The 144,179-nt window shown below is 42.5% G+C and overlaps 1 protein-coding gene and 3 long non-coding RNA genes across 12 annotated transcripts in view; 2 read left to right on the top strand and 2 right to left on the bottom strand.

Moving 5' to 3' along the window:
* Window positions 1-15,307, bottom strand: part of SYNCRIP (synaptotagmin binding cytoplasmic RNA interacting protein) — a 20,147-nt gene extending 4,840 nt beyond the window's left edge. For 6 of the 7 annotated variants that reach the window (XM_079970463.1, XM_079970464.1, XM_079970465.1 and 3 more), the window contains exons 1-11: window positions 15,085-15,213; window positions 13,468-13,627; window positions 12,657-12,775; window positions 12,413-12,520; window positions 10,086-10,199; window positions 9,822-9,998; window positions 7,730-7,865; window positions 6,539-6,744; window positions 4,758-4,907; window positions 3,485-3,606; window positions 1-41 (exon numbers count right to left, since the gene is read on the bottom strand). The exon at window positions 1-41 is cut by the window's left edge. In XM_079970463.1, coding sequence (XP_079826589.1) covers window positions 1-41; window positions 3,485-3,606; window positions 4,758-4,907; window positions 6,539-6,744; window positions 7,730-7,865; window positions 9,822-9,998; window positions 10,086-10,199; window positions 12,413-12,520; window positions 12,657-12,775; window positions 13,468-13,615 — 1,321 coding nt within the window. In that variant the 5' untranslated portion in view covers window positions 13,616-13,627; window positions 15,085-15,213. Of the gene's footprint in view, window positions 42-3,484; window positions 3,607-4,757; window positions 4,908-6,538; window positions 6,745-7,729; window positions 7,866-9,821; window positions 9,999-10,085; window positions 10,200-12,412; window positions 12,521-12,656; window positions 12,776-13,467; window positions 13,628-15,084 lie in introns of all 7 variants that reach the window. The other variant, XM_079970468.1, reaches the window with a different exon arrangement.
* Window positions 15,308-19,436: 4,129 nt separating this feature from the next.
* LOC307212941 lies at window positions 19,437-23,559 on the bottom strand. The gene is made up of 6 exons (XR_013837265.1): window positions 23,496-23,559; window positions 22,517-22,576; window positions 21,389-21,412; window positions 21,105-21,178; window positions 20,016-20,086; window positions 19,437-19,713 (listed from the first exon to the last, which is right to left on the bottom strand). It is a non-coding gene; the product is annotated as an uncharacterized lncRNA (long non-coding RNA).
* Window positions 23,560-42,534: 18,975 nt separating this feature from the next.
* On the top strand, window positions 42,535-50,812 carry LOC307212995. The gene is made up of 3 exons (XR_013837336.1): window positions 42,535-42,898; window positions 43,789-43,837; window positions 50,708-50,812. It is a non-coding gene; the product is annotated as an uncharacterized lncRNA (long non-coding RNA).
* Window positions 50,813-56,447: 5,635 nt separating this feature from the next.
* Window positions 56,448-102,062, top strand: LOC307212968. 3 transcript variants are annotated; one of them, XR_013837305.1, is made up of 6 exons: window positions 56,448-56,545; window positions 56,879-56,966; window positions 68,611-68,696; window positions 71,950-72,055; window positions 81,985-82,049; window positions 83,509-83,687. It is a non-coding gene; the product is annotated as an uncharacterized lncRNA (long non-coding RNA). The 3 variants fall into 3 exon arrangements; XR_013837303.1 differs by lacking the exons at window positions 81,985-82,049; window positions 83,509-83,687 and adding an exon at window positions 101,961-102,062; XR_013837304.1 differs by lacking the exon at window positions 81,985-82,049.
* The last annotated feature ends 42,117 nt before the right edge of the window (window positions 102,063-144,179 follow it).

The following is a 144,179-nucleotide window of genomic DNA, read 5'->3' as shown; positions in this document are numbered from 1 at the left end:
GGGGCATATGAGGAGGGCCATAGTAGTAATAATCATCATACCTGGCAAGAGATAAAAGTTGAATTTTAATTTTCTCTCTCAAAGTTTAATATCTAAATACAAATATACACACCGAAATGATTAATTCAAGTATCAGAATAGTTTCCTCAAATGTTTACTACTGGGTTATATCATGCTGTTTTTACTGCATTCATTGAAATGGAATTTTTTCTTTGGCAAATGGGGCAATCTTCATTGGAAAATTGTTTGATGCCCTACACTGTTCTATCACAATTCTTTTACTTCTATTTAATATATAAAGCTGAAGATTTTCAAACTGACCCTTGCCTAATATACTGTGTTTGCAATTACAGTATATTCATTGTCACTAATGAACTTATGAAACAAAATTTCCAGCTTCATTTCACTGGTTGCAGTCCAACAACGTATGGATTCAGAAACTTTTCTATGCCACATGCTTTACACCTACTCTGTATAGGCCCTTTCATCTTCTTACAGCAGAATCCTCCAGCTGCTGAAAATTAACAGATTGAACCCAAATAACCCAGATTTTGGAGTGCTATCATCCAGAGAATAAGTTACACTAGACCAGTGTTTCCCAACCTTTGGTCTCTAGCTGTTTTTGGACTACACTTCCCATCATCCCTAACCACTGGTCTTGCTCGCTAAGTATGATGGGAGTTGTAGTCCAAAAACAGCTGGAGACCCAAGGTTGGGAAACACTGCACTAGACAACTAAAGCTTTCTTTAGAAATTTATCCATGAAACAGCTGTATGAACTGCTCCCACCCTCTCTACCCCAATCTTCCTGAGTGGGGAATATTTTTTAATGAAACATTTACAGTCCTCATTATCAGAAAGGGAACAGGGTCAGCACATACATCTCTACATCCCTTCCATGGACAGAGAATGCCTGAAATGGGCTAGTCACAGACTAACAGGGAATACAGAAAGACCCATGAACAAGAAGGAGGGGGCAGGGAAAGAGATGCAGGGCCCCTTCCTAATTTAAAAAACTACCACAGCGTAGACATGTTTCAAAATTGACTAAAGACACCATTTGCTGATGCTTTAGTGTGGAATAGGGAGCAAAGACAGAAGCACCTGCCCAAGAGACATTAACAGCATGAAAAGTAGGAGAGTCACTGTCCACCAAATAATAATTAAGGGATATGAACTGCATGAAGAGGGAGCAGGTTCAAGCCAAAGAGAATATACATGAGCACAAAGCAGAAAGAAAGAGGACACTTGGGGCTGGATAACTATTAGGGCTGTGCACATACACGCCAAATCCAGCACTTTGGATAGACACCAAATCAATTCAGGGGCCAGTCCAAATTCATAATCAGGGTTTAAATCCTTCACCCCCATCATTATTTAACCCTCTGTTCACCAGCTATTGAGCAGGGAATTCAACCTTGCTGGGTGTTGCTTCGCCACCACATTTCATGCAGGGAACATGCTAATGAAGCAGAACCTGCCTGCCTCCCCACCCAATTATGACAGTCTCAAATTGCTCCAAGTGAGTCAACTTGACCAGGGGTGTCTCAAACCAATCTGGCCAGAGCCTAGATCTGCCCAGATGTGTTCAGGATTTAGTCAAATGTAAGTGTAGCTTTACAAATGTGCTAGCAGTATTACTACTGCTGCACCACCAGGAGGGTACAACCCGCATGGAAACTCAGAATGCCTCTATCTCAATTAGATGTGATACAGTAAGTATAGGCAGTGACCATTTTGCATGGGAGTTCCATTCCTGGCCTCCACACACGTCAGTGGAGCACCTCTTGCCCTCTTCCAGGTCTAAAAGGACCCACGCACTTGCAGTTGCATGTTAACTGGCCAAGCGCAAAACTGGACTATCTCACTGTAGCAGTGCAGGGGACAGCATGTGCAAATCAAGCCTCACTGCCACTACTTTTCATAAATTAGCCATATGTGATGCAAAATGATAGCTCTGAGGACTACCTAGTGTAGAGATGAATGGTGCTATCGGAAAGCCTCTTTGAACATGCACTTTCATTGACAGAATACATTCAAAGGGTAGATATGCCAACTAAAATGAGATTACAAACTAGCAGTAAATAAGCCTTGGATGTAATCAGAGCATGCACCATTCATAATTGAAAACCAGCAATATAATCAAATTCAATCTGTTGTTCTATAAACAGCTAACATATATACATGCTCATGGTTGCCTAAGACCTGGAACCACCACCAGGAGTTGCATCATTTCCATTTTGAGTTGCATCCAACACTGTCTCTGCACCCACAGAATGGACTTCCACTCACATAAAGCAAGTTCAGTCCTCCCTGTACCAACAAAATCTGATTTGGATGTTCCAGAGAATGAGGAGACGGGGAGCAGCACTGCAGGGGAAAGGCCAAGTCCCAATGAGCAAACCCAAGTCTCCCATAAAGCTGCGTTTTGCCTTTTGTGATTAGCACATCTTTTACAGTTCTTGTAAAGCAATGCTTGAGACACATGAATATTTGTAACTCTTCCTTTTAATTTATTCCAGAAATGCAAATAAAAGGCTGACATTCAATGGTGTCCATCCACCAGCAGATTTCCCATCCCCACTGCAGCTCCCCATGCTCCCAAAATCTCCTTCGGTGTTGGGGACACTCCAGAACAGATTTGGAGGCGGTGAGGGCTGCAGTGGGAAGAGGAAATGCATGTCTTGCTGCACAAGTAGAAATGCACTTGTACAACATTGGATGTGGTGTAGAAACAGCTGAGATAGCTACTAGGATGACAAACAGTGGGGGGAAAGGAGTATATTATTTATGGTATACAGTTTGTCCCCCACAAGGAGTGTTACACATGTGTTCCTGTCATACCACAAAATGTGCACAGGATTTCAATCTAAATTTTCTAAAATTATTGGATAGAATATTGTCAGCAGTCAATTATTGTGTCATGAAAAACCACAGAGGATACACAAAATTGCAACACAAAGCTTAAGGTAAGGATTAGTAACAAAGAACTAAAGCTTCTAAATACTGAATGCAGTGAATGTAGGAGAATAAAATAAGCAGAAATTCATAGACCCAGAGACACTTTCTGATCAGCTACATGTCTCTATTGCTTTTTCCACTTTTTCTTATGGTATCTCGGGGGGGGGGGGGGAGAGAGAGCTGCACTTGCCTGACCACTTCTGAGGACATATTTTAAAAATGTACATACAGGCCTAAGTAACGAACAGAACACTACTTCTCACGTGGATATGTTATGTAGTTAACACAGTAATTCTCTCTCCACTTTTAAAAATAGACCAAAAGATGCAGGCTGCACTTTTATTTTTGGAAAAGCATGCATAAAGGGAAGTTGATATCTTGAGCAGTGAATGTCATCAAAGAACCCTACATTTTTTTACAAATGTTTCCATGGTATGTATGCTCAGCATACAGCAAGAACTGCAAACCCACAACACTTGTGTAAGTGTCATTTAGTGTCAAATGCACACACTTTAGCACTTACATTTGATTTTTAGCAGCTTGTCTCTGCGCTTTCCGCTCTTTCCTCTTTTGATCAGGTGGCTTTGCAAAAACTATTTCTATATTTTCTCCTTCTAAATCTTTTCCATTCATTCCTTCCATTGCCTGTAGAGAATAGTTTTGAAATGCATATTGGCAATAAATTCTTCCAAAAACGTATTTTTTTAATAATATGCAAAGAACGCAGACAATATGAATAGTAAGAGATGTTGAATAGTAGTAAGAGATCTACCGCTGGTAGATATGTAGGGCATATAAGCCCACCTCCTGTCCACTAGAGGCCCTGTCTGAGGTCCTTTGATTTTTCCAATGTGTAGGTTTTCAAAAATACTCCTTGCAACCCATAAGGGCTTGAAACCAGATCTGCAAAAAGATCTGTGCTGCAAAGCAAACACTTGAAATTAAAGCAGCTACACATTCCCATAAAATAGGTTGCAAGGTAAAGTTGTTCAAAGTAAAAACAAAGAGAATAGGGAATTGTATTAACAAAGAGAACAAAATGTAATTCTTCAGCTTTCAAATACTGAGATGACCAAAATTGGAAACTGCGTTTCCCCCTATGACAATTCTATTTTTATTTGGGGGGGGGGGAGGGTAGAAATGTAAATGATTGCATTTGGTGTCATGATTAAGTTTAGAAAACTTCAGGTATATTTAGCCACTCTAACTCCTACTTGGACATGCAACACTTCATTTGCAAATAGAAGGGTCTCATTCATGAAATAGACAAGAGATGCAGCAGGGAAGAAAGGCGATTTAACCAATTCCTCCTTCCTACTACAAGCCTCATGTCACTTCCTACACTGTTCAGGGGTCTCCTAGACCTCCAGAGTGGCTTTTCAGGGGAAAGGCATAAATGCCCACGTTGGAGGTTTCTGTAAATGGAATTCCACTCATGAAAACTCTGGACTCAGCTGTTTCTGCACTGTGCACAATGGTTTTAGAGTAGAGTCTGGTTTAAAAAAGAGCAGATCAGTGAACTGAACAGCCTGCATTCTATCCTTATTTTTAAAAGAGTATAGGGCAAGGTAAGCATAGGAGAAGCAATGATTTTTCTACTTGGAGAGACAGACAGCAAAAATGAGCACCAAACTTCTCAGAACATTAACAGCCAACTTCTGTATTCATATCACTTTAGAGCCCAAAACTACAGCACAAAGCTTTAAGCATTTTATAACACAAATGTTTTAGCTAAACATGTGACTTAAAAATAATTTGATCATGTAGCAGTAGCTGCACTGTTAATCAAAACCTACCTTTACAGCACCATCACGTTCATCAAAATGGATAAAAGCGTAATCTTTTAGCTTTTTCACTCGCTCCAGCTTTCCAAACTGACTAAAGGCCTTTTCTAGTATCTCCTCTGTGACTGAATTTGCAAGGTTCCGCACAAATAACACTTTCACCTAAAATAAAGCAACAAGGGTTAATTCAGACTACAATTTTGTTTCATTCTTTGAAATACCGGCATTTGCCAAGAACACTTGGGATGTGCCGTTGAGTTGTATCAAACACTGCAAAAGCAACTTCCAGTCACCCAACAGGACCTTCATCCTCTTCTCATGCACACCCAAAATCTAGTCCTGTGGGTTCCCCTTAACCCTCAGAAGGTTTTGAAAGGGTTCAAGGGGATGCAGACAAGGAAGATCAAAGTTCTGTTGTGCGCATTCTGGATCTCAACATTTACAAATTCCTATTATAAAGAATTCAGACAACATATTTCCCTAAAAGCTATTATTATTACTATTATTAACAACTCCATCCACAATTTTTTTCAAAGATGCTTATAGCTGGAGAAAAGCCTACTAGCTCCGAATGTATACTCATTCTTCCAATGTCACTTGGGATATGTAAGAGTGGTGGTATGTTGTTGCAAGTCCCAACACCCAAGTCCCTGGTTAGCTGCTGGAACATTAAAGGTACTGACATAGTTTCAGCATAGAAAGGCATCTGACTCCTGCCTAGAGCAGTCATCTGTCCCAGCAACGCACATTCACTATTCCCCCAGACTTTTACCTAATGTGGAAATGAAACCCAATTCCAGTAAATGATAATAAAGGATCCCAGTGATGAGACTTGGTGATTGCAGTGATGGGACTTGGTGATTTGAAGCCATCACCTACAACAATGGGGATACTAAGACTGGACAAAAAAGAAGGCAGGACTTGTATTGACAAAATGTGATGAGATAATGCAGTAAAGTTCTGTCCCTATCCTAACTGAAACTAGTTTTGTCATACTAGTCTGATAAATGCTGGTCATGCAAACACAAACAGGGCATCAGATTGAAATATGTCTCCTCCTCAGTTATGAGCCAAGGAAGCTTCAAGTTAACAATCCACAATTTGTAAAAAAAAGTATTAAAAGCAGTGAAAATTCATATTATGATCCTATTTGCAAATTTTGTGTCACATGTTCACCTGTTGAGTTATCAGCTTTATATAGTTTGGTTGAAGATTTAAGTAAACTTTTGATGCTTTCACAAATGTTCTTGCTCTGAGTGCAGAACAAGCCATTCAAGTTACTGTAAGAAAATCATTTCGCAAGCATTATTCCTTCTACAGCATTTGCAGTGTTTGAAACTCCCATTGTTGTTGGTGCATTTTGCAACAGGGAACTTCATTAGGGCAAGCAATTTCTGAGCTCTGAGCTCAGTACTGCGCCTAAGATTTCAGAGTAAAACTACAAAGTGGAAGGAGGACCTTTTTCTGCCTCCCCACTTCCAGCAACTGTTTGAAGACTGGAGAAGAGACCCTCTTAAGAATATTAGGGGGGTGGGCAGGGGAAAGACTAGACCATGTGAAAAATGAATATATTTTAGCTGCAGTTCATTCATTTTCAGCTTTGCATTCTTCTTATAAAAAAGTGCGCCTTCCGTTGTTGCACCCATAACCTAGGTTTAAGGTGTTTAGCTCTTAGCTTTCATATCTCAGTTTCTAACACTGAGCATTTGCCATATGACACAGATTTAACAAAATAATCATAACTTTCAGCTTGCTATAACTTTTTTTTAAAAAGTATCACTGTTATCTTTTACCTTTGCCATGACTTCAGGATCTGGATCTTCTATAGGATCAGCCCATTCAACTGTTACCACATTACCCCAGACTTTCACTTTTCCGCTCATTAGCCTACGCCTGGCTTGTGCTGCAGTTTTATGATCTTCATATTCAAGGAAACAAAAGCCTCTATTCTTTTTTTTGTCATCAGGTTGGTGATACAATATTACATCTGTGAGACCCTCTGAAATTGAAGCCAATCACATGAGTTTAGTTAAGCAGTCATACAAATTTATTAAAAAAAAGTAGTAAAACTGTGACAATTCGTCTTTTTACCCTAATATAATACAGTGGACTATTAGATTTGCTAAAATTCCCCAGTAAATTTCTTATATACCGTATTTTTCCGTGTATAACACGTCCCTGTGTAAAAGATGTGTATAATTTTTGGGGACTCCAAATTAAGAAAATGGGCGGAGCTTGCCCAGTGTATAAGACGAGCCCCAATTTTTAACCTAATTTTTAAATTAAAAAACCTAGTCTTATACACAGAAACATACGGTAGCTTATCTTCTGATGCTTTCCCCCACATATACCATGGCACTAACTGAAAACCAACAGAGAAAATTTAATTTACTCCCCATCAAAAGTACTTTTCTAGAAAGAAAGTCTGAACTGAACAAGAAAAGACTGCATATGTACAACACTTGCCTCTAATTTGGGGCTAGATATTTGACCAGTCAAATATTTTCAGCAACTGACCAGTATAGGATGTCTCTACTGAATGTCATGAATATTCCATGACATCATAACAGCTTGGCTTCGTTTGCCCTTTATTTTATCTTAACACAGTATAGTGTGTTAACATAAAATAAAGGGCAAACGAAGCCAAGCTGTTACGATGTCATGGAATGTTCATGAATATTCTAAATGATTGACAACGAGATCTAGCAGAACTGAGCAAAATTACTCCTTTAATAATTTCTTCCAAACAGTCAAACTTACTGAATAAGAGGCTTTGGGTAAAACCTCCCTCAAGCAATGTATGACACAAGGATAGGCCACAGTCCCAGCTCATCTCTTTCTTATTGTCAAGAATATTCCTTATGATCTCAGTTTACAATGTCATCATCATTCAACATCAGCCGAAAGATGGTGAAAAAATTCATCACTGATCACTTGAATTATTTCCTTTTAAATTCACACACCCAAGATACCAAGTAACTTACCTGTTACTTTGCTAAATTCTTCAACTATCTGCTCCTTTGTTTTACTCTTAGGGATAGAGCCAACAAAGAGCCTATTATTGGCAACGGAGATACATACACCAATATGTTTTCCAGAGCGGATTTCATGATTGTTATACTAGAAGAAAGAAAGTAATATAGGGTAGGTCATCCAAAAGTGCTTATGCTTTTCCTTGCTTGCAAACTTTGAACTTTTACTTCTTTGCAGAAATATCACTCAATACAGAGTAGTATTTTTTTCAAAAGAGGAGCAAGTGCTTCAAGTACAGTGGTACCTCGGGTTAAGAACCTAATTCATTCTGGAGGTCCGTTCTTAACATGAAACTGTTCTTAACATGAAGTACCACTTTAGCTAATGGGGCCTCCCACTGCCACCGTGCTGTCGGAACTCGATTTCTGTTCTCATCCTGAAGCAAAGTTCTTAACCCAAGCTACTATTTCTAGGTTAGCGGAGTCTGTAACCTGAAGTACCACTGTATTGGGAGTGCACCATTTTCAGCAGTGTGGCTTCTAACCATGTGATAATGCAGTTACGTGGGCCACTAAATAGATGGTTCTATATGGCCCTGGGTTGCCTACCTGATTAAAAGTAACTGGACACAGTATCAATGAACTGTATTGAGGCACTTTAAAGACTGACAATTTTATTATGGGATTTTATTATCATGGGCCTTGGTTCATAAAAGTTTACGCTATAATAATATTTTATTTTTTTAAAATTGCCACAATAATGGGGTTTTTCTTGCAGCAACAGAATAACCTAGCTACCCTGTAAATGAGTACACTATGCTTGTCAGCTGTGTGGACACCACACACACACACATACAAGAACCCTGGAAACTGTAGCTTACCCCTCACACAGCTACAATTCCTAGCACCCTTAAACTACAGCTCTTAAGATTATTTGGGGGAAATGATCTTCAAAGACACCTTGGGTTAAACCCTATGTGTTGCTCTAATCCTAGATCAGAGAAAAGCAGCAACAGTGGTACCTGAGCACAACTATTCTCTGCCTTTCATCTCCTAATACACAAAATGTTGCTTAGTTTCAAAGAAACCAACTACAGCCTGCATTGCAGCAGGATCCTCTCCCATTGGAAACACACATCAATATAAAGTGGAGTAGAAGGCATCCTTACCATACTTCAGTAATTGTACAAGCCATCTCACTCTGTGAGGAAAAGTTAAGCCTAAGACTACCTATGGAGCTACTTGGCTTTTGCTAAGTGTCCCACTGTTCTTGTTTTGACTATGAGCAAAGGATGACCTTGTCAATCTCTCTCCCCAGATACTGCTCCCCTTGACCCTTTATGGCAGTGCTCATTCCCTGAATTGCAAGTCAGAGACCAAGGATATGCTATAATCCTCAAGTAGAAAAGCAAAAGAGGGAACAGAGACCATGGAGAACGATCCCTCATTTTAAGTGGAGTGGGACAATTAGATTACTTTAATATCAAATTAAGCCACTTGAAGGCACTGCACACTATACCAATTTAGTGTACCATGTAACACTACAGTACATTCAACATTAGAGACCATAACCAAAATTTTAATTACGGGTGTGGAACTTTAAGCTAAAGAAATGGTACTTCATAAGCCCAGTCATTAGCCTGGATCTTTTTCAAGCAAGTAAGACAGAAATCTTTTGTAAAATGGTAGGCAGCTAGTTTTCTTTCAGGTCAAGGGTCATGTTTCTTAGCCTTTAAAAAATCCTGCTCTTCATGCAATAAGATATTGTACAGTATGAGCTCACTTAACCCAAGACATAATTCCATGTACACATGTGTAAGACTGCACTGTAAGCATTTCCATTTCTGCTATTCTTGACGCTCACAGGGATGGAAGAAAAAAAAGAACAAACAGCATATAACATAACAAACTGAATTAATAAGTTAAAGGAACTCTTAGAACTGCTTAACTAAAAGAGGTTCTGGAGGTCACGAGACCTAAACAATTCTAATCTATACATCATGATGTACACCATAGAGTATACTTCCAGCCACTGCCAGGGATTTTTGTACTTGCTTTTAGATAAAGGGGTGATCCTAAAAGAATGCAGTAAGAAAAATCTTACCAGTTTAACAGCTTCCTGAGCTGCCTCTTTGTTACAAAAAGTGACAAAAGCGTATCCTCTGTTTAAGCCTGTCAGAGGGTCCATCATTAAGCGAAGATCCCATATAGGCCCTGCTTTCTCAAATAATGGAACCAGTTCATCCTCAAATAAGTCCCTTGGAATCTTACCCACAAATATCTGTAACAAAAAAACATATTTTAAAAAGGATCACACATACGGGTAGCAAGGACACACCACCCCATCATAAAATGTGATGCTGCTTACCTCAGTGCCAACAGAAGGCTGTTGTCCTGAGTAGACACACTCTGGGGGAGGACCACCATATTTTCTTTGTCCAGTAGTCACATCAAGTGTGTAACCCGTTCTCTCCAAAAGTGCCTTCAAATTTAAGTTTAGAGTTTAAATAAAGTCTAACTGTTTACCAAGTAATTAAACGGTCTAATTAAAATAGGAAAAGGAGACAAATGCTTGCAATGAAATAATCTCTGACACTTATGTTTTAAGAGCGACTTGCATTCCCTCAGCTTTGAATATGTCTGAGTATATACTAATTTTGAGCAAATTTGATTTTTGATTTGATTTTTGCACATAAACACACCCTTCCGAAAAAACCTATTGTACATTTCAATCCTAAATCCTGTGTGCAAAGCTTCTCAAAGTCAGTTTTGCTTCCTTCGCCAGGTGCCTTCTGTTTGCATAGGCAGCTGTTATGCCAAGAATCCTACACTTATCCCACCAAATGAAGGCCTGTTTGTGCCTCACTGCAGGGCAATAGTTCTCAAACTTTTTTCTCTGGGCCACTTTCAGAATTAATATTTGCTTGCACCACCCTCAATTTTGTATTGATAAGAAATACATGGGGAAACTGAAATAAACAACTCCTAGCAGTGCTTGATTTATAAAACAGAACACAACTACTTTATAATGTGATCACTGGACATCCATAAAGTATAAAACAATGCAGCTGTATAAGAACATTAATCATTCCCAAATATAATACTGATTATCCTTGAATCTTCCCATCACACTTGCCACACCAGTGTGGCGCACCACACCCTGTGAGAACCACTACTGTAGGACATCAGCAGCCTTCTCTTGGCCATACACAGAGCCTGCTTCAATTGAGAATAGGTGTGCCCTCTGAATTTGGAGAGCATGCTAGACGTGAAGCATGGAGAGACCTCAAGTTTAAAAGAATACGCCTAATAAAACATAGCATGCCTAGTAGAGCAGCAGCACAAATAAGCTTGGAAGTGTCCAGGTCACTTTTTATGCAAGGCCACTCTTCCCCCTCCTCCAAATTGTATGATGAATTAGCATAAACATGCATGCTTCAATCAACACTAAGCCTGCCCTACAGTCCTGGGGACATGCATACTTCAGTTTGACTAAAGAGATTAAATACTGCTCAGTATTTCATTAGCTCTTTGTGAATGAAATAATGGATAAAATGTATTGGAATTCCAGTACTGAGTACTCAAAAAACAAAAGCAAGCAAGCCATGGAAAAATATATGTACTGTGTGCAAATGCTACATTCAATTGCTTTTCTACAATTTCTGTACTTGATTGTTGTGGGCTTTCACACAATAAAAAGTTACTCTATCAAAAGACATAATTTCTCATGGTAGAATAAGCCGAAGTATTTGCGGTATACTTCAATAGTCATGAAGCACTGAAGTCTTTCCAGTGTCAGGCTGTACTAAACTTCCAACTGCTGGCTGATACAATTTAATCTCAAATTACAGTGCCAATAGTGATGATTCATGACCCGTCTATATAAAAACAGATGTGAATGTATATCTATTAAAAGCAAGAAAGAGAAAGCCTACAAATCATGATGCCAATATTAAATGTATAGACTGGGTACAAAAACTGCCATTCTATAACAATTTGTGGCATAGTGCTAGTGGCATGAATCAGATGTCAGAGGTACTTTCACAATTGCACCCTGCTAACATCTCCCTCTAAGGGACGCAGGTGGCGCTGTGGGTTAAAGCCTCAGTGCCTAGGGCTTGCCGATCGAAAGGTCGGCGGTTCGAATCCCTGCGGCGGGGTGCGCTCCTGCTGCTCGGTCCCAGCGCCTGCCAACCTAGCAGTTCGAAAGCACCTCCGGGTGCAAGTAGATAAATAGGGACCGCTTACCAGCGGGAAGGTAAACGGCGTTTCCGTGTGCGGCTCTGGCTTGCCAGAGCAGCGATGTCACGCTGGCCACGTGACCCGGAAGTGTCTCCGGACAGCGCTGGCCCCTGGCCTCTTAAGTGACATGGGCGCACAACCCCAGAGTCTGTCAAGACTGGCCCGTACGGGCAGGGGTACCTTTACCTTTACCTTTTTAACATCTCCCTCTGCAGAATGCAGAACAGGACCTGTATCCAGAGACTTTTTCCAAAAGTAAAATATGGACAAATACTGTGCAGAGGAATCTAAATAAGGGTAAGCTGCTCTTATAGAAATGTCAACTGGCAAGCACCAATGAAGGCATGACCAAGAAAAATATTGTTAAAAAAATACTTCAACACAAATCATTCTTATACAACCACAGAAATTAGCACTAAAGACATAAGCATACCGGCCTATAATGAAACATACCTTGATTTTTGCCTCATCTGGTCCTTTGCTAGAATCTGCCACTTTGGTCCCTTGTTTTTCTCGCTGTCTATATGTCTTCATGACGCCACATAAAAAGGCACTTTTGTTCTAAAAAGATTACACAAATAATGTGTAAGGGCTGAATTTTAAATCAATCATCCTGACTTGTTCAAGTTTTTCACATGTGCTAGTACAAACTGTAGTACTATCAAGGAACAGAAATGCCACTATAGTAGTACATTACCTGAACATGTGAGAGATCACTGTCTTTAAACTGCTGAAGCACTGCCAATGCACCTTCTTCATTAAATTCCTTTAAAGCTTCAATAGCTCTTTCATCTAAATCACTGTGAGCAACTAGCCCTAGAAAAAGAAATATTATATTCTAGCATTTTTAGTTATTTCATTTCAGAAGCAGATCCACTGATCAGAGGCCCATTTCAGGATTTCCCCTTTACTTAAAAGGTTGCTTTAATCTACAAATGTACTGTAATACATATGCTGATATTTGTTAAGTTTTGACAAACTCTGAAAAGTCATAATTTTGCATAAACAGTTGACTCAACTTGAGCAGTGATTCTCAGTACTTTTCTGCCTCTTAAGGAAACTGTTTAAAAAGACTAAAGCACTCAAACAATTCTATTGGTCTCCAAAACTGAGCTTCAGAACATGACTGAAAACACAGTAGCCTTTGCACCCACAGGTTCAAACATTAAATCAGGTATCTTCCAGAAGAGATGCTTATGATTACTGCCTCACTTACTACACAGTGCTCCAAAGACAAATATAATCCACTATGAAGTCTTCCTACTGCCTGAAGTACAACTGCATTCCCCTACCACCACCCATTCACTCAGTACCACAGACTAACCTACAGCAGCATAAATGCCACATTATCGTTTATCATCCAAACACTTGCTAAGAAGACTGCAGTCCCCATCTTTGGGTTTTTGTTTTTTGTTTGGAAACCACAAAAAGTTGCTATTTTAGCCCAAAGCAAGGAAAAGTCCAATAGAAAATATTGAAAATGTGACTTTGCAAGTTTTACATCTTACCTGCAACGTAAATTTCATCTAGTTTTTCAGCAACTTTCTGTGGTAAACCAGCATCAAGCAATGTCTGGAAATGCTCAGAATGGGTAACTGCAGCAGAAGTATCCATCGGCTCTTCAGTACCATTCCCATTAACATGTTCAGAAGCCATGTTTCCAGATATCTGTTCAAACGCAATAAGCATCATAATTAAGCTATAAACCTTAAAGCCGAACTATTGGTGTATCAGTCAATACATGCAGCTACCTGCTAGGGACTCGCAGAGTGTAAGCCGTTTTCCCTACTACTTTTGCAATCAGAAAGCACGCAAGGCTTTTTCAAGAGAAAGACTAATAGTGCAAAGGCATACCCTATAACCAAAGCCTAGCGAGGATATTAAGATTTTATTGCAGCTTTTACACAATCCAGCCGAACTCTCTCGCTCACCTCCCTTCTCTATCTCTCTAAAACGCTCTAAGCAGCTCTTGGAGAAGTTAGAAATGGAACAAGAAGCAAAAGGCGCGGAAGAACGTGCAGCCACCAACGCGCGACACAGCCACTGCCATTCCCTGCTGCTTTTACCCGAATCGCTTCATTCAACCCTTCGCACCTCTCGCGAAATCCCGTTCCGCTGCCTACGCTACAGCTTCTTCCCGCCTCTTTGACAGGGCCTAAAAGCAACCAGGCGAAAGGAACAAAGCGCTTCCCAGTCCGCACCCAGCCCAAGCGGCGGCAGCCGCCATATGTCCGCTGGAAACACGTGCTCGGCGCGTTCAAATGTCTTACAACTTCCTCCAGCGACCAACTTCCCTCCACCCCACCCCACCCCCCCTCCCGGAAAAGCAGCCTGTCCCTCCTCCTCCTCCACTTTTCCCTCCGGGAGAAGAATTGCAACACCCTGGGCCCGATTTCGCCATGTGGAAAGAACGGGGGGGGGGGGCGGACAAAAATGACTGCTTTCCCATGGCTTTCCTCCTCCCGCCGGGTAAAAACAAGCACGCACAGAATCAAGACCCTCCCTCCCTTCTTCCCACCATGCTTCTTCCAACTCGAGCGTTGGAAAGACACGGATCCCAGGCTCCGGCCCGTTACGTGACACGAGGCACGCGGCAAAACCCCACCACCACCATTGAAAAAAGAAGTCGTCCCGCAGCCACATTGGCATCGGCTGCGGCTGCCTGCCTTGCTCCTTCCAGCCTTCCCACCATGTCCCACCCCACCCCGGAGGCGCCTCGTGGCCAATGAATGGCGCTGCCGCCTGGACAATGAGGCAGCTGGAGCCCCTCGCGGGAGGGAGAGGGGGGGCGAGCAGGGGGGGCTTCCCCTCGTTCCCCTCCACGTCGTGCGGCCTAGCGGCACCCGCCGTCCAGCGTGGCTAAGTGCCGGGAGAAGCTGCGCGGGACAGGGCCGCCGCCGGCCTCTTTTGTTTATCCAAGCTCCCACCCCGCCAGAACCGGCCGGGCGGCAGGCTGCCTCCCGCTCTCCCTCCGTTTTCCACGGGCTCCCGGCCCGCTCCTCCCGGGGAGAACCTTCTCTTCGGGCCCCTTCTTTCTCTCCACCCCCATAGCCATCCCCCCCCCGCCGACTCTCCCTCTCCCCTCCCCTCTCCACAGCGCCTGACGAGCCCCGGTGGCTGCTGACCTGTGTGGGGCGAGCGGCAGGCGCTGGCGGCGGCGGCGGGGGAGGGACGATGAGCGGCGCGCGAAAGGGCTCCGGAGAGGGAGGGGTGGCGCGGGCGGGGGGCGCGGTTGCGGAGCTGCCCCTTCTCCGCTCCCTCAGCGTGTCCTGAGAATGTGGCAGGAGCCTGCGTAAAATGGCGGCCGCTCGAGCGCTCACGCCGCTGCTGGCACCAACCAACCCCAGCCCCCTTCCACTCGGCTCAGGCAGGGCGGGGAGAAGCCAGGAGGAGGGAGGGAGGGAGGAGGAGGCGCCGCCGCCGCCGTGTGAGGGAGAGAGAGAACGCGCGCGCGCTGGCGCAGCCCCAACGCCGGGGTCTCCCGAGCAGATCCACAAGGGTTATCGCCCCGCCCGCTAACTTTGGCAAAGCTAGATTCTTAGGCAAGGCGGCGGACCAATGGGAGGCCGCGCATGCGCTTACGGCAGCCAGACGGTGGCTGGCGGTCCTCGGCACGCTGCAACGTTGCGGAAGGCGAGAGAAAAGAACGTTCCGTGCGCTGCTGCCCACCTTCGTTGCGCGCGCGCCCCCTGCCCTGCCGCCGCCGCCCGCTCTTTGGGCGACTCCTAATTAGCGCTACGGGAAACTCGCGCACGTTCAAGAACTGAGGGAACTTTCGCGTTCTGAACGTGCCGTAGTCATTTCGGATTGTCACGGCTATTGCAATAAACTTCTTGACGATTAGTGCAATGTTGCTTTTACGCTTCATTACGTTGTTTAATTTTTGCGTATACTGTGTATTAGATATATATTTAGTTTGTGGGGTTTTTTTAAAGTTCGGTGTAAAGTCGTTGGGGGAACCTGGATGTGTACCAGAAGTTGCTGTTGACATAACAGCGAAACTCGGCATTCCATTTAAAAAAATAATACTTGCACACACTATCATAGCCTAGCAAAGCTTGGTACTATTCAATTTAAAATTAGTAACAGTAGTAGCAGTAACTAATAATAATTATATTGTCAAGTAGATAAACAGCTTTAAACAGGAAGATGACAGTCACTGCTGCCAGTTAATGCTACTTTCCCTACACTCCTGAATTCCCAGGAAGGGCAGCTGAGGTAAAGTTGAGCTGAATCCTCAGTTTCCAGGAAGGCCGGCTGAGGGACAGCTGAATTGTGAAGACTATTTTTTCCCCATTATGGGAGGTGGTAGGGACAGGACACAGTTAAGCTAGTGTCTAAAGCAGAGGTGGGGTTGTTTCTGACCCTGTAGCCCAGGCATGTTTTAGGACTATGATTCCCATCATCCCCAACCACTGGTCCTGTTAGCTAGGGATGATGGGAGTTGTAGTCCGAAAACATCTGGAGGGTCAAGTTTGGCTATGCCTGTTCTAGCCAAATCTAGTGGGTTCATACTTGTCCTGTGAAGCCATTTGGTAACTTCTAGGGACGCAGGTGGCGCTGTGGGTTAAAGCCTCAGCGCCTAGGGCTTGCCGATCGAAAGGTTGGCGGTTCGAATCCCCGTGGCGGGGTGCGCTCCCGCTGCTCGGTCCCAGCGCCTGCCAACCTAGCAGTTCGAAAGCACCCCCGGGTGCAAGTAGATAAATAGGGACCACTTACTGGTGGGAAGGTAAACGGCGTTTCCGTGTGCTGCGCTGGCTCGCCAGATGCAGCTTTGTCACGCTGGCCATGTGACCTGGAAGTGTCTCCGGACAGCGCTGGCCCCCGGCCTCTTGAGTGAGATGGGCGCACAACCCTAGAGTCTGTCAAGACTGGCCCGTACGGGCAGGGGTGCCTTTACCTTTACCTTTAGGGACGCAGGTGGCGCTGTGGGTTAAATCACAGAGCCTAGGACTTGCCGATCAGAAGGTCGGCGGTTCGAATATCCGCGACGGGGTGAGCTCCCGTTGCCCCGTCCCAGCTCCTGCCAACCTAGCAGTTCGAAAGCACATCAAAGTGCAAGTAGATAAATAGGTACCACTCCGGCGGGAAGGTAAACAGCGTTTTTGTGGGCTGCTCTGGTTTGCCAGAAGCGGCTTAGTCAAGCTGTCTGCGGACAAACGCCAGCTTCCTCGGCCTATAGAGATGAGCGCCGTAACCTGAGTTGTCCACGACTGGACCTAACGGTCAGGGGTACCTTTACCTTTTAGGCTGGATTACTGTAGTGCAATGCTTCTTTTGCACTTGATCCAAAAGCTGCAGTTAGTGAAAAATGCTGCAGCAACGTTGCTGACTGGAGTGAGAACCTGTCTGCATAGAACAGCTATGCTCAGAGATCTGTGCTGGTTGCCCATTTCCTACCAGGCCAAGTTCAATGTGGTAATTATTACTATATAAAGTCATTAACAGCTTGGGACCAGTTTGTGAGATGGCATAACCCCAAATATGCCTACTCAAATGCTTCGATCTACAGAACTGGCATTGTTACAGGTGCCACATAATACTCATTCTTTAGTTGTAAGAAACTGATCTTTTATTGTGGCTACATTTACACTTTAGAAGTCATTGCCTATTGATATCAGGCAGGCTCCTTCACTATTTTTTATATCACCTGCTTAAAACATTTTAGTTTGGTAAGCCTATCTAGACATGTAGATGTCTACCAGCTCCACATGCTGCGCCAGCTGAGACCCTACCTGCCTGCGCACTGCCGTGCCAGAGGTACATGCCCCGGTTATTTCCCACTTGGACTGCTGCAATGGGCTCTGTGTGGGGCCACCTCTGAAGGTGACTTGGAAACTACAACTAATCCAGAATGCAGCAGCTAGAGTGGTGACTGGGAGTGGTCACCGGGACCATATAACACTGGCCAGAAGGATCTACATTGGCTCACAGTATGTTTCTGAGCACAATTCGGTGTTTAATACCCTAAATGGCTTTGTCCCTGTATACCCGAAGGAGCATCTCCACCACCATTGTTCATCCTGGACAGTGAGATCCAGCTCTAAGGGCCTTTTGGCGGTTTCCTCATTGTAAGAAATGAAGTTACACAGAACCAGTCTTCTCAATAGTGGCAGCGCCCACCCTGTGGAACGCCCTCCTGTCAGATGCCAGAGATAAACAATTATACAACCGTAGACATCTGAAGGCAGCCCTGTATCAAGACACTTAATGTGTAATGTTGTGTTGCGTTTCGGTTTTAAAATACCTGTAACTTTGTCAATAATTTTAGTATTTTATTTCACATTTACCTAGACTCCCCCCCCCATCAAATGGTATGTAAATTTTCATAAATATAATTTTCATGTAAACCACTCATCGGCCCCTTGCTAGTGCACCACTGGGGGCCTTAAAAATACAGCAGGCTTCAGTTCTAAAGTGATAGAGCTGATGCCTGCAGAAAGCGTACCTCTTGGTTTAAAAAGCACAGTAATGGTTAAAGAAATCCCAATAGATGGTTCCACAGAAAAGGCCCTCCAGTAGGCGAGTTTTTCCAGGCAACATCTATATAAAACCACTGAAGCCATCCAATTTCATGGTGGTATGCAAATGACAGCTCTACCACACATTTACTGTTGTCTCATGGAGGCAATGGAAGCTCCAAAATGCTGCTTGGGGAGTTTTGGATTATCTGAAGCTTAATCCAGGTAAAATGCAGCAGCAGTTACTTGTATCCGATGATCCTGCAGAAACTTTATGTGGAGATGGGCTAGGAAGGTTGAAGTGGGAAAATAGTTTATATGCTAATTAGGGAGAGTACTTGGTTTATTGGGGCGCAGGTGGCGCTGTGGGTTAAAGCCTCAGCGCCTAGGGCTTGCCGATCGAAAGGTCGGCGGTTCGAATCCCTGCGGCGGGGTGCGCTCCCGCTGCTCGGTCCCAGCGCCTGCCAACCTAGCAGTTCGAAAGCACCTCCGGGTGCAAGTAGATAAATAGGGACCGCTTACCAGCGGGAAGGTAAACGGCGTTTCCGTGTGTGGCTCTGGCTCGCCAGAGCAGCGATGTCACGCTGGCCACGTGACCCGGAAGTGTCTCCGGACAGCGCTGGCCCCTGGCCTCTTAAGTGAGATGGGCGCACAACCCCAGAGTCTGTCAAGACTGGCCCATACGGGCAGGGGTACCTTTACCTTTACTTGGTTTATTATTATTTTTTAGTTTTAATATAAATGTTACATGATACATTAAATCTATTGTATTATACCCTTTCCCCTCCCTTGTGGAGTTTTTTATATATGGATATTCAAGCGACCAATAAAGTAAATAAAATATGGTATTACTCCACTCACTTTAATGTATTTGCAGCAGCACAACTGAACACCTTAATCTTCAGATGCCAACTACACCTACACACCCCAAAACCATTTTAGTGCTGCAACTGCTTGAGTTCCACCAATTAAATTATTCAGGAAAGTTTCTTCAGTAATACATTAAATAACTAAAATACAGTGATTGTAAAGCTTTATTCTGAAACACGGCTTCAATCTTCATTCTCAAGAGCCACATAAGATCCCATGACATGAAAAAGAACCATTTGAGAATATCAAACTTTGCATATAGCAAAGCCACTGTACATATAATTGTTATAAACACATAACTGCAAGCAAGGTTTTCATTTATTATTATTAATCTGATATTCCTTAATGGAGACACACATGCACGCTGCAACTTCATTCAGGTAGATTCCAGATAACCTTGTCTGATGCATTTACTTCTTATCACTGAAAAATTAAACACAATTAAAAAAACGATTAATGCAGCTCATTACATCTATTGTACTCTAGGTCAATTTAAGACCAGTAGAAATACATTTAAGCAACATACTTATTCCCAGTCTTTACTATTTAATGTTTCAGGTCTTATTACTGTGAATCCTGGTGGCGCTCAACTGTTGTTTTCAATATAATTCAGTTGGAGCTTCATTCGTATCAGAATCCACTTCAAACATTTATATGGTTTTTATTGGTTGCTACTTTTGATTCTCAAGTGCTTTGCAAATCAACACGTGCAAATGTTTTCTTACCTGTTTTTGCAATAGGTACTGTAAAAAGGAATTGAGTCTTCCGCCTACAGGGTAGGCTCTCCGTCCCATCCCTATTCAGAAAGCAATGATGAAACTTTTAAATAACTTTTATAGTCAACAGAGAAATATTAATTATAAATCTGGAACATTTTTGTCTTAAGAGTCCTGTTTTATGACACATGTCTATACACTGAGCTCAGAGGTTAAATGGTAGTTACAAAGATAAAAGCTTGTTTGGCCTTAGCTAACAAACTGAAGCCCAACAAATCAGACTTCATCAACCTGGGGCCCTCTGGATGTTTTGGACCACAGGAAGCATGACGCTGCTAGCTGGGGCAGATGGGAATTCTAGTCCCAAACAGTTGGAAGGCACATTAGTGAAAGCTAACATTTGAAGGTAGCCCTGTATCAGAAGCTTTTAATGCGATGTTCGGTTGTGTTTTTGTTCAATCTGTTGCAAGCTGCCCAGTCGCTGGGGTAACACAGTCAGATGGGTGGGGTACAAAAAACTCCATCCATTATTGCTCTATATTATAGAGGCTTTCTAATAACATAAAACAAGCCAGCCCACTTCCAAGATTTTTACAGGCTCACATAATCCCTGTCTGCATCAAGTGTGACACCACAATCTGGCAAATGTGAAAAGAACCAAACCATCTCCTCCTACTTTGAAGCTGTAGGTTGTTAGAGACAAAGCCAGCATGTTATTTGGTGGTTTTCATGGAGATGTCTACAGAGCAGGCATACAGAACCTGTCATCGTCCAGATATTACTGGACTACAGTTCCCTTCATTCCTAACCACTCTGTTGGGACTGGGACTGGTTGAAGTCCAATATCTGGAGGCACCCAGTCCTGGCTGTAGAGTCTTAGGCACATCAGCAAAACAATTCTGCTGGACCTTCACCAAAAGCTGGTATGGTGCAGCTACTGCTTGGAAGATGCTCAGTCCAGTAACAGCAACCTACTGGCCACACAACACTTGCCTTGGAAAAGTCCATAAGGTTTTAGAGACTTAACTTTGCACCAAGGCACTTCAAGCAGTGGCAACAAACCAGCATGTCCCCCCTGCTCATTTGAATACAACTTACCAATTCAAAACATTCCACCTGCTTAATGTACGTTAGGAATGAGGTACTGCTGCCTGGATTTCATATGCTATAACCTTTAAGTGAAAGACAGAGAAAGTAGCATCAGCGTCAACAGAATTTGATTTATTATCTACATATCAAACACTGGTTTACTGGTGGTAGTCTCAGAAGCCGGATCCATATTGGCAGTTTTTCATCAAACTGTATCAGGTTCGGGATAGGCTCATCACTGGTTGAACCAATGCAAATACATTCTCAATATTCTCAAAATTTAACTCACATACCTTTAGGATAAAGTAGCTTCAAGCCTGAAAAGGAAAAAATACTGTATTAGGGAAATGTTTTTCCTTATATTTCTCCTTCTGTTAAGAAACCCAATTTTCTTTTTATTCTGCAGAACAGTAATAACTAGAGATTTCTTACACAACAATGCAAACCAATGTTTCCTTAGTTCAAACTGCATGCCATGGTTTAAAACAAGTTTACAAGCCATGAAAACAGCAGCACAAATGCAACAGAACCATAGTTAATGGCATCAAGGGAAAGTTGCATGAATCCAGTCTGCAAATCATGGCATGCAGGGAGACAATGTTACACCTGCACGTGCTGATTTAAAAAAATAAATTATCTTCCAAAGTGGAGTTTGACACAAGAGGAGCAACTCCCACATGAACTAAGGTTACAACATCTGGGGCTTTTTAGTTTTGACTCTTCATAAAATTAGAATCCAAGGTTACCCAACAAAGCTGAATGGTGGGAGATCTCAGGACAAATATGTATTTATTCAAATAATTAACATATGAAATTCACACCCAGTGGCGTAGCGTGGGTTGTCAGCACCCGGGGCAAGGCAAGTAATTTGCGCCCCCTTACCCGTGGATTTGCGCCCCCTAACCCTAACCCCCAGATGTTGCGCCCGGTGCAGACGGCCCCCCCTGCACCCCCCACGCTACGCCACTGTTCACACACAAAAAATGTAGTGATATCTGCCAACTTGTGATGGTTTTAAAATGGAACAAATTCATGGAGGATATCATGCAGGAGGCTGCTACTGCATCCACACCCTGCTTGTGGGATTTCCATGCATATCTGGTTGGGCAATGAGAAAAGAATGCTGGACTAGGGAGACCTTCGGTCTAATCCAGCAGAACTCTTATGTTGGTTACCAGTCAAGCAACACTACAGTAACTTAAGTTACAGCAACAGAATTCTCCCTCTCCCTAGTTTCTCAATCTCTCATCCTCTTACAAAAGCTGAGGAGAGAGCAGTTTTGAGTTCCCAAACAGTAACCTTTTTTAAAAAAAATTTTATTAAATTTTCCAACATACATTTATAGTATCCAATCTAAATTTATCTCCAAACAGTAACCTTACAGTTAATGACTTTAGTCTCCAAACAGCATTTTAACATACCTAAGAAAATCCACTATTCTCCATAGAATACTTTTCTACATATGTTGGTGTTTTCATAATCTGAAAATAAAATTTTATAAAGTTCAGAAGAAGGAAAAGTAGTAATACACATTAAAAGAATTAAGTCAGGGAATACCAAAACTGTGACTCATAATTGGCAAACAAGATTCATCACAAAACTTAATTCCTTCTGCCTGAATTCTGTATTTTAATGCATGAGTACAACTCTAACAGGGTTGTAGATTCAGGTAGGTAGCTGTGTTGATCTGACACAGGCGAAATATATATAAAAGAATGTCCAGTAGCTCCTTAGAGACCAACTAAGTTTCTTCTTGGTATAAGCTTTCGTGTGCATGCACACTTCTTCAGGTTGGTGTCTAAGGTGCTACTGAACTCTAACAGGGGTCCATGGTCACTTGGAGCCACTACCACATCCAAAGCCCTGCTGCCTTGTTAGGGCATTATTTTTGCAATACTTGTTGTAGCAGCTCCAGGCAGAAACAGCTATCCCACAGCAATTTGGGTCCCTTTCCAGTATATGGGCTGACCTGCATTGGCAGAGAAAGCCCAGCAGAGGGAAATCTCCACAAATTCCAAACTCTTTCCAGTAGCATGCCTCCAGGGTTAGGACTGCTCCCTTAGAAGGCACCCCTTTAAAACCATAATCATGCATGTTCAGAAAATGAACTATGCATCTAGGATACTATGACCTGAGCTATAGTGTTGTATGTAGTTAAGAACAAAGTACAAGTCAGAATCTTCCAGCTGAAGGTTTTCATTTGCAGGATAGTGACAAGCATACACAGAAATAGATGTGTTTTAATAAGGTAACGCCACTATTATCCAAAATAGGGATTCCAAGTACACAAATGTCTAACACCTAAAGTTGGCTGCAATGTAATTAATATCTGGAATATTTTCAAAATCTTAGCTAAAGTACAGTATGCAAGTATTTTGAAGCAGAGTACTGGATACATACCACAGAGCTCATTCTGTGTCTCCGCAATAGTAACACAAATCTTAGTTCCATAGCTCCTGGAACAGAGATAAAATAAGACAGGGTTAAAATCAGGTTACACAGCTATCCAGGTTTGCAGCATACAACAAAGAGCACCTCTTGTGACAACACAATGACTGTTATGGCACAAGCTTCCATGGACTAAAGTCCACTTCATCAGATGTAGCCAAGGGAGAGGCATTGCAGGGGGTCGAACTAGATAACCCTCGTGGTCCCTTCTGATTCTATGATTTACTGAAATCTTAATCAGCAGGTAAACCTAGTTATTAAGACAGTAGATTAGTAGGTCAAGATTTTATGAAATTAGTCTGATTATGTTAGAACTTTGGTGTATGTTAAAATAGGCACGCCTTTTACTTGGGGATCCAAGCAACCAAGGCAATTCCAGTCCTATTTCAGTCACGTTCATTTCATTTGGGAGAAATCCTAGCAAGTACTTAAGGCCGCTAAGAATTACAATCATATACTGCTCCTGAGAGCTGGATTTATTTACGATGGGCTCGTCCGGTCTCTTGACTTCCTCCCTCGTGCTTTTTTATGAAGTTATCAGCCGCGGGGTGGAGACGATATCCCCAGAGGGCGGCGGCGAGTACCTCTCTTCCTCCCTCGTGGTTTTCCTCCCTGTAGCTACGCGCTTCCCCACTTTAATTTGTTCCAAATTTGCAGGTGGGGGGGGGGGAGAGACACGTGGGAGAGCGATTTGGGGCGGGAAAAAACGTGGGATTAAAAAAAATATGCTCAATCCTTTTAGCCATGCAATAAGACAGGGGTCTCCCCCCCCCCACTTTACCACATCATTAAAAATATCCTCTTAATTCAAGCCTCCACGTGCTAGGGAGCCTGCCAATCCCAGCCTACAAAACCCCATTATGAAATTCCTGCACGCGCAGCGCCCCCACGTCGCCTTCATTCGTTGCACCCCAAAAGCTACCGAGGCAGGGGGTGCGCTAACGCCGAGGGAAAGCTCGCGAAAATAATTTTTTAAAGCGCCGTTTTTGCAGCGAGAGCGCGAGCGACGAAGCGCACCCTGCCCACAAAATGGCGGCCCTTTCCGTTTAACGGCTACTCTCGTAACCAACGCTCACCTGCTTCTTCGAGGTCCAGGCGAAAGAGCGAACGGGCGCCCTCCCGGTGCTTTATATAGGAATCCTCGGAGCAGAACGAGGCTAGCTACGCCCACCCGTCTCTCATTGGATGCAGGAGAGTGACGAGCGGGGAGAGCGCGCGGGAGTGGGGAGGTGAAAGGCAGGCCTTTCGAGTGGACTTTTTTCTTTTTTCATTCCTCTTGTGCAGAAGGAGAGAGGCGTGGCTTGTTTCAAGCCGAGGCTGTCAAGGGTCTCCCTCCATGGCGCTGTGAACGATTCTCTGTTTCTTTATGATCCGATCCCACTTCCCTTCGCCTTCATCCGTAGCCACCTCGTGGTGGAGGGGCCGTAGCACCAAATAAGACATTAAAAAAAAAAGGAGCCAGGCTTTTTCTAAACTGCCACCCCGCACAAGGCAGGATTTGTTTATTTTTGCTTATTTTGAGAAATGAATGAATGAAGGTCCGAGAGAGGCGTTCCTCCTCTTGCTGCCTTTAGGTCCTCTGAAATCTCCAGGCTGACTCAGAGGAACTGCATACGCTACTACTCGGGAGCAAGTTTCCTGTCGCTTTTTGCAGTTACTTGGCAAATTAAACACAAGCCGTCACACTTAGGCGCACCAATACAAAGACAGCCGTCCACTTTGCGCGGGGAAGATCCAGACAAAAGGAGTCTGTTTTCATAGTACCCGCGGAGGGGTTTATACGCCTCCATCATCTTGCCTCCCCTGTCCCCCGACCACTGTTTCACTCTGTGTCTCAGACCTGGGTGGAGAAGCTCCGAATAACAGCCGATCCGCTTCCCCTACGCAGAAGAGACAAGTCCTGCCCAGATGCAGGCTTCCTCATGATCGTGTGGAATCTGTACACGTTTCTGTTGGCGCTTCCACTAGTGATCTATACAGGATCGGACTTCATTTCAACCAACAACATCCTTCCTCTTTCCCCTCCCTCTCCCTCTTCCCCCGACAGCATACTAGAGTTAATATGGATTTCAAGGCATGCTTTTAGAACTTGTATGCTTAGCTTTAAACTCCATAAAATTTGCCGATTGCTGGGATGCTATTTATTAAAGCCTGCGTCAATTAAAATATGTTCTGATACAAGTATGCTTTCCCCCTTGTTATACAATTATTTTAAAAATTGCATTTAACTATTTACTATTTAAACAGCTTATACACCACTTTAGTATAATCATCTCTGAAGTGGCGTACAAGAAATACATCGCAGAAAAAGTTAACATTGATTACATCAGACTTCAGTTAAAAATACCTGCTGGGATAAAAAAAAAGTATTCAGTAGGTGCTGGGTGCTCAACAGGGAGGGGGTCCTGTCTGATGATCTCAACTGACAAGATGTAAGTGTGGTTGAATCAAATGGGAACAGTGACCACAGTGCTATCAAATTCAACATATATGTAAGTGGACAATTGCTAAGGAAATCCAGAACATGATAAATAGCAAGATGAAAGTTGAAAAAATCTTTTTTAATAATTCCAGTAGCACCTTTAAGATCAACTAAATATAAGCTTTCAAAGTATGAGCTTTCCTGTGTAATACACACTTCGTCAGATACTCTGAAGCAGACATACCGTTGATGACTGTTATGGCAGTTGGTTCCACAGGGAAGGGCAAAGGATTTTTAAAGGGATAGATGACCAAAATTAGCTTTAGTATGTATACTGGGACATGAATCCAATATATTCAGACCAGGTCTCTCCATAGTTTTTAGTTTGGTAATGAAATCCAGAACAGTTATATTTGACTTCAAAATAATAATAATAATAATAATAATAATAATAATTTATTTGTACCCCGCCCATCTGGCTGGGCTTCCCCAGCCACTCTGGGCGACTTCCCAAAAAATATTAAAATCCTCTAATACATCAAACATTAAAAACTTCCCTAAAAGAGGAGACTTCCTCAAAATGAGGGATTTAGTAAAAAGAAAGTTGAAAGGGGAAAAGTCAAAGATCAAATATTTCCAGAATACCTAGGGTTTTATAGAAAACCACAATAATAGAAATTCAGCTGCAATGCCTACTGCAAATTGGGAAAGGCACCACAAGAGGATGCCAGTATACCTATTGAGCAAAGTCAGGGAAGCTATTGGAGGCAAGAAGGCTTGGTTCAGAAAATGGAAGACCTGCCCAAATGAGGAGAACAAAAGGGGAAACAAACTTTGGTAAAATAAATGCAGGCAATAAAGGATTTTTAAAAACTCAACTTGGAATATTGCTAGAGCCATTAAGACCCACATTTAAAAAAAATATTCAATACATTAAAAGCAGGAACTGGCTAGGAAGGTGATTGGACTTTGAGGTAGCAAAGGGCTCAGTATACTGAAAAGGAAAAGGAAATTGTAAAGAAGCTCAATGAATCCCATCAAAATCCCATCAAAAGGTCCCAAACTAAATTAAAACAACAACAGTCTACCAACCTAAGAAAAGCAGGATTACTAGTAAAGGAAACAGTAACACAGTATATGCGGCATAGTACATACATAGGAACTGGTTGTCATGGTCAGCTGAGAAGAGGTTATGGCTCAGATGACAAGGAGAAGAAAAGGAATGCAATACTGTACCATTATAATAATACAATACTGTATCTGAACTGATCAGTGTGAGCTTCTAATTGTGTACTGTATTGCATTCCTCTCTCTAAAAAATTTTCAAACACAAGAGGGCACTCTAGTATTTATGGGAAATATTTACAAAAGGCGCTAAACAGGAAGGGTTATTCTGCACTGGCAAATAATTGGGTCAGGCCCCTGAACAGGAGATGGCAGTCCACTTTTTCTTGATGGATCACCCTCTGGCACACAGGTGTTGGTGTCCAGGATGATTCAGAAATTTGAAGAAGCCAGGAGTGTTGCCTTCCTCCTCATCCACGCAGCAAGCAAGTTCCCTGAAGTAACCCATGCCAGCCTCAAAGCACTGTTGCAAACTCCGACCCTCTTTGAACCATTTCCCAACACAGAGAACACTCAGGGGATGATGAAGAAGGGTGGTGGTGTTGAGGTGGCACCAAACTGAGAGGAATTACAGTGTTATGGAGCGTCCTTGACCTCCACCTCCTCACCGCTGTTACCTGCTGCCCATCTGCTTACCTCTGCCTCAGCCCAATTAACCTCACTTCCCAGAACAAGAGGTCAAGGCGTATAGAGGTCGCCGTTCCGCCTTGCCCTCATGGCTTGTTTAGTTGAAGCCTTCCAAAGATCAGTAATGAGCTTCTTATTTGGATGTGAGCCTCAGTAGGTGCCCACTGACCTCTGGTGCTGGACCTGAACAGCACTGTAGATGTGGATTCAGACCCGCATAATAATAATAATAATAATAATAATAATAATAATAATAATAATAATAATTTATTTATACCCCGCCCATCTGGCTGAGTTTCCCCAGCCACTCTGGGTGGCTCCCAATCAAATGTTAAAAACAGTACAGCATTAAATATTAAAAACTTCCCTGAACAGGGCTGCCTTCAGATGTCTTTTAAAGATAGGATAGCTGCTTATTTCCTTGACATCTGATGAGAGGGTGTTCCACAGGGTGAGCGCCACTACCGAGAAGGCCCTCTGTCTGGTTCCCTGTAACCTCACTTCTCGCAATGAGGGAACCGCCAGAAGGCCCTCGGTGCTGGATCTCAGTGTCCGGGCTGAACGATGGAGGTGGAGATGCTCCTTCAGGTGTACAGGACCGAGGCAGTTTAGGGCTTTAAAGGTCAGCACCAACACTTTGAATTGTGCTCGGAAACGTACTGGGAGCCAATGTAGATCTCTCAGGACCGGTGTTATGTGGTCCTGGCGGCCAGTCCCAGTCACCAGTCTAGCTGCCACATTCTGGATTAATTGCAGTTTCCGGGTCACCTTCAAAGGTAGCCCCATCATCTCATGTCAGTCATGCCCATGGCAGCATGCATAGCTGCTATACCCAAGCTCAACTAAGGGGGACCTGTGGCCCTTTAGATGCTGTCGGACTACAACTCTGGTCATTCCTGACCACTGGCGATGCTGGCTGAGGCAGATGGGAATCTAACAACATCTGAAGGCTACAGGTTCGCTATCCCTGCCTAGCTATATAACCGAGGCTTGCTTCACATAGAACAAAGAAATACAGAAGTATACAGTCTAAAAAGATATTACTAGGGAGGCATGTGTGTGTGTTTAGAATGGGTTACTATGTTTGTGCCTAGTTTCATATCATAACTCAAAGTGCACTATTTTATATTCCCTGAAAGTTAATATAATAAATGTTGTGAATTACATCCACATAGCTGAAGCTATTAGTAAGATAAACAGAAAAACTTCCATTACCAGATGATACCCAAAGTTTATCTTTCCTTCCTTCCTTCACACACTGGATATGTTAACCAAACTCTGACAGTCTCCGATTGCTATTAAACTCCCCCAGCCATAAAAGGAATGAAATAATAATTGGAGCCTTGTCAAAGGCTCTTTGTGCAAAGGCTTCTGTGTAAACAACTTGAGACTGCACAGCACAAAGCTACACTGTCAGTGATCATCATAGGTGCAAGAGCTATTACTGCAGTTATTACCAAGCAGACTGAAGCAGTGATTATTATATTTTACAATGTTTATTGCCAAGGCCATTAAAAGGTATGCAATGGAGAATTCTGAAATTTTGTATCTGAGGGGAAATGTTCAGTGTACAATGGCTCATCTGGGACAAGGTATGAAAAATAAAAATAAGTTACTACACATTGAGATAAAGCAGATGTGATCAGATTCCAGTTCAGCTCTGGTCTCTGTGTAATGCCATACAGAAATTGTGTGTCTTCCATGTGTCTTCCACCGTTTCTCCAGCCACAATAACCCTGCAAGGTAAGAGATAAAATGAATCTAATCAAGCTTGTGGTGTTTTGAGTTGTGGTTCACAATTTAAAATAGTATGGTCCACAAACTAAAGTGTTGGACTTGGACCTGGGAGACTAGGGTTCAAATCCCCACTTGCCCTTAAGCTCCCTGGGTGACCTTGGCTAGTCACTGCCTCTTAATCTAACCTTCTTCCCAGGATTCTTGTTAGGATTAAATGTGAAGGAGAACCGTTTCCACCACCTTGATCTACAGGGAGAAGAAGGTGGAATACAAATGTAGTAAATAAATAAATAAATTGTGAGGTGCTACACAAATACAGAGCTGCCCAGAGTTGGACATTAGGAGGATCACCTTGCTGTCCTGAAGACATTGATCAAATTTTATGGATCCCACATAGCAAACTTTGCACATATTACAAGTACAGTACACCACTCTTCAGGACATACTTTCAGAATTCATTTAATGTATCTTCAGGTGAGTATTACAAAAGAAGAATATTGACTAGTATGAAAATGGAACAGGAAATCATCAGATCATAATGTGCAGAATTTCAGTGCTCTTACTCTGAGGGAATATGTTTAGAATCAGAGGAAATGTCTCTTAATTTCAAAGTATTCATCATGGCTTTACTAGTTTGGACAGCAATATACACTTATGACCGGTAGGGGGCAATTAAACACAAGGTATTTACCGTAGTTACTCCGTTTAAGCCAAATACAGTAGATTTCTGGAACCTGTTCTATTTCTTTTGCTATTCCTGTGTGAGAAAGAGTATTAAAATTAATCTGAAGTTTTTGATTGAATTCGTCTCAACTGGCAAACCTATTCTAGGACACTCTAGTTAAAAGATGATGACTGAATATGTTGAAATAAGTTGTGTTCACTATATTCACTAGCTCTTTTGAAATTAACAGTTTTCTCTGACGGATTCTATAATATTATTTTATTTATTAAAAAGTAAAGAAAAAAATGTGATTGAAATAAAAACCTATCCTTAAACCATTTGGATAGGAAAGTTAATAATAATAATAATTTATCACTAGAAAAGGTAGTGAAAGTTCTCACAGAATGGATACAGGTTAAAAAGATTTTGCACAAGCATGGTATGATGGGGAGGGAAATGGGGTATCTCATTTTACAGATCCTACAAATTTTCCACTCTATGTCAACGTATATTTGTCTGTATACAAACACACTATAATGACAGCCCATCACTTTGATGCCTCTACTCGAAAGGCCTAAATGAGATTGACCGTGATGACTTGGCACAGCGGAGGAACACGTGGCCAGCAAGGGAATCTTATTTTATTTATTTGATTATTTTTATATAGCTCTTCATCCCAAAAGGGCTTCCAGACCACTACAAACAAGACGATCCCTGCCCATAGACTTACAATTCAAAAAGGCATGACATAAAGGGGAAATGGATAATGAGAGAGTTCCAGGCTTAAGGGGCAGTAAGGGAAAATGGGAAGAGTTGTTTAAAGCAGTAGGAAAACTCTTATGGATGTAGCCTTAGGGAACTCACAGCAGCCCAATGACCACAGTAAGCTTCCATTTTTCTAAATCAAGAGTCAAGCAAAGAAACATTATTAACAACAACAAAGTGGGATACAGATGGAAATATTGCAGTATGGACTTTTCCTGTTCAAGAGTTTAGCCAGTCATGACTTCCTTTAGTTACCGCATTCTATTTTCCTCTCATGATCAGTCATCACTCTGTGACCGTTGAGTATACCCAGTCCTCTTTCCATTTTTTTCTCCCTTTAGGGTTTGCAAACCTTGGGGTTCCCCCAAGTGTGCTCATATCTCTCGTATGGGATCAATGTCCTTTTGGCTACATTTGGAGAACTGAGTTCACTGCTATTCTCCTCACAGAGCTACCATTTCCCCAGTGGTTTAACAATCAAGCCCTCTACCCAGGCAACACTGAGAATTGAAGTTCTGTGAGAGGAAAGGGGGTCTCTTAACAACTCTCAGCACCCTTAACAAATTTCCTTGTGAGTCTTTGGGGAAAGTCATGAAAGTGGTATGATACTGCTTTATACATACAGTGTGGATGGGGCCATAGTCTCTTCACCTCAGAGCTCCTCTTACCCTTTTATTTGGCCACGTAACCATTCCACTGTGAGTGGTGTGCATCACATCTGGTGATATTTATCTGGCTGCTTAGAGATTTTGTTCAGTGCCTGTTAAAATTTGCGGCACTTCTTAATTTTTAATATTATTGTTGGCCTGAAATATGGAGCTCTAGTAACTATGTGACTGAGCCTAGCAACCACCTTGCAAGAGTCAAACATAAGCAAGGCTTATGCCACCTACTAATTTTGAAATGATTATCCAGACTTTGAAAGTTATCAAAAGTAATGCAGTATTGAAATTAACCTCTTGTGTAGATTTTGTTTCTCTTTCATTTATAGCAATGGCAGGTGGACTTCCAGCTTGTTGGAGCTACTCAGTTTTTGCAGAGAACCTCAAAGGCTGACAGATGCAGCCAAGTGTAAAATAGTGAACTGAGCTCCCAATCCTTTCAAACAAAAACCAGTTCCTGGTTTCCTCCCTGGCTTTCTTTGTATCCATTCCTGATAAATATTGGCACCAGGTTTTGGAAGGCAAAACACACTCCGTGAGCTCCCCTTGATTTGAGAGTTTGACTCCTCATTGCAGCAAGTCCAGGGGGCTCGTGTCATTGGCGTCCCCTGCTGGGCTTAGAGCCCTTTACACTAGCCCTGATCCTGACCTATTTTATGGGCCCCCCCCAACTGATAGTGCTTATTGGATTTGTTAGTGCTTCATCATAACGCTGCTTCAAAGCTGTGTCTCATTCATCTAGAACAAATGACATCAAATGGAAATTCAAAAGCAAACGTACTTTAAAGCTAACTGATGCAAAATCATGTTTGTAAGCAGCTCAGGTGGGAGGTCAAAAACAGTTACTGATTTCCCCTAAGCCTGTAGTTCACTGTGGATCCCAAGCTCAGACCAGCACTCCCTTCAGCTCAGCACCCAGGGCAAGCAGTGCCGGATTTATGTATAGACTAAGTAGGCTGAAGCCTAGGGCCTCTAAATCTAGGGGGCCTCGCCAGCCTGCCCTCTCCCCAGTGCCGCAGTGTCCCCTCTTCCAAAATTGGAAGCCCAAGACTTCATGCAAGGGCAGGGCAACTTAGGCCCAGCAACTATTAGACTCAGGGGTATCCAGTGGGGCCCAATTTGAAGCAGTGGGGCGCAACTTTTTTTTTGTAGGGCCCCAGTTCAGAACCAAAGTCTGCAAAATCTTATAGCTATAAATAAAATCCATCTAGATTGCCCTGGTGCAGGGGCCCCCTTAGGAGCGGCCCGCGGGACCCAATTTGGCCAAATTGCTCCAGTTGCCTTAAGGTCAGCCCTGATGAGACTGTGCAGGTGTTGGACTGACAAGCCCTGCACCTTCTAGGTCCCTGGTGTCACCATTCAGAGTACAGACTCAAGGACTTGTTATGGAAATAAATGGGGGGGGGTACTTATTGGAAATCAGTTTTGTCACCTATCCCCCCCCCCAAACCCCAAGACAATGAGCTCAGCCACCTTTTATTACAGTCGCATAAGCGCTACACTACAGCATGGCCATAAACTTGTACGTTCAACCGCTGAAATATACACCCAATATGTAGCAATGGAGATTTATGTTACTGCTTTATGAATGAACACTGTGTTTTATGAACGGACTCTGTATTTTGTGAATTACCTAAGAGCCACCAATAGGGAACTCTAGAATCTGACAGCTAACCAATTGGGTACTACCAAACAGCGACCCCTACTGTTGAAAGCAGGTAACCAGCAGGGAATGCTGCAGCTCAGCCTTTGCAGTGTTGGCTGAACAGCCCTTGCTGTGCAGATAATGGAGAAAGCTCATAAATTGTATCCCTTCTGGCATCCTGGCCAACTCTATTACGCTGGTGTAAACCCTGGTGCACCAGAAGCCCAGAATAGCAGCAAATAAAATCCGCTCATACATCAGCGACTGATAAGACTTGTTCGGCTACTTCCATGCACATGATGTGTGATGCTAATTATTGTTGAATAATTAAGCGTGACTAATTGGTTTACGACCCCAGTTAGGTGCAGTTTATAGCGGTCCGGCACGTTTCCCTCTCAGCTGCGCCGATCTGCTTCGCTCCGTCACGCCTTGCAGAGTAAAACACAGCGGGGAAAAACTGTTGCTTCAGATCCTTGCAAACACACCAGGCATTTGTGTGCTTATTTATTAGCCTTTATTACAGCAGAATATTTACAGCTCAACATTTCTCAGATTCTCCTGGGCTGCTAGCACTCATGGCTGCCTTCTCCTCCGAAGAACAAAAAAGACAAAAAACAAAACTCCTCCCTTCTTCCAAACCTGACGTCAGAATGTGAGGCGTCACTCAGAACATCTTAACCCTGTAAGTTCTGAATCTCCACAATTATTTCCCCCAGGAGTTAAATGGTAAGTAATCAGAGGCAGCTGTGGGAGAGCTATGAGATACAGGTGAGCGTCAGATGCCTTGTCAATCGGGCCTGGGATCTTGCAGTGTTTGGAGATAGCAGTGGTGTGTAAAACTATCTATTATTTTAGAGATGAACCAAATCCTAAAAGGAGATCCATAGCAAGCTTACACAGAGTGCTGTCTGATGCTCTTATAACTATCAATTAACATCAATCAAATGTAGTAAGCAGTTCCAGTGCAATCACATACAGTGGTACCTTGGGTTAAGTACTTAATTTGTTCCGGAGGTCCGTTCTTAACCTGAAACTGTTCTTAACCTGAAGCACCACTTTAGCTAATGGGGCCTCCTGCTGCTGCCGTGCTGCCGGAGCACAATTTCTGTTCTCATCCTGAAGCAAAGTTCTTAACCTGAAGCACTATTTCTGGGTTAGTGGAGTATGTAACCTGAAGTGTATGTAACCTGAAGCGTATGTAACCCGAGGTACCACTGTATTAACAATAATCAAACAAGCAGCTACTGCACAGAAGTACTATGCTAAATAGTATGAAACCAACAAATAAGGTGTGTAAGGTTTTCAAAAAGCAGGCCTACAACTTCCACACTTCATGAACACTGGCAATGCTTGCTGGGGCTGAAGGGAGTTGTAGTCTAAAGCACCTGAAGGCCACCATACTGCATATATAGTGTTAAATATAGTGCTATTATATATGCAATCAAAGAATCACAGAATTGTAGAGCTGGAAGGGACCCTGAGGATAATCTAGGCTTCCTCAAACTCGGCCCTCCAGCTGTTTTGAGACTACAGTTCCTATCATCCCTGACCTGCTAGCTAGGGATCACGGGAGTTGTAGGCCTGATCTAGTTCAACACCCTGCAATGAAGGAATATGTGGCTGCCCCATATGGGGATCAAATTAGCAAAGACTTAGATTAGAATAATAGAATCATAGAGTTGCTGAGTTGGAAGGGACCCTGAGGGTCATCTGGTCTAACTCTCTGCTATGCAGGAATCTCAACCCATGGCAGATGGTCATCCAGCTTCTCCTTAAAACCTTGCTAGCTGGTGGATGCCTCCCATTGCTATGCCACTCTGTGTTTCTTCTATGTAGAATTTCCTGTGAAATGAGAGCAGACACATTTCCTATGTCCCAAAAACTAAATTATTCACTTCTCAATAAACAGAAACAATTAATTATACAGCATTGGGCAAAATGATTTGGCACTTTGTCTTGCAATGCATTTTTGCTATCAGGTTGTAAAATGTGTCAAACTGAAAGCATAAGCCGTTTTGTATATCTGGAAAACATTGCCAGCAATCTGTTAAAATCCAACAAGTAGTTATCACAAAAAAAATTAAAAATCAACATGCTAAAGTCAATGTGCCTTTCCTCCTTCAAAATACACACACAGAAATAGTCATTCTCAAAGTTACTATATTTGGTAAAGCGTACTGTGACTGACTGCAAATTGTTTCTTCCAAACAGTAGAACGTTTTCTTTTCAAGGTAATTTTATTTCAGCAAGATGATATCTTTGTTTCCCACATAAAGGTAAGCTTTAAAATTTAGTGCTCCATGATCCATTTCCATTCAGATGCTAGATGAGGCCAATTTGCATCCTTTTTGTGATAGACTGAAGAGGCCTTTGGCTTCTTTGTGGGAATCTAGCAATGACTAGTAAAGTCTGTCCTGTAGAAGCCCATCATACAAAACTTTCTCAGTGAAGTGGCTCACCCCTAGACCTTATGTAGATTTTTAGTGTGTACCTGAGGTACCTTAGGCTACAATCCTGTGCCCACTTACCTGTGAGTAAGCCCCACTGCACACAGTGAAATTTGCTGACATGAGTACACATACATAAAGCTAAAGGGACCCCTGACCATTAGGTTCAGTCGTGGCCGACTCTGGGGTTGTGGCGCTCATCTCGCTTTATTGGCCGAGGGAGCCGTCGTACGGCTTCCGGGTCATGTGGCCAGCATGTCTAAGCCGCTTCTGGCGAACCAGAGCAGCGCACGGAAACGCCGTTTACCTTCCCGCTGAAGCGGTACCTATTTATCTACGTGCACTTTGATGTGCTTTTGAACTGCTAGGTTGGCAGGAGCAGGGACCGAGCAACGGGAGCTCTCCCCGTCGCGGGGATTCGAACCGCCGACCTTCTGATCAGCAAGTCCTAGGCTCTGTAGTTTAACCCACAGTGCCACCCGTGTCCCACATGTACATAGTTTTGTGCCATTAATGTCTAAAGAAGAAACACACCTTTTGAAAGAGAAGCACATATTGGGGAAGCAGGGATTGGCTGGACCTCTCTGGCATATATACACAATAAAGGTAAAGGTAAAGGTACCCCTGCCCGTACGGGCCAGTCTTGCCAGACTCTAGGGTTGTGCGCTCATCTCACTCTATAGGCCGGGAGCCAGCGCTGTCCACAGACACCTCCGGGTCACGTGGCCAGCGTGACAAGCTGCATCTGGCGAGCCAGCTCAGCACACGGAACGCTGTTTACCTTCCTGCTGGTAAGCGGTCCCTATTTATCTACTTGCACCCGGAGGTGCTTTCGAACTGCTAGGTTGGCAGGCACTGGGACCAAACGACAGGAGCGCACCCCATCGCGGGGATTCGAACCGCCGACCATGCGATCGGCAAGTCCTAGGCGCTGAGGTTTTACCCACAGCGCCACCCACGTCCCATATACACAATACAGGACAGCAATAAAATATGTAAGAGGAATATTCTTTGGCTATGTTCATGACCTCACGGCTTGTCTTTCCCAAACTGGCATCCTCCAGAGGTCTTTGACGCCAGCTCCCATCATCCCTGACTATTGACCACACAGGCTTAGGCTGATATCAGCTGAAGACCAACAGCAGATGGACTACTTTGGGAAGGCTAAACTTGACCTTTACTTAGAGCTGAAAAAAATTCCTAAGCTTGTGCTCTCTGAATACCTTTTTACACAGTATTGTTTCATTGTTGCTATTTATTACTAGGTAAGAAATCGGTTACTGAATTTTGTTAACTTGCTTTTAGTTCTCTTTTGAACTGTTAGGACAGCAGTGTGGTTTTGGTTTTACATTTTATCATTTCTGTGGGCTGTCAGCCATCTTGAGTATAATAATGTAGCAAGGCAGTGCTTAAAGGCCTTCCTCATTATTTTTATTTTTTTTGGATAGTTTTTAAAAATAAACTGGATTCTGATTCTTTGTAGTCACTTTTAAGCTCAATTAACACAGATACTCTTTAAGGCTCTAATCTGTCTACACACTTTCCTGGAAGGAAGCCTCACTGAATTCAATGGGCCTCACTTCTGAATAGATGTGGATAAGCTTGTGTTGTGAGACAAATGAGCCAAGCTATTTGTGTCTAATATCAGAAAGCCTAAACATGTCAAAATATGATTTATCACTTCCTCCAAAAATACTTTTCAATGCAGACAGATGTGTGGCTTCTAACCTACATTAATGATTGCAAGTCTGGAATGGTTGCAGGTGGAAACTGTTCTGGAATAAATTAATATGGAGCAGAATGGTGTAGTCTTGTATACAGAGGAGGTATAAAGGTCCATACAAAAGAAGACTAATAAAATAATTTTATTTAGTTTTGGGTTTTGGGTTACTATGACAACCTATTCATAAAGATGAAATGCAAATCTTGGTACTGCATGCCAAGTTTTTATTTTCTCTCTTGCAAAGAATGAATCATGTTAAAGAAGCATAAGGTCACAACGAAACACCAGGGATACCCTCTTCCCCTCTGTAACATCTTAGCCCATGTCTTTAAGTTCTTGCCTTGCATATTCCTCCACCCCAACAGTAGCAGCCAATGACGTCATCAATAATGTCATCAGCTAATAATAGCACCATGACTTGGTCATATTATGGAGGGGAAGGGCTCTATATAAGCTGCTGTTTACAGCAGCAAGCCCATCTTCAATTATTTTCCTCTCTATTTTCCTGGGTATCATGAATTGATTTTTTAAAAACCTGCAGAAACCTGCACTGTGCTGCCGCCTGTGCTTCTCATTCTTGACACACTTCTCTCAATATTATGTAGATTGCAAGGTCATTCCACATGGGACATGTGTCACTTTTTGCATCAGCAGCATATTAGGAGATAAATCAACATCGGTATGCTTACTGCTGGAATACTGACTCTGAAAAATGAGAGAGAGGGAACTGGAGAGAACAAGATGGGAAAGGATCTATATACGTATCTCCAGAGAGTTCTCCCATTCCCAAGGCCTTGTTAATTTGTGTACTTGCGTTTGTACACATACACACATAGGCCTAGATGGTAAACCTGAGTCCGGATCGAACCGCTTCAGAGTGCTGAGGGATATTCACATAAATGAATACTTCTGCACATAGAAAACTTTTTGTTTCTGTACACAAAAGCCCTGTGGATAGACAACAAGCATGTCAGGGGAAAGGTTAGTCTAGAGTCATTTTCTCTAATATATAGTTTCTCTCTGTGCACATACAAACTCTATGCCCTGCGCAACATTCAGGCATGCAATGAACACAGAGCCAGCCAGCAACCATTCACCAGCCATTCATAAAAGGCAGAGTCTTAAATACTTGAATGGGAGCTCACAAGAAGGAAAGGTGGTGCTTGTTACGATGTACATGCACCATAAAAAAAAACCAAGTGGTTTTTCATTTTGCTTCTGAACAATTTTATTTATTCACATGCATATTGACTTTATTCACAATTGCATCATTTGAAACTAATTAACACCTTTTTTTTGTGTCAGGTAACATGCATAGTCAATCAGTGCTATTCACTGGCAAGTTACCTCTGTGCGTGCTGTTAGAAATAACACCCTCACTTAAATCCCAGGGGAATGGAGAACATATGGCTCTCCAGAGGTTTTGGACACCAAAGCTGGATCTAGACATATCAAAAAAGCGTTTTGGGAAAACGCGTTGTAAACCTCAATGTGCGAAATCACATTGGTGAAGAAGGAACTCCATAGCACCATCTGGTGTCATGGTTTTATAACGCATATAAAATGCTTTTTCTTTACTAATGTAGCTGAGTCCTGACTCTCCTCAGTCCCAGCCAGCCTGGGCAATGGGAAGGGGCAATGGGGCAGTTGTAGTCTACCAACATTTGGGAAGGCCACAGTTTTCCCAACCTGGCTTACACCTAAGGCCATGTACACACTCTACTCCTTTAAACCCTCAAATAATCCTGGGCACTAGAGTTTTCCCCAAGCAGAGCTACAATTGCCAGCAACCCTTAACAAACCACAGTGCCCAGAATTCTTTGAAATAGCATGCTCTGAATATGTTTTAAAAGTATAGTGTGTGCACAGCCACAGAAGTGGGGGAGCAGGAAGGATATGGCATATAGTAAGAGAACCAGTGATTTCGTTTCCAGATTCAGGGGATGAGAAAGGATTCTTGCCCTCACTAATCCTCATCCACTGTCTAGTTCCTCTGTCCTCTGTCCTCTGTCCTTGCTGATGCTGTTGCTTCTTACTCTTGCCAGTTGCACGTTCTTACCGCTATCCATAACTAATGTTTAACGCACATAGGTAATAATGGATGCTGGTTATGATGATGCCAAGTTTCCACTATAAGGCTGCTATGATTGTTTACACATTGCAGTCAGATAATGATGGTGAACAGACTTGGGTGGATTTAGAGAAGCCTTTTATTTTGTCAAGGGTTGCATTCTTTAGAACAGGGGTCAGCAACCTTTTTCAACCGTGGGCCGGTCCACCGTCCCTCAGACCATGTAGTGGGCCGGAGTATATTTTGAAAAAAATAATAAAAATGAATGAATTCCTATGCCCCACAAATAACCCAGAGATGCATTTTAAATAAAAGCACTCATTCTACTCATATAAAAACACGTTGATTCCCAGACCGTCCGTGGGCCGGATGGAGAAGGCGATTGGACTGCACCCGGCCCCTGGGCCTTAGGTTGCCTACCCCTGCTTTAGAAGCTGTTGTTCTCTTGGGGGCTGGGGTGATGGGTGGGATGAAGTCAGTGTGTGCAGGGCAACCCTTTTTCTTTCTGTCTTCCTAATGAGGAATGCTTGGGGGGAGTTGGGTATGTTTGGCCTGGATAAGAGGAGACTGAGAGGCGATATGAGAGCCATCTTCAAATATCTAAAGGGCTGCCACATGGAGCAAGCTTATTTTCTCATGCTCCGGGGGGTAGGAACCGAATGCAATGGCTTCAAGTCACAAGAAAGGAGATTCCAGCTAAACATAAGGAAAAGCTTTCTGAAGGTAAGAGCTGTTCAACAGTGGAGAATAGACTCCCTCAGAAGGTGGTACACTCTCTTTCACTAGAGATTTTTAAGCAGAGGTTGGATAGCCATCTGTCTTGGATGGTTTAGTTGATATTCCTGCGTTGCAGGGTGTTTGGTGACCCTTCGGATCCCTTCCAGCTCTACAATTCTATGAATCAGATACGCACGCCCCGCCCCGCCCCCCAATGCAGTAGGCTGTCATGGGAGAGGAAAATGGCTTTTTACAGCAGTCTGAACTGATTACTTGCAAAGGACTAAGGAAACTGGCACAGGACAAGTAAATACCTGGATCGATCTAGAAATATATTATTAAATAGCTCATCCTGCCCCCCCCACCCCTTTGAATATGTCTTATTAAACTTCGAGTTTTTATTTTAAGCATTCATTCATCATAGTTAGAATGGGAAGGACTGTAGGTCAGGAATGCATTCTTTCTTTTGACCAGGGGTGGTGGTGGGCAGACATGGGGAAAAGATGCAGTTACCAGACCTGTGATGAAACATGCTGCGCTAGACTTTCTAATCCTTCTCTGGTTCACTTACAACAAATTAGGTTCAGAGTCAGCCAAAGATTGTGGCATTTTATCAGAATGAAATTTAAACTACACTCATAGCTCGAGCTGAAAAGGCAGGATTCCAGGGCTGACTTTAAATTGCATTGGCTGTTTGAATGTGGTCTGTTTCCCACTGTTTTCTTTGCGAGGTCAGATGGGGCCCCAGCGAACCAAGGCACAGTCTAGCCCCATATGTGGGACAGGTTTTTGTTTTAAAGGCGACACAATTGCTCTAGCAGCAAGGGATGCTTATGATACCACAGCAACACAGGTAAATTAATTTAATCTCTTGCCTCAAGTCTTACAGCTTGCACACTCTGATTTGGAAGTACTGCTCCCTGTGACAGCGGGATGATAAGTTCTGTGGTTTTATTCAGTCATATAAATCCCTGCTTAACTAAAGCTCTCGGCTTTGCTGATTTCCTGCAGATTTGTGATCAGAACTGAGATTGTTCCACCATGGCTATGTATATCTTTTTTAAACAGGTAGGCTTTTCCTTATGCTCTGTATAGAATTAAAACAATTCAAAAGCAGAATATAGAAGATTAATCCTATGGCTTTTTCAAAAGCTTAGCAGAAGTACCAGAGATGCTATGTTGATCCATCTCCCTACTCCCCTCCCCCCCTCAAACACTGCCTCCCAGTTACAGCTTTCTGCTGCTTTAAAAGTTATCGATTTTATTGCTGCTGTTTTATTCGGAGCTACACAGAACTTTTTCGGCTTGAACTTTGGAGGGCTTTCGGGCATATGTATAAAAGAATCCACAAAATCAGCTGTTTTGCTACAATCACCTGCTTGATGGGGCCAAGTCCCAAAGCTCAGTGGTGGAGCCCATGCATCGCAGAGAGGAGGCCCCAGATTCAACCCCTGGCATCTCCAGGTACAGCTGGGGAAGACTGAAACCTAGGAGAGATGCTACCTAATCAGGAAAGACAATACTGAGTTAGATGGACCAATCAGTCAAAAGCAGCTTCCTGTGTTCCTGGATTCCTGGCATTAGCAGCAGTTGCCATCTTTCCCCCTGGCAGACTTTAGAGTGAGGGCAGAGAGTCACACGGCATTATCACAAAGCAAATATTCTCTCCCCCCTCCCACTGAGTTACGATTTCCAGAGTGATGTAACAATCAATCCCTCTTATCAGGGAACTCTGAGAATTGTCACTCTGCAAAGGGGGAAAGGCATCTCCTATTAACTTTCAGAACCCTTAGCAAACTGTGGCTCCCAGAATTCTTTGGGGGAAGCCATGATAGTTTAGCAGGGGTCAGCAACTTTTTCAGCAGGGGGCCAGTCCACTGTCCCTCAGACCTTGCGGGAGGCCGGACTGTATTTTGAAAAAATATATGAACGAATTCCTATGCCCCACAAATAACCCAGAGGTGCATTTTAAATAAAAGAACACATTTTACTCGTGTAAAAACTCACTGATTCCCGTACCATTCGCAGGCCGGATTTAGAAGGCGATTGGGCCAGATCCAGCTTCCAGGCCTTAGTTTGCTTACCCATGGTTTAAAGTGATGTCATAGTGCTTTAAATGTATGGTGTGGATGCAGCCTGTGACCACCAGTAAGTTCATGCAGACTCCATGTCTTTTCATACAACCACCACTGCCACTCCAAAATGTCCCCTCAACACTACAGTATAAAAAAGGGTGCAGAAGTTCAGGGAAGGACTTCAGCTCAGCCTTCTTCCACATTGCCATAGATCAGCCAAAAGGGGCATATCATTTCCCCTCTCATACACATGGGCATGGGCAACCTTTGGAACTCTAGATATAGCTAGTATTGAAGATTAAAACAAAACAAAAAAAGTCACGCACATCTGGAGGTTACCAGGCTAAGGAAGGTTGTGCTAAAGCCTGGAGCTGTGTTGCTTCATAATAATGTTTAATATCTGAAATGTCAAGCCGCCCTTTTCCTGTGACAAATTTGTGTTTGGTGGTTAACTCTCTGCTTTTTCTCACCAGAGCGAAAATATTCTTTTGGTTTCTGCCACTTACCCAATAACTGTTTCCTACAATAATGCAACGGTTTTCACTGCTTTATGCTTATGGCTAGGAAGGATTCTGAGAACTTTCTTCTCTTTTTTAGGAATAAAAAGATCCTGTAAGCAGGGATAGGGAACTTCGGGATGCTTCCATGCAGCTAGAATGTAGTCTACTGTGCAAGGTAGGATTTACATCCATTGCTCTGCCCATTTTTGCCTCTGACTCCACCCCCTGTCAGAATGTGGCCTCTGGAAGGCTGCTCATGAGGGAATGTGGTCCTCAGGCGGAAAACAGTTCCACACCCCTGTTGAATGTAGTACATTACACAGCAGGGGCAGAGAAGCTGTGGGTTCCCATTGTTCTTAGATTCAAACTTCCACCAGCCCCAATCAGCATAGCCAATGGTCAGGGATGAAGAACCTGGTTGGGGAAGACTACCTTCATGGAACGGATTACAGAAGGAAACAAACCAGCCAGGCATGCTTACAAGCAAGTAGATGCTGAAATGTTTCTTAAATATCTCCCACGGACGAGCTGGTGCATTAGGGAAACAGAGGAATATTATTAATCCTATTGCTTTAGCTCTTTTGAAATGGGAGTCGTTTTTTTTTTTTTAAAAGAGCCTCTGAACCATCTCAGCAGGATTCATTTTGCATGGATCCAGTGGGGTAATAATTGATGGAACTGGGGAACAAGTCCATCCGATTAGGCGGAAGGATATCTTGGGCTACCTACCTAAAAGATACTGGCTTGCGCTCAGAATTAAGGAGGCAAGAGAGGATGCAAAGGAGAATACAAAGGAGCAAAGATGGCTGGGGGGGGGGCTCAGAATGTTACAGGGACATGTTTTATGAAATAGTAACATGCCTTTATAAAATGCCTGATACACATTTTGTGGTGATACAGGAGCACGTCTTGAGGGTCTGTCCCAATCACTGTGTGTTCATTGTCTCCCTCTATGTGTGGGTGGGATGTGGCCTCATGGGCGCTGGTGCAGCTTCCAGGAACGCTGATGATGTGTCTGTCCTTATATCATACCTGTCTTTTCTGATTGTGTTTTTCCCTTCCTAGGTTGAATGCTGTCAAGCAAAGTGGCCGTGTGTACTCCCAACACTGTAATGTGAGTATTCAACTGCTCTCTCTCTCTCTCTCTCTCTCTCTCTCTCTCCTGTGTGTGTGTCTGTGTGTAGTCAACAAAATGAAGCCAATAACCAGCCTAAGTTTTTGAATGGTTAATGGATATTTTTAATCAATGTATTAGTACTGTTAATAAATTTCTATGGTATCCACGATGGGAATGCTGAATTTAATCATAATGAACCATGTGCTTTTAAACAAGTACTCCTCTCCCTGCACTATAGAGGGGAGTTGGCACCCCTGTGGCCTCTAGCTGCTATACCTCACCAATACAAGCCACTTAAATATCTCTCTTGTTCCTACCAAGAAGGTGTTGTTTGTCTTGTCATAAAATGAATTGCTATGAATTCCTAGCAAACTTCTTCAAATGGCAGCTGTAACTGATTAAGCTGTCAGTTTCAGAAAGTAGAGTAACGAGGATTATTTGTATATATTTTCTCCATCATTTGACACAAGTAAACTTGGAAGTGTGCTCCTTAATCTTGTAAATGATGTGAACGAGAACGCTACTGACTGTCATTAGGGAACGCTTGACAGAATCCCCTGCTACTTAATGCCCAGCTACTACTGTTGAAATGGCAGATTACTTATGGTGCATTTAGGACATCGGTTTGGTGCCAACAGGACGCCTGAATTTATGGAGAGCTTGTAGAGAAAATGGCAAGATCAGTCATGTATACAGCTGCTTATGCAAAGCTCTGCAGTTCATCATTTCAATGGAATGCACTCACAAGTTAAACATTTTATGGCCTTTTATTTTCATACTTGTTTTTTTTGCAGAGGGGGAGATATTTGATGGGGGAGGTTTTTTTGTAAGTGCACAGTAGAGTTAACTGTTTGATCTCTCTGTGGATGCTTTGGTCTCTAACTGGTTTTTTTTCTAAGGAAGAACATTGCTCCTTTACCCCACCATGCCTTGATGCAATCTGCTGGTATATGTACACACACACACACACACACACACACACACACACACACAGAGCACCTATCACCCATAGATGTGGAATCCTATACTTGAGACTATATGATTTGGGGAGCATGTTTTCACCACTGACCCAAGTCTCCCTCTTCATCTCCTCAACAAAGTGGAGTTGGGGAAAAAATGTGTATTATGATGCGAACACATGGATTTACATTTTTTAACACTTGCTCTTTCTTTGCATTATTCTATTGGCTAGGAAACACAAACACAACAACATCACATCAGATTACCCCTGCCCAGCTACACACTCAAAGAGTTGTGGAGAGATGGGAAGCTGTGCTCATTTCATCCTCACTTTGTAATTTAATTGGCTGTGAAAAGGCAAAAGAATGCCATCTGATAGACACATACACACAAAATGTCAAACTATTTCATTAGCAGGTGACATTGTTTCATGCTGGAAAAGAGAGCTTTCATTTATAGTAACAGGCAAGGTCACTGGTGCACCCATGAATCCCTAGAGCACAGAGTTGGGGTCTTATTAAACACTTTAGTAATTGCAATCATGTTTTGTACTTACATGCAAACAGTTTGTTCAAGGGCATAAATATTTGCATGCAAGGTGACTAGTCGGAGGTGATTTGTTCTAGGCAGAGCCACCGTAGCTACAAAACTTAACTACTTCTTAAGAACTGCATGAGCCACACTATTTTTAGATATCTGCTGCTGCCTTAGCTATAGATCGGAACTGAAAACACATCTGAAGGCAAAGACAGTATTTCAAAAGGAAAAGCAATTAGCTTTAGTCAGATGCCAGACAACTGCTGTAAAATTTATCAACAATTGATTATGAAGACCATACATGGCCCGCCCTATTGTTGGGTAGAGTGAGATGACTGCCTCAAGTGGCAGATACGGGTGAGAGTTGCAACAAGGCATTACAGAACAGAGTTGTTTGTACTGCATAGTGTGTCCTCAACCCCCTAAGTTAGCCTGCTGCCCTCCAGTGTGGTGTAGGGATACTGTTTCATTGCCAGTCTTGAAGTAATGTTCATCTGCCAGTCTGCTTGGCTTCTGTACATGGAATACTGGCGGGGGCACAGACCACCCTGTCATCATATCAGGGACAAGGGAAGGTTAGCAGAGCATTGCTGCATATGTCCAGACCATGCATGGCATCCAATAAATAGACCCATTATAATTAATGAAACTAAGTTAATCATGTCAATTAACTTGAATGGGTCTACTTTGAGTATGACAGTATGACTGACATTGGATCCAACCTCATGGATACAAATTTTTTAACTTAGCTGACAAGGGCAGTTAAAAACTGTTGAGTCTGTAGTTCAGCAGGCATCTCAGTCTCTACACAATTTGGGAGCGCGCGCACACACACACACACACACCACAAACACACACTCATGCCAACTCTCTCATTTTTTTTTAAAACACCCATATTTCATTTCCCTGAACCTCCCATTTTAATTTGTGCACTATGCCCCTTATTCTCAGATTATACACCGTTTGGATCATTCTTTTTAAAAATCGTGTTCTATAAAGGTTCTAAATAAAAGGAAAAACTGACTTCCCACGAACCTTGAACCCAGTCTCTAGGTAACAAATTTGAGGCAACTGAAAATTAGCACATTAACAGCAAGAGTAAAAACAACAACAGCAAAAAATATTTTTCAGAACTAACCTATGCAATTGGAGCCCAATCTTATCTGTATTTACTTAAAAGTAAACTGTCCCGAGTTCCATGAAAGTAACACTAACACGGGCACTTGGACTATATCCAGACTTGGTCATGCTTATAGAACAATCCTAACTATAGAAAGCCGGTGTACGCTAGGGTGGCATAAATCACCCCATTTGAAACTCTGTCCAGGATAAATTTGACTTGCACCTTGGTATGGCTGATGCAAATAAATATTCTTCTGTTTCTGACTTGCACCATTCTTTTTGTGGGCAACGTTCCACAGGGTTGTTAGGTCCCATGACCAGACAGAAACGGGCCTGGAAGAGGTATAAGTTTTTCATGGTCCCATCCTCACCCCTTCCTGCCCCCGCCCTCAGAACACCCTTTTTGGGGAACTTAAATTACACTGTCTTAGGGTCCACCAGCTGAGCCAGGTTGATGGACTTATGCCAGCACATGTCTATCTCAGTCAAGTGAGGGACTTACATTGGCATAGCCCTGGCTGAGCAGAGAAAGTTCAAGTTCAGGTGACAATTATTTCCCATCACTTAAAATTTAGCACAACATGGCAGCATATTGGTAAAAAAGCCACAGTTCCATAACACAACTGGTAAAAGAAATGTTCGACGCTGGCATTTCCAGAACCACTAACTTTATAACCAGCAAAACTAACACAACAAGCCCCATGTCTGAATGCAGCCAGTGTAATTATTTCTACAGCTTGGTTGTAGGGTTTGAATCTTTTGTCTTGGAATTATTTTGTGGACTAAATTGGCAGACAGACATTGACTTTAGCAATTGGTACCATGTAAGTATATCAGCTGGGACGCAGGTGGCGCTGTGGGTTAAAGCCTCAGCGCCTAGGGCTTGCCGATCGAAAGGTCGGCGGTTCGAATCCCTGCGGCGTTTCCGTGTGCGGCTCTGGCTCGCCAGAGCAGCGATGTCACGCTGGCCACGTGACCCGGAAGTGTCTCCGGACAGCGCTGGCCCCTGGCCTCTTAAGTGAGATGGGCGCACAACCCCAGAGTCTGTCAAGACTGGCCCGTACGGGCAGGGGTACCTTTACCTTTACCTTTAAGTATATCAGCTACTGACCTGTATCTAATCTGGAAAGCAATTCATCCTTCATCCGCAGCACTTAGGGGGACATCACTGTCATTTGAAGAATGCTGTATGGCAACCAGCAGCTCTTGACATGACTATTAACCTGCTGCTAATTATTCCTAAAAGGTAAAGGTAAAGGTACCCCTGCCCGTACGGGCCAGTCTTGACAGACTCTGGGGTTGTGCGCCCATCTCACTTAAGAGGCCAGGGGCCAGCGCTGTCCGGAGACACTTCCGGGTCACGTGGCCAGCGTGACATCGCTGCTCTGGCCAGAGCCAGAGCCAGAGCCAGAGCCGCACACGGAAACGCCGTTTACCTTCCCGCTGGTAAGCGGTCCCTATTTATCTACTTGCACCCGGAGGTGCTTTCGAACTGCTAGGTTGGCAGGCGCTGGGACCGAGCAGCGGGAGCGCACCCCGCCACAGGGATTCGAACCGCCGACCTTTCGATCGGCAAGTCCTAGGCGCTGAGGCTTTAACCCACAGCGCCACCTGCGTCCCTTAATTATTCCTAGTTAATACAAAATATTGTTCCCTTGTGTCCATCTGCAACAGCACAAGTTAAATGACCTATTCAGCAGCTGCCATTTCAAAGAGATGGCTCTTTTCTCTTCTCAGTGAGATAAGCCTGCCTGTTTGTTTCCAGTTAAAGGCTCAGGGAACTGCTCAACTGATTCACACCCGCCATGTGTCAGTCAAAAGCCCATGGCATTTAGGCAAGGCTTATCCAGTTTAATTTAGCAACAGCTGCCCATCATATGTTGTATTCAAATTCTAACAGCTCGCAGTTACCTTTTAGCACTCAGTCGTGCAGTCATTCTGTGGCACCAATGATGAAGATTACAATGATGAAGAGGCCATATTTATTATGCTATCATGCCAGGAGCTGCTGGGGCTCAAACGTGGAAGCTTCAGGCCTGTGTGCAGCTGCCCTCTTTTGATATGCCACTGAACGACAGGTTGCAGAATCCACCCAGGGAGCTATGTATCCTTAGGCCCTGGGCTGATCCTGCCCATCTGCACTGCCCATTGGACTCTTCTGCAGCAACAAGGCCTTTCTGAGCTCTGGTATGGATATGCATCCTTCAGTTGCTCTTTGGTCCTGATTTTGGTGTCTGTTTTCTTGATCCTGTCTCCAGCTCATCTCAAACTGCTGTGCATGTCCCAATCCTGGCAGATCATGCTTTCAAAATCACTAGGTGGCCGATTGCTGCTAATCATGAGGCAAACAGCAACCTTGAGAGGAGATTATTTTCATTGGGAAAATGGAGCAGCGGAAAAGGTTAAATTGCTGTTCCCCCAGTGCCATGGTCCCGATCCTGTTTTTCCCCACCATCAGCTTCAGTGGTTTGAATAGACCATTTCCCTGCCCAGTTAGATGCCAGCCACCCCTTAGAAGGTTTGAAGAACGCCTCTCTTGACCTTGACTTGCTGCGTTTGGTAACTGGGGAGAAGGTCGAAGATGGAGAGGTTGGCTGCTGCGCCCAGCGGTCTGTGTAATCAAAGCAAAATAATCAGCCCAAGTGAACAAATTGATGTGACAGTTTTTTTATTGTAGTTTTCTTTACCAGCTTAGTTCATGCAGAGTATAATTATGAGGTAGAGAGAGGCAATCACAGTTCCCTGTCCACTCAGAAAATAGAAATAAAGGACAATATGTTTAATTTGTGGGTTAAGATGTGCAGCATTCTGTGCAATGCACTAGGGGCTACAAAGTTCTCTCCTTCCCCCACTGTACACCTAAGAATGTAATGCAAGAGACTGCCACAAATCTATTTGTGCAAACACATGTATTCTATTGCTCCCCATATTGAGTATACTGTCCGTGGGAAACCATGTTTTGGATTGCGCGGAATAGTCCTTGGAGACTGAAATTGAAAATTAAGCTTATGCAGTGCAGTGGCATCATGATCTGAATTCACAACGTCCCTTCCGTAGAGCACCACATAAAATAAATTTATGTAAAATAACATTTCCAATTATCTGAACTGTTCACTTTCCAAATGTATGAGGTGCACCCCACGTCATTGCAAAATAAGCAAAGGGTGAAATGTAATTGCATTCAAAATCAAAGCAATTGACACCAAGCAATAGTTCTGCTTTAAAGGGAAATGGGAGAGATGATTTTTTTACATAGCTCTGGCAATGTCCTCAGAATGCTAATTGGTCATGAGAACTGTAGATCTTTGATGCCTGGCTTTGCATGATCCAGTGCCCAGGTAAAGGAGAGGGGAGGAACAAAGCAGATCTAAGAGGCAGCTGCTGAAACATGATGCTTAAGGGTGTGAGAGGGCAAGTCCTAAGTCATGAAATGGACTCATTTCAAGGGCAGGTAGCCCCTCTTCTTCTGATCCTGATGATTTGATCTTGCCCCCTTCAATCATATCTCAGACTAATCCACCATTTTGCCTAGCAGTGCATGCAACAATATTAGACTCTGATAGTCCAAGTTCATCTGAGGCTAGTTTATGACCTCTGAAGGTCTGAGGTGACAGTTTGTCCGCTAAAGGGACTAACATGCATTAGGAATGAGATCATAAGGAAACAACTGCCCAATCTAAATAGTTATGCTTAAGTACTCATCTATTCAGAGAAAGCAAATCCATTTTTTCCTGCAACTGTATTTAACTATCCAATGAATTATCAGCCCCTTGAAATGCTTGCTGTTTGTTCAAGGTACATTCCTTTTAAAAAAATTAATCTATCAATCTTTCACTTCAGTCAGGCAGTAGATGACTGTTTACAGCAATCATAGATTTGATGCAAAATGTCTGGAGACGTCAGAGTTCTGAAAACTCAGAACATATGCGTATATAACATATGCATGGCTTTGTGAAGGTTTTCAATTGCTCTCTGTCTTGTTTCACCCCCCTCCCAGTTGGAAATTCTTAAGAAAATATCTTAATATTTCTTTTGCATCCAGCATGTAACTAGCAAATGTATGTGGGGGTGAGTGCTAATCATTTGAACCCTTGCCATGTATACGTATGATATTTGTGTGCAACATCTGAATATATTTTGCGTTTCCAATGGCTATGACGAAGAGTCAAAGGGTGGGGTAGGGAGGGCAAAGAGGAAGAAGATTAAACCACCTATTTCATGTTGTAGCTTGTTGTACTTTTCCTGCAGATTCTGTGTGTTGCCTGGTCTGTGGAATGCTTGCTGCAAAGAGGCTCGCTGGTGCCAAATTGGATGTGATTTCAGTGCCAGAAAAAGACCTTTATATTTGGCTAGGTACCGGTATGTAATCTAAGTTGAACTAGCTTTTGGTTTTATCCGTTCTGATTAATTGCATGTTTTAATTGCTGCTTCTGCTGTTTTATTTTCGCAATATTTTATGTGTTTACTGAGAATCCTTACTGAAGGGTGGCATAGAAACATTTGTAAACAAACAAACAAATGCATGTGTTCCTCAGGACTGACCTATGACAAAGGACAAGATGGCACCCTGCCATGGCATATACAGAAGCCAACTTCAACGGACAGCATCCTTTGCTGTAACTAAGGACAACGGGGTAGTTTACCGGGTGAATGGGATGCTGCATGGCACAGACAGCTCTGTCCTCCAGCATCTCACTGCTATTCTTCAAATTTTTAACTTTGCTGCCTGCCTCCACCAGCAACCAATGCCTGAGATGGCTGCTTCACTCTGCCCAATGGTAGGGCTGGACTTGGTGATCCTCCAGGCTGGATCCAAAGTACAATGTGATTAGTTCTATGTGCCTAAGGAAGTTCTCTTTCTCAAGCAGTAATGCCGAGTGCCTCTTGGCAGTGGCGTAGCGTGGGTTGTCAGCACCCGGGGCAAGGCAAGTAATTTGCACCCCCTAACCCGTGGATTTGCGCCCCCTAACCCGTGGATTTGCGCCCTCTAACCCCAACCCCCAGATGTTGCGCCCGGTGCGGCCGGCCCCCCCTGCACCCCCCACGCTATGCCACTGCCTCTTGGCAAACATCTTTAGAAAATGAGTCTGTGATTTGGCATTTGAGGGGAGAGGTAGCAAATTATAGAGGCAGACCTAGGTTCTTCAGCGGCGTGCATGAAGGAGCTCTTTGGATTTCAGGGTCCCTATCTTATGGCATGATTGTGGCCCCCACAGTGTCTCAGTCTTGATAGTGTGGGACACACACACACAAAGAGAGAGAGAGAGAGAGAGAGAGAGAGAGAGAGAGATTCTGTGCTGAATTCGCGCACACAAATGCACAAACTTCTACCATGAACTAGGGAATAGATGTCAGCCCTGTGCTCAGTATTCCCTGAAGAGCAACTTTTTTCATTTTGTGAGGTCAACAGCTGCTTCAGAGTGATAACAGGCACCATAATGAATGCAATGTATTCATGCCAAGACTTCTGGGACAGCATGACAATCCACCATGTCTGTTCGAAGTTTGCTTAAGAGAACAGGCTGACTGTGCTTACTTGACTAGGAATTAAGAATAAAAGCAACACAGCAAGGTATAGAACCATATCTGGAAACAGTTATCTCTCTATAGTACCCATACTGCAGGAAATAATTTCAGACATGTTACCTGTATAAGCTGCTAAATTTGTGTGTGTGTGTGTGTGTGTTAGCATCTTTCTTTACAGTTACTCAAATAATTAAAAGATCACCGGTTTCCTACAAAACCAAATAAATAATACCATATACTATACAGTCGTACCTTGGGTTAAGTACTTAATTTGTTCCGGAGGTCCATTCTTAACCTGAAACTGTTCTTAACCTGAGGTACCACTTTAGCTAATGGGGCCTCCCACTGCCGCTGCGCCGCCGGCGCACAATTTCTGTTCTCATCCTGGGGCAAAGTTCTTAACCCGAGATACTACTTCCAGGTTAGCGGAGTTTGTAACCCAAAGTGTTTGTAACCCGAGGTGTTTGTAACCCAGTTTACAACCACTGTATGCTTATAAGATTAAAATGTAGAGCACATAGAAAGCATGAAGCCCTCAAGCTCAGAAATGTTCCCTACCTCCTACTTAAAATATTCCACTAGAGGTGATGATTAAAACAATGAGAATAAGGGATCCAGTGATTTCTCTAATCTGACCTTCTTTCTTAGCACATGATTACATTCCTTGAAAACCTCAAAATACAACTAATACTGGGCATAACCTTTGGGTTTTATGTATGGGGGGAACTGTCAGCTCACAAGACAAATGTACTAGTTGTACTCCACACTTTTGCCTGTTTGGAATGTTTCTTTTATAATGTTTCTTGCTAAAGTGGATTGAAGGATGCAGTACATAGAAATATCTGGGAATTTGAACAGCGAAAGCATTAGGGAGATGTTTGGATAATGATCCCCACCCTCCACAAAAAACCTGAATGAATATAGTGTGGCTATTCCCCAGTAAATGCCTAGTGTGGAAGAATATTTCAAGTCCCGTTTCATGATAGAAAACAACAACAAACAACACAAAATTACTCTTGAGATCCTTTGTAAACAGAAGCCATCTGCTGAATTTTGTTCATCCCAATATGTTTTTGCACATTACTCAGGTGATGTTTTTGTCTCCCCAATTTGCTCTAAAGAAGCAGCATCTTTAACTGAACATCTATAACGTTTGTGTGCAACTCTCTTGACTCCTGGGAGTTGAGTGTGTTGCCATTGGGGTGATTTGTTTTAACATGCAGCATTGATAAGACTTAGAATGAGAGGAAAATGACTCTGTGTGCTTGTCCAGGTAAAGATTTATGAAGAATAAAGTGCCACAGTAATGAAATGGTGACAGGTTAGCATTAGCAGTTGACACTGGTGGGCTGAAGAATGGAGAAACAATTGAACTGGAAGTGAAAAACAAAATAGCAATGCTTTAGTGTTGTCACCTTTACAAATGTGTTTAATGAAAAGTAAAGAAAAAAGGGCTGACACATTATGCTTTGCTGGACCACAATGGCTCACTGGGAGCTGCCCCTGGTCCTGAAAAGCCACACAAGTTTATTTGGTTCTGTAGTTCTATACCGCCTTTCACCAAAAATGGCCACAGGATAGTTTACAGAATTTTCTGTGGATTGTTTTTATTTACATGGCTTACAAATAAGATATTTAAGCAGTATATATAAAGGTCTTAAATAAATAAATATGGTTATATAAAACATGATACATCATAAGCAGGAACATAATTTTTTTCTCATACAATGTATAACATAATTAGAAGGTATATAGAATCATAAAACTGTAGAGTTGGAAGGGAGAGTCTCATCCAGGTAGGATGATACAGGCGAAGAAGGCATTATTTCAGAAATGTTGTTTCTGTGTCTGGCTCTCTCAGACTAGGGAACTCCTGTACTACTTTGGAAGCACTGGTGTTTAGGAGCACTGATGTCAGAAAGCTAAGCATGCTGCTGCTATCTATATAAATTCTTAAAAATCAAACCACCGTTACTTAAGCAAAACTAGTCTTCTCCCTAAAATGATACACATTTTCATAGACACTTATGTGACGCTCAGAAAGTTGGCCCATATGCCCAAAACGTAATGTGAAAAGCGACTCTAGCAATATTTTGCTATGCCATTTTAAGTACATGTATATCTACGACAAAAATTCCTTAAGGCAAATATTAATGAAGTATTCAGGTATCATGCTGACTTGTGAGGCACAGAAATGGTTAATGCTGGACACTCTCCATTTTAAAACAAGTTCCTTCCTTCACAATACAGAAAAGATACACTTTGATAATAATTTTCTGTTTAATGATAAATGATTATGAGTTTTGGTCAGGAGAAGGAAGAGTCAGCGCTAAGTCAATGAGCTACCTCTCTCTGAAGGGCTGATAGGTCATAAACCATATCTAGCGGCTTGAGGGAGGTATAAATTGAAAACATTACAAGATTTGATTAGAAATCCTGAGGGCTCCAGCAATGACATGGCTTATTTGGAGAACTTTTCCTTCAAAGAGTGAGTGCAGAATGCTATATAAGCCATGGCTGAATTTAAAATGTGATCTATAAACTATGAAGAACATGAACCGCAACCAGGGCGGATCTACTATAAAACTAATGAAGCTTCAGCTTCAGGGCTTAAGTGACTTTGTAAAAACATTTCCCTAATTTTCACCCCCCACAATAGAATGACAGAATAGTTGGAAGGGACCACAAGGATCATCTAGTCTGACTATTTATCCCCGTGTGGGATTTGAACCCATGACCCTAAGATTAAGAGTCTCATGCTCTGAGCCAGTGTGGTGTAGTGGTCATCAACTGAGCCAGTGAGGTGTAGTGGTTAAGAGCGGTAGACTCGTAATCTGGTGAACTGGGTTCGCATCTCCGCTCCTCCACATGCAGCTGCTGGGTGACCTTGGGCCAGTCACACTTCTTTGAAGTCTCTCAGTCCCACTCACCTCACAGAGTGTTTGTTGTGGGGGAGGAAGGGAAAGGAGAATGTTAGCCACTTTGGGACTCCTTAGGGTTGTGATAAAGCGGGATATCAAATCCAAACTCCTCCTCCTTGTCGTCATCGTCCTCCTCCTCCTCCTCCTCTTCTTCTATAACTCGAAAACTATAAAGCATAGGAAATTGTTGTTCACACCAGCGACTTTGACATGTGAGATAATCCAGCACAACAATTTTAATCAAAATCAGAGGAAGCAGCTATTTTTTAAAAAATGTGGTGCTCTGTTGTGGAACAAACCCACTCAATAAGATAACGGTCATTACCCAGACCTCATTGCTGGTTGCGAAGGGGCCTCCACAACAATTCAAGTTTCAGGGCACCCAAAATGTAGATCTGCCACTGACCACAACTCTATCAAACATAATTCATTTTCCTGGACCTAGTTTGAATATCTGTAAATGGGAGCATAAGCTGTTCTCAGCACAGCTTTAGACAGCTGTGAAAAGTTCTGAAGCTGTCTTACATAATTCTCTACAGTAGAACAGCATGCTACTGAACATACAAATCACACAAAGGTTTTTCTCATGTTGTGAGCCAACTAACACTTGTGCTTTTTATTTCCACTTCACATGATTGGCTACTGCACCAGGTGATGATACAACAGCATTGGTGGAAAGCATATTTATACTTTCATCAGACATTGGCTGCAGTCTGACATAATTATATATAACCATTTAGCATTATGAGGATGTGCTGCAGCAAGCCTCAGGCTAGCTTTGTCTTCCTCCCCTCTTCAAACACAGAGGAGATTTAAAGGGTCTAGATATAGTTTGTTAGAAACTGCAGCTTCCCATTTCCTCTGGATATGGGAAATTGTAGTTTTACAAGCCCCAGTTAATTCACAGTGCAGGATGGTTTCACTTTTCAAATACATTTAAATAAGACCCAGTGAAATCAACATAAGCACTTAAACACACTAAATCTTTTCAAGGATTGCATTGAAGATGAAGTAAACCCACCTGTGCCTAAACAGATTATCCTCTCCCCTCTTCTTGTTGAATACAAAGTAAATACTCAGCATGGACTGCCTGTCTTTATCATGCAAGTCTTCAATATCCAGCTGTGAACTAATCTGTCATTGAAAAAAATTAACATTCTGTGATCTCAAAGCTAATGACTCTGGATTTCCCAAGAGAAAACAGAAGAGGACAGTGCAGGAGAGGCTGCTGGCATTTGACTGAAAGCAGAGGCATATGAGCAAGGAGGTTGGAAAGGATTCTTGGCAATGGAATGAAGGCAGTGATTAAAGAGAAGCTGTGGAAATGGCTGCATGAAGATTTAATTACCTGTGGCTAAGGTAAGCTGGATTTGAGCACCTTCCAAAAACATATTGTGCTTGACAAATACCGTAAGTGGTTATCCCTGATTTATCCTCCAATATTAAAACAACCTAGCAAAATCTGAACATGGTAGTCAATCTGACCTCACTGAAGGTCAACATCTGCAACACTGTAGTCAACAGGAAGGGGAAGAATCCTAGACAGAACCTAAAATGTAGCATCCAATTTCACACATAAGCCTAAAACAAATGCAAACTTCAGGCCTCATGCCCTAAATAGTTCTGCTATTTTAGCAAGGTATGTGATGAGGTTATGGTCAGGAGAAGGACAAGCAGAGCCACAATGTGCTGATTCTCCTGTGGTTTTTGATACAATCAACTATGGTATTATTCTGGATGGGCCATCCTTGTTGGAGACTAGAGGCACCATACTATATCGCAGTGGTTCCACTTCTATCTGGATGGCCTAGAAGGTGATGCTAAGAGGCCTACAGCTCAGCTCTATAACATTAATGCAATGGGACTGTGTTATTTAACATCCACATGTAACTGCTGAGTGAGAGAAGTCACTTGGAAATTTGGGGCAAAGTGCCATCTGTATGTTAATGGCACTGTTTCTCCTTTTCATCAGACTCCGATAAAATGATGGAGAGTGGGGAATCGGTGTGTAGAAGCTGTAATGGATGGGAAGAGGGCCATCAAATGGAAGTTGATTCTAGGTACCGGTAAGTCAGATGCCCTGGTGACAGGTGGTTCACCTGGCCGGCAGAGGGTGTGTGGTAGCCATGCTGTTATGAATGGGGTTGCCTTGACGGCTCAGCTTTTGTAGCTTATGGCTGCTGTTGAATCCCACATAAGATGGAACCAAGCCATTTCCACAGCACACAATGTCTTTTATCTTCTTAGGCTGCTGCCTCTGGTTACATCCCTTCTCGCAGTAATAGTCTGGTCACTGTTATCCATGGGCTTGGAACTTTGAGGCTGGACTGCTGCAATACATTGGAGCTGCCTTTGAAGATTTCTTGGAAACATCAGTTGGTACACAGCGTAGGGTTAAGCTGGAACCAGTCACATTGAATGGATATCACCAGTTCTTAAACAGTTACACTAGTTCTAGCGTCTCTAGGCAAAATTTGAAGTGTTGGTCATTACCCATGAAGGTCCAAATGTCTTGGGACTCAGCTATTAGAAGGACCAACCTTTTCCACATGAGCCTGCCTGAACCTTTCAGTGACCCACCCTCCAGCTCCCCACACCCTCAGTACCTGAGGCTAAGCAGGTGCTGACTAAGGAGAAGGCCCTAAGGAGAGTTGTGGTGACTCAGAGATTGTCTTTCCTGGTGAAGCTTGCTTGGCAAAACACTCAATGTCTTTTCAGTGCCAGGCAGTTATTCTTACTTTTAAAAAAATCTACCCGGGGCAATACAGTGTGTTCTATAAGGGATTTTAGTGTTGCTTCTATGATGCTGCTGGATTTTATGCCTTCTGCTCCTGTCCATTTAATGCAGCTCTGATTTTAAGTGGTTTGTGCTGTGGGATTCTTTTGGGCAGAAGGGCAGCCTCTAACAAGGCAGATGGATGGTCTGGATCAAATACATAAGCAAACAAGGAAGCTGCTCTCCAAACACAAGAGCAACAGTCTCACCAGCAGCTCAGTCAGCAGCAGCCTGGAGGCCAGCATGGGAACACAGCTCTTTCTCAGCTCTGAGAAACTAGCAATTTCCTATGTGGTTTTTTTGTGTGGTTCTGATTCTTTCCTACCAAGATTAGCAGCTCCCTGGTGATACTCAAGGGATTCTTTGCAGGGAATTCCATGTCCCCCTGCATCATTTTGTCCTATAGCACTATCCCATGTGAAGGAGCTACTTCAGGTGACCCATGGACCAGAGATACATGAGGCCATACAAATCTCAAGAACAGGGATCTAAGGAAGGAGATGCAGGTAGTTGACAACACACCAATTCAAAGAATTTGGTGGCCTCAGTGTCACTGACAGAGGAAGTTTGCTTGTCCAGCTCAGTTGGGAAGGCTTGATGAGGTGGGGCAGCCTGTTCCCTTGCTTTAGAAAGGCTCCTCTGGGCTGCCATATTCAGAGGCAGGCTGTCGCTAAATCTTTCTGGAGGCATCTGTCTGGTCATTGTGGAAAGCAGGATGCTGGACTGGGGTGGCCACTTGATCTTCTCAGAGAAGGCTCTTCTTACATTAGGTGCACGACTTTGTGCACCTCTGTTACTAAAAGAAGGTGTTGCACTGTTGAAATTCAGAAATCTAAGTTAGTCATGTATATTGACTTTGAGCAGAACTAGCACTGACTACCACCCATCCGGTCTATCAGTTCACTCCACTACAGGAGGATGTGGGGAACCAGACAGCTTCCTGCTATTCATCCCCCACTTTAATTTTTCTTTTTTCCCCCTTTCTCTTTTTTTAAAAAATGCTTACTAGATGAGTGGCTCCCGAGTAAGATATTTCACAGCCCCCAGAGAAATTAGAGACATTTATAAAATGTAGTAAAACCTTTAAAAGGTTCAGAAAACAATACAGAAATCTTCCATTCAAGAAGCGCTTGTGACACTTGAGCAACCAAATCCTACAAAGCAAGATGAAAGTGCTAGGAGTTATTCAAAATTAAATTATGATAATTACAATATATAAGCATGAAGCTGTTCGTGTTCATATTCTCTCTCTCTCTCTCTCTCTCTGTCTCATAGTTATCTTTTGTCTCATTTGAGGCAATGGCTGCTGTTCCTGGCTGGCTGATACACCTTTCTGATTTAGTAGAATTTAACAAAGGGATCCAGCTTGTGGCAGACTCTGGTTTTTGAGAGCATGCTTTTGAGATTTGTTCAAAATCAAAGTACCCTTCAGTTTCAAGGCTTTTGAATAGCCAGTGCCTTTTGGAAGATGCATAGGATAAAAACAAAGGAATCGCTCTTATTTTATAAGACTTTCTGGGGCTACTAGTTGTAATGGCTATATGTTACCTGCAATATCGGAGGAAGCATGCCAGTTGTTGAGGACCATGAGTGGGATAGTTGTACCGCACTCAGGGCCTGCTTGCAGGCTTCCCAAAGGCATCTGGTTGGCCTCCATGAGAACAGGATGCTGGACTAGATGGGCTTTGGCATGGTCCAGCGGGGCTCTTCTTACTTCCTCCCATACATGCTGAACAGGAGCCCAGTCTAACAGAAAAGACCCATGCATACAGCAGTTGGAGTTGTACAGTACATTGTGGCTCTCCTTTGGTCTCCATTACTCTTGCATACTAAGGTGTGCATCTCCCATCTGGGGCCTCTGCTAGCTAGGCTGGGGCCAGTGATTTTGATGCTAGAACATATCACATATACTAACAGGAAACTTGACTCATTTGAGTGTTAATCCTTATGTGATCAAAATGGCACTAACTCCGCCACCAGAGGGGAGGTCTAAACAGGCCTGAAAGAATACCCAGCGTTTGCAGAAGTACAAAAATCTTTAGAAAGCTAACTCTTAGAAGGAAAAGCCCCCCAACATCCCAATGAAAACTGAATGTGATCGGTAGGTATGCAATTCTGACTTTTTTTTTTTTTTTGAGGGGGAGAGAGAAATGGAATTCAGGATGAGGGGAAAGGAATGACACTCACATGCTAGCATTAAGGATTAGGGTTCAGTTGGTGAGTCCTACTAGCAAAAGTCCACACAAGGACTTCCACTAGTGCAATGGGGCTTTGCCCCCTCTCCTCCCCCTCACACCCCACAAAATGCCTCTTGGAAGGTAGGAGAACACCCAGAACAGTGTGCAAGGGGAGGAGGAGGGGGTAATTGTTTTATCTGTCAAGCTGCAGTGCTTGTACTGAGGGACTAATTGCCACAGTGCTACATTGAATCCCTCCCTCTGTTGCAAGTCCCACTTGTTTCCCCCCTAATTCAGAGCACTGTAAAAGTGAAGAGCTAGGACAACAAGTGTCTCACGGTCAAAGTAAGGCAGGCGAAAGAGAAGTGAGCAAAAATGGCCTGGAGTAGCTATGCACATACACATCTGCCAGCTTGCTGAAGAAAAGAAGGTACACAATCCCTCAATATAAGTCTTTGGATACAGAATGGAGTTGCATTCATTTGGTAATTTTGTCATTTCCCACACACAGTAAGAAAGAAAGACAAACTACCTAAAATGAAAATGACTCACTCGTTCCCTTTTCTTCTCATTAGTTAATGACGCCATTATTAAGATGTCTCACACTTCGTCAAGCCAAGCAACATCATCTCCGGACCTCCCACCCAACCCCATTTCCCCCTTCACTAAAATAGATGTGAAATGCAAGGCAGCATCCCTGGTGAATTTCATTCACACGATGTCGGACTTGCTTGCGCCTTTCCCAGGGCTCGCAAATGCCTGCGATGATGACACAGAGGAAGTTGTGATGTTGTCCAAGTTCATAATGACCTGGTTCAGAATACAAATTTGTACACCTGGTAATGCTAGGGCATATTAAGAATTGATCTACAATGGACCCTCCAGATATGAATTAAATTCATTCTGGGGGTCTGTCCACAACCTGAAAAGTCCGTAGGCAGAGGCGTCGCTTCTGTGCACACACACAGTGCGATTGAGCTCTTCTGCGCATGCACATGGGACAAAACCCGGAAGTATACTTCTGGGTTTGCCTCGTTCCTAACCCGAAGTTACGTATCCAGAGTGGTACGTAACTAGAGGGTCTACTGTACTGTATTCTCAAATGAGACCCTGCACATTCACTGTTAGCACCCAGCAGACCAATCACTCAAGCCAGGTCTTTGTACGCACACAGACTCAAGTTATTTGATTTTCATCCCTTCATGGTCCCTGAAACTTGCATCGATTGCTGTGATCCTCACTATCAAGACAGCCTCCTATGCTCATGCTCAGAAGATCTTTAATGCTAAGCCCCCAAATTGATTGGTGTGAAGTATGTGGCCAGCCCACTTCATCAACCACCCTTTTGTTATGTCCAGTTTATTTTGGCCCATCTATTATTTTGACCATTTCTTGAAAAAAAAAATTATGTTGCGGTGGTTCCTCCATCTTCATCTGAAACTGTCTTGTTCCCCAGCATGTTTGCAGAAGTGGCTGCTTGAGTTTCCAAGGAGCTGCCTGTTGTGGCTTGTGCAGGCAATTTCAATTCCCAGGAAGCAGGTGGAAAGATACATGCATATGGCACCATCAGCATGTGTGTGCCAACATTACAAGCTAGGAGAGAACTTTTGGGAAATAGATTTTCCCCAGCCCCGAAAGCGTGCTAAAAAAACCTCATGAATGGGTACATCTTTTTCCCAGGGACAGATTTCAATAAAGCGAGTGGCAGGCAGGAACACTTGTGGGAGTGAAAGTTTGATGAAATGACAGCACCATGGGAGATATATCCTGTTTCTTTTTCTACCACAATATGTACAAGAACCCAAAGTCTTAATTTTTAGCAAAGCAAAACAAAAGTATCACAGACAGGTAACAAAATGGGTCGCAAGGTGTGGTCTGAGGCACTTAATGGAGCCACATTGCTGGAGAACCTAAGCAGACTTGGGCCTGGTCAGTGCCTGGATGAGACACTGGCTTGGAATTCCATGACCGCCACCTTGAATTCCATAATGAAGATATCAAAATGCACAAAAGGTGGAGCAACCAGCCCAACTGCTCCAGTGATACACACTGTACTAAGCAGTCCAGGATGAGGGATGCAGACTAAGCATCTCTATATGGAAGCATCATTTGATAGGATTGAGCAAATCTATCCATTTCTGTGTCCCCCTTTTTCTAATCTTCAGTTCAGTTCTCCACATTTTGAGACCTGCTTGCAATTTTAAACAGAAGTCTTCATGCAAATTCAGCAGCATTTTAGTTCAGTACTTTTCTAATGTACATCTTTCTATGCAATTTTTGCCTAATATATACGTTTTTGAAAAACACACATTTCCCCTGTATATTGTACATTTGTTCCTGTTGTTTTCTCTATTACATGCATTTTATGGACACCAGGGGTGGCTCGTCCCATTTCTTCTCCTGAGGTGAAACAGGAATGTGTTGTCTCCTGTCCCCTGCTGTGCCCCGCTCACCCCACTACTTCTGCTGTCATCATAATGCCCCCCCCCCCGCCAAAACCTTGCAAGAGGAACCTTGGTGCTCATCTTCTCCACCCCAGGGGCAGGGAAGACAAGTGGCAATACCCACGTGTGGAACGCCCTGTGTGCTCATTGAAACTCGGCAACAGGGCGGCATTCCAGTGGTGGTGGAAGTGCTGGGGCAAGCAGGACCTCTTGCATTTCTGCCAGCTGAGGCAGCTGCTTCACTCTATCTAATGGGTGAGCCGGCTCTGATGGACATTTTGCCCTAGTAGATGCATTTTTGTATGCGTTACTTGGCTGGTGAACTGCACTGTAAAATTTGGAGAAATTTCAAAGGATGACTGTGTGTTGGTTTGCATATTGCTTTGGAAAGTGCAATATAGGCAGGTTCCCTTATAAATGTGAACTGAATTGAATTTCTCCCATCTCTACTTAGATGGATCCACCATTAGGGGTATGTGTGAGCATGGAGGTGGTAGTAGTGGAAGGATGGGGGTTCCTGGGCTCAGCAGACCTGCTCCCTCTCCTCTGCTCCCATCCTATGTAACATATAATTGGCACTGAGTGATGTTTCCTAGGGAAGCCTCTTATTGTACCTATCTGCTACTGAAGGATGCAAGAGATGACACTGCACTGAGTCTGGTGCTGCCTTCTCTCTGCTTCGATCTCACAGCATTTGGTCCACTTGGTCCAAATAGGGCACTACTCTACCAACCTCAGCTTGCCACCAACTCTGGCTGTAAGCTCTGTCCTCCGTAGAATCACTATTGCCCCTTGTGGAACTCAGCCAGTAGGAGGATGGGCCAAAATTAGAATTAGTTGGCTGAAGAAAGCTTTTGAAGCTCCCGAACTATCGACCAGGAGGGAGGGAACATGCCAGTCGGGCATGTGTCTCTGCCAGGGTCCTACTCAAGTGTAGGCTGAGCTCCTGACACTATCAAGTATCAAGGTTCTCGTACTAACGTTATATTGGATGTCACCCCAAACATGCAGAGTTCTCCAGACTGGGTGGACAGGCAACATCTAGCCCTCTCAAGCTGTAGTTTTCAGCCAGTATCTTTTCTTCAATGTGTAGGGTATAATATATTGGATCCTCTCCCAACCCCAGGCTTCCACTGGGCAGCAGGTGGTGGGCTTGAAATGAGATTTAAATTTTGTGGACATTGTCCAAGGGCTTAAGCCTTGCCAATGCTAAAAGATCCATTTATTTTAACACTCAGTGCCGCTTGTGTGCATAAATAGGTATTATTTTGTAGCCTAAAATTCTTATTAATTCAACATTTCCACTTGCTTCTATTTTAATAAGTTCACTTTTTAATTTTTCCTCTAAAGCTTTTCTTTGATGTGCTTATCAACTTGCTATTTAAAGAAAATAATATTGGCATGTCACATCTGACAGAGCGTTCTGAGTATAGTTGAATATTTGTACTTTGTGGGTTTTATAAAAGTAATGTTATGTTATGTTCATGTCATGTTTCCCTGTCATGAACTTAATGTTTCACAGTCAGTCTTTCCCCCCCCCCTACATGTACCAAACACAACCAGAGGTTACAGTGTCAATTAGCAAAAGCTCATTTTTTGAATGTATCAAGTTAATAAACAAAGAGGATTATGCACAGTAGTTCTTTTCATTATTTAATGAAGGCAAAATCTTAAATGTCTAAATCTGTGCATCTGAAAATTTCAGTCTTCTCTTTTTAAAAAAAAAAAAAAATTAATTAACCGGCCAATCAAATCAAATTAAATCACATCACATAAATTCCGAATTACAAAGCCGAATTTTAAATTTTGTTGGGGGGACCCATATTTCAAGATCCGAAGGGGGATTCTGATCATCTTCTTGCTACTGCGTTAATGTCCAAATCAATCCAAATCAGTCCAAACAGAGTTCATAATTCTATCCAGTCTTATCTTGCTGTTGAGAGGAAGGAAAAGATCCTAGAAAAAATAAAAGAAGGAGAGAAGAAATTGAGGTCCAAACCAAAGTCCCATGAGATTTTGAGAGAAATAAAGTTTTATCAGATGCAGTACATGGAGCTCATGAACCAACAAATAGAATGGAAGATAAAGCAAATGAGACAAAGAACTTTCGAATCAGCGGACAAATGCGGGAAACTTCTGTCATGGCAATTGAAAAAAAGGCAGAAAATGAATACTGTAACAAGTCTAGAAATGGATGGAAAAATTATCCACAAACCCAATGAGATCAACAATTGTTTTCAAAGTTTTTTTAAGAAATTGTATGCACAAGGGCCTATCAACGAGCAAGAAATAGAAGAATTCATCAGAAAATACGGTCTACCAAAAATCTCAGAACAAAGTAAAAGGATCTTAAATGAGGAAATAACAGAACAAGAAATAGAGGGTGCCATTCAAAATATGAAATTGGGAAAATCACCAGGACCAGATGGCCTGACGGCCAAATACTACAAAATGCTGAAAGAATGGCTGATACAACCATTGAAGGAAGTTTGCAATGAAATTTTGAAGGGGAAAAAGGCACCTGAATCGTGGAAAGAGGCTTTCATCTCACTTATACCGAAAACAGAGACTGAGAAGAACCAGGTCAAAAACTACCGCCCTATATCTTTACTCAATGTGGATTACAAAATTTTTGCAGACATTTTGGCAAAAAGATTGAAAAGAGTTTTGGCAGAAGAGATTCATAAGGACCAAACAGGCTTTCTCCCAGGTAGACATATGTCAGACAATGTGAGAAACATTATAGATATTTTGGAGCTGCTGGACGTTGACATCAACAGGAAAGCAGTTTTGATTTTTGTGGACGCGGAGAAAGCCTTTGACAACATTTGTTGGACTTTTATGAAAAAGAATCTCCAAGGGATGGGGGTAGGCCAAGGTTTTGAAAACGGTATAGGTGCAATATATTCTCAATAAAAGGCCAAATTAATTGTAAATAATGTGGTAACAGAAGAAATACCTATAGAAAAAGGTACACGACAGGGTTGCCCAATATCCCCTTTGCTTTTTATATCAGTCCTGGAGGTTTTGTTAAACATGATCAGAAAGGACCAGTTGGTCAAAGGAGTTCAGGTCGGAGTTAGACATTATAAATTAAGAGCATTCGCAGATGATCTAGTATTGACTTTGCAACAGCCAGACACTAGTACTAAAAGAGTATTAGAACTAATTGAAATATTTGGTCGAGTAGCAGGTTTTAAATTGAATAGACAAAAAACGAAAGTGTTGGAAAAAAATTTAACAATGGAAGAAAGAGAGAGTTTTCAGAATGAAACAGGCTTGGAAATAACTAAAAGGGTAAAATACCTGGGGGTAAACTTAACATCCAAGAATGTGAATTTATTTAAGGATAATTATGAAAAATGTTGGTCAGAAGTTAAAAAGGATCTGGAAATATGGTCAAGGTTGAAACTTTCCTTGTTAGGCCGAATCGCTACTATTAGGATGAATGTATTGCCTAGAATGTTGTTTTTATTCCAGACGTTGCAGATTGTGGACAAGATAGAATGTTTCAAGAAGTGGCAGAAAGACATATCAAAATTTGTCTGGCAGGGCAAAAAGCCCAGAATTAAATTTAAGATTTTAACTGACGCAAAGGATAGAGGGGGGTTTGCCCTGCCGGACTTAAGACTTTATTATGAATCAGCAGCTTTCTGCTGGTTGAAACACTGGCTACTTCTTGAGAACACTGACATCTTGGATCTGGAAGGATATGACAATAGTTTTGGTTGGCATGCATACTTATGGTATGACAAGGTAAAGGTGTATAAAAGCTTTAAAAACCATATTGTAAGGAAAGCATTGTATAACGTTTGGATTAGATACAAAGATTTGTTGGAAAGTAAAACCCCTAGGTGGGTGTCACCAATGGAAGCTAGGGAAGTAAAAAAGCTTAATATGGATTCTAAATGGCCAAAATATCATGAGATTTTAGAATACGATGGTGAAAGGGTGAAACTTCAGAGTTATGAGAAACTAAAGCCTAAGGTTCGAGATTGGTTGCATTACCATCAGATAAATGAGACGTTTAAACAGGACAGGAAAATAGGATTTCAGAAAGAGAAGTCAAAATTAGAAACAGAATTGTTGGAACCCAATACTAAGAACTTATCAAAAATGTATAACTTGCTGTTAAAATGGAATACACAGGATGAAACGGTGAAATCAGCCATGATTAAATGGGCACAAGATATCGGTCATGATATTATGTTTGCTGACTGGGAACAGTTATGGACCACCGGTATTAAATTTACTGCATGTAATGCCTTAAAAGAAAATATTATGAAAATGATCTACCGGTGGTACATGACCCCAGTCAAGCTTGCAAAAATTTATCATTTGCCTAATAATAAGTGTTGGAAATGTAATGAGACTGAAGGCACTTTCTACCACCTTTGGTGGACCTGCCCAAAGGTTAAAGCTTTCTGGGAAATGATCTATAATGAAATTAAGAAGGTCCTTAAGTGGACTTTTCCTAAGAAACCAGAGGCTTTCCTCTTGGGCATGGTGGGCCAAGTGGTGTTAAGGAAGGATAGGACTTTCTTTATGTATGCCACTACAGCAGCAAGAATTCTACTGGCAAAGTATTGGAAGACGCAAGAACTACCTACTCTGGAAGAATGGCAAACAAAGGTGATTGACTTTATGGGACTGGCCGAGATGACGGGCAGAATCCGGGACCAGGGGAAAGAGACAGTGGAAGAAGACTGGAAGAATTTCAAAATATATCTTAAAAATAATTGCAAAATTGAGGAATGTTAGGATGTCAGGGGGTAAGAAGTAAAGAATTGCAGCAGTAAACAAAAAAAACTTAAGAAATTTTTACGAAAGGGAACTAAGACAATGGACTTAAGGGTTGCTAAAGAATTATTAAACAAGGATGCAGGGATGGGGAGGTATGGGGAAGTCAAAGAAAGAAGGGTATGAACCGATGAGCATGAAGTTATACTGTTTTACATTGTTCTTTATTACATGTGTGGAAAATTAATAAAAATTATTATAAAAAAAAAAAAACAAGTTAATAAACAAAGAGGATTATGCACAGTAGTTCTTTTCATTATTTAATGAAGGCAAAATCTTAAATGTCTAAATCTGTGCATCTGAAAATTTCAGTCTTCTCTTTTTTTTAAAAAAAAAAAAATTAATTAACCGGCCAATCAAATCAAATTAAATCACATCACATAAATTCCGAATTACAAAGCCGAATTTTAAATTTTGTTGGGGGGACCCATATTTCAAGATCCGAAGGGGGATTCTGATCATCTTCTTGCTACTGCGTTAATGTCCAAATCAATCCAAATCAGTCCAAACAGAGTTCATAATTCTATCCAGTCTTATCTTGCTGTTTCCACATCACATCTTGTTCATATATTTTCTCTTTTTTCTTTATGATCTCTTCTGATAGTCTCCTTAAGCCGATAAACACCAATAATAATCCTGTGTGAATTTTCCGTTCTTCCAATCCTCAAATCGAGATGGTTTCCATATATCATCACCTTCATAGATAGCAGCGCTCTTTCCATCATTAATTACAGAACTGTCATTCTTAAGTCCCACTGAGGAGTTTCACCCACAATATAAAAACAGCTCTATTTCTCTATTTCTCCTCTCAGACTTAAGTCCTCAGACAGAACTTCCCAATATGGCGACGGCATTTTTAACTGCGTCATTCCAAAGCTCTTATACATTCCACGCTCTTCTTAAAACATGCTTTGGTTCGAAAGTTTATCTCTACACAGCCTTAAATCCACAGCTTAAGTCCTTAAAATGACAATTCTGACTCGTGAGGGGAGGGGATTCTTGTTTAATCACATAAGGAAAGAAAGGAAAGTTTTTCCCCCTCCCCCATCAGTCATTTGCCATACCGTATCTTGGCGTATCTTCTCATGTTTTATTCTTGTCTTGTTTTATCAGAGATCTCTTCTGTTAGCAGTCTTTACTCCCCTTTCTTCCTTGAGATATGTGCATTCCTTCATCCAAATTGTTTCTTTTGAAGTTCTTGCAGCTAGTGGCGCGGGTCAGGGACGGCGTCCAGGAGTGCCGGAATCCCACAGGAGGGCTTTGTGCCTAGTGCCCCCATCCCCACAAATTCGGGGGTGGTATAGGGCACAGCAGGCAAGGGCAGTCCCCCCCACCATCCTGGGGGGGGGGGGGTAGGGAGGCTAATTACTCCCATCATAGCCTCCAAATTACCTCGTGTGGGTCGGAGAGATGTTATTGTCAGCCATCTTCCGATGCGCCCCCTAGTGGCCCCCCGAAAATTTCAGTCTTCTCATGTGTTTGGTGTTTGTTCCCTATAAACCCAAAGATCCTGCCATGTTTTTGCTGGGTAAGAGATCACCAATGCAATAAGAGATCACAAATGCTGCTCTTTCTGGACACATCACCACAAAGGTACTGCTTGAAACAGCCAAGATTTCCTTTTGAAATTTCATAGTAAAAAACATTTGTAGCCGCCAGGACAGGATGTCATGTCAAGCTGTCAACATATTTTTCTATAATTCAGCATATTCAGTGCTTTTAACAATGTTAGTGTTCTGGTCAAACATATTATATATTTGTTGCTTCTAGCTGCATTGGTTGGTTGATGCTTCCCTAGCCCCTCAACCCAGCACAATATGTTCTGAACCCAGACAGCTATTAGAAATGAAAGAGCTGAAAATGTTGTTTATAAATTGTTCCAAGAGGTTGCTGCTAATACTCAGTGGTAGAAAAAATGCTTGTAAAATAGCAACAGCAATGCAGTGCAGTCATCAACAGGAAACGGCAAGAAATTAATGTGGTGTGATCAGAAATAAAGCTGTCTAAGGGAACTCTCTTTCACAGTTTTGGAACAGGAAGAACTCAGGCTCCACACCCACCCTTACACAGGGCTGCTTTTGAGAATTGCTTTTCAGAAAACAAAACTAGTGCAAAATACATAGGAACCATAACCAGGGCTAAATCTATTATTAGACGGAACAAGCAGATTTTGGATGTCATGAAATGACAGTGGATGATTAAAACCCAAATATGCATTACAGAAACAACATTTTCCTATAAATGCCCTGCTGTTTAAAATAGCATTTTCCTACACGTGACTGCTGTAAGAAAATTACATATATTCTGCACTTCCAGAAACATGTTCCCTGGTACAGAGATCCTCAAATGCAACAGATAGTTGGTATCTTTTGCAATGACAGCACTGTAATTAACAGAAGGGAGTGATCATCCCTCAGTTCATCCTTCAACATTGACACTTTCCCATCTGTATATACATTTTTCATATATTTTACAGGGCTTTTTGTTTAACACTGTATTGTGTTAAGATAGTTTTAATTCAGGTGTTAATTGTTATCTGATTTTTTCATTAAACCATACTTTGGCTTAAAACAAAACCAAACAAAAAAACCCCACAAGGGATCAGCACTACCAAGGTGAACAGTTCCAAACATTTTTCTAGCAGTGCATGTGTAACTTTGACCCCAGGGCAACTGTGTGTGTAGCTCTAGTTACTGGACATAGGATCTTCTCCCCACACTCACAACATGCTTGTGTATATTTCACCCAAGTACCCCCCCCCCCCACTTCTGAGTTTGAAGGCCTACAAACCCTTTGGCAGAGCTGCAAAATATGACAGACAAATCCGACAGCCTGACTTTTCTGGAATTCAGTCAATGTTTATTATGGCAAACAGCCAGCATATTAAACCAGAATTTATGCCTAATTCTCTACATAAGCATAATTTCTACATAATTCTCTATCTGGAACTCTTCAGGTTCAATGTAGGTGCTGGCAAACTGGAATTACATCACTATTTGGAACCGTCATTGGTTAATCTCTAAGCTTTATCTTGCAAAGGACTGCTTTTTTTGCTACATTATCACCTGAGAATTTAGAAAGTGAGTAGCGGGAAGCAACATCTTCAGAGATACAACATGATCCACCAAGAAGAAACATTCCTCACCCATCACACTAAAAAACAGGACCTGAATTGGAGAATAGTGCTGGCTGCAAGGAGAAGTGGAGGCCACACCCAGAAGGCACAAGCCTATGAACTCCCATCATCCCTAGCTAACAGGACCAGTGGTCAGGGGTGATGGGAGTTGTAGTCCCAAAACATCTGGAGGGACGAGGTTGCCTGTGCCTGCCTATGAACCAAGGTAAGAGTCCTTACTCAGGTCTTGCCTACTGATGGCTCTGGCCCCAGCCATTTTTGGCTCAAGCTCTGCCCACCGCCAGCAAGTGGCCCCCAACATATTACCCACAAGGAAATGTGTGATTATGTAGTGCTGCCTTCACACCATGGAGAAACAATCACTTTGTGACTACTTCTTGCTGTCAAAAAAGATTGCTGGAAACTCATCCTGCACTCTTAAGCACGCTTATCAGGAACTGGGCTTCATCTACCCCAGTGAGACTTATTCACACATAAATGTGTTTAGGGTCAGAAGGTTCTGATAGGCATTACTTGCCTGGGGCTGCGTGTTGCAAAAGTTAATAATCTCTCTCTATACAAGAGTCTCCCTTTGCATGTTTTCCAGCTGTCTTCAGTCATTAATTTTTCTTTTGGATTCCTTTGAGCCTATCCACCACTGACCTTATCTCTGTTGCCATAAAATTATACTATGTTGGAAGGCCTGTACAACAATCCTGTGGCACCTCTAAATCCCATTACAATTTGAACCTGCCAGATTGACTGCCAGTATCAGATGCTCCACTCCTGCCTGCCACGTAGCCTCTGGGCCAGCTTCATGCACTGATGAAGCTTGGCTTTGATCTTGTAATATCTCAGCACTTCGCCGAAGGTCTTTATGAACCTCATTAATCGTGCCATCTCCTATAAATGGGCCCTTTGCTGCCTCCCCTCCAGCTGCTCCCAAAATACATATAACATTTCGGAAAGGTCTTCTCCGATATGTGTGAGAAAGCTGTCAAAGGTACTCCTGGAAGTGTTTGTGATGAAGGGGCAACCTTTTAGTTACCTTTTACAATGCATTTAAATATATGCACACGCCAACCTGCCTTGCACTGAGGTAGGGTGTTGCCAGGTAACCACAGCAATCTCCATTCCTCATGAGAGAAACCATTTTATCACACTCCATTTACCTGGTCTAGAGTGCAGCAACCAGATTATTAAAGGGATGTGGCCCATGGGAGGACATATCAGCTGTGCTCAGAGCACTTGGCTCCCAGTTAATACCCGAGCCCAATTCAGAGCTCAGCTTTTGACCTTTATAAAAGTTTAAAGCCATAAATGTTCTTGATCCAGACTGAAGGAGCAGCATGACCCATGTAAGAACACAGGAAGTGCCCTCCTGGATCAGAGCAAAGGCCCATCTGCTCCACCATATTGTCTTCCACAGTGGTTCCGCCATAAGAAGAGCCTTGATGAATGGAAAAACTGGAGAAAAGGATACAAATTGCTTGTTGGCAGGGAGCGGCATATGGTGAGGTGCTGAAGCACATAATGTATTGGCTGCTGAGGAAGAGCCACAGTTTAGTGGTAAAGCAGCTGCTCAGAAGGTCTCAAATTCATTCCCCACATAGGGCTGGGAATTGGGCCTGCCTAAAACCTGCTGCCAGTCTGTGCCAATAGCACTGAGCAAGATAGAGCCACAGTACTGACTCGGCAGAAGACAGCTTTATCTTTTCTTATGTTCCACAGGCCCTCAGAAAGCACACATGTCTCTCAGGAAAGCAGCGTGCAATATAGGACAATAATGATGCCTGCTGCGCTTCCCTATTCTGTGTATCTTCAGGACCCGTGTACTGTAAGTGCTTTCTTTGTTTGCCTGGCAAACATTTTCTATATTTCACCTCCCTCTCTGCCCCTTCCAGGCCCTTCATTGTTTGGAATGCCTTCACCCCATCAATTCCTGTTGTGTGTTTACCCTCAGGAGCTAGGCAGCTATCACCGAGTCAATTCCCTCTAATTTTATTTTGCTCTGTAGACTGAACCAGATGAACTACTGAAATGACATTTTTATAAAAAGTAATGGCGCAAGAAACCTTCTGTGTTCAGGTGGATAATTAAATATAATTTCTTCCAAGGATTCCATTTACAGTTCTTCATGTCTGCATTTTCCAAAATGGAGACATCAGGCTTTCAAATGCAGAACCAGCACACATTCATTTTTAAAAAATGAATTTCTAGCTTTGATTTTGTTTTCTTTACCAAGTGAAGATGATGAGGAGAGTGTCAGTCAATTGTGCCAAGCATTCCAGGCAGTTGGAAAAACAAAACAAAAAACCTTTAGCTCACATTTTCCTTTAGCTCTGATTCAACGTCCAGATCCCAGATTCAGGGATCTGTGCAGAGGGGTTTTGTTGGGTCTCTGGAGCAAGTCCACCTACACAAATCCCCTCATCCAAATCAATGATCCCTCTACACAAAGAAGACTGCATAATGGAGGTACATCAAACTGAAATAAACTGGAAGTCCACCTGCACTGGATTTCTACATGCTTACCCACAGAGTATATAGGATGTTTGAGCAAGGAATTTTGTCTCCTTTCTAGTGAATGTAAGTCTGGAATAAAGCTAGAGGATGAAATATTTCTCTTCCAGTAAGGCAAAGCATTTCCCCTAATTTATATAGCCTTGGTTGGAGGAATGGACTGTTTTCCACTTAAATATAATCACTCAGTTCTTGTCTGTCACCGGGAGTCATATTACTGTAGAAATTGTTCTGGCACCAGCTAATGAAATAATGCAATTTTACTGCACTGGTGTAGACAGAAAACTGTCACTTTAGAACTGGCCAATAAAATTCGCATTGTTTTGGAAAATGGTCATGAGAACATTTCAGAGAGTAAACAGATTTCCCCAAAAACAACAATGGCTGTGTTTATTTGGGTTAGACTTGCATAGAATGGACTGTTAAGTTTTCTGCAGGTGGAATGTTGCAGCCTGACAGGATTCCTTCTCCCTGCCCCTTGCATCTATCTGCTCTGCTCTTTATATTCAATTTCACCGGTAAATATCACTGTCCAAAATGACGCCTTAGCAATCAACACACCACAAAACAGCTGATATGTATTTTTTTTCCTAAGAAAAGATAGTGTGTAACATTTGTCAGACGTATCTCAAATTACAGTGATATGAAACTCAAACAAGCTCCCTCAGTCTTTATTACGCCAAGGGTGAGATTAATTCGCTTTCCACTCTTACTTCTGATAAGGTTCTAACAATAAAACATCTCTTCTCTTGATGTAGCTGCTTACGCTTCTGTCTTTCCTTAAAGATTAGAGACCCTTCAGGATTAGGGACCACTTTCCTTTTCCCTTCCCTTTTAACAACAACAACAATTATACCCCACCCATCAGACTGGGTTGCCCCAGCCACTCAGGGCAGCTTCCAATGCATATAAAAACACAGTAAAATGCCAAAATGCCAAACATTAAAAACATTTTGAACAAATAAACAGATGAACTATACTTTCTTGTTGTTGTTTTTAATCTACCAACTATAAACGTGTCAAACAAATACGTGTTTCCCCTGAAGTATGTCACAATTTTAATGATAGCAAACTAGAAATGATCCATAAATTACAATTCATCTCAGGACCAGATACAGAAGCCTAGAGCGCTGCATTTGGTTCCTAGGCCCAAGGTTCCCCAACCCTGCTGTAACATGTCAAAGAAGCAGAACACAAGATGAGGCTGTGCAGATCGAAGCAGCCTTGGTTCCATGGTTTCCATAGGCAAGGAAGCAGGCTGATCCACAACTTTACTTTCTCCCCTACACATGAATAGCTGCCATCTATTCCTGTGGGGAAATGTAAAGTGCTGCACTAGAGGGACTACACTAGTGGAGCCAAAGCTGACCACCACCAACAGTGGGTGACCCAGAACCAGGATGCAGGAGATGGCAATGTGTTCCTGAAACATCTCCGCTCACCCTCCAGGACTCAAATTCTTGGGAAGATGGTCAGTAAAGAGCACTTCCTCCTCCCATGCCCCAAACATCTTCTTGGTTGGAGGACGACGCATACCCTGATGAGATGTGAAGACCTTGGTTGGTATTGATTGTAGGGGTACTGTGGAATAGTGGTAGGTTTGGGGAAACCACACTGTTTTCAGTGATAGATGGATGGGTGAGAAAAGAAGAGTACGAGGAGAAGTGGAATTGATGAAAGAATGGAGATTCCCCCTTGCTTCCCTTCTCCCACCTGTCACACTTGATGGACCTTCAGCCAATCAGCTGAAACCTTAGAGTTAAGGATTTTAATGCATACATTAAGCTTGCTGATATGCAAGCTCCAAGTTTCCTCCGGGCTATATTTAGAGTCCATGTTATGTTAGATTTGTTGATCATCAAATATTTATCCATTTTGAACTATAAAAAAATAAAATAAATTTCCCTCGCACTAGTTCTTTATTGCTCAAATGAGAAAAACATGTTTGATCATTTCCCTTTTACTACCATTTCCTAGGCTGTAAACACTGTGCCAGTGCAATCCATTCCCCCACCTTTATGCACATTAAACTGGTGACTCTTAACACAACTGCGCAATGAACATAAATTATCCAGACCCACCCCCACACTGCGTGCTTACATATGTTTGCCCATATTCTGCTTACAACTCTATTTCTTTCTATGAATTAAATATATGTGAAATGCTTTCAAGTTCAAAATATATTCAGCATTTTCAGCGTATGCCAGGATCAAATCTTTACTGAATTTTAAGCAATACACAGCAGATTGGAAAAGGACACCTTCCAAACATTTCCATATACATGTACACACACATATATATATGGGGGAGAAAGCAAAATGGAAGAAACGGGAGAGAGCCATGGTTAGGAACAATCACATTTAATACAAATGACATCAGCAATAACAACTAGCCTTTGGGGAGAAGGCAATCAAGGTTATTCTCTTTGTTTCACTCAACTATCTTATAAACTACTGTAGTTTTATAGAGCTGGAAACAAAAGGAAATTTGCTCAGGCAGGCTCATTTTGTGATCCCTTGAGAGCGGTAAAATAACTGACACAGAACACCAGGTGTTGGGTAATAATTGGACCAAATCTTTATTGACTAGCAGCAGGTAATCAGGGTTGGCGTGGCAATAGGGTAAGGATCAGTTGCTCACTCCACTCAGCCCTTTGTTGGGTTGGAACTAGGTAAAACTCTAGGGTTGTGCGCTCATCTCACTCTAGAGGCCGGGAGCCAGCGCTGTCTGCAGACACTTCCAGGTCATGTGGCCAGCGTGACAAGCTGCATCTGGCGAGCCAGCGCAGCGCACGGAAACGCCGTTTACCTTCCCGCTATAAAGCGGTATCTATTTATCTACTTGCACTTAAGGGTGCTTTCGAACTTGCTAGGTGGGCAGGAGCTGGGACTGAACGACGGGAGCTCACCCCACCGCGGGGATTTGAACTGCCGACCTTGCGATCGGCAAGTCCAAGGCGCTGAGGTTTCACCCACAGCGCCACCCGCGTGGGTTGGAACTACCCAACCTTAAACCCTGTTGTGGTGTAAACCAAGCATCTAGGGTCTTGCTGTGTGACCAAGGTGGGAGATTCCAGCAAGGGAGGCCCTAACCTGAGCTTAGGGCATGTGATGGCTAAGCCCCCTCCCAGGCCCCTTATGTGGGATCCCTTTCCTACTTCTTCCCATTTCTGGACACAGTTCTAATAAAATGAACCCAATGCCTAACACAAGGAAGCCAGATTTCACTGAGGGAAAGGTGAAAAGCCCACCAGACAAGGACCAGTTGAGGTTTATTGGGGGGAAATTCCTTGTTGACCCTGTCAACCAGCTACCCCAATAGCTCAGTGAGACTCTAACCTGAGGGTGGGTGGGAAGCTCATGGGGGAAATGGCTCCAAGGACTTGTGGGTGAAGCCTGTAAAGTCCTTGGTCATTTCTCCATCAAGTGAGATCCCACGGGATGATTGTAGTCTTGTGATATCTCATCAGAGTCAGCAGGGAGATGCAACTCAGTCTCCCCATTGCTTTCCAGGACCAAAGACAGTTTGCATCCCATAACCATGTTAAACTTTGTCAGTTAGCATTAGCAATCTTTGAACTTTAGGCATAACCTTGGACATGATTCAGTGCAAGTTAAAAGTGTGTAACTCCTACAGCTTTCAACTGGGAATAATTAAGCATGTATTTAGCTCTTTTCTTAGGCTCAATGAGATCTAAAAGTGCTTCACTTTGGTTGAATCATTATCTAATTCTTATTCTTTGGTATTCCCCTCCCCCATTCTTCTTCTTTTTTTATAAATTGATCATTGCAAGGAAGCATATTTGTGAAACCAGAAAGACATTATGCACTATTACAAGGGTGTTATCATTGGCCAGCAACCTGATAAGTAACAAAAAGTAATAATGAGATTACATTACAAATATAGTTTTCACTCAGACCTAATAACAGCATAGTTGACACTGAGGTTCAGACCTAGCAACCAAATTTCCTTATTGACAAGACACAAAGAGCTATATTATATGTTTGCATAAGTAAAGGTCACTTCTGAAGTAAGATTATGTAATATGTCACTGATAAAAATAGCTTCTACATTTGTATTTTAAATAAAAAAAATAACACATACCCTGCAAGTGTTCCGGGAAAAAGAGACATCCTAGCTTTTTGCGTGAGAGCACGGTGGTCATTCTCTCCCCCAAAAAAGAACTTTTGGGGGGCCGCTATCTTGCATCGCATCCCAAAATGTGTGTTTTTGAGCACTGCTCGAGCACAACGCCAAGAAAGTGTGTCTTTTGGCTCCATGATCTCACACAGGAGCATGGGTAGGAAGACTTGTATCCCAATTTTGGGGCTCATTATTTTGGTAGTTAAAACCAAAGTTCTTTGTGTAGGGAATCTCTGAATTTGCTTCAGGTTTGTTTGTTTGTTTGTTTTTCCTTCAGCTGAGTGACACAACATGAAATTAGATTATTACTAACTGGCACATGTGTGTGTGGAAAGTAATTGGCATAGAAGATATTTTAAATTGACTTTTTGTGCAATAAACCATCATGGTGTTGTTGTTTTTTTAAAAGATATAACTTTTATTACGATATTGTGTCTGCTGCTTTTTCTTTTCCTAACATGAACCTGGAGATTCTAGTTTACAGCAGAATCCTCTGCTGTTTATTTGGAAGAGTGTCCCATTGTGCTCAGTATGGTTTAGTCTCAGCTACCTGTTGATAAGATAGGGATGGAGGTGTCTGTCAATTTCAGCTTCTCATTTTTTCAATCTTAAGTTCATGTTCTCCACATTTCCACCTCAGTTTGTGAATATCAGGTAAGGTTCACTGGACATCTCAACTGATGTGCTGTTTCGGAACACAGGAAGCTTCCTTATGTTGAATCAGACTGTTGGTCCACCAAACTACACTGGGGGTTTCAGACTGGGGTCTCATTCAACCTTGCTTGAGATGTGGAGGATGGAACGCATAACCTTTTGCATAGAGAGCATGTCCTCCGTCACTGAGCCATGATGCCCCCACTTATTTTCTTACCTTTTATGGTTTTGTTCAAATACATAATTAGACCCTCTGTTCTGTCTACCTTTAAGCTGCAGAAGCAGGCATCTCAAGGAAGCACAGGAAAATCTGCTGTGGCATAAATCTAGTGCTCTAAATCCCCAGCTAAAGTTGCTTTAATGGTTAGGCTGGCCTTGGATTATGCCTCTCCTCCAAATATGCTCCAGGATGCTGTGTTAGTCACAAACTCCAATAATTACAAAGGAGAAGGCTAGCCTCAAGATGAAATAATCATAGTAGATACCAGGGGTTGTTTTGTGGTTTTTTTGCTTTCTTTTGTAGATCAGAAAATGGCAGAGAACAGCCGTTTCAAAGCTATCATTATACAGCCGAATATAAGGAACAATCACAAACACCTCCTGGAATTACATTCAGTTGTGTGCCAAGTCATTAATTCCAATCTGAAGAATTTATCTATAACTGTACTGTTATTGCACATTGTCGGACTCCATTGTTCAGCTGGCTTTTGCAAAGCTGGTTTTGATGTTTTCCCTCCCCACCCCACCTCAAACACTTTTATAAAGGGAAATTGCTGCCTACTGGTATTTGAATTGGGAATGGGCAGCATTTTTTTCTTCCTTTAAGAGAACCACATGCAAGAATAAAAATTAATATTGGGGAGAGGTGCCTCATAGATCTGCTTGACTGGAGAAACACAGTTAGATTTCCTCTTAGACAAGCAGGATCTGTAACATAACCAAACCCTTGATCCTGTTCAGGGCTTCAGCCCTCTCAAATGGAACTCTGGCATGTGGGAAAAGAGAAAGTTTCCCTACCAAAAGTTGCAGGATTCCAACTGGTCCAATTCATTGCCCCTCCCTGCAACAGGGAGGGCTCACCCACACTTCTGCTTGTCTCATACCTTAAAAACACAGATACAAGCTGTTTTACCTTTGCCCTCCAATTTCCCCCTCTGTCATGAAATGCTTAACTAAACTGTGGGGTTGTGTCCAACACTGCCTTTGCCTTAAGGCGGGGTTTCCCAAACTTGGTTCTCCAGCTGTTTTTGGACAACAACTCCCATCATCCCGAGCTAGCAGGACCAGTGATCGGGGAACTGTAGCCCAAAAACAGCTAGAGAATCAAGTTTGGGAACCCCTGCCTTAGGGCACGGCTGAGCAACCTGTGGCCTTCCATATGTTGTTGGACTCTCATCAGCCACATGGCCAGTAGGTAAGGGGTGACAAAATGTGCAGTCCAGAAACATCTGGAGGGCAGTAAGTTCTCCAGGCTTGCCTTAGGGGAATGCACTTCCACTTGGGTAAGTCGGGGCACCTGTTTTTCACGGATCCCTCCTACTTTGCCTACCCCAAACTCCTGAGAACTGTAGAACTCTCTGCAACAGAATGGGTGATGGTGCAACATACCGGAGCAGAAGGGGGCGGGGGGCTTAATCAGAAAAAAATGGATGCTGTTGCTTACATGAAACAGTTTTCACTAAGGCAAAGCCACCACCATTGTATACACCAACCCATTGTTGTGAGGCAATATCTTCACAGTATTAAAGATAAAGGGACCCCTGACCATTAGGTCCAGTCGTGGCCGACTCTGGGGTTGCGGCGCTCATCTCGCTTTATTGGCTGGCGTACAGCTTCCGGGTCATGTGGCCAGCATGACTAAGCTGCTTCTGGTGAACCACAGCAGCACGCCGTTTACCTTCCCGCTGGAGTGGTACCTATTTATCTACTTGCACTTTGACGTGCTTTCGAACTGCTAGGTTGGCAGGAGCAGGGACCGAGCAATGGGAGCTCACCCCGTCGTGGGGATTCGAACTGACAACCTTCTGATCTGCAAGTCCTAGGCTCTGTGGTTTAACCCACAGCGCCACCCGCATCCCAGATTTTCACAGTATTAGGACATCCAATTTTATAACTGAAATCTTACCCTTTTAAAAAAAAACACCACCCGACTCAATACATCTATTAATGTACATTATTCTGAGTCTCAGCAGGGCTCCGAGGCTCTGTCGAATATTTCAGAAGCAAATTGAATTTCAATTCCCGACATTCCGAGGCTAGCTGTTCTACCAGCCAGACAAGGTTGGTGAAAGGGGGATGTGATCTTATTAGAATGCAGTGAAAGAGACAGCTTTGTTAGTGGCTCATTGCACCTGTGTGACTGGCAAGATGTCATGTGTGAGCACAAGTCTGCATAGTCTGTCAAGCACCAGAAATCAGAGTAGACTAAACACAGTGCTTTGTACAGTGAAGGAGTTGGGGGAGGAGACATTCTCTTGCTAATCCTCAGGTGGAAGGAAAACGGTGCCATTTTTGAAGCAAGCAGAATTTTTTTGTATAAGCAACAGAAGATTGAAAGTTTATATGTAAATAGTTACAGCCATGCTTACAATCTAGAAAAACATTACATGTGTGGATTTCATGGACACCAAAAACCAAAGTATTCCTGGTGAGAAATAAATAGGGGCCCATCCACACAAATGCCCACTTCTGCTTTCCATTTCAGCACCCTAGCTTAGGTGGGAATAGTCACTTTGCTGAGGCCATTATTAAACAATTGAGCTTTGGAAACCCTGGCCAATCTAATGCAAATAACCCAAGGGTCTAATAGTAGATCCCAGTCTTCATTCTGCCCACCAATAGCACAGGGGTGGGAAGCTTTTTTCAGCATGAAGGCTGCATTCCCTCAACAGCAACCTTCTGGGGACCACATACTAGGGGCAAGTGTGGCTAGAGGCTGACTAGAGAGGCCTGAAAAGCCACATTTGGTCCTTAGGCCTGAGGTTCTGCCCTCCTGCCTTAGCATAAACATACATGCTTTCCACCATATGATGGGCATATCTTGAGTTCATGAAGAGTAACAACAATTAGATTGCTACAATTATGCTGGAAGCGATAAGGAGAGAAAATGTTTAAAGTAAATAAGAAGTATTCAGCGAAAGATACGTTGTGTTAGTGCAAGTCAATTCATCACACACCAGATGCTCTGCATTTAAAATTCCAGCAATTAAAGAAGTAATGTAGCTCCAGTGCATCTCAGAACTAATGAGTACTCTTCCAATAACTGATGCTACACCTAGAATTTGCATGACAATTAACGAAATTATGGTGCACATGCTTTGGTTTTAATGAGTGGAATGTGTATACCTTATATTAGCTAAGAAATATAAGCATATTGATCTAAATAAAACAAACTTTGTACAGGTTTTTTTTAAAAAAATCATAAGCTGAGTATGTCATTCCAAAACACAGCTCCCTTTTTTCTAGTACTAGATTGCCAGCATGGGGAAGAGATTGGTACATAACTCTCAGACAAAATACTGAGGCAACCCAGGGCAGGCTACTACTACAACTACTACTACTGATGATGATGATGATATGCTCGCTGGGTAGGTGTCCCAGAGGTGATAGGATAAAACAGATCTCCCTCTCCAAGGGCAGAGAGGTCCTTGTCGGTCCTTGCACCCTGCCATGGTGGAAACATTCACAGTCCTCATCTGACAAGCTTTGGAACCCCAACATTGGTAGAAGTTGCAAGGTGGGGCATGTTAGGGTGGATCGGGGAAAGGCTTGGGTCTCACAAGATCTTGCCAGAAGCAGGAAGCCACCACAGGCACATCTCACTTCTTCAGTGGTAGAAGTTGCAAGGTGGGGCATGTTAGGGTGGATCGGGGAAAGGCTTGGGTCTCACAAGATCTTGCCAGAAGCAGGAAGCCACCACAGGCACATCTCACTTCTTCAGTGGCAGCGGTGGGGGACAGGATGACAGGATGATGTGGTGTTATACCTCAGATTCTGCCACCTAAGGCAGCTGCCACAGTTTGCAACATGGCCAGGCCAGCCCTGGATCAAAGGTAGTTATTGGCGTTTTCATTGGGTTTTCTGGGCCTCTTTCTTACGTGATGCCCCACCCTCTCACAGCCACAGATTGTCCTGTTCCATCCAATCAGACCTGTAGCAATCTGTGGCTGTCTGGACCTTATTGGTCCATTGCTTGGTTCCCTCTGAAGATGCCTAGCTTTGCTCAGGCCTCAGACAAATCCAGTGCACAACCTTCACGTTTACAGACCTTACATCCTTTAGCATTGAAAATGCATGAAGGCAAGATTTAAAACTTCAGTTTAATAATATACATAGATGATATATTTAATGTGAAATGAGTGGTCACGACCTAGCCAAAGGGGAACTTTTTAAAGTTGCATCGAAGTCAACAGCAGAATTAAGCAACTGCCTAATTTTCTTCCACAGAACTCAATGGATCTTTAAAAGTGCTTTAACTTTGGCTGAATTCTGACTCATACATTTATGTTAATGTGAGTACATAAATTAATCCCATAAATAAGGTTTCTGTAAAATTAGAAGCCTAAAGGCATTTGTCCCTATTTTAATAAATTATCATATTTTTTGCTCTATAACACGCACCCGACCATAACACACACGTAGTTTTTAGAGGAGGAAAATCCGTAGGCATGCCACCCATAGGCATTCCCTCCATAACATGCACAGACATTTCCCCTTACTTTCTAGGAGGAAAAAAGTGAGTGTTATGGTGCAAAAAATATGCTATTTTGCTCCTGCTACTATTGGCAGAGAAACCAGAGGTGGGAAGTTGAGAACACTGGAAAGAAAGAAAGAAAGAAAGAAAGAAAGAAAGAAAGAAAGAAGGAAAGGAAGGAAGAAAGGAAGGAAGGAAGGAAGGAAGGAAGGAAGGAGATGAGATCTCAAGGGTGCACAAGAATGCAAAATATCCTTAGCGCTACATGTTTCAAAATATACTTCTTCTTTGGAGCACAACTAATAAGAACAAACAAGTTATGTAATATAATACTACTAAAGCAATTATACAATATAATAGGAAGGATGAGATTTATATCACTGAAATATCATTAGCAAAAGGAAAAGAGTAAGAAGTATTTTTTTTCTTTAAACCCCCCCCCCACAACAACTGCACTGCTGTTATTAAGTTATTTGATACTGATATTGGTGGAAATATTTGTAAGTGCCTTGCACTGAAAGGTGGGGATATAAATTTTTTAACTAAAAGTGCAAGTACTCCAGGAGTTCACATCTGGGAGAAATTAACCCCTTCCATCTTACCAACCCTGATTGCAGTAATATATTTGAAGAGTTGGGTATGATTATAGCCTGTATGGATGGTGGTCATCTTTAGTAGGATGGGGTAGGATTTGTCCTTTTTATGTTATTGCAAGACGAGCATGTTCAGCTAATTTATCATTTTTAAAAATGTATTTTAAATTCTATATGTATTATGTATTATTATTTTTGCAAGTCGCTTAGGGACACTTTTGTAAAGGTAAAGGTAAAGGTACCCCTGCCCGTACGGGCCAGTCGTGACCGACTCTAGGGTTGTGTGCTCATCTCACTCAAGAGGCCGGGAGCTGGCGCCGTCCGAAGACACTTCCGGGTCACGTGGCCAGCATGACGAAGCTGCTCTGGCGAGCCTACACCAACGCAGCGCATGGAAACGCCGTTTACCTTCCCGCTAGAAAGCGGTACCTATTTATCTACTTGCACTTAAGGGTGCTTTCGAACTGCTAGGTGGGCAGGAGCTGGGACCGAATGACGGGAGCTCACCCCGACGCAGGGATTCGAACCGCCGACCATACGATCAGCAAGTCCTAGGCACTGAGGTTTTACCCACAGCGCCACCCGCGTCCCAGGGACACTTTTGTAGTAGGTGACAAATAAATGTAATAATAAAGAAGTATTTTATTCATTTATTAAATTTCTGTCCCACTCTTCCTTCCAAAGGAGCCCAGACTTGCATCCTTGGAATGCCTTGTACCTTATGCAACCACAGAAACATAGATTTGTAGAATTGGATTGGACCTATTTGGAGAGCTGCCCTGCCCAAATCTGGTTTAAAGATGAAGAATTGTAAGAAGGGAAAGCTGCAGAAGCCTTGAAGTTGCCCGTAAACAATGAGGACGCGGGGCCAGCTTTTTGCCATATGGCGTGATATACTGTATATCCATATAAATTATAGTGATTTTTTAAAAATACATCTATTCATATAAATCAGTATTTTTTGTCTTTTTTTTGCGGGGGGGTGATACCTAAGTGAAAAAGCATCCTGGTACTGATCCTGATTTAGGTCGTTGCTGCAGGCGGAAGATTTTCAGAACAGTCGTAGACCAGACAACAAATTGGCACAAAAACAATGAAAATGTTTTCCAGAAAGAGTTGTGCATAATTGTATGCTTTAAAAAACAAAAAAAAACTTAGCAGGTAAGTTTTGTGGTTTTTAAAACGCATGCTTGGACACACACACACACAAATGCTCATTAAGCTGCTTTTGTGAATTAGAAATCAAAGTTCATTGTTCTCACGGTTGGTTATATGGTGGATTTCCACCCCCGCACCCAAGGTGGTTGTTTTGTAAGCAACTCTTCACCCACCACTGCCATCTTTTGGCAGCCCGATAAATGAAAGCTGTCTCTGAGAGCCATTAAGTCTCCCACATTATTACAGAGCAGCATTTAAACTAATTAAGCCACTCAGCTTGAAGTGCCTAGTGGGAAAAGCCAGCCAACATTCCCTCAGTACCTAGAATCCCCAAGCCTGAATTAAAGGTTTTGTTGCAGAGTCTACCAATAGAGGACAATACAAGTCTTCCCTACTGTTTATTAATGCCTGTTTTTTCCAGACAGTAATAAATGCACGGGTGTTTGTGGAATGCTCTGGTTTAGCTTCCTATAGTGGAATAGCTGCACGATCAACAGAAAAGCTGGTTAGAAGCAACAATGTAAGAATTTTTTTAAAGTTGCTGAAGAAGTGGAGGAGTGCGACTCATGCAACACGCTGGCGATTAATATACACAGAACAATAATTACACATACTTTATCAACCTTCTGAGAAAAATACAAAACATTAAACAAAGCCACAAAGACTTGCAAACCACCCAGCCTAAAATGAACTTATAATGTCTGGTTTCAATAGATTTTTCAAATGCTTAACTCAGTCTTTTAGATAAGTTCATGAAGATACCAACAAAAGATAAGTTCGGTGATATTCACAATACTGAGAGATGCTAGTAGAGTTGTAGACAGAGACAGGGTGCCAGCGTTTTGCACCTGTTTCACCCTGGCAGTCCAAGTAATCAAAAGGCCACTCTTCACCCCCAATGGGGCCCTTTAACTGGGGCTTGCAGGTAGCACATGTTGGAATCCTGCCTCGGTCAGAGGAATGTGCCACTCTCCAGGCACCGGCTGAATTCCTTGTTGACCTCCCCCTGCGACTCCCGGCAGGAAAACAGGCGAGGTCTGTAATCGGCGATCCTTCCCAGACGTGAGAAGAACACACCACTCCTTCACTCTCCTCCCTGCTATCCCCGGGGGAGGGGAAGAAGACAGACAGAAACGTATTTACATGCTTTTATTTCTGTCTTTTGCAGCAGTACAGAGAAACGTGTCTGCACTCTCTTTACATCAACAGCAGAGAGAAAATATAACTCCACCCATGTACTTCCAGTACAGGTCAGATGACACACTGAGCTAACATCCGGTGCTCAGTACGGTGAATGGACTGCCCCTTTCTTCCCATGGTAACAGTCACAAACATCAACATCCTGTTTGGCTTTCCAGCCACCTGCAGCTGACAAAGCTGCTGCTCGCTGCTGCATTGCTCCTTTTTGGTAACATCCTCCCCCAAAAGAATCAATGCGTGCTGCGAGCAAAGCGTGATCCAGAGAAGAAAACAAACAGTTGTTATACATATAACATTCCCCTGTTGTTCCAGTTCCACCCTTGGAACTACCCGCCACTGGTTTCTCCAGTGTACCTCTCTGGTTGTGTGACTTCCAAGGAATGAGTGCATCTGCATTACCTTGGCTAGCAACTCTCTGTTGTGCCTTTGTCTCTGACTTAGACACAGCTTCAACCTGTCCTCGGTTGTTTACAACAGCAACACATGCAATAGCTAAGTTGGCAAACCCTTTTGAATACCTCTTGGGTGGTACACCCTTCGTTACTCTCTCAGACCTACGTATGAGGTGCTGATCTTCTCTACTTTCTGGTTCAGCCTCCAGTACAGGTCAGATGACACACTGAGCTAACATCCGGTGCTCAGTACGGTGAATGGACTGCCCCTTTCTTCCCATGGTAACAGTCATAAATATCAACATCCTGTTTGGCTTCCCAGCCACCTGCAGCTGATGAAGCTGCTGCTTGCTGCTGCATTGCTCCTTTTTGGTAACAGCACACTCCCAAGATAGTTTTCTGGGCTTCTTCGGTGGTCTAATCTCAAAGCCTTGATACATACATTGATATTCAATCTTACAGAGAATAATCTTTCTTGGCTTAAGCGTAAGAGACTGATTTGCTTAGCAAATCAACTAACCAGCCTACAGCAGGGATATATAATTAGGACTTGTCAGCATAGTGCTGAACTGAGCAAGACTTTGGTCATCTATGGGAGATGCCAGTGCTCCAGCACCCTTGGTCCCCAGCTACCTCATGGTGGCAGTGAAGGGTGGCCGTTTAGATTTCCCACAATACCCCTTATGTGGCAGTCCTTTGGGCCACCTAAGGAAGCTGCCAAGGCCACAGGGCCAACCAGCATCCTGGATGTCCATCTGTGGTTTTACCTCATGGCAGTAATGGTGAACATTCATTTACATTTCCCATAATGCCCCTGGCACAGCATTGCTCTGGGGCATTGTGGGAAATCAAAATAGAGAAGCAGGGCCCACCAGAGGGCACTTTGCTGAGGGGCCCATCAAACCAACCATGGGGCTGTGAAAGGCAGCTGCTGCTACTCAGAGTACGGATTTCAGGAACTTCTCTAATACAATCAAAGAACAGCATTTGGAGAGGATTGGATAATGATTCCATAGTGGCTGACCTTGTGAGGTTAACAAAATATAAAGCAAGTCATCTGGTTATAGTAGGATATGTGATATCTTAGCAGGCCCAGAGTCAGCCCACTAGGACATCATTGCTCCCCACATTGGGCATCTGCGCTTGCTGCCACATGGGCCCCCCCACAGCACAGTTGCTAGCTGCCAGTCACCTCGTCCCCCTGGATGGGCCTACTCAACGGTGTTGACAGTGGTGTAATGGGATGTGAGCCAAGTGGTGGCTTTGCCTTGTTTAATCTCCCACAGTGCTCTGCTCAGTGGCCAGTATGTCAAGCTACAGCCTTGCATATTACATTATTGGTGTCCTTTCCTTCAGCATGCCGAAGATAGATCAGCAGCACAGCCCCACAAAATACAAAACTATACTAATTAGAGCATGTGCTGCTATCTAGGTGTTATGGATTACCAGCTCCCATCATCTCTGACCATTACCCATGCTAGCTTCAGGATGATGGAGAACACCACATCAGCTGCTGCTTCATTAAAGCATTGTCATTTTTAGCTGCTGGCTGAGAGTGCAAGCCAATGTAAGCTTATTCAAAAGCGGATCCCACTGGGTTTAGTAGCTTTTACTTAGGACAGCCAGGATAGCTCACTTGGTTACAGCGTGGTGTTGATAATGCCAAGGTTGCAGGTTTGATCCCCATGTGGGACAGCTGCTTATTCTTGAATTGCAGAGGGTTGGACTAGAATTGATGATCCTCAGGATCCCTTACAACTCTAAAATTCTATGATTCTATATATTAGTCAAGTTTAGAGAGACTACTTACTTCTCAATAAGAGACATAACACACAAAAATCATAGGAAGCAACTTTATCATTTCCCATCCCTGGCAAATAAATAAGATATCTCAGATTAAGGAAATTTTACTTTCATTATTGAAACTGTTCACCTTCCTCCACCTTTTCACTGGTCCACAGCTTGCTTCGTATGACATTTATTTAATTGTCTTTGTTGCAGATGGTATCTTGATGGTTTTATATATAGGTTTAAATTATTATTATTTTTCTGTTACTGTGGATATGCAGGCTATGCTTTGTTTTTTTAAGAAAAGGTTTGTGTCAAAAATCACTACATAAAAAAAGCAGGTGAAAGCGTCTCTGCTGTCCCAGACTAAAGCACCATTTAGTCTAGCATCCTGTCATCAGTGGTGCCAACCAGATGCCTCCACTGGAGAGCCAGTGTGGTGTAGTGGTTAAGAGCGGTGGACTCGTAATCTGGTGAACTGGGTTTGATTCCCCGCTCCTCCACATGCAGCTGCTGGCTGACCTTGGGCCAGTCACACTTCCTTGAAGTCTCTCAGCCCCATTCACCTCACAGAGTGTTTGTTGTGGGGGAGGAAGGGAAAGGAGAATGTTAGCTGCTTTGAGACTCCTTCGGGTAGTGATAAAGCAGGAGATCAAATCCAAACTCTTCTTCTTCTCCAAGGTGCTCAAAATGAACAGCTCTTCTGGCTCCTCCACCATGGTTTTGTCTCCCTTCAACTGGCAGTCAAAGCTATACTGTCTCTAAGCACAAAGGTTCCATTTAGTTACCATAGCTAAAAACCACTCCCCTAATATATAAGCATGGCATAAATCTAATTTGTTCAGCTTTCTCTTCCAAATTCTGATAGATGTCTTTTCCTGGCCTCTGGAAGGTGACATTTCCACAGCCATCAAGGAATATTAATGTTATTTTGTTGAGTCTTGGCCACCCCTTGGTTGCCAAGTGCTCAGCTGATTCACAGTAATCAAGACAAGCAAATAAACCTTCCTTCCTTCCTTCCTTCCTTCCTTCCTTCCTTCCTTCCTTCCTTCCTTCCTTCCTTTTTCAAATGATACAGAAGATAGGTAGTAACAAAATGATGCACTACTGTCCCCAGTCAACAGTTCACATTGCAACTAGAAAAACTACACCCCCAAATGTAGCTAGGCATCCCTTTCAGGACTTGGATACCTTGAACCTCTCAGATTGGTCTTAAAGCATATAATTATAACACCAATTATGCTGCCATATCTGCTTCCCAAACACTGAGATATGTAAAAACAAGTATAGCGCACTGTTTTGCTCAATGTCTGGCTTGGGCACAAGCTAAAAGAAGTGACTCTTCCTTGCTTTTAAAATTACGTCGGTAAAACAATGCCCTGTATAATCTTGATGTTCCAAAACTAAATATTCCAAACAAAGATGTTCCAACTTCTAAGTTTTGCTACTGGACATGATTGAAGGGTTATGTGCATCAATAAAAGCCAAAAGAATTTCCTTACTACGACCACACTCACTGACAATACGGACAGCTTTTGTAGTGCTTCCTAAGAGTAATTGTTCTCTAATGAAGCTTGATGAGTTGTGGATATAGCTTGCAATTATAGTATTTATCCTTTTAGCATAAATGGCTGCCAAGACTTTATAATATTGATTTAATAAAGATTCTGGATGACATGAAGCTGTCAACTTAGGATCTTTATCTTTCTTATGAAGCATAATAATTACAGCCTCATTCCATGAATCTGGCCTTTCAGAAGAGGTCGAAACATTCATTACAAAGAGTCTGTAGCAAATTCAGTAGCAGGTTGGCAAATGGTCTATAAAACTCAGCAGGAAAGCCATCTAATCTTGGAGATTTATTTGGCTTCAGGTTTTGGATGACCTATTGTATTTCATTCTTGCAAATGGTAGCACTTAACTGTTGCTAATCTTGTTTAGAAAGTTTAGGAATATGATGCTTGCCAAGAAACTCATTAATTAATTCTAACTTTTGAGGGTTGATCTGGAGATTTATGAAGTGCAACAAATTCTAACACAATTCCATTCATTATTAGTAGCAGTCTTTCTCGCCCTGTCCTCTCCACACACCCCCATGGATTGTTAGTATTAATCTACTTTTCTGTTCCCATGCTGATTTGTGAGCTAATAACATATTGGCTTTGTTGTCCTTTTGAATATATTTGTGCTTTGTAAATGTCAAGGCTTTATCGGCCTCCTGTGTATTCAGAAGATCAATAAGATTTCTCTATGTGTCCAGTTCTTATATATGTTCAGATTACTATGTAGTGAGTGTTTGGGTGTTATCTCAGGGGGGTATCATTCTTTTACAAAAAGTAGTTTTTCTGCTTGTTGAGTTATGAAAGATCTCACCCTAAAAGGCCCCGGCCCCCAAAATGAGTTTTAGTAGCATCCAATATCAATTTCATGTTGCATCAGATGTTCAAGAAAACACAAAATACTCCTGAATTTCCATCCAATAGCTGTTAATCATTTCTTAATCAAGAGAAAGACACTGAAATCTAAATTCTTAGCCTTTGCCAGGAAGAATGATATATCCAAGTTGGTGTTGTATGCCTGATCACTAATCAGCAGTCACTCAATTTTGGAATTCCAGACAGGAAAGATGGGGGACTAGATGTCTCTTCTTGACACTCTGTCAACAAGAGATAATTATGTGGTGATTAATGATAGCTAAGTTATAAATCTTGGTTATCACATTTTCTCTGGGAGAACAGAAAAAAACAGGGGATTAAGATCTGATCCTCTCCATGCTGGGATTCTGAGAAGCTTCAAGATGGAGTACAAACTGCAATTGTACTCAAACACCACATAATAGCCCTGAGGGTCAGTCAGAGAAGGCGACAAAGCCATACCCTCTAAGCCATTCTGAGGATGCAGACCCCACTCCAATAAAAATCCTTTTCTGACATCACATGGCAACCCCAAATCAGGGCTGAGTGAATAGGTGTGCAATCTCCCTAAACCAAGTGCTAAACTTCCCTGAATACATCAGACATGGATGGCCTAAATAAACCAAGCACCGTTCTGAATCTACTAGTCCCCAAGTAACACCTTCCCAGCATTGACCATCCCATTGGTTGTGTCTGCTCTCCTCAAATTCACAAATCACCCTCACCAGTGACTGGCGCTCTGGTGAAGGACCCCTGCAGTTAGGAAACTGTCCATTCAAAGCACAGCAGGCTTAATCCAGAGTTAAGCATGCGTAAAGAGGGTGTGGGGACTTCCCATCCTCCACACAGTAGCCTCCAACACATCCCTCAATGCTAAGTGGGGGAAACAGATAAATGGAGCGGACTAAGGCATGGGAGATGACAGGGACACACCACCCTAAAATCAGGTGGAGGAAACTCACACAGGCAGGAGGTGACATTGTGGGGGGGGGGAGGCAAAGATGTCAGCTTCTACCACTTCTGTTATGCGTCCTTGACACAGGATCCAACGCAGTATATTTAAGCTCTTATTTGTCTCAGCTAAGTCAGTTACATAATGGTTTTATATTCACCGAAATCAAAAGTTGCCCTGAGTAGGTTTAGTCAATAGAGTCTAAGCTAACAATAATTACTTTTCTAAAAGCTGTAAACAGAGATATCCCCCAGAAAGGCAATTATATTTATTGTCAGAAAGCTATTGCTCATATTTGTGTGGGTGGGTGGGTGAGGGGACTGCTATTATTTTAGGATTGCAGCTTCTTCTTAATACCACTCGGCTTGGAACATGCGAGCTAACTTGCTTCTTTCTGCTACCTTTGGTTCCCCTCCCCTGCAGTATACCAAAGCTTCGGTTCAGTGTGAGGGGTGATGTTGTTGCCAGTGGATAGGGAAAGTGCTCGAGAACATGGGGCGTTCTGCAAACAAAGCAGACGTTCTCAATGCTGAGCACACACACACACACCCTGTATGCTGGTCTATGACCATAATAAAGTACTTGAACTTGAACACACACACACCCTGATGAGCAATTTGATTTTCTATGAGACAGTATTAAGGCATATGGGTCAAAAGGTCAGAGAAGCTGAATAACTAGGCTGAGGAGGAAATCCCCTCTCGCCGAAATGTTACATGAATGATCTGACAGATAGAAAAATTAATCAGCTTGTGGGGAAAGCCACAGGAACCTAAAGTACAGGAGGTATGAAGCATTAGAAAATGGTTTACTGTAAAGAGTATAAGAGTAAAGGGAAATAAGGACAGGGTAGAGGCGTCTAGATCTGGTGAAAAGGTCACCTGTGATTTTAGCAAGGGCAGTTTCAGTGGCAGAAGCTGGACTGTGGGTGGTCAAGAATGGAGTAGAAGGAGACAAAGGCAGGAATAAGCAGCATCTTCTAAGAGCCTGAAAGCAAAGATATCCTCCAGAAGACCTGTTTTTGAGCACTCATCCTGATTTGCATGCACAAAGCTTATGTGGAACTTAAACTATAGCCAGTCTTTATACAGCATTCATTCTGATAAGTTTGTGTGGTGTTTGTAAGTCTTCTGATTAATATTTCAGTGCATGTCCATGCCACTTTGCTAACCACAAGAAGTTCATGTGGGGTGTTGTTGTTTTTAGCGGATTTGTTGCATTAGGGTGACAAAATGCAGGAAAAAAAACCCATGAACTTACCTGAATTGCACAAACCTAAATTACAAACCTAAATTTTGCCTCCTGCAAAATACTGACAGTCTGGAGGTGACCAAAGTCAAGTGAGAGATCATCTCACAATAAGAGGATTGGGGATAAGTCACTACAACTGCCTTTTATCCAGATGCAAGTAGAGGCTTATCTCTGATTTTAACACTATGATGCTGAGCACTGAAATTGGAGGGAAGAGATCTCCTATCTCCAATCTTAGTACTTGGTGCTTAGGTCAAGGCTAGGGGATTGGTGGAGGGACAATGAAGTGTGATCAGTGGGAGAAGATGACGACGGGAGGAGGTAGTGTTAGAAGCTGAAGGGTTGAGTGAGCAGGAAGAGTCTGTGGCAGAGAGCAATCTAGAGGCAGAGGCAGGAGCAGAGGCTGGAAAGGAGGAGGGCCAGGAGGCAGGGATGAGTCAGGCTGGTGAAGAAGCCAGGGTGTTTCCCCTTCCTGCTACAACCAATTCTCCTCTCCCCTGGTCTCCCAGAACAAAAAGAGGTATGAAGTGGGAGGAGCAATAACAGGCATGGCGACCAAGTCTCAGATTGCTTGGGAAGGACACAGGGGAGGAGGAGATTTAGGCAACTGTGGGAAGAAGCCGACCTTCAGTCCCCACAACTGCCTCATAGGACCAAAATCTACTGGCACAGGTTGCTGTGCTTACTAAGCCAGGCCTTCTGAGCAGACTTCACTTCCTTCAATAAAGAATTAACTTCTTTGACACCGTGTGACACCTACAAGGCAGCCCCTCTTCTGACAGAATGGAAGAGAAATTGTGGAAGACAGAGCTCTCCCCCTGTCGCCTCTCTTTTCCCACACACCCTTGTCCAAAGTACTTTTTCTGTTGGTATTTGAAGCCCAGCAGTAAAGTTTTAATATTTACATTGGAGCACAAAATAGCAACAAATAAAATAAAACGCATATATCTTTGAACATATTCTAAGCATGTAGAGACATAAATATGAGGAAGCAAGAAAACAATACCTTTAGACGCTTGAGTAGATATAGAGGAAAGCTTTCCAAAAGTTTCAGTGTTTTTCCAATTCTATTAAGTAATTCAGAAGACCATCTGCCATAATTCCATAGTTTCAGCTTCAAGTCTGTCAGAACAAATCAAAACGTAAAATGTACATCAAAAGTGGTGACTAGTGAGATATAATAAACTTAATATGGGGTGTGAAATTCAGCCCCGCCCCCCTTTTCAGGCTTCATTCCAGTCACTGAATAAACTGCTAATGTGGAAATTGTTTTGACATCAGCTGGTCTGGCCTTTGTTAAAGACTGCTAGGTATTCTACCAAGCCAGGGCAAATTTGTTTACTGTCTAATACTTAACTGAATTAGGCTAGAAAGATAGATTTTATGAAGCACCAAAAGAATTAATTTGTTCTGAGCAATTTCAGTCACAACTATTCCAGAAGCATCTTGCAACTCAAAAGACAGTTCAGAAGCTTTGGAAAGACTACCGGTGTATATGTGGGTAATATTTGCACTATTTAAACAGCAGTGGTCAGTAAAAGGAAGGATGTTGCCAGAATGTCACTATTTTCGGGTGGGATCCAATCACATGCTGGCAAATTCAGGTTGTGCAGTTGGGAGGCCTTGTGCAGCAAACCCACTTCCCCAAAAAGGTCAAGCTTTTTGTGACAAGGTAAGTAATGGGTAGGGACACGGGCGGCGCTGTGGGTTAAACCACAGAGCCTAGGACTTGCCGAACAGAAGGTCGGCGGTTGCTCGGTCCCTGCTCCTGCCAACCTAGCAGTTCAAAAGCACGTCAAAGTGCAAGTAGATAAATAGGTACCGCTCCAGGGGAAGGTAAACAGCATTTCCATGTGCTGCTCTGGTTCGCCAGAAGCAGCTTAGTCATGCTGGCCACATGACCTGGAAGCTGTACGCCAGCTCCCTCGGCCAATAAAGCGAGATGAGTGCTGCAACCCCAGAGTCGGCCACGACTGGACCTAATGGTCAGGGGTCCCTTTACCTTACTAAGTAATGGGTAAGGAATGTGTGGGGTATCACCTAACTTCCCCGCAAGCACATCAGAGTGCATGCTCATTAAATAGCCAACATCACCTAATCTCCAAACCAGGATGCATCCTCAATTAAAAGGTCATCTGGAAGTGCCATTAACTTAATCAAGCACTTAATGAATTAGAAATAAAACAAAAACAAAAAACCCTGCACATTACTGTTAGTTTTCCATAAAATGTTTGTTTGCTTGCTTGCTTTTCAGGAAATGCATATATTGCTCTTTGCCAAAAGGTCAGAAGGCATTTAATAACATAGAAAAAACAATACAAACAATGGATTGTATCTAGAGAAGGTGTTCCATTTGCTCAAAGGCTTTTGTTTGCACTTCCCCTTTCTCTGATCCCGTTATGCAGTCACCAAATCCATTCTGGGGGTTACCCAAGATTCTGAAGAAAAATTGGGGTGTGGTGTGTGTGTGTGTGCGCGCGCGCGGGGTAAGAAGAGGGAATAGTAGTTCAGTTGTGCAAGTGGAAGTCCTTGCCCCAATGGGACTATGTGGAATGCAACCCAATTATAACTCAATAGTTGCGTCAAAATATTAATAGATTACTAAACAGTTTCCCTCATCCAAAAGCCTGGTGGAAGAGGTACATTAATCTATATTATACATTCCACTATTTACACAACCCCCTATTGAACCATAACATTTCATAAGACTTATTCAGTTTAGGACTTATCACTGTAATTTCTGTTATCATACGAGTTGTTTTTGTTTTTTTTAAGATATTTATTAAGATTTTGTATAATAAAACAAGCATCACAATCAAACGAAAAAGAGAAAGACAATAAAAAAACAGCACAATCAAACAAAACAGAAAAATACAATAAAAAACATAGAAAAAGTAAGAAAAAACAAAAAACAAAGAAAATCTAGTTTTTTACTTATTATCTTTATAACCCTCTTTCCTGACTTCCTCGCATCTCCCTTTTCTGTGTTCCCCTTTAAACAATCAAATTCAGCAATTCCTTACCCTCTTTCAAATCTTATTCAATATTATACATTTCAACCTATTATGTCTCCGGTTTTTCCTTTCCTTTTAAATCCATTTTTACATGTTCTTTATAACTTAATCCCTTGTATCATTTTGTTTAATTCTGACATAATTTTACTCTGGTCTTTTCACCCTTTTCTTTTTAAACATCTTTGCATATTCCTTTTAACTATGTCACTGATGCCATATTATCTTTATATCCAACATCATTTTAGCATTCAAACATTTTACAATGTTTTTGGAGATATTCTTTGAACTTCTTCCAGTCCTCTTCCACCGACTCTTCTCCCAGGTCTCGGATTCTGCCAGTCATTTCTGCCAATTCCATATAGTCTATCACTTGCATCTGCCATTCTTCCAGGGTGGGCAAATCTTGTGACTTCCAATACTTTGCGATGAGTATTCTTGCTGCTGTTGTTGCATACATAAAAGATGTTCTGTCCTTCTTTAACACCAATTGGCCGACAATGCCCAGAAGAAAGGCCTCTGGTTTCTTAGGAAAGGTATATTTAAATACCTTTTTCAGTTCATTATAGATCATTTCCCAGAAAGCCTTGACCTTTGGGCACGTCCACCAAAGGTGAAAGAATGTTCCCTCAGTTTCTTTACATTTCCAGCATTTGTTATCAGGCAAATGATATACTTTTGCAAGCTTGACTGGGGTCATGTACCACCTGTACATCATTTTCATAATATTTTCTTTTAAGGCATTACATGCCGTAAATTTCACACCAGTGGTCTATAACTGTTCCCAGTCAGCAAACATGATGTTATGACCAATATCTTGCGCCCACTTAATCATAGCTGATTTGACCGTTTCATCCCATACGAGTTGTTTCCAATAATCATACACCACTCAATATTCACTGGGGCATGAAATAAATTTAATATCAGTTTTGCTTGGAAACCTTGGAAAGGCAAACTGTATATACAGCTATAGTACATCTACAGTACCAATACATATATAGTACATAAAGTATATAAATAGTACTTCCTTTAATATGTGTTACTTTTTATTGAATTTGAAATATAATCCTTTTTATTAGGATTCATATCACACCATATATTTATACCTCTTACAACAGATTTATACTTATGTGAATCCAAAACCATGTTGAAATCTCTTGCCATTATCATTTCCCCTCTTACAAATTTCTAGATATCTTTGGTTAACTAGTAGGGGGAAAATGCTACTAAATGATTTGGTGCATACACAGCTACAACAGAGAAATTCATAAACTGTGGGATAAATTGCAGTCTCATATAACTAGCACGTGTAACTCCAGTTAATGCATGAAGGGGTTAAGACCACAGAGTAAACTGTTGTTGCTAGACTTGACTAGATCACACCCGCTTACCTCCAATGAAGAAGGAAGTGAAACTTCTTTGTTCACTCACAGTCTACCATGTAAACTCACCAAGCTAGGATGTGCCTGAGGCTGCTCACTACAAGCTCAGACCGTGTACTTAGAGTTATTTCATTATATTTTGTATCCCAATAATTTTGCTTGTGCTTACTTGCTGCTGCATGAAATAACACATGAATCTGACCTTTGTAGTTTGCAAGTAAAGCATTTAAACTTACTCATGCTGTGGTCTATTGCTTGTGGGAGGGGTAGAGAAGGGAAACACTGTAAGGGTACTAAAATGGCATATTAAAAAGGTCTAACAGCCTATTATTCCCATGCTACATTGCTGCTTGCTTTTCTGACTTTTAAACTCTGCTGGAGGGTTCTCTCTTGCTGGAGAGTGTGTTTAGCACCACACTTTGAATTTAGGGATCCAGCCAATTCTTTTATTAATTACCCTAGACAGGTGATTTGTATCGATTGCCACCTTACATGTGCTCATGATACTATTGGTGTGGTCACAAACAGTGTCAATACTAGTTACAGATAGGTAGCCGTGTTGGTCTGCCATAGTCAAAACAAAATAAAAAAATTCCTTCCAGTAGCACCTTAAAGACCAACTAAGTTACTGGCCCCAACAACATCACACATACCATCTCGGGACTATTTAATTGCTCATCGTCTAACATTGTGTATGCCATCAAATGCCAACAGTGTCCTTCAGCTCTCTATATTGGACAAACAGGCCAAACCTTACGCCAAAGGATAAACGGACATAAATCTGACATCAGGAATCACAAGACAGAGAAACCAGTAGGAGAACACTTCAATCTCCCAGGACATTCTATACAAGATCTCAAAGTAGCTGTTCTATTACAAAGGAATTTCAGAAATAGACTGGAAAGAGAAGCTGCTGAATTGCAATTTATTACCAAACTTAAAACCATGGAGAGACCTGGTCTGAACAAAGACATTGGATTCTTATCTCATTATACATGACAAAACCATTTTTCACCTTCTCACCCCTTGCTTTTTCCTGTAAGACCTATTGCAGTCGTGAAGAGTCGTCAACAGGCTCATCACAGCTATCTGCCAATCACCCATTCCCACCACCCTTCTGAGTAATACCCCTCCCCACCTTCTCACTATATAGAAGGGTCTGGTGACTTCTGTTTCAGTGTATCTGAAGAAGTGTGCATGCACACGAAAGCTCATACCTAGAACTAACTTAGTTGGTCTTTAAGGTGCTACTGGAAGGAATTTTTTTTTTTTTTTGTAGTGTCAATACTGTTTGGTTCTTTTGACGCAGGTCACACCGTTTCATTTTTAATAAGGCAATATCCTTTCTGCTGTAACCTGTAACTTTTTATACCACAAACGTTCTGGTTTATTTTTGTCCCACTTTTCTTGCATCATTGGCCCACACCCCCCGTAGGGCAATAATGTGGAGGCATTGGGGCAGCATCACAGAAAAACTAATAAAAGCAAAATAAATCTACCACTAATGCACTATTATTGTGTCAAGAATATGGGTCAGAATACACCTGAAATAAAACACAGTCTGAAATAGCCCCAAGAGTCCAGTGATCCTTTCTTTTGTCAAATATCTTCCTTCAATCTTTCTGTATTGATCTTTACATTCCCATATCCTGCTCCCGCAAGACCACAATAGCAACTCCTTTGGTTTTATTATATGCACATGAATGTTATAGCTGACTTTTATGAATCTTCTCAATAAATGACTGTCTTTCTATGCTATGTGTATTTACTCTGGATATACACCACTTCTTGTCTTTTTATCTGCCAGGAGATCTTGTTCCTCATGACTGAATGATGTAAGCCATTCATATTAAGAGAGATACATTTGCCATTGTGGGATGCAGGTGGCGCTGTGGGTTAAAGCCTCAGCGCCTAGGACTTGCCGATCGAAAGGTCGGCGGTTCGAATCCCTGCGGCGGGGTGCGCTCCCGCTGCTCGGTCCCAGTGCCTGCCAACCTAGCAGTTCGAAAGCACCTCCGGGTGCAAGTAGATAAATAGGGACCGCTTACCAGCGGGAAGGTAAACGGCGTTTCCGTGTGCGGCTCTGGCTCTGGCCAGAGCAGCGATGTCACGCTGGCCACGTGACCCGGAAGTGTCTCCGGACAGCGCTGGCCCTTGGCCTCTTAAGTGAGATGGGCGCACAACCCCAGAGTCTGTCAAGACTGGCCCGTACGGGCAGGGGTACCTTTACCTTTACATTTGCCATTAAGACATTTTAATCATAATCTAAAATTATACAGATATTAAGCTTCCCCATGCTATTGTTTTCCTTCATATACCTTCACTTATCATGTATGATTCAGTACATATATTTACCAACAGTGCCCTTTGAAATGTATTACCCATCCAATGCTGGCATGTCCTTCCCCTCCCCCTCCCCCCAGTTATTGAAATATTTTGTTTTTCCTTGCTCCTTTTAACTCCTTTTGGTTCTAACTCAGCTTTCAAATTGTTAAGTTGTGGGTGAACATATAAGACGACACAGCGATTCTTCAAACAGCTCTTGTTTATTCACAGGCCAGAACTGAACTGAACTGAAGGGTTCAGCCAGCCTGCTTATATAGAGCTCCACTACAACACAACTGTAACAAATTCCTGTAACTATCCAATCACTGAACGTCACTTTCAATCCCTTATTTGCATATGTGGGCCTGAGTGAAAACTATCTACAGTATCCCCCTGCTGGCCCAGGGTGAGAACCTCAGCACATAACACAAATCTTCTCCTTGGAGATCCCAGGTGAGAGCTGGGAAGGTTCACTTCTTTCTGTGTGGGACAAGGGTAAAGATCTACCTGAGAGAGAGGACTTTGCATTTTTCTTTTTTCTCAGATTAGTTTGTATGTTATTGCAATGTATTATGAAAAGTGCATAAAAAGCCTGCCAACCTAGCAGTTCGAAAGCACCTCCAGGTGCAAGTAGATAAATAGGGACCGCTTACCAGCGGGAAGGTAAACGGTGTTTCCGTGTGCGGCTCTGGCTCGCCAGAGCAGCGATGTCACGCTGGCCACGTGACCCGGAAGTGTCTCCGGACAGCGCTGGCCCCTGGCCTCTTAAGTGAGATGGGCGCACAACCCCAGAGTCTGTCAACACTGGCCCGTACGGGCAGGGGTACCTTTACCTTTACCTATGAAAAGTGCAAATAAAATCCTTTTTAAAAAATCATTCCCTTCTCATGACTCAGTCCTAATGTTTTCTCTAGCTAGATCGAAGTGTGATTTGCCTTTCTCCCCCACCCTCAATTTTTTATTTTATTAATACATATCAAAAACAAATTGTACCATATACTTTAATTTCATTTACGCTATCTTTATGTCTTAATATAATTGTCAGGGATTTTGAAGCTAAAGTTTTTGAAACTATCATGTTTGTACATATGTTAGTTTGTGGATGTATATCCCTGACCTAAAATTATCACAAACATGACCAATGGAATATTGGTACTTAAATGGAGGGCTGCCTGGAGACATTATTTTCTTACTCCTTAGTTATGAAATCAGAAATGTAAATTCCCTAAATTCTGTAAACACCAAGTGTTTTCAGATAATTAATTTGATTCAGTATTGGCCATTTGATCTGGATTTTATTATTTTTTACTTTATGCTTCTGATAGCTCTTTTATGCGACCTTTAATAAGTAACTTCTTTCCTGCCCAGTATTGAAATTTAACAGCTTCCTTTAATTAGCAGTGGCTGCTGTATATGCCTTGATTATTCAGGCACGTATGATGAATTAATAAAAACCCGTATTTCCAATGCTTTCTGGCCAGTGTACAGATAGCATGGAATCAGCATCTTCCCTCTTCACAAAATGCACACATACAGTGTATCAATTCAATCCTCCTAGTGTGTGGGTGTGTGTCTGTGTCTGTGTGTATGCATACCTGAGAGAAAGACACAGATATTTGTGTTGTGGACAGGGTTGCATTACTGCAAAAAGCACAATAGAAAGCACAGTTTCACATAAAACTTACATATACTAATTTATATGATTGCCTCCTTAGATTTATTACCTCCCTCCATGCTAGAATCCCAATATGCATGGGGTTGGGGTAGCACCGATAATTTGCATAAACAACAACACCCTAAACTTGAGGGTGCACTTATGGAGCTAAACTAACATCTTGTCCATGGGTAGGCAGACTAAGGCCCGAGGGCTGGATCCGGCCCAATCGCCTTCTAAAACTGGTCCGCAGACTGTCCAGGAATCAGCATGTTTTTACATGAGTAGAATGTGTGCTTTTATTTAAAATGCATCTCTGGGTTATTTGTGGGGCATAGGAATTTGTTCATTTCCCCCCCCAAAAAATATAGTCCGGCCCCCCACAAGGTCTGAGGGACAGTGGACTGGCCCCCTGCTGAAAAAGTTTGCTGACCCCTGATTATAGTCTGTCAGAGCGAGAGAGAGCTTAGTATGGATTCTGTGAGATAAAAGCATTCTGGGATGCTGGCTACATCCTCTGGTGGTCTACTGAAGAGTATAAGCTGTGCCTTCACTTAGAAGCAATCAGTTTATTTGCAAATTAACTAAAATACTACAGTTACACTGTAAACTTCCAGTGACCTCCTTCCAAAGAAAAGACAAACTTGGGCAACTGCTGCATCCCCAAATCTTGCCAATGCTTGTAAAATTGGAAATACCGTAAATTCCGGCGTATAAGACAATTTTTTAACCCCGGAAAAGAGGATAAAAAGTCGGGGGTTATCTTATACGCCGGGTATCCACCCCCCACTGCAGCAGCGGTGGGCTCTGCTCCGTGCTGGGAGAGAGCTGCCCACTGCGGAGCCCGCCCACTGCTGCTTCGGGCTCCACTCCACGCCTTGCGGCTTTCTCCCGGCATGGAGCTGCCCAGCTTATTAGGCAACTGGGCTTATAAGATGAACCCCCAAATTGCAGCTGCCAATTTGGGGGGTCGTCTAATACGTCCAGTTGCCTAATACGCCGGAATCTACGGTAATGAGAATCTGCATTAATACAAGAGAGCACAGAAACTAGGAAGTAATAAGCTAGATAAACAAGTTGGAAGATAGATGCTATGATGAAACATTGCCTGCTACTACTTCGAAAATAATAAAACTATTCTTTCTGTGTGTACAACTGTCACATAAAGATTGATTTTTTTATGGAGGGATATAATGACTGAATGGAAGCTTTATTATTCTGAGCATTGCTCTGAGTTTTGCTTCAGCAAAGGTGGTATCAGCTGTGGGCGTTTCACCAGTTTAAAAAACACTTTTCAGCAGGATTTAGACAAATCAGAGCTTAGTCTGCCAGAATAGAAAAGGACATTTCTCTAAAAGCCTCAAAATATGATAGATTGCCAGTTGCCAAGCCTGGCACATGGAGCCTGAATGCAAAACTGCTTTTAAAACAAATGTTTTTGCTCTGCCCAACAATACTCACTTCTAATCTTATTGCTGGAAAAGAAAATCTGTTTTTTTGTTACTTTTGAGTCTTCAACTTGAAAGTGCACAGAATTCCCTCCTGTCCTTTGTGGAACAGCATGAACACGAATAAGGTCTGCCTGTGGCTTTCTTCTTTTCTCTCTTAGGTAAAAACAAACACCTGCCAAGTCTCCATGGAAATAATGGGAATCTGCATTAATACAAGAGAGCACAAAATAAGCAGCGTTTATTCCCAGGACAGGGGAGAATATGGTAATAAAAGCCTATACTTTGCCAACCACAATAAAGAAGAAATTCAGACAAAGTTGTACAGTATTATGAAAGGTTTATGTGCATTTTAATAGAAATAACCAGGGACAGTTAGACAACTGGAGAAATGTACGTAACAATATCAGCCAATGGTTGCTTCACATGTTAAAATTTACACCACAGTAATTCACATGTAGGGTTTTGCATGAAATTTGTGCATACATCACATCAAATTATGTGATGGTTTTGTTTGCACATGTGGAAAGTTCACTTGGAAACCCAAGGTCAGTTATAATATTTAGCATGTATATAGACAATTCTGCACTTCTTATGACTTGGGGTGGAGGGACCTATCCATTTTGGTTCTCTTATGGTCTCATTTTTCCACTCTTATATCCAGTTCTCCACATTTCTGCAGCTATTTACAAAAAATCACCAGCATCTTAGTGCGAATTTCTTCTAATTAAACCTCTTAAATGCAGTTTTAAGTAATGTTTTTGCAAGCCATTTTCTTTAATAGAATGCCTTTTAATGCTATTTTCACTAGTATGTGCATTTTTATGCACACTTTCCCCTAATATGTGATTTTTTTGCAAACACTGGTTGATGAGAGAACTGCATCATGAAGTTCAGAGAAGTGTGAATTTTGTAAAATGGCTTTGTTTCAATTCTCAGGATACTGTAAGCCTGCTCACCTTTTCTGGTGGGCGGCGTTGCTGGTGCTGGGTGGAGCCCCACTCAGGGATGGTTCCATTGTCCAATCAGTGCCAGTGGGAGGTGTGGCCAAGGGAAATATAAACCACAGTGTGGCCGGAGAGCCCTCCTCTCAGTGGTTAGGCATTGGGTAAGCCTTTGTTTGTATGAAGGGGAGGTTGTAGCCTCTGCCTGCTCCTCCTCATTAAGGGTATCCTGTTAAAGGGATCCAGGAGTGTGGATTCTGTCTGATGCTCAGACGTGGGCTAGGGCTATGCCATGACCCCAACGGGGACCCCACGGAGTGCCCCTATTTGATGTCATAGGGCTCACCCTATCAGTGGTTTACCCTTAGATGGACTCCCTGCAGAGAGGCAGAGTCAAAATATAGCCTGGCTTCACCCAATGCCTAAGCCAAACCACTTACATCTGTATCCAATAAAGTTGTGGCCTATTTGAACCCATAAACCTAAATACTCGTGTGCGTGTGTGTTTATTATCCACTAGGGAACTTTGGGTCATCGGGCCTTGGCACGCAAGATGTAAGGCACTCAAACAGGTCATTCCACCTACTATCCCTACACACAGTTTTGTACTCAACTCCTAAATATGCTGAATCCTCATTGACCTTTGGTCCTCTTAGTTGTTGGTTTTTTAAATTTTTATTTTACACTGGCAATCTCAGGGTTCTCTTGAGCACCCTGTGACCTCTCTCAGTCCCTCTTGTTTTTTCAGTGGCACTATTTTGGCTCTGTTGGCATTCAGCAACTGAGTTCACTGTTACAGGGACCAATTGCAGAAGGAGACTATGACAGCGACTTGTCTAACACCATCCATTGAACTGTCGTCATCAGTGGGATTTAAAACAAATACTTTTCAATTCTCAGCTTAGTCTTTTAACTACTAAGACACTACACTAATTTCCTAAACCAAGCATAGCCTTCCAGCACATGTACACAAAGTCAGATATATGAACAGGTACACTGAACAGGTTTGTCATACCGTTTTCTCAATGGAAGCTACATGTGAAGGTCTGAGGCTGCAGTCAGTGAGGCCAGAGAGATGAGGATGGGGAGTAGGGTAGTGAGCATAGTACCATTTCTTCCTCTGCATATTAGAGATGAATGCCCAGTATGGGCTCAGGAGTTCATACAAATGATCAAACTACCCTGGAATAAAAACTCTTAGCCTAAAGTAGCATGGTCCTTGTATATATTCCTCTCAAGAGTTAAGGAAATTCTGAAAACACATTAGCTGCCAATGCATGCTAAAATGGTCAACCAGACTCCATATCAAAGTAGACTCTGTCTTGTTGCTCAAGTGCCTCTTGGGCTGCCTGTCCCCTCCCCCTTTCCTCTATCCTGTCATTTGCTCTGCAGAAGAGAGATGGTTCCCCTATTATCATAATGGAAATTGGCATGTGATCAAAGAAAAGACATGAAAGAACAGGCTGTTATTCATTCTCTTCATCAAAAGACGATGCTGGAAACGTGCCTACGGTAAAAGAAAACAGCTTCTGCAAAGAACTGGCCTCCGCACTTTTCTGCATTTCTGTGGGGTTCTTGTGCTATGGATGGTAAACAGAACTCCCCCTTCCGTTCCTGCACCCAGATTGGGGAACCTGTGGCCCTGCAGATGTGGTTGGACTCCAACTCTCATCAGCCCCTGACAGGATGTCCAACGGCCAGGGATGACAGAGAGTTGTAACTGGAGGGCTAAAGGGTCTCCATCCCTGTCCAACAGGAAAGGAGACCCAAAGGCCTTAAGTCGAATATTGTGTTCATATTAACCCAACTGTGAGTGAGAAAGGAAGAAGGCATATGCACATTGGAGTGCCAGTTCCCAAAATATGCCATTGTAGTTAAGAAACAGGCAGCCACCGCACGAAAAATTTTATAGGACAATAATGACTGCAATGACCTACGCAGGTTAAGAAGGGAGTAGGGGCAGGGCTCCACAGGGAAGTGGAAACCATGCCTCAAAGTAGGATTATTGCATTTCTTCCATGCAGCTTCCCACCTCTTCCTTTGGAGACAGGGCAGAAAAACTCAAACTTTCCTGATCACAGAGTTTCTAATGTGCCCACAGAAACAGGAAAACTGGTCTAAACTTTCTCAGAGAGAGGTTCTACTTTGTGCCCCCCCCCCCACTTGTGGAATGCCCATGCTTGTATACTTTGATAGCAATTATTTTTTCCTAGGCTTATTAAAATGGCATGTTTAATAAAGAGACAGGCAGCAACAAGACTCCCATGTCAATCTATCTGTGGAGCCAATAAAACAAAAGCTGCAACACCTTCAGCAGCTGTGAGATCTTGGAGGATGGGCAGGACAATGGGGGGCGCTGTGCCCATGGGACTGCCACTTGGTTAGCAACCCTGCACATCCTTGTAGGCAAGGCAGGCTTGCCCACATATAGATGGCTCGGGGGGGGGGGGGATGGTGGCCCAAAGGACATTCAGAGGGACAGTCCTCACCGGGCTAAGCTGTAGGGAAGGGTTGGAGGTCAGCAGGCGAGAATCTGCTTTGCCTGCCAAAGGTTTTTGCTTTAATCCCTGGCATCTCCAGGTAGGTCTTTCTGGGAATGTCCTTGAGAGTTTCTCCCAGTCACTGTAGACCATAGGTTCAAGAACCTGTGGCCTGTCAGGTGGGTCTAATGTAGCCTACAATCAGCTGGTATCACTCCAATGGGTGGGTAACAGCAACTGATGGTCAGAGTTCAATTCTGCCAGTTCTGCGCAGGGCAACTGTGCCACCAGAAGAAGCTTATCCTTTTTCTTTGAAAGTGCTATTAGTCTAGGGCTGCCATACATTTTCCTGGCCATTACCAGGATTTCAAAAGTGGAATTGATGTCTGGAGGGAATTTCTGAAAGGCGGCGCTTTGTCTTGTCTCAGGCAAGTCAATTGAAAAATTGTGGCGGGGGTGGTGGCGTTTTTGTAAAAAAATGGGGGGAAAGGATCAACAATTCCAGTGGTTCCCTTTAAAAAAAAGCTGGAAAAACAGGTTTTTCCTAAAAATAACTCAGCATCTTTTGAGGCGTCCTGGTTTTTACTTTTTGAAATATGTCAACCCTATATTAGTCCAATGTTACATGTAATATCTAGGGTTGCCTTCATCAGTCGCTTATGGTAAGTAATAGGACATTTCTTTATGAATCTATGAGACATTCCTAAGCAAAACTGAAGCATACTAGATAACTTCTGGATTGCTTCAAATGTCATGGGGAGGGGTGGAGAGAAAGGAAGGAAGAGTCTTGAGCTCTGCTGAATGGCATCTGTTAAATATAGTATTATTGTTTCAATAGAGTTTTCTTTCTTTTTTCCATCAGTGGCACGTGTCCCCGTTCCTATTGATTCCATGAAACTGCACAGCCCCATCGGCTTGACAATCACATTAAAAGTATTTTGAGAGCTCCCCCCAACACACAAACCATGAACAGAGCCTGTAATTTAATTTTGGCAATGTTGTAGCAGATGGTACACAGTCTGCTCTCTTTGCTATTGAATCTCGAGAATCTTGTGGGTGTTGATGGCAACTGAGTGAAACTGTAACAGCTTCAAAATATCCCCAAACTTTCAAAGAACATTCTCCCATTCACATTTTTAAAAAGAAAGATTTCAAACGACCCCTCTCATTCTTCTCCACAGCTACCACCACAACCCAAGAGGCTACAGACGTTGTGAGGTGATTGTAATGAACGGCGGACTAAGCTCACCACTGAAGTTAGTTAATTGATGCAGATGCATGCATCATGCTGTGAAAGTCTGCTTCTTTCTTCACTTTACTTCGAATGTTTTTCTTTCTGCAGATTCCCTACAGATTCCCTGAAGGAATTGAGCTCACAAGTACTTGTAATTGTTTACAGAAAAACAAGACACATAGCTGTGTGTTTTCTATTAAGGAAAACCTTTCTTTGGCCCTTAGTGACTTGCATGAGTGGCGGCTAGGAATGGGGGAGAAGCTCGATTCAGCTGGCATTTAAAGGTGGGCCGATCTAATCCACACTTTCTAAAATACAAACTGAAACACAGCCATTATTTGAAATTCATACTTTTTCAAATTTTGCACTGCAGTTCTCCAGCCAAGTAATGTGTGCAAAAATGCAAATAATAGGGTAAGATGTGCAGAAAAAAATCCAGGTATTAGAGTAATCATAGCCGGGTAAATGTCTTTGCAAGAAAAATGTGTATTTTAGACAATATTGCATGTAAAAATGTGTCTGTTAGGAGAAACCGACACTCAAATGCTGGTGATTGTTTTTTAATTAGGACTTTAAAAAAACACACCAAACTGATGTGGAAATGTGGAGACTGGAACTTAAGATTGGAAGAATGAAACAGAGAAACTGAAATTGACAGATTCACCCATCCCCAGAGGGAGCATGCATAAATTGGGTTGACTTTGATTTTTTAGGAAACCAACGTTTGGCTCCTGAGTGATGCAGCAAGAGAGCCCAGATGGAAGCTGGTGTGTGGCTGATGAAGATTGGCAGAATCTGGTAGGTCGTTAGAGAGCAGAACCCAGGGAAAGGCAAGATGGAACTGGGTCATAGAAAGAGTCGAGGGAGGGAGGGAATGAAGCAGCAGGTCTGTTTTGGACAAAATTGAACCTTGTTGGCTTTTCAGGTCCCAGTATTTCAGGTCCCAGTTTGCTGGTGTGACACTTTTAAAGCTGAGGTCACTAAAAGAATATTTGCTTGGCTATCCTACACGTGAACTAGGCCCAGAACCACCAGGTTCAGAAAAGCACCTGGACAGAGATGGAACTGTTTGTTGCAGATTTGTATAATTACACCTGAACCTCTAGACATGTCCACTTTGAAGCAAGTCTCACTGAGTTCAATGAAACTCCCCAAGGAGGTTTGCATAGGATTGCAACCTAAACCTCTGTTTCTGTATGCTGCTTCTCCACGTACTCGAGCAGGATTTTTTTGTATTTGTACTCACTAAGTAATTTATAATCCCAGTTTCATCTCAAGAGTTGTTGGGGCTTTCCAGTTTGATGGTTTGTTGCTTTAGGGAATCAATCACTTCAGCTCAATGTTTTTTTCCAGTTCATGGCTCAGATGATGACAATCTTTAAATACATAGAAATATATAAAAATATAAAAAATTGTCCAGTAGCACCTTAGAGACCAACTTAGCTTGTTCTTGGGCTTTTGTGTGCATGCACACGTCTTCAGATAGATATCTGAAGCTCATACCAAGAACAAACTTAGTTGGTCTCTAAGGTTCTACTGGACAATTTTTTTATTCTTTTTATTTATTTCTACTGCATCAGACCAGCATGGCTACCTACCTGAATTTAAATACATACAGAAAGAGAGAGAGAGAGAAAGAGAGAGAGAGGGTGGGAGGGAGGGAGAGAGAGAGAGAGAGGGAGAGAGAGACCAAATGACTAGGAGAATAACAAATAATGTGGCTATTTAATTTTTCATGGGACTACTTTGTGAAATATCAAACTTGGGGCATCAGAGAGCATTGCTTTCAGGTGCTCACTGGAATCTATGCTGAAAACTGGATTTCTGTGGTGTTAACTGGGGTTCATTGTCAAGTGACTTTTGATCCCAGGTGGACCAATGCAGCTGAAAAATGCAGGTATCCTCATGCAGCTTAGAAATACTCAGATCTGCAGATCTCTTTCTGCTTGTGTTGCTTTCATGGAAATGGATGCCACTGTATGCACATAGCAGGCGTATCCTTTGAAACAGGCTTCCTCCAACTTCTTGTAGTGTTGATCATATGAAGGCAGAGGAAGCCCATCTAGCTCACTTGGTACGCCATGAGACTCTTAATCTCAGGGCTGTTGGTTCCAGCCCCACATTGGGCAAAAATTTTCCTGCATTGCAGGGAGTTGACCCTTGTGGTTCCTTCCAACTCTACAATTCCATGATTTTCTGATTATATGAAATCCATCCCCTTTCAGCTTCAAACTCTAGTGTTTGAGTCACACCCCTTGATCTCATTGGCAGCATTAGCAGTGAGGGGAAGCTAGCCAAATGTAGAAGAGCCTAGCAAGGGAGTCTGCTCCATGAGCTACAAGGGAGCCTCAGGTGACGCTGCATCTCTGTCTCAGTGGCAAAGCTGGGTTTAGGTCAGGCAAAACCCAAATGGCAACAACCAATCAGCCAGGTGGGGAAAATTCCTGCCGTGTCCCTATCCCAACGACAGACGACACACGATGTTCCTCCACCCTGCCCTGCCTGCCTCCACAAGAGGAGAGTCTGCCCAAATTGGGTCCTCCCTTAATGGGGGCACGTATTGCGGTGAGACCTGGACAACCGACACCCTGTGTTGTGGGTGGGTACAATTGGTTAGCCACAACACCTGAGTGGTAGGTCCCTCGAAGCCGGGTGCAATCTGGCCAATGGGATGCAGTCCAAACGGTTCGAGGGACCTATTTATACCCATGCACGTGACCCAGATCTTCCTCTTTTGGTGCGTGCATTCGGAACACCCGCCCACCTCACCCTACTTTTAGGGCTTGTTGCACTTGACCTAGCTATGCCATTGTGTGTCGTTGGGACAGGGGCACAGCAGGAATTTTCCTCACTTGGTGATTGGCTGTTGCCGTTTGGGTTTTGCCTGCCACGTAGCAAATCGACACAACTTGTAAGGTTGCGGATAGGCTCTGGTTCAGGTGATAGGGATGGGAGAACACTCTCACCATCCCTATGTGAAGGGTATTCCATTAAAGGAATCCAGGGACTCGATGATTTGGTCAACCCCTGTGAGGGGGTTGTGCCCGTGCCTGAGTCCAGGGGGACATTTTGGTGGCAGAGAAAGCCTGTCCCTGGCTTTCTGCTTATCCAGGTGTTCACCCTTGGCTGACCTATGCTGGAACCCTGGGTCAGCGCTACCTGCATGGCAGGGAGCTAGTCGAACCAGAGCCTATGCAACCAGTCACTTTCTGTAATCAATAAAGTTGTGGCCTAAATTCTGCCAAAAACCAAAACCAAAATTTGAGTCAAGCATGAATTTATTTAGGAGGGAGGTTTCTGGGTCTGAATACGCAAATGGCAAATAGAAGCTAGTCAGCAATATCCCCAATGATAGCGGCCACAAGAAACCCCTGAAATGGGGTGGAGAAGGGAGTGGAAATGAGCCGGCTCCGGATCTACTCGATTCTGAGCCAGCCCTGCTGCCTTCATGTGATGGCAACATGTTTGGAATCTGGCATAACCCCCAACACTCACACAATCTTTCACCCAGACCAGCACAAATGGAGTGGATGCAGCAGTGGCCAATCTGCTAAACCCTGCCATAGCTGGACAAAGGTTTGGATTGCATTCTTAAGCAGAAATGTATTTTCGCCATATTAGAGGCCACTGTGGCAAGGTGACCTGTCTGTGCCTGCTCAGTCTGCTGTTGATAGGCAGCTTCAAGGACCCTGATCTCCCTTCTCATGGTTCTTTGTCTTTAAGCCAGATTTGGACAGGAGAGCCCTTCAAACTGAGGACACCTCAGTTTGAAGATTATCCTCTAAAAGCCCTCCAACTAGAGCACTGCCCTCTACAAAATTGGACATGAGCCACCATAATTGAACCAAACACCTTCTGTTTCTGACAGGAGATAGCTGACTGTTCCCTTCAGTCACTGCTTGCTTCTTTATCTGAAACATTGCTGTTCTGAGAGGAGCTGGAAGTGGAATTAAAATGGCGGTTCCACACAACACTTTGTATCTTTCTATATTTATCTAACAATGCCCTTCCCAGTGTGTGAGATTCACCTACCAGGTTTACTCATTGTATATCCCATTCAGGAAAGGTCCTTCCAATGTTAATTAAAAGCTTCAATAGTGCTAATGAGCTGTGTAAAAATAAAACCAGTAATTAAAAGCAAGTACAGTCGTACCTTGGGTTAAGTACTTAATTCGTTCCGGAGGTCCGTTCTTAACCTGAAACTGTTCTTAACCTGAAGCACCACTTTAGCTAATGGGGCCTCCCGTTGCTGCCGTGCCGCCGGAGCACGATTTCTGTTCTCATCCTGAAGCAAAGTTCTTAACCTGAAGCACTATTTCTGGGTTAGCGGAGTCTGTAACCTGAAGCGTATGTAACCTGAAGTGTATGTAACCCGAGGTATACCACTGTAGCAGCTTTCAGAGGCAGGAATTTCTTCAGGATTACAGCAGGGGAGGAAAGAGTTAAAACTCCCCTCCAAACCTGCTTGGAACTCTCACTGGCACCCCTGGTTCTGTCTGCAATTTAGATGAAAATACTTCTCTGTAAAGTAAGAAGATGTTTGCAAGGATTGGCAGTAATAGTGAACATAGCTCAGCTGGGGGCTATGATACTATTTCTAGTACCCATGGGAAATATCTGTCAGAAACTACTGATCAGTTGTTCATTTCATTCTATTTGCTTGGCTGTGTACACACCATATATCTAAAGCGTGTCCCCACTCAAGAGAATCTGGGAACTGTAGTTTGTCAAAGGCGCTGGGGAATTGTCAGTTCTCAGAATTTGGGGTGGGGGTAGGGTTGTGCTATAACTATGCTTTAAATGCATGGTGCGTACATAGCCCTAGTTGTCAGAAACAAGACTGAATTGGAGGGACAATCTCTAGTGCTTTAACTTGTTTTATACTGTTTTTAACATTTTATTCAATTTTTTAAACTTGCCCTTGGTCCTTATTGGAAAGGGAAGGTGATAAATTTGGAAACGGGTTACTTAATTTTTCTGCAGTACTGTATTTCTCTAGATCTTTTATTTTATGATGGATTATCTGTCATGATGGATGACGATTGGTTATGATCTTGTGCATTTGGGACTCTAGGATAAACAGCGGCAGCTTATCAAAAAAAAAATCCTGTTTCAAAAATTATTTCAGATAGAAATAATTAATTAATGATGGAATTGCACATGTAAAAGAAAATGTGACTGAACATTGGTACCAAGCAAAACCTTTTTGAAATGAAACAAACCATGGAACTGTTTATCTAAAAATATCAGTGACCTTCATTAGTTAAACTGTTAACAGGAAAGACATCTGTGGTGAACTGGAATTACATCATTGAAATGATTTTCCCTAGTAAAAAGCACAACAATTATAACAAGGGAGCAATTAAATCAGGAAGTTCAAGTTCAGGGGTATGCATACATAAACATGTGTGTCTAAGAACGGGTGGAATGCCAATACTGATGGGGCCTCTTGTAGGTAACTACACATTTTGTATGTTAACTTAGGGCCCCACCAAATGTCATTTTATTGTGCATTCATGATTATTTGTGCTATCAGGGAAGTCAGATGTGATTGTGCTTTCAATTTTATCTGCACCTGGAATTGTTTTGGAGCTGTCATACTGCTTAATTTCCAATCAGTGTATATCCCATAACTTCCCACTGCAATCCTGTGACTTCTCATACCACAAATATTTGGACAGGGTCTGTCCCGTTTTTGTTGCATTGTAGCTCCTCCAGAGAGCAATACTGTGGTAACATAACAGAACTAATAAAGAAATATAAATGAAGCACTAATGCACTAATGTGTTAAACGCATGTTGCAGAATATATCTACAACAATACACCAGTCTAAAACGGTCCTTACATTGTATTTATTGTGAGTTTTACAATAAATACAGTTTCCACTAGGGAAATGACCTTTTGATGATGTGGCACATGATAATTGTGACCAGATTGTGTATTGCTGTCGATCAATGACCGCTTAATATTCAATGTCCTCTTTTTAAAGCATTAAACCTTTTTGAAAGCTATAGTCTTGGCATGTTTTCAACAAATGACTCTCCTTGAATCCTATTCTGCCAAACTTTGTTGATGTGATCACATGCCAATCTCTGCTTCTGTCCATATGTTGTGGTATGTATCTAGCAGATGTAGAGACATCCACTGGGTATCTTCCAGCAATTAGATGGTCTACAAATTAAAATTTTAAATACATCAAGCATCAAAACTGTCCATATGGTGACCTGTCTTTGACACACTGTTCCTGTAAATGGTGATAAACTTGGGCATGTTTCTTGATTAACATCTGAACTGGCCTTATTAAAGGAGCCTCTGTGGAGCAGATACAAGTTTAGCTACATTCTTCCATGCACTTCCTTGATTCTAGTTTTATGTTCAACTAACAGCTTTCAGAGTCTCATGCATACAGAAGGAATACATACCTGTAGCTAAGTGATAAAGCAGCATGTTCTTACATATTTACGGGGGGGGGGGGGCAGAATAAGTGACAAATTAAAAGAAGAGTGGAGGGAAGAATACCGAGGGAAGGGAAGGGTGAACCTATTAGTAATTTAGTGGTATAGGGTTTGGGGAAACATTAACGGAGACAACAGGTAGATGGGCATTATGGGAAAGCGAACATAGGGATTCTTGGTCCAGTAATAGATGCTGATGCTCAGTAATGCCTGTGGCTTCCATTTCCCCTGTGGCTGTGAAGGTGTGTCCTACAGATACGTTTCTTTCACCTCTCTTCTAGATGGATTATCGACATCCCCTCTCTCTAAAACAACAAGTTCATTTGTCAAATTTGGGACGTGTTTAGCTTTCCAGGGTACCTAGTGATATAATCTCAGTATTGATAGAGGCTAACGTATTCACCATGTCCACATTTAAAAGTCCATGTTCCTATGGCAGTGGTATCGGGGAGAACAAAGCTGCCAATGTCTTGTTTAGTGTTATATATGCTTTGTCAATATGAACCACTGGGCAGGTCTGAAGTTATATGCACCGTAGGGCCACTTTCTTATCACACGTATAGCAGATTCTTGTAGCGCACATGTGTTTCTGGTGCAGTCTGTGTGTGGCTCAGTATACACTCAAAAGGCAATTGCTGCTGATCTAATCATCATCTTGTATCAAGTCTAGAATATGTAATTATTTGGAGTAAATTTTTCCCCATTATAAAGTGTGGAACTGCCCTTTAAAATCCATACATGCCAATTAACACTTCAGAATATTACCCATGTCATATAAATTATTTCACTTATGTAAATATGCAAAACAAAATAAAAAAATTCCTTCCAGTAGCACCTTAAAGACCAACTAAGTTAGTTCTAGGTATGAGCTTTCGTGTGCATGCACACTTCTTCAGATACACCGAAACAGAAGTCACCAGACCCTTCTATATAGTGAGAAGGTGGGGAGGGGTATTACTCAGAAGGGTGGTGGGAATGGGTGATTGGCAGATAGCTGTGATGAGCCTGTTGACGACTCTTCACGACTGCAATAGGTCTTACAGGAAAAAGCAAGGGGTGAGAAGGTGAAAAATGGCTTTGTCATGTATAATGAGATAAGAATCCAATGTCTTTGTTCAGACCAGGTCTCTCCATGGTTTTAAGTTTGGTAATAAGTTGCAATTCAGCAGCTTCTCTTTCCAGTCTATTTCTGAAATTCCTTTGTAATAGAACAGTTACTTTGAGATCTTGTATAGAATGTCCTGGGAGATTGAAGTGTTCTCCTACTGGTTTCTCTGTCTTGTGATTCCTGATGTCAGATTTATGTCCATTTATCCTTTGGCGTAAGGTTTGGCCTGTTTGTCCAATATAGAGAGCTGAAGGACACTGTTGGCATTTGATGGCATACACAATGTTAGACGATGAGCAATTAAATAGTCCCAAGATGGTATGTGTGATGTTGTTGGGGCCAGTAATGGTGTTGTCCAGGTGTATGTGGCAGCAAAGTTGGCATCTGGGTTTATTGCAGGCTCTGGTGCCAGTGTCTGTGTTAAGTCTGGTAGTAGTATTATTGTGGGTTAGGAGTTGTTTAAGATTGGGTGGCTGTCTGTAGGCAATGAAAGGTCTTCCCCCCAGAGCTTGAGAAAGAGAACTGTCATTGTCCAGGAGAGGTTGTAGATCTCTGATGATGCGTTGTACTGTTTTAACTTGGGAGCTGTATGTGATGACTGGAGGTGTTCTGTTATTTTCTTTTTTGGGTCTGTCTTGCAGCAAGTTCTCTCTGGGTATCAGTCTGGCTCTGTTGATCTGTTGTCTAACTTCATCTGCTGGGTATTTTAGTTCTAAAAAGGTTTGCTGTAGATCTCTTAGGTGAGAGTCTCTGTCTGTAGAATTGGAACAGATGCGGCTGTAACGTAGTGCCTGGCTATATACAATGGACTGTTTGGTATGTTTGGGATGGTAGCTAGAGGCATGTAGATATGTTTGTCGGTCAGTTGGTTTACGGTATAAGGTGGTGTCTATGCGCCCATCCTGTATTTTTATAGTAGTGTCCAAAAAATGTATTTCTTGCATAGATTGGTTCATTGTTAGGTTGATTGTGGGGTGAAAATCATTGAATTTCTGGTGGAAGGTGTCCAGGGTCTGTTGACCATGTGTCCAGATGATAAAAATATCGTCAATGTATCGCAGGTACAAGAGAGGTTTGAGTGGGTAGGAGTTTAGGAAACGTTGTTCTAAATCTGCCATGAAGATGTTGGCATTCTGTGGGGCCATGCGGGTGCCCATTGCTGTGCCGCTGATCTGAAGGAACAGGTCATCACCGAATTTGAAGTTGTTGTGGGTAAGGACAAATTGGCAGAGTTTGGTAGCAAAGTCCACTGTGGTTTTATCTGAAATGGTGTTCCTTATAGCTTGTAAACTATCGTTGTGTGGGATGTTGGTATACAGAGATTCCACATCCATAGTAGCTAGTATAGTATTGTTAGGAAGATTATTTAAAGATTGTATTTTCCTCAGAAAATCTTTGGTGTCACGTACATAGCTGGGAGCACTGATGGCATATGGTTTCAGAACAGAGTCCATATAACCGGAGACACCCACTGTAATAGTGCCAATACCTGAAATGATGGGGCGTCCTGGATTTCCTGGTTTGTGTATTTTAGGTAGAAGATAGAAATATGCAAATATCAAGTGAAACCATTTGTTTATATAGCTCAGTATTGTCCACATTTGCTGTAAATAGCTCTTCGAGGATATTACATTTGGACTTCCAAGGGCCTCAAGGCAACACACACATCTTTCTGTGTATATGTCTGTATAAATGTAAATCTTATGAGGTAGACTAGGTTGAGGGAGAAAGACTCTGACCCAAGGCCATTCAGTGAGTTTCATGGTTGAGTGGGAGTTTGAATCTGGGCCTTTCATCCCCTCCCTACTGAAGAGTGGGAGATAGGAAAGGACCTTCCACCCTTTTCCTTTAGTTCTAGATTTCTACCCTGATGGTCTCCTCAGAACTGCTCTGACACCCTAAACATTATGCCCCCCAGTTTCTCCTGGAGGTCTACAGATCTGGATTTGCAAAATGGTGACAATCAAGAGCCATATACCTAATCTCTAACAGACTGGTCTAGTCCTAAGCACATTTCCTGGTAAAATAAGCTTAGATCAGAAATAAGAATCTGACTGACCTCAGTCAGATACAATTTCAGATGATTCCTGATTATGCAAAGCACTTAGAAGAAACATCTCCCAATATATTTACTCCAAAATTAATTAACAGAGTAAACAAAGGACTGTAAATGACCAAACTATAGAGGGGGGAAAGTGAAAAGTTATTTACCCAGTCTATGTCATTAACAGTTTGTTTGCAGTGTATTTATTTAGGCTGCAATCCTATACATGCTTATTAGTGAACTCAATAGGCATTACATCTGAGTGGGCGAGTAGAATTGCACTGTCACTGGACAGGCTACCAAACAATTGTATAAGTATCCGAGGCACATAATTGAATGCAGCATATTTGCTGCTTAAATCAATATTTACTCAAGGGGGAAATGGCTCTCTAGCTTTGAGAGTATATGGTTTACTGCTAGAACATTGGTGTATGATTGGTAAAGTAAATGCTTCTAAGTGGGCTTCTTTGGAAGCAAATCCAAAAAGCTATTATCATTTAGTCTAGTCTCAGTATTCATTAAATGTGCTTTGTGAGAGCATCTGTGCCTATCTGGCTGAAGATTTAATTCAATGGTAAAACGGAGGATCAATTTATGCAATAACACTTTTGGTGCTACTGTCCCAAATACCGTAATTACTGTAAGTAATGGGTTCTGCTATCCCTGACTGGCAAAGAAACAGCTTCTCTTCCTGTGAGACCATCACCTAGCTTGAGTACGGCATCATTACCTCTTCCTTTATTAAAGCAAGATGCAAAATCTGGGCAAGGTGCCATTGGCCTTGATGAAACTCCAGCTAGTCTCAAAGGCCACAACTCATCTTCTAGTAGATAGAAAATACTGAAAATAGCATGGCTGTCATTTATTTGCCACTTTAAAAAATGTGGCTAAGTGCTTCACAGCTTTGTCTTAAAGGTAAAGGTACCCCTAACCGTTAGGTCCAGTCGCAGACAACTCTGGGGTTGCGCGCTCATCTCGCTCTATAGGCCGAGGGAGCACAGCATTCTTACACCAGGGATGGGTCCCATAAAACAGTGTTTCCCAACCTTGGGCCTCCAGCTGTTTTTGAACTACAATTCCCATCATCCCTGACCACTGGTCTTGCTAGCTAGGGATGGTGGGAGTAGTAGTCCAAAAACAGCTGGAGGCCCAAGGTTGGGAAACACTGCCATAAAAGATACCATCTCACTGATTCCTCCCTGCTCTTTGAGCTTTATGCTCCTCAGCTAGACAAAAACATGTGTGGGATCATGAACTCATAAGGCTGAATGCCCTGAGTAATTCTGCTGCCCCCTGGCATTCATGTGTACACATGAAAATCTCCAGGGAGGAACCCTTCATGCATACATGATGCTTCTACGTGATCTGCAGGTAGTGAAACAAAGCTTGAACAATCTGAGCAAAGTGTAGTATTGGCCCATGCAAACACTCCCCCTCTACCAATGCTTGCCCTCTATGCATGAGTGCCGGGGGTGGGGCTACTTGATATGGTCCCACCCGACTTCCGGGTTAGCGCGATCTGGTTAATGGCGGATTCCCTCCGAGCTCCGGAGGGAATCGGCTCCGCTGGAGAAGGGTTCTACCGCGACGGCGACGCGGGGACCCTCAGAAACCGCAGGCGCTGAAGCCTGCGGACTTGGTGACTCGGCGGGCACCTAAAGCGCCCCCCGACCCACGAAGAGCCTTTTTAAAGGCTGCGGAGAGGGTACGGGGAGCGGCGTGGTGCTGTGAGTGGACCGCTACTGCAGTGGAGCGAAGCCGCGAGCCATGGCCGGAGACCGCTGACTTTCTTCCCTGAAATTCGGACTTTAATTAATCCGTGAGTAGAATGGAATTTGGACTTTAAAATTTCTACCTTTGAATTTGGTACGATCGGGGGATGTGCTAAAGGGAAGTCCGCACCCCCCTGCTTACAGAAGATTTAAAGCAAGGATCGGAAAAGATAATATTTTCATGAATTTGACAGAAGAAGATTTGTGCTGGAGAGTAAAAGTGGAATTTTAGAAGCTTTTGTTTAAACCCCTCCAGACCCGGGAGTGTCCTGTATGTGAGCTGGAGAAAAAGGAACAAGGAGTTTGACAGCTGTCAAAGGAGCTGTCAAACGGACAGCGAAAGTTAAAAATCTTATTATTTAACACCTTTTTGGACTGAATTTGTTATATTTGAATTAAAGTGGTTGGGAACAAAGCAGTGAAATAACAAAGTAACGGACTGTTGGGAAAAGACTATTAAGTAACCAGAATCCCCCTAGGGGAAACATTGAAACACTACAATGGCTGCAGATGGAAAATTACAGGCAGAGATAGAAAGAATGTTTTTTCTTGTGGGAAAGTTGCAGGAGCAGACTACGGCTATGAGTAAACAACTTATAACCTTGAACTCTAAAATAAGTGACTCTGCTGAATGCACAATGGACTTGACCGGGAAAAAATCTGCAGCTGAATTAGAAGAGATAACTTTGGAACAGGAGGAGAGGGAACAAGGGCCAGTACAGATGGAGAGTACCAACCAGAAGCCTACATTGTCAGAATACAAAGAAGAAGACCTTTGGATTACAAACCTGCGAGAGATGCGAAAGAGGAGGGAGGAAGCCCCTGGAACACTTGGAATATTTGAATTTAAAAGAAATAAGAAATATGATTGGGGCTTCCTCTTTGAGTATGGATTGGCTGACCTTTCGCAGCAGTTGGTGTCAAGTACTTTGGATGGAAGAGAATCTGATGAGACTGAGCTAGAACTCCTTCGAGACCCGAGGATTAACAAAGAGGGCTACCAACAAAATCGGCAGAGAGAGACTGACAGAGATTTAAAGGCCTCAGATGTGAGGAATCCAGGCTAAAGACTGTTTTTGTGGACATGGGGACATTGGGAAGGGACAGAAACCGGGGCGGGGGGGGGAAAGAATTTTTAAAAATATGTTTATGGCCTTTGTGTTTGATTATTATGACCTATTTTTAAGATAAAAGGGAAATTCGTGGAAGGAATTCGAGTCGACCTTAGAAAAGGATTTAATGTTTATAAGAAAACTGGATAAGTAAAATTTGGCCTAGTAATAAGAATTAAGTATTTATATATATATATATATATATATATATATAATAATAATATGTAAAGGATGAGAGATATGAACTTGTTGAGCTAATTTAATTGAATTAGGATGTATGAAGGGGGGGTGGGGGGAGGTCAAGAACTGGGGTTAGGAAAGTAAGGATATGAAATTTTATATGTGTTGTCTTTGTCTGTGTGTGTGTGTCTGTGTCTATAAAATGTGAAAACTCAATAAAAATTAAAAAAAAAGATATGGTCCCACCCCCTTGTTTATCATACTGGTTAGTATAATGCCTCTTTCTCTCTCTCCACTGAACAATGCCCAAGTAGAGTTTAGCCAGTCATTAGAATTTTGTTATCTAACTTTACAGCCTTTTAAAGCTGATCCGGCTTTGCATAATCGTTACTCCCCAGGTTTTCATTCAAACCCAATGAAATGGTCACAGCTGTGCTGATAGGACTACAATGGGGCCCATTGAGAGGAAATTCTCTCCATTCTAATACTCTCCAGATAAAAGCAGGGTTCAAGCTTCCTGCATTATATTATAGTCTCAAAGTGCTTGCCTGCCAATTAGAAAATGCAAATTCTGATGACTAGAGCTCTCAATATACATTTGAGGTCTCAATTTATTATATATATAAAACAATGCTTCATGTGCATTTGTTCAACAAAGATCACACCTCAAGGATTGTAGCCAAGCGAAATAAAAGCTGCCACTCATAAAATGTCTTATAATAGTACAGCTCTCGTCCAGCTGCTTGCCTCCTCGGGGTTTTCCCTGCAGACCTCACAGAGCTACCCTAGCAGAGAACAGCCTCAGTGCCAGCTTACCGGGTGGGAGGAGCAACAAGGTTGCCACTGTGCAGCCATATTGGTGGAGCCAGTCCAGGCCTCCTAAGAATGTGCCTGCAGAGTAGTGTGACCTTGCCAGTGGCTCATCCCTTCCCTCTCTGCCACTTGGTAAGTAGTGGGAATCCTGTAGCTGGAAAACTAACATCACAGCTACATTCCACCTGGTGAACCAGATTATTGCAGGTATTAATATTGTGCAGCTTGAAACAACTGGATGCATAAAAACTGACTCCTTTTGGAGTAAAGCATTAACCAGGCCTGTAAGTTTGATTCAAAGCTTTACTTGGAAAACTTTCCTCAACACAGAACAAAAAACAGTAAATGATACATCCAGGCAGTTCCATAAGGTCAAGTGCATGTCCAGCACAGCTGCAGCATCTTAGAAATAACTTTAAACAGAATTGAGATCAAAACTCTGTCTCTCACCCATTCCAGCCTGAGGTAATGTATTCCGGGAGAGCTTCCTTATCACATCTTACTCCCACTCTAGCTGGGAACAAAAGACCAAAGGCAACTCCCTTCAAAATGGTGACTTGCAATTCAATAGCCTTTGTCTTCCAAACAAACTACTCTATTCTGAACTTAAAAATGGAAAGCGTAATGCTGGTGGTCAACAAAAGAGGTTTAAAGACTGTCTCAAGGCAAATCTAAAACAATGTAGTATAAACACAACTGGGAAACACTGGCCTGCGAGCGCTCCAGTTGGAGAACAGCCTTTACCAAAGGTGTCATGGGCTTTGAAAACACTCAAACTCAGGACGCGAGGGAGAAATGTGCTAAGAGGAAGGCACGCTTGGCAAATCCACACCAGGATCAACTCCTGCCCAGAAACCAATGTCCCCACTGTGGAAGGACATGTGGATCCAAAATTGGCCTCCACTGTCACCTACGGACTCATTGTTAAAACCGTGTTTATGGAAGACAATCTTACTCGACTACGAGTGATCGCCAAAGAAGATGATGATGCGATCTAAGGTTAAACACCACATTAGAGCTAGCAGAGTACAACAGCAGTTAATTATCAACCCATCTAGGGACCTTAATATACCCCATGGAAAATCCTCATGTTATAGCCTTCAGAAATACACATTTAGGCATTTTCCATTAAGCAGTTATACTTAACAATAATCACCACCATCGTTCTCATTTGCATTTGAAACAGGAAGAAAACAAAGAATGGCAATAGTAATAAAAATAATGACCATACACAACAATGACAAAATCCATTGCCAGCTGATACTGACAGTAAGACTATTCCTGTTTTAATTGTATACATTAATATAGGCAGTCCACCTAAGTGTCTAAATGAAATTGACAATGATAAGTCATCTGTTGAACAGAAAGGTCAGTGAGATCTTCAGACTACTGGGTGATAAATGGTGGATGTTTTTACTCCCAGCCTTGCAGTGTAAGTCCTTAGCCACTGTTAAGGCCTTGCATAACCTACATTTGTTGTCCATTTGTTATGGACTATTATGGACAGGAATATACCGTATTTTTTGCACCATAACACTCACTTTTTTCCTCCTAGAAAGTAAGGGGAAATGTCTGTGCGTGTTATGGAGGGAATGCCTATGGGTGGCATGCCTACGGATTTTCCTCCTCTAAAAACTATGTGCGTGTTATGGTCGGGTGCGTGTTATAGAGCGAAAAATACGGTAATTAAAGAGTATGCAAACATCTGTTTTCTATAATATGAAGCTGTTGTGAGCAATAATTCCTGACCAAATGTTTTTTGCAATGGATGTGGCTCTTACTTTTGTATAGAGAGCTACATTCTAACAACTGATTCATACAGAAGTCAGAATTTTCAACATACACCTCTCCCCCGCCCCCTGCCCACACATACATTTCCATGTAGACAACCAAGAAGCACAATTAACTTCAAGGTTATATTCCAGCAAGACTAAAGTACTCAGGGAAACTGTGGAGCACGGAAGGAGAAGGAGTGTGTCCTGCAGAATTTGGGTGGTCCCGTCAGAGACCTAACATAGGGTTGCCATATCTTGAAGAGCAAAAAAGAGGACACCCCCCCCCGAGTCGCTGCCTGCCCAAGTAGGGGAAAGAGGCGTGCAGGCACTCCTCTTTGCCTGGCTCAGGCTGGCAGCAGCATGCAGAGCACCCACGTGCCTCTTTCTGCAGGTCAGCCTGGCAGCGGCTGTGGCGTACAGAGCAGCCCATGCCCGAGTCCAAACCCCCCATAAATAAATAAATAAATAAATAAATAAATAAATAAATAAAGGTAAAGGTACCCCTGCCCGTTAGGTCCAGTCGCAGATGACTCTGGGGTTGCGGCGCTCATCTCACTCTATAGGCCGAGGGAGTGGGCTTTTGTCCGCAGACAGCTTCCAGGTCATGTGGCCAGCATGACTAAGCCGCTTCTGGCAAACCAGAGCAGTGCATGGAAACGCCGTTTACCTTCCCGCCAGAGCAGTACCTATTTATCTACTTGCACTTTGAAGTGCTTTCGAACTGGTAAGTTGGCAAGAGCAGGGACCGAACAACGGGAGCTCACCCCGCTGTGGGGATTCAAACCGCCGACCTTCTGATCGGCAAGTCCTAGGCTCTGTGGTTTAGACTACAGCACCTAATAAATAAATAACCCCCCAAAAAACCCAGACATGTCCTTTAAAATTTAAAAATCTACACAGATCGGCATGTTGGCCCTCCAAAAGAGGACATGTCCAGGATTTCACGGACATATGGCAACCCCACCTAACAGCCAGATCAGAAGTCCTTATTTGGGCTTGAGGTTTCCTGCCCCTGGCCTAAATTAAAGAAGGAGCTTCATGATGAGTCTTTCTGGTGAAGAGCCATTTGAAAAGCTTTTACCTCAGAAAGCCTCCTTCTCACAACGGAACAGGAACACACTGTCTCCTGCATTACGACTGATATTAGTGGTCTCTATTTGGTGAGCTAAGTCCATCCCTACTATAATGCAGTTACCATCATTCCTGTAGTATTTTTAATGGCCCCTAATTTAAGATAAAAAGCTGCTTATCACTTTGTGTGGTTGAGCAGCCTGTTCCAGAAAGCAGCTTCTCCTCAGAAGAGGAGAGTTATCCTAGACCCCATTCTATGAAACTGCAAATGAAGTGCGCTCTGGAAGAGTTGGAGATTATTTGTGACAGGCTTTAAAAATGTATATAAAATGCAAAAAAAATCTTTGAAACTAAAATGAGTAAAGGAAAATCTGTTGCTCGAGGATGAAACTCCAGCCCAAGGCAACAACAGCCTTGTCAGCCTGCACAACCAATTACAGCCTGCATAATTCAGAAACGCTAATTAACCAGAGTCTCATTTGCCCTTTGAGGACCATGAAGTTATCAGTGGAACAGCTCTGCATTGTAATAATTCTGGGCCATAAAGCTGGATTTGGATGGTTGTTAACAAATAAACAGTGTGTAAAAATAATATTCTGAGGGTTTTTGTTATTTCCATATTTTGTTAGCTCAACAATCTCACCGAAGCAGCAGTCTTAACAGGTCTTCATGCTGATGCAATATGGCTTCCATATGCACAAGCAAGGGCAGACTGTTCTTTCAGTTAGTCTGCTGTTGATAATGCATGGCTGTCAGAGACTTGCACAAGCTCTCACCATGGGCTGTGTATACCATATATCTGGCATTCAGCTCTGAGTGTATGTCTGTCTTGGGGCAGTATATGAGAGTTGCCATTTGGATCTGGCCAATCCTGCAAACATTCTGTTTTCTCTTTTTGTTTTGTGTTACTACTCTTTTGATTTAAAGAAAAGAAAACATTTGACGATCTGGGATTCAGAAATACTTCATCATGGAATCCTAGCTGTATTTCAGGGTTTTTGTTAGCAAGTTCCTTTCAAAAAAGAAATAAATGAGATCATCTGAGTAGCAACAGGAATTAAACCAGCCAAGAAGCTTAAAGAATGCTATTCAGCCCACATCATCACCATTTGAGATGGTTAACAAATGATATGCCTATTCATCTGATAAGCTTGCCTCCAAGGCAGGTCCGATAAGACAGCTGCTATCTTTGTTGATAGTTGTTTTAGGCTATCATCACACAGTAGTTGCAGCTATCGAGAGATATGAGTCAGCCCTTATCTAGGCAATGGTAACTTAACATGGAAATCCTACAACAGCAACACTCATACACGCAATTGAACACAAAACAATGGAAATACTGTACTTTTTTTGGCTAGAACTATATTGTATATTCTTCCACAGCCGGAGCTGACAAAGGGACCACCATATGGATACATTTGGGGCACCTGTTCATTAAACATTCATCCTGATTTGTTTGCAGGGAGATTAGATGATGGCAAGGATTATCCTATACATTCCAGCTTTTTCCTGTCCATTTCCTTATCACAAAAGTCTGATTTTGTTGGGGAAGCACATTGGTTGCCCAAGATCTCCCAATCAACACCCATTATGCAGCCTGAATTTGCCCACCTGTAATTGCAGGGCCAGTGCACCCATTAGACAAAGGGGAATGGCTGCTTCGGGCAGTGGGAACCCTTGAGGCGCTACCCCCATGTGCATCCTTGCCACCTCCACTGATGGCAGAGAAGTAGCACTGGAAGCAGCAATGATTCCAGGTGAGATTTTGCCAAAATTGCTTGAGATCTTGCAGGGCACATAAGATCTTGGTCAACTCCAGCGAGATATCACTGGAAATTGCTGCAATCTCGCCCAAAATGGCAGGTGATGGAAGTGGTGGGCTGGGTGGGACAGGCAGCAGCACAGGGTAGCACTTCCTGTTTTGCCTCAAGCGGCAAAATGGGACATGCTGCACCTATGTGATTGAATCCCGCCCAAAAACAGCACAGCAAGAGTCTGGAAGCCCCCTTTGTAAGGTACGGTATTCCCTAAAGACCTCCTCTACGGAGCAACTGTTTGTAGATAGCAGCTTACCCCATGGATGGTGGGATTTTCTTCATAGCACCAAAAATCTCCAATAACAAACACTGTAGCACACCCCAAAAGTGGTCAATAACATATACAAGCTGATTCAATAGTCACTGCTGGATTGAGTTCCTGCTGAGCCTGACAGGTGAATCACCATCACTAATATTAGCTTGCTTTCTGCATTGAGTTCTTTGAACCCAGAGTGGTAATTTTCCTAATCAGAGCATGCAAAAGTTAACAGCAGATCGCTGTGCCTCAATGAGCAAATGTTTTTACAGATCCAGTAGTTAAGTTGAGGCAGCTAAGTGCACTGTGTGAGTGTGTGTGTGTGTGTGTGTGTGTGTGCACGCGCGCGCACGCGCACACACACGTGCACGCACACACACACTACAGTTTCTGATTTTCTGGGTTTGTATTTAGCAATGCCAATGAATAGTTTTCTGTTTTTGTTGGCTACTGGTTAGTTCTTGTTGAAAAGACCCCTCTAGAGCATCACATAAGTGTTATTTGCAACTGCGGATTGGGGAGGAATCTGCCGAACTCTGATTCTAAAGCAGACTTGCTGGACTCAGTCCAAACTGATCATGTTCTGGATCAGATCATGGATCCACTTCAGAATACACAGTCCTACACATCGCCTGCTGAGGTGGTCTGTGGCTTTAGCATTGCCTCTCTGGCGTCAAAGCTACCGTACTTCCTGACTTTCAAAAGTTCAAAAACAGGTAACCCAGCTGCTCATGACTTGGACCAGCCAATGTGAAAGGCTCCTTGCCACCATTCACTTTGAACACAACACAGGAAGTTCCCTCTGGGAGCAATGGAACTTGAAGACATTCCTTCACTCTCAGAGGGAATTGTATAGGGGGAGGGGAATATGATTGTGGTACCATGACCTGTTTTTGAAATTCGTAAAAGGGAAGAAATAACTTTCACCTGAACAAAGATAGCCTCGGGCCACCTTGTAAGTGTTTGGGGTTTGGGGTTTTTTTCTTTTGTAATCCTCATTTCCTCAGGTAGGTTTTTAATTGTTTTTAATCCTTTAAAATCTGCATGAAAATGGAATGAGACAGATTTAATTTCATCACTATGTGGCACTGGGATGGGCCAGGCTTTAATGGTTCTGTGTCTCTATTTGAAATGAATGCTTAACTAATCTTCAAATCCCCATAGTTGTGAATGCCTGCTGTCCATGGTGTGTGTTCAGATTGTTAAGCACCTGTTTGGCTCAAGTGCACAATACTAAGAGAAACCAATCCATTCTGGGGTTGGGGGCAGGATATCTCATAACTTCAAAGGTTTGTTTACAGGTATCAGTAAATGCTGACATATATTGCTTTTCCATAAAAGTAACCACAGAACTGACTATTCAAAAAACACAGCTCTCTTTCCGTACACAGACAAGAAGCAGAATTGTTTTTAAGTTGGATTTCTCAGCTATTGAAATAACGGGTGCCAATGTAACTTGCTTAGACACACAATTTTAAAACAACTTTGTAAACAAAGGCAAAGTCCCTAAAAAGCAAAATAAAAAATAAAAACTGTGCCACATGGCCTTTCTGAACATTACTGCATCATTCAAAAGATGAACAAAAAGTTAAACAGCTTTATCTGCTGAATTTATTCTGGATCCTGCCTGCAGACAGTCCAGGAATCGCCACGTGGATCAGTATGGGGATTCTGATCGTTCGAGCTGCGCCATTCCCCCCCCCACACACACACCTTGGCAGCGTCTCCTCCCTCCCTCCTCCTGGCTTCTCCCCGCCCTGCCTAGAGGAGGAAGGGGGCTGGGCTTTGTTGCGCCATGGTTGGCTGAGTGCCATTTTAAGCAGTCCCTCTCCGGAGCCAGCCCTTTCACGTTGCTCATCGTCTCTCTGCCACTGCCAGCCCCTGTTGCTCACAAGGCACAGGTAAGTAGCCACCAGGGCTCGTCTGGTGCTGTGGAGAAGAGAGGGAACAGTCGGTGGGGGGGATTTCTCCCCCCAAAAATATAGTATGGCCCCCCACAAGGTCTGAGGGACAGTGGACCGGCCCCCTGCGGAAAAAGTTTGCTGACCCCTGACTTAGAGGGTATGTGCTTGGGGGCTCATGGCTGCCTTTGCCTCAGGTGAAAAATCTGGAGTTTCTTGAGCACAGTTATTGCCTTCCTAACCTTCTCTACTTTCTTCTGGTCTTTCTCCTACTTGCATTGAAGAAGCAGGTCAGGAGGTATATGGTAGACAAGCAGACTCATGTCCAGGTATCTGGGATATTATTATGGAAGACGTTGGTGGTGGGTGTTGGTTGTGATGCCAGAGATAACAATAGATGCCATTTTAATTTTTCCCCTCAGAGACTGCTATGAGACTTCTGGTTCTGTCATCATAATGGTAATGCATAATGCTGTATGGATTTTTGGATCCATACAAATGAAGGTCTAGTCTTAAAAAAAAATAATGCAGGTAGCTGCTTCAAATTCCAAAGATTAGGATTCAAGACTGTGCACAGTCCTATCTGCCGCAGGCACTCTGCAAAGATCAAATGGCTGTGTCCTTGTACAAGTTTTTTCTCTCTTTTAATGTATTCTGTAAATAAAAAAAGAGAAAAGATAAACCCCTTGCAGCCATTGAATAAGGGGGTGGGGAGGGTAAAGTAATAGGTTCGCCACAGACATGTTAAATAACAGAAGTGATAAAAACAACATAATCTCATTTTCATTTTGACATTTTGAAAGAAAGAAGAGAAGCATTAGGATCAATCAAAGGTACACATAGCTTATTGTGGAGATTGGAAAATATGTAATTGCAATCTCCTAAGATACCGTATTTCAAACAAATATTTACTGAATGCAGCTAATACAGCAGCAGATGGACCCATTCCTCAAATATAGGAGATGGCTAATGACTGCTGTATGTGGCTTTTAACTTGGGGGGAAGTATGGGGTTGGTCTGTGTTCTTCTAAGGAATGCGGGGAATGTTTGGCAATCTTGATGCGAATGCTCCCCTTTCTGGAGAGGCAGAAAAGGTATTGGCCACTAACTGCCGCCTTGCACATGAGGACAACATTGGCACTTTATAGGGGCCATTATAAATATCTATGTTAGCTAGTGTTTTCAGGCAGAATGGTGCACAGTCAGATCCAACTCTCAAGGATTATATATTAATTATTATTATTATTATTATTATTATTATTATTATTATTATTAATTAAGCAGGCTTCAGGAACCATCTCCACTGGTACTGCCTCCTCCTCCAGCTGAGAGATCAGAAGAGAGAAAAAAATGTGATTTAAAAATATTGTTACGGAAAGGCTGGAACAAACATTAATCGAATGCATAAAATGAGAATAATGAGCCCTGCTGAATCAGACGGCAGCATGGCAGAGGCACTGTGGAAACACACAAGCAGGACATATGGTCTCTGAATATATATATTTTTTTCATTTCATTTTTCTTATTCCTGGCAGACATCCCTGTTGATCTAATTTCCCTTTAAAGCCATTTATGCCAGTAGCCAAATTTTGTGGTAGAAAATCCCATAAATTAATAGGATGCTGGATGTGCTTAATCTTGTCTGTCCTGAATCTGCTGCCAGTCAATTTCATTGGCAGATTTCCATTTTTGATTAGTGCTTTGGGGGAGGGGGGAGGGGGAGTCTCAGCTTTCTCCACACATGTCTATTTATAAACTACTTTCATATTGTCATTTTTCTCTCTCTAAAGCAAGTCGTTCAGAATGCTTGATCCTTTCCTCATAGGATAGGTGCTCCATTTTTCTGATCCTTTCCTAGCTCTATGATTTCCTTTTGGAGACTGGCCAATGAGAAGTCTATCCACTATGCCAAATGTGGCAGTACTATCAATTTGTTAAATGCCCAGGTTTAGAAACTAAAGTACATTATTTAATATGGGAGCTTCACTTTGGATGAAGTACTCTGGTGGATTTAAGCAAGGTTAACTACAATGAAACTAAATTGGGTTAAAGAGATATAAAACAATTTGGTATAATCAGTGGGTAGACAAAACTGACAAAGCTGAAGTTAGTAAATTAGGAAGTGTGTGTGTTACAATTCTATTCCTTCATCAGATCTGAACCTTTAATGGGTGTTGAATCTAATGAAGAGTAATATGTTCGTGATAGTCAAAATCTATTATTAAAAAGTACATTATCCACAAAGAAGAAAATTAAATTAAAACAGAATTAGTGACACCTCTGATAAGAACAAGAAAATAGTCTAATGGACCTAACAAAAGACTTTTGGATTCAAGATGGTAAACATCAATGAAAAATTTTTTTAAGAGAAAGTTATTAATGTTTTAATGGTTCTGGTTTAATAAAACAGTACCATTAAAATATTAAAAACTTTCTTTCAAAACAGTACCATTTAAACATTAATAACTTTCTCTTTAAAAAAAATTTCCATTTATGTTTACCATCTTGAATCCAAACGTCTTTTATTAAGAACAAAAAAAAATCTATTTTTTTTAAAAAATAGTTTAAGAATAGCAGAATGACACTGACTCCCAGATCTACTAGATAGGGAAAGTAAGAGGTGCCTACATAACCCCACAGAGGAGAACTGCACATGTGGGCAGGGGGAGGGCATGACTGCTGCAAAGATCCTTTATAAATCTACACAAAACTCAGTGGAATAGAAATACCATCCATTATATTCTTGCTTGCCATACCAAGTGTACAGCCCCACAGTGGAGCATTCCAGGAATAACTGGAGATGAAGCAGAGTGGCCTTGGATCCACTGGATCACTCATTCTCCGGAATAGATAATTTTCCTCCACTGGAACCAGGAGGGATTAAAAAGAAAAAGATCTGCACAGCAGCAACAATTAAGTCCACCCTATTCCTCCCATCTAATGTGCTATTTCACACAACCACCACCATCTCAACCCTATTTAGTGTGGCACCATAAACAACTTTTTCAAGACCCACCAGTGGGAACATGCTGTATTTTGATGAGTCTCTTTGCATATTTTTTTTGCAGTGAAAGTTTGACATATTTATATTTTTTACTTTACTTGACAAATCACACTCTCTGTGTCTTCCCTCTAGAGAATGGATTTTTACAGCAGTGCAGTTTTTGTCGTATGTAAAACAAAATGGTGCTTCCTTGTAAACAACTGTTGCTAGGAACCACTAGGCAGATTCCTTGAAATGTGCTTGTTAGAGACAAATAAAATCTGATTCCTTCTGAGTGACAGGAAATTTACAGCTTAATGGGCATGATTTTTTGGACTTGCAGTCTCTACTTAGTATGGTAAACAAAAAATGAATAAACCAAAGCCCAGAGGTATTAATGCAACAGATGCCACCATAAATATAGTATATATTTTTCCATTGAACTTTATTTGACTTGTAATTATCATAGTGAACAATAAGAAACTCGTGCCATGTCAAGGACAGCCTTTGTAATCTGGAAGATTCATCCTGATTTGTGGTGGATCTGTCAGAGAAGTGTACTTCTCTCCCAAATTCATTTACCCAGGAATAGAAAACTAATTAATCCATCATTAGGAAATGGACACTTTGCACCAAACTCGTAATGGGAATTAACTGCAATGCTTGCCACTCTCGGCCAGCCAGGATGTTTGCCATTGCCTTCAGCTTTTGGAATAGGGAATGAAAAAGTTGCCCTGTCATTGCTAACTGGACTATTTGTTTTGTTCTCAAAATGAAATTCTTATGGTGCAGGTTGGGGCCCAGAGGACAGAGCTCTGAAGGATGGGTTCCTGCCTCTTCAATGAGCTCTGGGCAAATGAGCATCAATAGATAACTCGACTCTTCCAGTTGCCTCCCCTCCTGTTTTGGAATATGATGATACTTCTCTTCTTATAATAATAATAATAATAATTTATTATTTATACCCCGCCCATCTGGCTGGGCCTCCCCAGCCACTCTGGGCGGCTTCCATAAAAACCAAAAATACAGTAAAATATCACACGTTAAAAACTTCCCTGAACAGGGCTGCCTTAAGATGTCTTCTGAATGTCAGGTAGTTGTTTATCGCTTTGACATCTGCTGGAAGGGCGTTCCACAGGGCGGGGGCCACTACCGAGAAGGCCCTCTGCCTGGTTCCCTGTAGCTTTGCTTCTCGCAATGAGGGAACCGCCAGAAGGCCCTCGGCGCTGGACCTCAGCGTCCGGGCAGAATGATGGGGGTGGAGACGCTCCTTCAGGTATACTGGACCGAGGCTGTTTAGGGCTTTAAAGGTCAGCACCAACACTTTGAATTGTGCTCGGAAACATACTGGGAGCCAATGTAGGTCTTTCAGGACCGGTGTTATATGGTCTCGGCGACCGCTCCCAGTCACCAGTCTAGCTGCCGCATTCTGGATTAGTTGTAGTTTCCGAGTCACCTTCAAAGGTAGCCCCATGTAGAGGGCATTGCAGTAGTCCAAGCGGGAGATAACTAGAGCATGCACCACTCTGGCAAGGCAGTCCGCAGGCAGATAGGGTCTCAGCCTGCGCATCAGATGGAGCTGGTAAACAGCTGCCCTGGACACGGATTTAACCTGTGCCTCCATGGACAGCTGTGAGTCCAAAATGACTCCCAGGCTGCGCACCTGGTCCTTCAGGGGCACAGTTATCCCATTCAGGACCAGGGAATCCTCCACACCTGCCCGCCTCCTGTCCCCCAAAAACAGTACTTCTGTCTTGTCAGGATTCAACCTCAATCTGTTAGCCGCCATCCAACCTCCAACCGCCTCCAGACACTCACACAGGACCTTCACCACCCTCACTGGTTCTGATTTAAAAGAGAGGTAGAGCTGGGTATCATCCGCATACTGATGAACACCAGCCCAAACCTCCTGATGATCTCTCCCAGCGGCTGCATGTAAATGTTGAAAAGCATGGGGGAGAGGACAGAACCCTGAGGCACCCCACAAGTGAGAGCCCAGGGGTCTGAACACTCATCCCCCACCACCACTTTCTGAACACAGCCCAGGAGGAAGGAGCGGAACCACTGTAGGACAGTGCCCCCAGCTCCCAGCCCCTCAAGACGGTCCAGAAGGATGTTATGGTCGATGGTATCAAACGCCGCTGAGAGATCCAGCAGAACTAGGAAACAGCTCTCATCTTTGTCCCTAGCCCGCCGGAGATCATCAACCAGTTCGACCAAGGCAGTTTCAGTCCCATGATGAGGCCTGAATCCCGACTGGAAGGGATCCAAATGGTCTGCTTCTTCCAGGCGTGCCTGGAGTTGTTCAGCAACCGCTCGCTCAATCACCTTGCCCAAGAATGGAAGATTTGAGACTGGGCGATAGTTGGCCATCATGGCCGCATCTAAAGATGGTTTTTTAAGAAGCGGTTTAATAACCGCCTCTTTCAGCGGGTCTGGGAAGGCTCCCTCATGGAGGGAAGCATTCACCACCCCACGAAGCCCATCGCCCAGTCCTTCCCGGCTAGCTTTTATAAGCCAGGATGGGCAAGGATCCAGGAGACAGGTGGTTGGTTTCACTCGTCCAAGCAGCCTGTCCACATCCTCGGAGGTAACAGATTGGAATTGATCCCACTTAACTTGACCAGACAGAACTCTAGCACTCTCCCGCCCCGGTCCTGCTCCCACGGTGGAGTCTACTTCTTCCCGAATCTGAGCGATTTTATCTGCAAAGGATGTAAATGGCAGGAAGGGAAGAGGGATGTACAGTGGTACCTCGGTTTAAGTACTTAATTCATTCCAGAGGTCCGTACTTAACTTGAAACTGACTGTTCTTAACCTGAAGCACCACTTTAGCTAATGGGGCCTCCTGCTGCCGCCGCACCGCCGGAGCACAATTTCTGTTCTCATCCTGAAGCAAAGTTCTTAACCTGAAGCAATTTTTCTGGGTTAGCGGAGTCTGTAACCTGAAGTGTATGTAACCCAAGGTACCACTGTATAACCTAGATGGTTCTCTCTCTTCCATGCCACATAAATCCCTTCTGCCTCAGCTATCTCACTGTTCTGTGCTCCACTACCAGCCAGGATTTAGATGAAACCTGTTGCTCAGCCAGTGATGTGCAGCAGGTGTGATGAGGTATGATGGCCATTTTGAAATATCTAAAGGGCTGTCAAATGGAAGATGAAACAAGCTTGTTTTCTCCTGCTCCAGAGGGAGAACCAATGGATTCAAGTTGCAAGGAAACAGATTCCTAAGAAAAATATAGCCAGTGCTATTCAGCTTCTGCTTCCTGTTGGGATCTGGCCGGCAGTTTGCTTTTCTTTCTTTGATCAGTGCTATGATAAAGAAGCTTAGCTGTCTTACTACTATGTTTGCATTCCTTTCTCTAAAACCTTGCCGGAGGTTCTGTGGACTTCCAAGGGAGCCTGCAGAGCTACATGAGGTTAGGTTGGTTCTAGAGAAACTGGCTTCATTCAGGGCACAACATGGGGTTTGTTTTGATACAAAGTACTCAGTGAAAGAAACATTCCCTACTGGAGGCTAAGGCTGAAAGATGCCAGGGCATCACAGAGCCTGGTATATGCAATGAAGCATGGAGCACCTCTAGGCTGTGAAATACAGCTGCTCTGGCAACAGTGCAGGTTTCTTATCAATGCATGTTCTCAGAAATCTCCGTAATGAAGCTCTGAAATATGGATGTCGGGAAATGGAAACAGGACTGCCAATTGATTGTTTTTGCTTATTCGTCTCATGTGCAGAATGGAAACCAATCCAATATATTGTATCCACTGTTGTTGACCACAAATGTTATGTAATCAGTTACATTCTCCTACCATCCAAACTGTTTCCTATGAATGGGGTGGAGTACCTTAATGACATTTACGTAATGAAAGTGGTATGATTTTGGCATGGTGGTCAGTGAGACAAACTGCAGCAGAATGGAAACAATGCCTTCTTATAGCCATGCTCTTCAGAAAGCATTAAAGTAGCAGTAGTGGGGGGAGGAAAAGTGCAAATAGGACATGTTTTTATTTGTTTCAGTGGTTTGATGTTAATATCCTGTCTTTCTATGATCAAATCAAACACAGGGCGGCTTAGAATTTTTTTAATTAAAAAACAACAACAAAACAATAATAAAAAACAAAATAAGCAGCAGTTAATCAAAATTAATCCACATGGGTTGCTTCCAGATGACCAGTATCTTGAGCACACATTCTGATTTATATGTGGGGAGGTTAGACAATGCTGCATCAAGCAAATATTACCCCAAACTTTCCAATGCATTTTTCTATCATTTTCTCTATCTCAGAAACCCATTCTTTTAGGAGGGGGAATAGGTTTGTTGCACAAGAGTTTCAAACAGTCTAGAAGCACCATTAGTAGTTATCCATAGCCTGCTCATTGCCACTTGTGGTTATCAGCCTTCCTCTGTTTCACATATAATGGGATTATTCAAAGAGAAATAAGAGAAATATCACATTTACTGGGTGAGACGACTGATAAATAGTAAACCCTTAGCTCATAATGCAAAATCACACAGAAATCTAATCATTGCACCATAAGAAATAATTATTTAGTACACATTCTAGGAGCGCAAGCCTTCCCGTGCATGTTTGCTCAGATGTCCTATTGAATTTAGTGGAACTTATTCCCAAATTATTATGCCTAGGATTGCATTCATATACTCTGCTCTTGCACTGTGAAAACTCCAGGGTGCAATGGAGATTTGAAGTATGCATGACCCTCTCCAGCAATTTCAGTGGTAGGGGAACTTCACTTGTACAAGAGTGTAGTGCTTATAAAGAGAAGCTCCAATATGGAAACAAAATTTGTCTACACATGAAAAAAAAATCATAGCTCTGCATTCACATTCCCAATTGCATTACAGCTCCTCCAGTTGTACAATTTTGAAATTGGAACACTGCAAAAGTAACCTCCATGTATAAATAATGCACTATTGAAATGGGCTCACCCTTTTTCCAATAGTGCCATTTTACAGGTAAAGAAAAGCTCTGATGATTTAAAAGACTGTGGTGTATAAGCAGCAATTAAATTCATAGCAAAATCAATTGACTCTCATATTAGAATTCATAAGCCAATCTTATTAGATAGGTTTGTAAAATGCAACCACCCATACCTACGGAGTCATATGTAAAAATAGTAGACAGCCTTTGGCAGTCATGACTGAATCATGACTGAATCATGACCAGAAAAGGAGGCAATTGTTATTGACTTTTAAATACTTGAGGAACTGCAGACGATATTATAACTGAAATTGTGAAATGAAATCTGAGACACTATAGATCAAACGGAAGACATAATATTCTTCAGACTTCCTTTATTAAAAGAATGGGAGTTTGTATATTCCACCGAAAGTGCTCTTCTTCTAGAATTTTGAAAACTGCAAAGTGATTCCATTATTATTTTGAGGTGTTTCTGACTTTTGTATCTCTACCATCACATATGTCAAATAGCAAGTTGGCTTGTCAATTTTCAGCTGTGCTTAATGCAGCCTCTCAACTAATCTCCACGTAGGATGTCATTTGAAGACCCATGGCATGATGCAAAAAATGGAAACTCCAATTCAGCCTGTAAGATCTTCCAAGTCCATAGTCTAGGGGTAGAGTATATGCTTCACATGCAGAAGGACTTGGGCAGAATCCTGGGAACTTTCTGGTCAGGCTGGTAAAGGTCCCTGTCAGAAAACCCTGTAGAGCCACGCCCAGTCAGACCACTGGTGGTCCATCAAGTCCAGAATTGTCTACAATGGGCTAATGCTCTGACTCTTGTGATAGCTTTCTAGCTGCCGAAGAATTTTTGTTTGCCTGGGACGTGATTCAGGGACATGATTCTAGTAGGGAACATGATTCATAAATCCATCTCTGAAGGCAGATTGAGAATTTTGCCCACTTACCTTAACTAATTTGTGTGTGTGACGGGGGGGGGGGGGGCGCGGGCAGCACAAATAATACTGTGCCACAATTCTGACAGTGGGGGGGGGGGAAGTATCTGATTTCTGAAAGCACCACAGGAGTAATTTCTTATACCTGTTCTTGCATATTTGTACTTCTCCACTCTCTAAGTGGTAAAATAAGTTGCTGCTGACTATTTTTTTAAAAATAGCATTTTATGCCTGAAACATTTGCTAGACCAGACTGCTCCATTGACATTTTTTAAAAGTGTCACAGCACCACCAGTGCTTAAATGTAATGTGCTACAGTGAGGTATTTAGACCAGAGTTTATTGACTTGAAAGAACTCTTAAGTTGAAAATCTTTTTAAAAGCATCTTTGGGTGAGTTCTTTCTGCATAAGAAGTGTTACCTAAAACACCTCAGCCAGCATGGCCAATGGTTAGGGATGATGTAGTCCTTCAGTTTTTCTCAATGGCTCAATCCCATATAGGATATAGAGACCTGTGCAACTAGTTCCATATACTCAAAGAAGCTTTTGAATTTTGGTTTCTCAGAGAAAAGTCAAAGGACAAACACTTTTTTATCTGAGGAGACTTACCAAAGCAACTTGTAATATGCATGTACAGTGGTGCCTCGCAAGACAAAAAGAATCCGTTCCGCGATTCTCTTCGTCTAGCGGTTTTTTCGTCTTGCGAAGCAACCCTATTAGCGGCTTAGCGGCTTAGCGGCTTAGCGGCTAAGCGGCTATTAGCGGCTTAGCGGCTTAGAAAAAGGGAGAAAAAAGCGAAAAAAATCGCAAGACTCGCAAGACGAAAACGTCTTGCGAAGCAAGCCCATAGGGAAATTCGTCTTGCGAAGCGCCTCGAAAAACAGAAAACCCTTTCGTCTAGCGGGTTTTTCGTCTTGCGAGGCATTCGTCTTGCGGGGCACCACTGTACCTGCACTTGCGAGTAATAAATTCCTCTAGCTATGCTCAAATCTTTGAGAATTCTGAAGCAGCTATTTATAACCAGCCCATAAGTGATTTTATATGGGGGGATAGCCTTTCAGTCTAATGCCAGGTGGTTGCTGCACTGACAGTAAATGCTCAGAACAGGCTCTTCTGACTAAGTACAGAACCAATGACAATCCAAAGTCACTGGAAGGATGTTGTGGCATGCCAGAGCAAATATTTATTGTCAGACATAGATAAGAGCTAGCAAACAGTACATGTAGTTCCTTCTTTGAACAGACCTTGCAATGCTATGTCAGTATTAAGTCTGGATTATTATTCAAAGTCAATACATTAAAATAATGGTTTTATTTTAAGGATGTGTAACACAACTACCAAAAAAACAAACAACCCCAATGTGGTTATCTAACTACTATTTGGAGTCTGTTTCCAACATTGTGTTTTGTGGATGTGTACAACTATAAAGTGATATGTGTGACCAAAATTGCTTATTTTAAATACTTATATCCTGCCTTTCCTTCTGCAGTTCAAGGCAGTTAAATCATAAAGCGAAAACCAATAAAACATATGAAAACAACAACAGAAATAGCAGCCAGGAAATAAAAACAACAACAGGAAAGTACCATAAGAGACAGAAGGATCACATACCAAATACGGGAAGGCCTGTACTGTAACGCTACATATATTCACATCCATCTCTATCCTATATATATCTAAGCAAGCAAGAGGCATTATCAGAGTTCAAGGACACATTTCAGCCATGCAAAAACACTCAAGGAGAGGTGCAAGGCAGGGCCAATGAGGGGTCTGGCCTGAGGAAAGGGGTGTGTGGCTAGGAATAGGGTGACAACTTGGGAAGAGTCCACACAGAGGCTTGGAAGTCTGCATTCCTCCTGAGGCTTCCCCATTCCTGCTTGAAAGGTCAAAGGTCTTCGTGAACAGGAAAGTCTTCATGCAATAGCAGAAGGTTGACCAGGGAGGGGAAATAAACTCCCCCCAGGTAGAAACAGGAAAAGCCCCCAACGCCTTCTCCCTTATTCCAGCTGAACACTGGTTTCAAAACAACAGGAGGCGGCCTCCGTTTCAAGTGTTTCAAAGTTAGCACATGCATCATCCAGCTACATTGTTTCAGTGAACCGGAATTGGCCAGAGCTCCCTGGAAAGTGTGCATTTGGTGTCAATTAAGGATTTGCTGTGTAATAAATGAAACAGCTCCTGTATACAAGCTGTTACTGAAGACATTCCAAAATACAGTATTATTTGCCCTTGACCTTCGTCATTTTTATCTGGCTCATGTACCTCGTCCGCCTCCACATTCACTGGAAATGGGACCCAAGTGCCAAATTTGGTCCGATCTTAATAAGGCCAAAGTATGCATAATGCATGGCTGACTTTGATATTGTTCTGTTATCTGCATACATAACGTATTCCAAAACTGCAAGAGCAAAATCTCAAAAGAGTCATAGAGCAGATTTAATAGATTAGCAACTTGCTTGTTTTTCTTAACCCAATTATTTGCAGGAAATGCCCCCTTCCCTTCAAAATTCTAAGACAAATCATCAAGTGTCAAAAACCAAAACAGTGATCACCCAGCTTGCAAAATGCTAAATAAATAGAGAAGGAGCTAATCACTTCTCAGGGGTCAAATAAAACAAAATGGGGATGGCTTAAAATGGCACAACTCTTGTTTAACAACTTTTTATAGTTTGAGAAGTCCAAGGTCTTAGTTACATTTCTTCAACAACAAAAACAAAACACACACGGATGCACACCATGTCCTTTGGTGTTAATGTAATCTGTTGCATACAGATTGGTGAGGCGGTTTTGTTTTTCGACAGCCTTCTTGTATTTTATTCATGTCTAAGCCCTGTTCAGGTCACAAATTTCAAGCAGTTGTCATTAAAAAATCCCTTTCTGTGATCCAAGCTTGACTTGAAGCATCTTCAAATTGTCAGTGTGCCCAGAATCTGTTCTTTTCAAGCCAGAGTGATAAATAATGTACCTAGACAGTGGTAGACTAGTATTTCCTCAGCCTGCAGAAGATCTCAGGTTCATGCCCAGGCAAGGCTGGGAGAGAACTGTGTCTGAAATCCTGGAGAGTCACTGCCAATTAGTACGGACAATGCTGAGCTAGATGGACCCAATGGTTTGACTCAGTACACAACAGCTTCTTATGTAGAGCAAGCCTTATGTTGGCTTTCCACCCCCTCATTTTGATACAGCTTTCATGGCTGCAATTCTGTGCCCCTCTGGGACTCGCTCCCATGTAAACGTGCATCAGACTGCACTGCATGCAATTTTAGAACAATTTCCAGAAAAATGTTGTGGTCTCCAGCATGTTTGTAGACCAAGTATCATTTCCAATCATAGCTGCCACAAGTACTGCCAAAGCAGAAGTAGGCAGCATGAGACCACATTTCCTAGGAATAGTCCTATGTTGACTTATCAAAATTCTTCCCCAAGTATGAATCAGCTTATCTCTCTGCCCTTGGACAAAGCCAAGAATAGCTTGGCTTCAGACCCCTAAGCAGCTGAAATGTCTGCCAGAGGCAACAAGTGCACACAAGTGGGAATACTGGTGTCACTGGTCTGCTTCCTCGTTTCTTTCCTTCTAAACTTATTTTGAGAAGATAAGCAATGAGTCAAATTCAGGGTGTTATTAATGGCTTATCAAACCCTAACCAACTTAGGGCCTTAGCTTTATAACTGGGCAGATTGATATGAGAAGGATATCAATCCCATATCAATTCACCCCCTCTGGTTGTACCAGAGCCCAATGATATCTGCATCTAGGGGAATTCCTAAAGAGGAAAGTCCCCTTGAAAACATCCCCAAACGAAACCCAGTGAGGATGAGCATGCTCAGTGGGAACAGACTACTGAGTGTGTTGTTTTGAGGTAGGGCGATGGAAATCCAGGGGAGAGAGAGAATGGAATGGGGCATTGTAGAATAGCACCACTACAAGCTGCAAGAGTTTGCTGCAGGTCTCACATGTCAAGAAAAACATATAATGAACTTGTATGTACCCATGTGACCTGGGAAGGAGGAGAGAGAGAATGGATCATGAAGGCACACCCAGGAGACCCAGGTGGTGTTACAGCACAATCCTAAACTTGTCTACTCTGAAGTAAGTCCTATTTTATTCAATGGGGCTCCCTTCCAGGTAAGCGGTATTAGGATTGTGGCCTTGGCCTGAGTTTCATCTAATTAGGTCCAGTCTACTCAATACTCCCTACCAGCAGAAAATGCCAGCAGACCACTCACCTCACCCAGTTTGTTTACGTAAGTATTAAGTAGCTAATGTAGGGTACATCTGCGCGTAGAAAGAAAGAGGCATCATCAAGCCACGAGAAAGCTTTTCATAATGCTTTAATGAAATGCTTCCTCAGTTTAAGTGTTTATCCTGTCTCCTCTTCTTCTTTTAAATTAGATCATTTAAGACAAAAATACCACTTCCAAATACATGGGGGAAAGACAGAAGAACTGAATAAACTGGCACCTAGAGAAAATGGTTTCCCAGCAACAGCAATCATATGGAGGCACTGATAGCTAGAGACATGCCATAATCTTACTTCAGAGTCGCTCAATACCTCAAGGTACGTCCAGTCGTATTCTAGTCTATTAATATGACAGCGTTAACATCCATGAAGTTGATGAGATGGCTTCTAATAGCACACCTCCTAGCACCAACTTGCATGAGTCAGCTGGAAATATTGCTCCTGGGGACGCCTCTTCTACTGATCCGAGGGCTAGCAAAACCTCCACCATTTCACAGACTAAAAACTGGGGCAGTGTTATGTACTGAGCTGAATCCTAGAACAATAGGATCCAGAATGCAGCAGTCTGATTGGTCCGCAGGAGCTACCCAGTCCAGCTCCAGGTGGCAGGAGCAGCCAATCTTGGAATCTTGAAAGACCTACATTGGCTGCTAGTTTCCGAGCACAATTCAAAGTGTTGGTGCTGACCTTTAAAGCCCTAAAAAAAACCCAGCCAGGTGGGCGGGGTATAAATAATAATAAAATTAGTAGTAGTAGTAGTAGTAGTAGTAGTAATGTGATTAATGACCACAGTAGTAAGCCACTGCACATCTGGAATTAGGTAGCAGATAATTCATCCCTCAGAATGTTCCACTTCTAGGGAGGCTTGAGGCCTGCCTTTTCTCTTTTTACCCCATTCAATGACAGAAAATTCATTTCTGCTAAGCTACAGCCAATACCAGCTCCCAGAAAAACACTGCTTGAATGGTATATGTTTGCAAACACATTTTCCATATTCACAATGTAAGGTGTATCACTAAAACAACAACACTATAATGAACATTACGCTGTCAATTGCTGTTATTTCCCTTCCTACACTCTCTCATTTTTGGATTGCTATCCAAACATACCTTTTCATATTACTTGAGGCAGACACCCTGTCTTCCGGTCTAGCTCATCAAGATGACAACAGAATGAAGAGCTAAGCTTATATATCATATTATGCAACTGAACTGCGCACCATTTTGAAATGCTTACACAATCAATATTGCCAATTGTCATAACAAGCCTTTTGCTTATCACCCACTATGGTAGCAAGTCCTTTTTACAGCCTTATGTAAACTAGCAACATGCCTGGAAACATTAACTGGAGGCTTAACAAGGAAGTTTATGACTGGCTGTTTCGCTCTAGTTCCTCAGCTTTTGTTGATAAGAAGGCATCATCATTCATTCATCTTTGAGGTTTTTTGTTCTTTCTGCTTGGCACTCACTAAAACAACATTCAATCAGACCATGAATATACATGTTCTATATATAGCTCAAAAACTACGGCACTTAACCAGGGATGGGCAAACCAGTTGATTTCAGTTTCTCTCGGTATCTCATTATTCCAGTCCCCACACTTCAGCTTATGATTTTCATAGAATCATAGAGTTGGAAGAGACCACAAGGGCCATCAAGTCCAACCCCCTGCCAAGCAGGAAACCTGCTTTTAAAGTCCTCCTGAAAATCCATAAGGATATTAGTGCAAATTTCTCCAAATATACACACTTTTTATGCAATTTTGCCTAATATAATGCATTTGTGTATGCTATATCACTAATATATATATACACACTTCAACCTAGTATATGCATATTTGTACTTATTATTGAATGAAGAACTGCATTGCAAAAACCGGAGAAATGGGAATGTTGAAGAATGGCTGTTTTGTTCAGAATTACCTTTCCTACAATTTGATGGAATCATTATGAGTTAATTAGTACTGCAAACACTGACTGAAGGAATTATGGGTTGTTATTTACAGTGCAATATAATTCCCACTTGAATGAATTCCCACCCCTAATTCTATAGATGGGCTCTCTGCCATCTCATATTAATGAGGAAGTAGCTTTAGAAAATTCTGTAGAGAAACGGAATTAACCCTATCTAGATTATGACTGAGCAACTACCCTAGCCTGTGTGGTTATGATTACTATCTGGATTGTTTAATTTTAAGGCTCTTTCAGAAAAGTTTATGTGTTCAGCACATTCTATATAATGGCAGCTACACACAATGAGGAAGATATGCAGAACTACATCAAACAGACGTGGGGGGCAGATTGTGTTATGCACCACACATCAAAGCAAGCAAAAGTTGGATTTTACCATTAAATAGACTTCAACTTTTGTATGTGCAAATAAGGCTTTGAATAACCGTATTTCTTAAGGGGAAAAGCTATTGCATCTCATGAGTCATCCTGAAGTCTTTCGCCTCTAAATATTACCATCTCTCCCTCCTGCTACAATGTTTCAGGTAGCATTACAATGGCATCGCATGGGGAAAAGATTTCTGTGCCCATACATACATGCTAATGAGCACATCTTTTAAATTGTAATGCTCCTCGGGAAAGAACATACAATCACTTCTGGGAGCATATTTTAAAAGTCTTGTTTTTACTTAAAAACTTGAAGAAACAGGCAACTCTTGGACCACCTTGTAAGTACTCATTTGGCCGGTTCTAAAACATAGTGGATTAAAAAGGATTTCCCCTAGAGAAAATCCAGCCAAAAATAGCATGAAACTGACCTGGTTTGGTAAACAAATGAAACTAGTGCTAGATGGAGATGCATTGAACCACACATCTCTAGCTGCATACAAGGTTGGGAAAGACACATATCTTGACATCCTGGAAAGCTTCTGCCAGTTGACATAATAAAATTATGTCTGTCCGAAGCTCAATAGTCCCAGTCAGCATAGCCAGTCATCAGGGCTGATAGTACAATAACACGTGGAGGGCACCAGGTTGGCCCCCTCTGAATTGGACAGTATGTAGCTAAGCTGAGCTTCATCTGACCCTGGTTAAAGCTGTTTCCTCTGCTCACTTTTTCCTTCTGGATAACCCTTACAGTGCAAAAGCCTTCTCACCTGGACAAGTGGAAAAATGAAGGTTCCATTTTCTATTTGGAATACTAGAGTTCACAGGTTATGTTATGTAGTCCTGTTCTTATGAGCTGCTGCTAGCTAAGTATTGACAAACGAAACACATTTTGTTAGCTATGCTTTCAGAAGCATCTTTTTTATTTCAGAAAAAGAATTCACAGGGGTTAGACACATTGGATTACGTTTATCCCTGGTCTGTACCTCCAAATAGAATTATGCCAAGAGAGCATTTATCCCTTCCATTCTCTTTCCACTGTGCTTATATAAATGTTCTTTTTTTCTAATTGTCACAGGAAAATTGTTCTCAAACAATGGGTGGCATCGTATTAAGCATTTTGTCACATGACAGCAATGAATCAAAGCTGGTTCATTAATTATTTTGTTAGTCATTCTAACTAATCCTAAATTGCCATTTTATTTCATAGCTGCCTACCTGTCCTTTAAAAAAGTGCAAATCTTGTTGCAATATTGTATTGTTTTTTAAGTCTCTCACTTCTGTTTATGTGGATTGAAATTTGTCCAGTTTTGTATGGCATAATATGACCTTCCCAAGCAAATGGAATCTTCAGATAGCTTACTTTGAATAGTTACGCACATTAGGCCCCTGTGTATTGTTGATTCATTTGGACAATTATTATACTGCTTAAAGGTAAAGGTAAAGCGACCCCTGACCATTAGGTCCAGTTGTGGCTGACTCTGGGCTGCGGCGCTCATCTCGCTTTATTGGCCATGGGAGCCGTGTACAGCTTCCAGGTCATGTGGCCAGCATGACTAAGCCGCTTCTGGCGAACCAGAGCAGTGCACGGAAACACCGTTTACCTTCCCACCGGAGCGGTAACTATTTATCTACTTGCACGTGCTTTCGAACTGCTAGGTTGGCAGGAGCAGAGACCGAGCAATGGGAGCTCACCCTGTTTCGGGGATTCGAACCGCCGACCTTCTGCTTGGCAAGTCCTAGGCTCTGTGGTTTAACCCACAGCGTCACCCGCATTCATTTTAACAAATATATAAACAATTTACAGCACAGGGCAAAACATCTTAAAACAAGAGACAATAAACATCAGAACATTTTCATGTTAACAGCTAAGCAGAGCATACTCTAGCATAAAAATCAGCTACAAAACTAGGAAAATTCTACATGTAAAAAGATAGTAAACAGTGGGTGTTTTTCAACTTTGTCCTACTCAAAAT

The sequence above is a fragment of the Podarcis cretensis genome (genome assembly GCF_951804945.1).
Source record: "Podarcis cretensis genome assembly, chromosome: 3".
NCBI lineage: Eukaryota > Metazoa > Chordata > Lepidosauria > Squamata > Lacertidae > Podarcis > Podarcis cretensis.
The sequence above is the reverse complement of the archived record's forward strand: the minus strand, read 5'-3'. Positions and strand labels throughout refer to the sequence as shown.